The following is a 144,179-nucleotide window of genomic DNA, read 5'->3' on the forward strand; positions in this document are numbered from 1 at the left end:
TCTGACAGACGCGAGTGAGGAAAAGCCGATCACCGGCTTTTCCTATTTACACTGTGATCAGCCGTGATTGGACACGGCTGATCATGTGGTAAAGAGTCTCCATCGGAGACTCTTTACCGAGATCGTAGTTGCCGGGTGTCAGACTGACACCCCGCAACAACGATCGCCGCGATGCGCGCCCCCGGGGGCGCGCAGCGGCTCATAATCCTGATCACGTCATATGATGTCCGGTCAGGATTATGAAACCACTTTGCCGCCGTCCATTTGCTATAGGGCGGGCGGCAAGTGGTTAAACAATATATAAATTGCGGCACTCAATATGGAGTGTACCTAATATACTGCATTGCTTCTAATTTGCAATGCGTGTGGTGCACTACACTTGCCCTACGTAATAGAATAGGTTAACATTATTGCAATACTGTTATCCTAATTCCAAAACATGTTTCTAATGTTTTGCGTCATTTCAGAGAATGTCATGCTGGGGATTTGTCCCTTTTTAGGTTTACTGGCATTGAAAGATTGACTCCAATTCCCAGGAGGGGGGACAAAGATAGGCCACTTTTGACTAGGGAAGCTTGGTGGATTTTTAGGCTTAAAACCAGAGCCCCCCAGATGGGACCTGGATTTACATTTACGGCAATTATATAATTTTTCTTTTTTTCCCTTTTCCACCAATTCTCATATTCTGTTGTCTCTATTTTTGATTTTAACATTCCCCATGGTGATTCATTTTTTCTATTCCGTTATAATGATCAATTACTGTATATATATATATATATATATATATATATATATATATATATATATATATATATATATATACATACACCCTGTTTCCCCGAAAATAAGACAGTGTCTTATATTTATTTTTGCTCCCAAAGATGTGCTAGGTTGTCAGGTCACCTAGAGGCGAGGTGACAGATGCACACCGTAGGGATCAGGAGTGCACCGCAAGGTTGTGGAACCTACGGCTGACTGCTGCGGATGGGAGACAGGTCCCACCGGGGTTAGAGCGTAAGATTCCCTGGGGCGCGGAGTCTAAGAGCCAGCAGGTGTTCACCAGAGCCTCGAATGGTGAGGATGGACTTGGCTGCAACTGGCTCCAGGTTGGGACCCCCAGGGTCCCCCAGCTCACACCCACAGTAGGCAACAGGAGGATAGGGATGGTGAGGGACAAAGCCAAGGTCGGGGCCACAAGCAGACAGAAATAGTCAGGGACACGCCAAAAGGTCAGGATCACAGGCAAACAGGGATAGTCAAAAACACGCCAAAGTCGGTAACAGAACAACAGAAGTGCACACGGCAGGTAACAGGAAGCCAAACACACAAAGGAATACACAATGGTTAATCAGCCCTGATGGCCTGCAGTGCACAGGTTAATATAGGGCTCCCTGATAGGGCCTGGGGTGGAGCCATGCTTAGAGGAGAGGTTATAAAAACCACCAGGTGGAAGTGGCTGGCCTCTTAATCTGAACACATGAGGGGAGGTAAGCAAACACAGGAAGATCACTGCATAACCATGACATAGGTCTTATTTTCAGGGGATGTCTTATTTGTCCATGAAGAAAACACATTACACATTTATTGTTGAACAGAAAAAAGGTAATTTATTACCTGTATACAGTATAGTAGTACCAGTAGTTGTCATCACAATACAGCATAACCAGACCATTATTTCCATGTACAACAATCTATGGTACATTTACTGGTACATTATTTACCGGAATGAACACAAAGTAAGATTTATTCAGTGACAGTCATGTCATCATCTTCTGGAACATCATCATAACAATCCAAACCCTGAATTTCCTGGTGAATGTCTTGTGACTCCATTTGTTTCAGAATCAGTGGACCTAATCTCTCATGTTTAACAATAGCACTGTCCTTAAATGAGTATTTCTTGTCAAGGTAGCCTGCTCGTAGTGCATTTGCAATACAACTGTCAGTGATTTTCTCCCATGAATTCTTCACTTAAGTCACAACTTCTTGCAGTTTAGGTTTCACAAAGTTGCCACGCAGATTTCTCTCCATTCTATTTTCAATGTAGTCATTAATTTCCATGTGCAAATTGTCCTTGAATGGCTTGTTTATTGCAATGTCAAGAGTCTGGAGATAGGCCGTCATTCCTGCAGGAATCATTATTTGATCTATTCTTCTTTCGTGAAAAAATGTCTTCATGTCTTTAGCGCAGTGAGTGCTTGCTGCATCCCAGACTAGCAGACCTCTTTGTCTCCCTCGCATAACAAGCGGCAGCATTAAATCGACCCACTTCCTTATAACTGCTTGTGTGGCCCAGGCCTTTTCAGTTTCAAGAATAAAAATGCCCGAAATACATTTAACCACTTGCCGCCCGCCCTATTACAAATTGACGGTGGCAAAGTGGTTTCATAATCCTGATCGGACGTCATATGACGTGATCAGGATTATGAGCCGCTGCGCGCCCCCGTGGGCGCGCATCGCGGCGATCGTTGTTGCGGGGTGTCAGTCTGACACCCGGCAACTACGATCTCGGTAAAGAGTCTCCGACGGAGACTCTTTACCACGTGATCAGCCGTGTCCAATCACGGCTGATCACAGTGTAAATAGGAAGAGCCGGTGATCGGCTTTCCTCACTCGCGTCTGTCAGACGCGAGTAGAGGAGAGCCGATCGGCTGCTCCTCTGACAGGGGGGGTCTGTGCTGATCGATTATCAGCACAGCACAGCCCCCCCGAGGATGCCCACACTGGACCACCAGGGACGCCACCAGACCACCAGGGATGCTAAGCAAAAGGTAATCCTCCCTAGACCACCAGGGATGCCAATCAGTGCCCATAATGGATGCCAATCAGTGCCCACAATGGGCATCACTGATTGGCATGCATTATTGTTTGGCACTGATTGGCATCCATTAGTACAGTATAACACCAATGCTGCCTATCAGTGCCCACCTGTGCCACCTATCAGTGCCCACCTGTGCCACCTATCAGTGCCCACCCGTGCCCATCTGTGCCGCCTATCCATGCCCATCTGTGCCGCCCATCCATGGCAATCCGTGCCAGCTATCAGTGCTAATTTGTGCCACCTATCAGTGTCCATCCGTGTCGCCCATCCGTGTCGCCCATCCGTGTCGCCCGTCAGTGCCGCCTGTCAGTGCCGCCTGTCAGTGTCCATCAATGCCACTTCATTGGTGCCACATCATTGATGCCCATCAGTGCCGCCTTATCAGTGCCCATTAGTGTAGCCCCATCAGTGCCCATCAGTGAAGGAGAAAACATACTTATTTACAAAGATTTGAAACTGAAACAAAAAAAACATTTTTTTTTTTTCAAAATTTTTGCGGTATTTTTTTATTTGTAGCGTAAAAAATAAACACCGTAGAAGTGATATACCACCACAAATACCACCAAAAGAAAGCTCTATTTGTGGGAAAAAAATGATAAAAATTTAATTTGGGTACAGTGTAGCATGACCGCGCAATTGTCATTCAAAGTGCGACAGCGCTGAAAGCTCAAAATTGGTCTGGGCAGGAAGGTGTTTAAATGCCTGGTATTGAAGTGGTTAATCTTTTCCTTCTTGCCCTTAGAAATGATTAAAGGTGGTATTTTAGTGCCATCTAGACGAATTGCCAAAATACAGGTAACACGTGCACTTTCGTAAACAGTGGAGGGAATGTACACTGAGGAGGCACCCCGCTGTTCAATTGTTGTTTGAGATGATTGGCCCATAAACACTGCAGTTTCATCCATAGCATACATGTTGGAAAGATTGTATTTAGAGAAGTCAGCATCATCAATAAAGGACTTGAATGCAAGTGCTCGCTTAATAACTTGATCATCTTCCAACCTAAACAGTGCTGTGGATCTTCTTAAAGACAGTTCACTTCGCTGAAATAAATTATCCAGCCAGTGTTGTGATGCTTTGAAGCCTTCGGGGGCTATGTCAAACTGTGGTGCTATGGCAAGGGCAAATTCTTGAATCAGCCCTATTCACAACCAAAGCCTTTGCTCTCCTGTCAACAACCCATTCACAGATCAGATCTTCCAGCTCGGAAAATAATGGTTGCCGACCTGATCCACACTTGCGCTTTTTAGCATTTCCCTTGTCCACTTGTTCAATGAGGTTACCATACTCTGCTCTCCATTTTCAGACCAATCGGATATTCAACATCTTCTCTTTGCAGAAAGCATTACGATTTTGGACCAGAGAGTCTTCCACGATTCCTTTCTTGTACTCCATGGAGTAACTCTTTCTTTTTGCGCTCATGTCTATGGGTAAAAATATACCAGCACAGTATACCAGTTACCAGATTATCATTTTAGTACCCCTTCTGATCCTCCTGTGCTATTTTGATCCCCCCCTTCTGATCCTCTTGTGCCATTTTGATCCCCCCTTCTAATCCAACTGTGCCATCTTGATTCCCCCCTTATAATCCACCTGTGCCATTTTGATTCCCTCCATTTTGATCCCCCTTCTGACCCTCCTGTGCCATTTTGATTCCCCCCCTTCTGATCCACCTGTGCCATTTTGAGTCCCCCCTTCAGATCTCCCTGTGCCCTTTTGATCCCCCCTTCTAATCCACCTGTGCCATCTTGATCCCCCCTTCTAATCCACCTCTGCCATCTTGATCCCCCCTTCTAATCCACCTGTGCCATTTTGATTCCCCCCTTCTGATCCTCCTGTGCCATTTTGACCCCCCTAATCCACCTGTGCCATCTTGATCCCCCCCTTCTAATCCACCTGTGCCATTTGAAACCCCTCAAATCCACCCTGTGAGCCCCACACCCCCCACCCCTGTGTGGATTATTTACCCTCTCCCCTTCAATGTGCCCGACTCCTGCCCCACACGACTCACTGTCACTCACTGTCTTGTGAAGCAGACTCTGTCAGGTCAGAGCATCAGGTGGCAATGGCGTGGGCTCTCTGATAACGGTGACATCACTCGCCACTGCTACGGTCCAGGGGAGTCAGACTCCTTACTGTACCGTAGCTTTGGATGGCCTTATGTATTACTTACTTATTATCTTCTATCCTTCCTCTTCCCCACAACCCTGGGCAGGTGATTGTGGTGATGCAGTGCGTGACTTATAATTTGAAAGCCCACAGATCCTGAACCCCCCATGTGAATGAGTAGGGGTACCCTTACTCATTCACCAAAAAAGTGTTAAAAAGTAAATAAAAACCCACACATAGTTTTGACAAGTTCTTAATTTTAAAAAAAAACAATATCCCCCGCTGCATGTCCATTTTCAATCACGTTGAACACCGGCCACCGACCTGGAAAAAACAAAGAAGGTCCACACACAGTGAAGGCTCCCTCCATAGGACAGCTCTGCCACCTCCCGCCACTAAATAAATTAAGAGCCAGGGCCACCTGGTGACATCCCTAGGTGGTCCCTCCCTTGCGACATCATCAAACCAGCATGCACATTGTTAAAGGGGGCTTTCAGATTTTAATAGGTCACTAGCGGCACCCCCACAACCACCAGGCCTAGGAACCTTGTCCTCATTAACATGGGGACAATGTGCTTTGGTGGGACCCCCCCTACTCCAAAGTCCCCTCCATGTTGAGTACATGTGTCCTGGTGTGGTTCAGGAGAGGGGTACTCACTCTTCCCCCCATTCCTGGCCTGCCATAAAGGTCTGGTATGGCTTTTTGGGGGGAATACCACACCATTGTTTTTCAAAATTGTACCAGACCCAAAATGGCCTGGTATGGATTGGGGGGACCCTGTCCACTTTTTGGGCATGTGTTTGAGGGCATGTGGCCTGGTACGGTTCAGGAGGGGGGCGCTCTCTTATCCCCCCTCTTTTCCTGCAGCCTACCAGGTTGAATGCTCAGATAAGGGTCTGGTATGGATTTTTTGGGGATCCCACGCCATTTTTTTTTATACATTTGGGCATGAGGTTCCCCTTAATATCTGTACCAGACCTGAAGGGCCTGGTATGGAATTTGGGGGGACCCCCACGCATTTTTTCTTTACATTTTGGTTTGGGGTTCCCCTGTGGGGGAATCCCATGCCATTTTTATCAAATACTTTTATGTGTATTGCCGGGACCGGCAACTGATTATATCCGCGGCCCGCGAGTAGTTTTGAATGACTTTTTTTCCTTTAGAAATTTAATTTTGCTGTCAGACATGGGAAATATTCGCCACTTTACAGGCATACTATAGACACCCCCAGGTACGAAATTTTAAATATTACACTTTCATTGTTTTACTTTAAGCATTAATAAAATCACTGCTCCCAAAGAAAGGCAGTTTTCAAAACTTTTTTTGCATTGATACATGTCCCATGGGACAGGACCCAGGTCCCCAAACACTTCTTAAGACAATACCATGCATATAAGCCTTTAAAATTAGCACTTTTGATTTTTCATGTTTGTGTCCCATAGACTTTAATGGTGTTTGTTGCATGTTCGAACTAATTTTTTGCTTGTTTGCATGTTCTGGTGCGAACCGAACTGGGGGGGGGGGGGGGGGGTGTTCGGCCCATCCCTAATGGACACATAGGATAACATTACCTTCATGAATGGAAGAAAGACATACATATCCCATTTAGGGTCAACATTTCTTCATTCCACAAACTGGCTGACACCTCCTTTTCAGCTCTGCGATGGGAAGCCATTGAGATTTGACCACACTGTACGACAGGTAAAAGTTTCCTGAAGGTAAAGGTGGCCGAACAGGGCAGGCTGTTGTAAAAGTTGTCTACATAGTGGTGGTACCCCTAATGGATCAGGGGCGATACAAGGTTCCACACAATTTTTCCACTGCTCCCCATATAAGCTGGGCATCCAGGTGGTTGTCTTTTGCTGTATAAACCTGGAAGTAATACGTGTACCCTGTGGCACTCTCACAAAGTTTGTATAATTTAAACCCTGGCCTGTTTAGTTTGGTTATGTTGTCGTTGTTAAAAATTTTGGGTAAAATAGTTGATCAGTAGCCTAATTTTCTAAAGCATGTTTTATTCGGGGTGATTTCAGGAAGCACTCACAGAGAATTGCTGTTGAAGTATATAAATCACATAATTAGTTTATAGCGTGTCCTCAACATAATAAAGGAGTAGAGTGGATTTAAAAGTGCCTGTGGGACAGTAGTATGGGCCTTCATCCTTGATGGCTGATGTGACACCCCACTACTGTTACGTGTACTTTCATCTTGGTGTACTTCACTGCTGTTGCTCACCATTTCACAGAGATGTATTGCACTGCTGTTGGTTGCCTGCTGCTCCTCTGAGTGCCTCATTCTTTTTTTGTAGGCCATTTCCTCTTCTTAAACAGTTGCTGATCTGCTGCTGTCCATGGGTTCATATGCAGAATCTGAGTTTGACATTAAGAGTCTGTTATGCTCAGAATCTGGAATGCCTCCTCACTTGTGTACATTTTCTTGGACCTAGCACGCAAATTCTGGTGAAACAATACTGTTGATACTGGTGTGGCAGTGATTAGGGCACTGGGGCTGGTGTACAGTGGTCTGGCTCACTCAGGAACACTTACGCTGTTGACACTTGTGTAGTGGAGATAAGAACACTGGTATTGGGGTGATCAGGATGCTGGTATGGCAGTGATCAGGACCCTGGTATGGCAGTGTTTAGGACATTAGTGTGGCAGTGATAAGGATGATGGTATGGTGGTGAGCTGACCACTGGTATGGTGATGATTATGACACTGGTTAGGCAGTGATCAGGATGCTGGTATTGTGGTGATCAGGATGCTGGTATAGTGGTGTTCAGGACACTGATATGGGGGTGATTGGGATGGTGGTATGGCATTGTTCAGGGCTCAGTTATGATGGCGATCAGGATGCTGGTATGGCAGTGACCAGGAAACTGGTATGGCAGTGATCAGGATGCTGATATAGTGGTGATCAGGACACTGGTATGGCGGTGATAAGGATGCTGGTATGGCCATGATCAGGACATTGGTATAGTGGTGATCAGGATGCTGGTAACTAGGACACTGGGGATTGTGTATAGTGGCCTGGCATCATGACAATCAAGAGCACTGTTCCTAGCTGCACTGGTGACATTAGGACTGGTGACTAGCTGCAATTTATGCACAGTACATTGTTGGCCAGTGATCAGGGACAAAACGCACTGGCTGGCAGATTGTTTTTGTGGTTGCTTGATTTTCACCATTTTGCTAAAAGGTGCAATTAAAAATGTGTAACTATTTGTTATATGTTAACACAATACAGTTTTAGCTTTTAAACTTAGTGGAATTTAGCAGGCATGTTGTTATATGATTGTATGATTTTAGTGTATTTTTAGCAAAAATATAATTTTGATAAACATTTGCACAAATACCACAGGTCTAAAAAATCTGTAGCACATTCTTTCTATTCTACTGGTCCTTGGTCCTATGCTTTCAGAAAATGTATGGTTTGGGGGAAGTCATTTAAATTGAGGCTAATAACATTTACCAGCTAATGTATTCTGTTTATATATACCAAATGGATATCCTAATTTATGACCCAGTATAGATACTAATGGGGGAATCCAAACAATCATACTAGGGGCATTTTAGACAGGAGCCAATTAACCTACCAGCATGTCTTTGGAGTGTGGGAGGAAACCGACAGAGGCAGAGGGAGAACATGCAAACTCCAAGAAGGTAGTGCCATAGTTGGGATTCAAGCCAACAACTTTAGCGCTGCTAGCCAGACATGTTAACCACTTAGCCACTGTGCTGCATAAAACATTACTGAGGAGGGAACTAGAAAACAGATGAGCTGTTTTTATTTGGAATGTTAGAGGGGTTAATGTATTAATTTATTATAAACTCAAAGAAATAGCTTTTTTTTCTAACCTAAGAGAATTTGAGACCAGCTTTATTTAAAAAATAGAAAGTATATGGGCAGGGCTGGCCCAAGACATTGTGCAGCCTGGGTCCAAGAATAAAATGCTGCCCCCTACCCCTAAAAAAAAAGAAGTCACGCCCACCAAAAGGCCCCCCACATCCTATGGGACTATGAGAGCAGTCAGAGGGGTGTGAGTGTGTACAGTAAGTGAAATAAGGACACAGGGGGATCACAGAGTATAATGGGGGATCTTGGAGAAGGCAATAAAATGGGTAACATCGTGTGACAGGGAGGGTGATAATTAAAGAATATAATGCAGGGCAGTCGTTATTACATGCTGGGACTGTAAAAGTCCTATATAAGTTGTAGCATACAGTGGAGTATATTTGCCCCATTATTGTACATTCCTCTTCATTATGTGATAAAACTCATACAAACCAGTAATACATAATAGGTATATGTTTTATATATATATATATATATATATATATATATATATATATATATATATATATATATACATAACAATAAGACATATAGAAAGGCCAGTATGGTGGCCTGAAATTATGGGTGGAGCCCGGTGGTATATAAGCAGCCGTTCGCCCATCCTTCCTCGTCGGTTCCAGTGCGCGATACCTGATACGTCAGATATCAAGGGCCGACTATCCAGACCAGACGCAGTGAGCCGTTCGTCAGCTCCCGCGTTATTCGTCTCCAATTTTGACAAACCGTCTCGTCCATCAGCATCCGTAGGTTTCGCCGTCGGAGTGTCATTTGTACCCGTCGAATTCGTCGCTACGCCTCGGGCCGGCTGTCGCAGGTAGGGCTTCGGCACCCTCTTTTCATTATGTTTTGATGTACCGTCATCATGCTTATACTCACGAGCCGCTCGGTCCTTTCATATCGAATGTTTTCGGTGGCCTCATACGCATGTCACTATGTTCTACTTTCGATGTAGTCGTTATCATTGTTCGACACATTCGATTACGCCACGTCAGGCGATTCATTCGCAGGTACGGCAGTCGAAACCGTTCGACTGCCCGAGCATTTCATTTGTAGCGGTCGAATCGTTCGACTCACAGCCGACTGCTTGTTACGACAAGGCAAACAGTCCGCACGTTTCGCTTGGTCTACTCCAAGTTCGAATATGTCTCTTCATTCATGCAATTGTGTTATGTGTCTCATTTTCATCTCGTTTCATTCATTTCAGTCCCAGTCATTTCTACTGTTTCAAAATCATTTCTGTCACTAGTCGCGCTCCGGCGCGAATCCTGTCGCACCTCCGGTGCACCGATTCGCTTTGAAGTGCCCCAGGGTTCGGCCTCATTTCTGTACATGCTCCAGAGACTGAATCACTCGCAGGATCACGCACGGTCCCCGATTCTTGTCTTTGTCATGGCATACCATTTCTGTCACTTATTACGTTCCAAATCGAGTCTTGTCGCATTCCTCTATGCACCGATTCGTCCTGGTGCGCCCAGCTGCTACGCCTCATTTCGGTACATGCTCCAGAGACGGATTCTGTGGTAAACCTACAGATCAGTCCTTGAATCCTGTCTCTGTCATGGGACATCATTTCTGTCACTTATTACACTCCAATTCGAATCCTGTCGCATATTGTTATGCACCGATTCATTCTGGTGTGCCCAGCTGCTACGCCTCATTTCAGTACATGCGCCAGAGACGGATTCTTTGTTGCTACCATCAGTCCAGTCGTTGATTCCTGTCTCTGTCATGGGATATCATTTCTGTCACTTATTACGCTCCGATTCGAATCTTGTTGCATTTATTGGATGCACCGATTCGTTCCGGTGTGCCCAGCTGCTACGCCTCATTTCAGTACATGCTCCAAAGACAGGATTCATCTGTTAGGTGCATGGGCTCGTCTTCTGATTCCAGTCTTTGTCATGGGTTTCATTTCATTTCACCTATCACGTTCCGGTACGAATAAATCACATTTACGATCCTATTCGTCCCGGCGTGCCCCAGGATTGGCCTCATTTCAGTACATGCTCCAGTTTCTGTTTCGTGCTCGGTCGCAAGTCTGTGGCATGGCGATTCGGATCTCTGTCATGGCAGATTTACTCATTTCACGGTCACGTATCGCGTCCCGCTTCTAGTCCAGTTGATTCTTCAATGTTGGATTCCTATCGGGGGGCCCTTGCTCGTCAGCCTCATTTCACGGTAAAAAAAAAAAAAAGGGGGGGGGGGGAAATATATATATAATAAAGGGGGTAGGGGGGAAGAGAAGAGAAATTTCATCTGTTTCTTTCATTTGTGTCATTTTCATCTCATGTCTGAAGTCTCACCTCCACTGTTAGCTAGCCTTCATCAGGTGCGAGTCTCAAACAAAAAACTTCACCTTCGTCTCCTCAGGTCAGTCGAGTTCAGTAGGTCCAGCCTGCACCTGGTCGGACGGTGCCTCCTTCGGTAAGCATAAATCATCTAGGGGGAAAACGCCCTTCAGCAAAGCATCCTTCCTTAAAACAGGTATTTCTGTAGGAGTCTCCAACCAGTTATAATCCATGTCACCCCTTGTAGGTCCGTATTAGGAGAAAACCCGGATCAGAGGGCGTAGCCTCATCAGACCCACGTTCTGTCACCATGTCCCAGGCTGACAGCGAGGACCTCACGGCTCCATTGTCTCCATCCGTTTCAGAAAATGGCAGTCAAAGGGCCTTCAGAGCATGGACCATTCCCAGGCTGACAGCCGAGCTGAGACGCAGGGGCGTCCCCTTTCCAGCAACAGCCAGAAAGGCAGAGCTTTTCCGGCTCCTGTTTCCTCCCCCCGCGGTGGTGGAGGCTTCGGCTCAGCAGGCCTCATTGGGCTCCATCGCCTCCTCTATCTCGCAGTTCCACACCCTGGTGTCGTCCCTCACAACCTCGATGTCTGATCTACAGGGCCGAGTGGCCCTCCTCGAGACCCACCCCTCTGTTTCTCCGCCAGTGCCAGCATCCCAGCCAGTTGTTAGTCTTCCCGCAGGTATCTCCGGAGGTGCACCAATAGTGTACCCATCTCATTTGGTGTCAGCGAACATCAGAAAAGACATATTAGAGGGCAAAGACGTCAATTTGGCTTCTCTTCTGATCTCGATTCACGAGCTGGCAGAGAATAAGGCGTATACTTGGGGGGACGTATCAGTGGTCCTCAAGGCCAAGGATCCCAGACTAGACAGGAAGCTCTCTATCACCGAGTTTTCCCTGGCCTTCGGCATGATGAGGGACATCATTTGCTCAGCCTCCCCTGGCAGAAGGGAGGAGCTAGATCGGTACCTCCACGTGGTAGTTGACCTGGGGTACAAGTACGGCGGGTTTTCATTCTATGACTACCACCGCTCCTTCTCCGCTAGAGCAGCTGCCAGGCTCTCCCAGTTCCAGACCCCTACGGACTGGAGCACCATGGACACCGAACTGTTTTGCCGCCACTTCGCGGGGCTACGGTCCCCTCTGTGTGCAATATGCCAGTCAGCAACACATACTGCGGCCTGGTGCGCTACCTCAGTGGCAGCCTCTCCCTTCGACGGTCCATCTACCTCGGGTACCGCTCAGGGCCTGCAAGCACCATCTCGCCCGCCACAGACCGATAAGCTAGGGCGCCCAGTTAAGACCATGGGCGGTGCTCCGATCTGCAACAACTACAACAGCGGGTCGTGTAACTTTAGTCAGTGTAGGCTGCTCCATGTGTGCACCCAGTGCCATAGAGCTCACCCCCGGCTCATGTGTGAGGTCAAGCAGCTCAAAAGGTCCTGACTGAGCCGGCTCAATGTCGTATGGCTTAGTGTCTACCTTTCCAGTCACCCTACCCCCTCACTGTCCACCTTCCTCGTCCAGGGCTTCACAGAAGGTTTTCACACTGGACTTGTCTCTCTCCCTCACTTCACGCATGAATGCCAGAACCTACGGTCAGCAGCCACGGATGAACAAGCCATCGACCAACTGCTGCAATCTGAGCTAAATCAGGACTTTGTCATCGGCCCTTTTGAACAGCCCCCTTTCAGCACCTGGCGAGTCAGCCCTATTGGGCTTGTCAAGGGCAAGTTCTCTAATAAACTCAGATTGGTTTATGATTTGTCAGCGCCTCATTCCTCCACGGTTCCCAGCCTCAATTCTCTTATTCCCTCTGAGGAGTTCTCCCTTAAATATGCATCGGTAGACATGGCCATCCAGGCCATTCTTAAAACAGGCACAGGTACCTGGCTTTCCAAGGCCGACATCTCAAACGCTTTTAAACTTCTCCCCATCCATCCGTCCCTCTGGTGCTGGCATGGAATCAAGTGGAGGCAGCGGTACTACTTTGCCACTAAACTCACGTTCGGGTCCAAAAGTAGTCCTTGGCTCTTCGACACCTTCGCGCAGGCTCTTGCTTGGATCTTGCTACACGTAGCCCAGTGTCAGGAAGTCATTCATTATCTGGATGACTTCCTGCTGATAGAGCCACCCGGCTCTCCTCCACGAGATCTGGGTAAGTTGAGGGTAGTCTTCAATAATCTTAATGTCCCCATCGCCGAGCACAAGGTGGAGGGTCCGTCGCAGGCTATCACCTTCCTCGGGGTCAGCCTAGACACTAACACTATGCAGGCCAGCCTTCCCCCGGATAAACTGACCCGCATCAGGACGGTCCTGAGGGACTTCACTCATGCCAGAACTTGTACCAAGAGACAACTTCAGTCCCTTCTTGGTATGCTTAATTTTGCTATGCGCATCATCCCCCAGGGGCGCTCGTTCGTGTCACGCCTGTTAGCCTTGTTATCCCACTCTCAGGACCCGGAGCAAGTACTCAGCCTGGATTCCGCGGCTATGGCAGACCTAGCCATGTGGGAGGAATTCCTATCTTCTTGGAACGGAGTGTCCCTGTTCGTCCCCTCCGTGTCCGCCCTTTCACCTCGGGTGGTGACCGACGCAGCGGCCTCCACGGGCTTTGCGGCGATCTTTGGCAACCTCTGGCTCGCAGCCCCCTGGCCTCCACAGATACTGGCTATTCCTGGCTTCACTGAGACGTCCTCCCTGTTTGAGCTATATCCCATTGTAGCCGCTGCACACACCTGGGGCCGCAGCTGGTCGGGCCAGACGGTGGTCTTTTCTACAGATAACCTGGCCACTGCGGAGATTGTTAATAAAGGCAGGTCCAGGTCTCTACAGATTATGTCCTTCCTGCGGCGACTGACCCAGCTCTCATTATTGTTTCAGTTCAACCTTCATTGTTCCTTTGTTCCCGGCAAATTTAATCAGGCGGCGGATGCTCTCTCCCGCTTTAACTTTGTTTCATTTTTTGATCAGGTACCCGGAGCCGAACCAACATCAGCAGCTATCCCGGACTGGTCTCAACTGATCTTGGATTAGCCCCACACTTGTCAGCAGCAACTCAACTCATTGATCACTCCCTCTCAGACAATACCCGCAAAGCCTATCAGTCGGCCTGGAGGGCCTTTAGTCGCTTCACATCATCTCACAATACAGAGTCCTCCCGGGTCAAACAAGTCCTTGCCTTCCTGTCCTACTGCCATTCGGACTTGGCATTATCCTTCAACACGATCCGGTTGTACTTGGCCGGGGTACAACACTTCACGTCCCTCCAGGACCCTACCAAGCCCTCCTTATTTACCTTTCACGCCGTCCGGGCTCTAATGCGCGGCATTCAGAAACGTCGGCCAGTTTCCAGCGTCAAACGGCTGCCTATCACAGGCGAAGTGTTCAGGGACATGTCAGACATTTTGGCCTCTTCACCTTTCGGTCTCCATGTCAGTGTCGTCCTGCAAGCAGCCATACATTTGGCCTTCTACGGCTTCCTGCGGCCAGGCGAGTTTACCTGCAGTAGCCCCTCGGCACGTATGCTGTGCAAGCACCATCTAGTCAGGTTCGAGGACCATTTCATCTTGCACTTAGCGGTTTCCAAGACACAGCAGCTTGGCCCAGGGACGGACATACATTTCTATAAGACCTACAACCGCTGGTGTCCGGTTACTGTCCTCTCCCGCTTATTGACCCTTTTGGCCAATCAACCAGGGACTGGCCCACTTCTACCCTTTCACTCAAAACCGCTCAACGCAGCCCAGTTCATGGAGCATGTCAGGATACTCCTGGGCATCCTTCACCTCAATCCTGCGCACTACTCAGGACATTCGTTTCGCATCGGGGCAGCTTCAACGGCCTCCCGCCAAGGGGTCCCGGTCCATATTATCAAAAAGTTGGGTAGATGGAAGTCCTCCTGTTTTGCACGTTACGTACCCAATCCGCAGATTGAGATGGCCCAGGCCTTTGTCAAGCTCACCCAGTAACAGTCTGTGTTCAATAAAATGCTTCCCCTACCTGAGTGTTTTGCCCCCTTATTTTGGTATACCGTACGTTAGACCAGGGCACACTTTCAGGTCCATTTCAAGTAAGCGAGTTTATGTTATCCTTGTCTTTCATCCTTATCCGTATCGGTCAGAGGGCTCTACACCATAAATAGAAAGGCCAGTATGGTGGCCTGAAATTATGGGTGGAGCCCGGTGGTATATAAGCAGCCGTTCGCCCATCCTTCCTCGTCGGTTCCAGTGCGCGATACCCGCCCACCCGCCCCTTTTATCAGGCCTTTACTCTAGCACACTCCTCATATGAGTACTCATTTCACCCATTTCATATTTATTTCATTTTAAGGTATGCCCCCTTATTTTGGTATACCGTACGTTAGACCAGGGCACACTTTCAGGTCCATTTCAAGTAAGCGAGTTTATGTTATCCTTGTCTTTCATCCTTATCCGTATCGGTCAGAGGGCTCTACACCATAACTATAATGTAGCTGTATACATAGTGTGCATACATGTACCATGGCTCAGTGTAATACATGGATAGAACTAGGAGGATATCACTATAGGTAGTGGGGTTTAACATGGTCCCTATGAAGACTCAGCCTCTTCCTTCCCTCCCAGTGATCAGTCATCCTCCATGCAGTCCATCTAGCTGGGGCTCAGTGGCATCATCTGGTGCGGTAAAACATGGTGTCACTCCATCAAAATGCATGCTTGCAGGCTAGCGCATCAGCGTGGCATGCCCCCCCCCCCACCCCCTAGCTTGCCACAGTGCTCTGCAGAGTGGCAGCAGGAGCAGGACATAACAGTAGACACTGGGCAGGTCATCAGTCTCTCTCCTGTCTAGCCTGCCAAAGTGCCCCGTGGGGTGCTGGGAAGGTTAGTTTTGGGCCTCCAGTGCATGGTCACAGTCAGTAGTAATATGTAAAGCAGCGTACAGAGGTCAGTAATATGAAGGGTAGTGTACAGAGGTCAGTAATATGTAGGGCGGTGTGCAGAGGTCAGTAGTATGTAGGGTAGTGTACAGAGGTCAGTAACACGTAGGGCAGTGTGCAGAGGTCAGTAGCATGTAGGGCAGTGTACAGAGGTCGGTAGGATGTAGGGCAGTATACAGAGATCGGTAGGATATAGGGCAGTATACAGAGGTCAGTAGCATGTAGGGCACTGTACAGAGGTCAGTATTATGTAGGGCAGTGTACAGAGGTCAGTAGCATGTAGGGCACTGTACAGATGTCAGTAGCATGTAGGGCACTGTACAGATGTCAGTAGTATGTAGGGCAGTGTACAGAGGTCAGTAGCTTGTAGGGCACTGTACAGATGTCAGTAGTAGGTAGGACAGGGTACAGGGGGGTCAGTAGTATGTAGAGCAGTGTCCAGAGGACCGGCCATAGTATGAAGGGGAGTGTAATGAGGTCAATAGTATGTAGGCATCAGAAGGACAGAGGGCTGGGCATCAGCAGAGCAAATGACTGGGAATTAGCAGGGCAGAGGACTGGGAATCAGCAGGGCAGTGGAGAGGGGTCAGTAGGCCAGGGAACTGGGATCAACAGGGCAAAGGCCATGGGTCACCAGGGTAAAGTACATGGGGGGGCCAGGTGCATGCATGTTACAGTACAGGGAGTCAGGAAAGTACAGGGCACAGTACAGTGTGTGAGGAGGGAAAAGTACAAGGGGTGGGTACAAGGATTGAGTAGCTGCACACAGCAGGGTTTATTATGATGTACACAGCAGAGCACATTATACAGCATGGTGCATCACAGGGGGCACAGGGTGCATCAGGGCCTGGGGTACACAGCGGGGCACAGGGATTCATTGCATTCCAAAACCATCTGTTGATTGGAAAGGTTTCCCCGTGGAGTTTTTTTTAGCAGCAAAGAGTCAAAAATTGTTGGGATATATAAATACATTTTTAAACCACTTTCAGACCGGACCATTTTGCTGGTAAATGACCAGAGGTCTTTTTACACTTTGGCACTGCGCTGCTTTAACTGGTAATTGTGCGGTCATGCAATGTTGTACCCAAACAAAATTTGCGTCCTTTTCTTCCCACAAATAGAGCTTTCTTTTGATGGTATTTGATTGCCTCTGCGATTTTTATTTTTTGCGATATAAACGTAAAAAGACCGCAAATTTTGAAAAAAAATGATATTTTCTACTTTTTGTTATTAGAAAAATCCAATAAACTCAATTTTAGTCATACATTTAGGACAAAATGTATTCAGCCACATGTCTTTGGTAAAAAAAAAGTCAATAATTGTATATTTATTGGTTTGCGCAAAAGTTGTCACATCTACAAACTAAGGTACGTTTTCTGGAATTTACGCAGCTTTTAGTTTACGACTGCCTATCTCATTTCTTGAGGTGCTAAAATGACAGGGCAGTACAAACCCCCCCCAAATGACCCCATTTTGGAAAGTAGACCCCCTAAGGAAATTGATAAGAGGCATGTTGAGCCCATTGAATATTTTATTTTTTTGCCTCAAGCGATTGAATAATGACAAAAAAAAAATTTTTTTTTTTTTTTTACACAAAGTTGTCACTAAATGATATATTGCTCACACATGCTATGGGCGTATGTGAAATGACACCCCAAAATAAATTCTGCTGCTTCTCCTGAGTACGGGGATACCACATATGTGGGACTTTTTGGGAGCCTAGCCGCGTACAGGGCCCCGAAAACCAAGCACCGCCTTCAGGCTTTCTAAGGGCGTAAATTTTTGATTTCACGCCTCACTACCTATTACAGTTTTGAAGGCCATAAAATGCCAAGATGGCACAAAACCCCCACAAATGACCCCATTTTAGAAAGTAGACACCCCAAGCTATTTGCTGAGAGGCATGTTGAGTCCATGGAATATTTTATATTTTGCCACAAGTTGCGGGAAAATTACAAACTTTTTTTTTTTTTTTTTTTTTTTCACAAAGTTGTCACTAAATGATATATTGCTCATGCATGCCATGGGCATATGTGAAATGACACCCCAAAATAAATTCTGCTGCTTCTCCTGAGTACGGGGATACCACATATGTGGGACTTTTTGGGAGCCTAGCCGCGTACGGGGCCCCGAAAACCAAGCACCGCCTTCAGGCTTTCTAAGGGCGTAATTTTTTGAGTTCACTTCTCACTACCTATTACAGTTTTGAAGGCCATAAAATGCCAAGATGGCACAAAACCCCCACAAATGACCCCATTTTAGAAAGTAGACACCCCAAGCTATTTGCTGAGAGGCATGTTGAGTCCATGGAATATTTTATATTTTGCCACAAGTTGCGGGAAAATTACAAACTTTTTTTTTTTTTCACAAAGTTGTCACTAAATGATATATTGCTCACGCATGCCATGGGCATATGTGAAATGACACCCCAAAATAAATTCTGCTGCTTCTCCTGAGTACGGGGATACCACATATGTGGGACTTTTTGGGAGCCTAGCCGCGTACGGGGCCCCAAAAACCAAGCACCGCCTTCAGGCTTTCTAAGGGCGTTACAGTTTTGAAGGCCATAAAATGCCAAGATGGCACAAACCCCCCCCCCCAAATGACCCCATTTTAGAAAGTAGACACCCCTAAATTTAGGGGTACACTAGTGAGACTAGGTAATAAATGGCGGGTGCCCTGAAACTATAAAAAAATAACTAACCAACCAGCGTCACCTGTAACAGTTATATGGTGATCACTGGTGAAAGGGTTAACTAGGGGGCAATCAGGGGGCTTTATGCGGTAGTATATGGGGGTCCCTGGCGCTATAAAAAGCTGCGGCGAACCTAAATACCTACCTGCCTAACTAGCGTCACCTGTGACACTAATACAGCGATCAGAAAAACGATCGCTTATTAGGCTGGGTTCACACTGGAGCGATGCGGGAACGCCACGAATGCGCGGCGGGTTCCCGCATCGCATGCCTCCCGGCGGCAGTTCACACTGCCCTATGCGAACTGCTGGGAGTGTCAGTGAAATGTTAATGACACCCCCAGATCAGTTCGCATATCGCAGTGCGATCTGCAAACTTGGATCGCATGGTGTGAACACCCATGCGATCCGATTCTGCTGCGGACCAAAAAAAGGGTCCCGTGCGAGTTTGCGGCGGGTGCGGCGGGTGCGACACGAATTCAGCCATACTATCTGTATAGCTGAACTCGAATCGCACAGAGATCGGATGTGATTTGCACTGCAGTGCGGTGCGAATCACATCCGTTCTCATAAACCGCTGCAATGTGAACCCAGCCTTAGTGACACTGGCGACGGGGGGTGATCACGGGGTTAAACCTTTATTGGGGGGGTTAGGGGGGTACCTTAGAACTAAAGGGGGCTAACCCTAACTGCCCTAACAGTTATTAGTCACAAATGACACCTGCCGGGTGATCAGGGGGTTAAACCTTTATTAGGTAATAAATGGCGGGTGCCCTGAAACTATAAAAAAATAACTAACCAACCAGCGTCACCTGTAACAGTTATATGGTGATCACTGGTGAAAGGGTTAACTAGGGGGCAATCAGGGGGCTTTATGCGGTAGTATATGGGGGTCCCTAGCGCTATAAAAAGCTGCGGCGAACCTAAATACCTACCTGCCTAACTAGCGTCACCTGTGACACTAATACGGCGATCAGAAAAATGATCGCTTATTAGGCTGGGTTCACACTGGAGCGATGCGGAAACGCCGCGAATCCGCGGCGGGTTCCCGCATCGCATGCCTCCCGGCGGCAGTTCACACTGCCCTATGCGAACTGCTGGGAGTGTCAGTGAAATGTTACTGACACCCCCAGATCAGTTCGCATATCGCAGTGCGATCTGCAAACTCGGATCGCATGGTGTGAACACCCATGCGATCCGATTCTGCTGCGGGCCAAAAAAAGGGTCCCGTGCGAATTTGCGGCGGGTGCGGCGGGTGTGGCGGGTGCGGCGGGTGCGGCGAATGGCTGAACTCGAATCGCACAGAGATCGGATGTGATTTGCACTGCAGTGCGGTGCGAATCACATTCGTTCTCATAAACCGCTGCAATGTGAACCCAGCCTTAGTGACACTGGCGACGGGGGGTGATCATGGGGTTAAACCTTTATTGGGGGGGTTAGGGGGGTACATTAGAACTAAAGGGGGCTAACCCTAACTGCCCTAACAGTTATTACAGTCACAAATGACACCAATGCAAAAAAAAAAAAAAAAAAAAAAAATGACATTGGTGTCACTGTGACTGGGGGGCAGGGGTAATTGGGGGGGTGATCGGGGGGTAAAGGGGGGGTGTGAGTGTGCCTGGCATGTTCTACTGTGTGTGGGATGTGTTGGTGCAACTCACTGATCCGCTCTCCTCCGTGTCGGAACGAAAAATACCGACACGGAGGAGAGAATACATCACTTCCTCTCCTGTGTTTACATTACAGGAGAGGAAGTGATGTCACCGGGGATTTCCATTCGTCGGGAGCGATCGCGAGGGGGTGGCCATGAATGAATGGCCGTCCCCTCGTCCGGGATCGCTCCCGAACGAAAACCGACCGCCGCAGGCACCGGGCGGGGGCCCGATCGGGCCCCCGACCCGCGGGAGGCAAAACACGTACATCTACGTGCTTATGCCTGCCCGTGCCATTCTGATGACGTAGATCGGCGTTAGGCGGTCGGCAAGTGGTTAAGAAAAATTTAATAAAGAGGACATTTGTTTGTATTGAAAGTGAGGCCAAAACATGTACATTATAATACAGCCATATGGGTACACATAGAAAAACATAGCATGATATAAATATTGTGATCATACTAGAGACCCCTGAAACTATCCTTCCTTCCTTCCTCCTGAGGTATGGCATCTTATTGCAGATACATTTCTTCCAAGTGAAGAGGAAAATATTGGAAGCTTTCCGTCACACATATCAACTACCTGCTCAGGGCGCAAGTCTTCAAATTCTTCCTGGACTTTCCCAATATACTCTACAACTCTGACACAACCTGTACTCCATAACCAAAACCCTGCGAAACAATAAGCTAATTTAAACATGGAAATTTCCAACTAAGCTGAGTGTGACTCACCAAGGTCAATCGCACATAATCACCTCACTGGATGAAGATTTTCAAGGTTTGGGGAATCAGTTCTTAGTACATGCAGTCCTTAGTACATGCAAAAAAAGATGTAGAAAAATTAATTGAAGTGAGTAAAGATGGGGGGGGGGGGGGAATAGAGAAGAAGCTAGGAGAGAAGAGAAGGAAGAAGAGAAAAAAGGGACAGAGAAGGGAAAGGAACTGCAAGCAAAGTTAGGGTGTTTTGAGGAATCTTGTTGAATATTTTTCTTTTTGTATAAACGCAGGATTCGTTAAGGTTTGGAAAGTGTTCTATTCTATCACTTTTATGTGCCACTAGCTGTCCATTTGGATATTGTCAGAATATTGCCCATAACAACTTGGGCGTGCAAAACCATGCCTGTGCCACTTATTATAAATGGCATTCCAAAGCACCCTAATATGCATAAAAGCTAAAGCACACACAGATATAACCCCAGGCTAATGCCATGTACACACGATAGGAAAATTCCACCAGGAAAAGTCCAATGAGAGCTTTTGGTCAGAAAATGCGACCGTGTGTATTCTCCATTGGACTTTTGCTGACCGAACTCCAGTCAGCAAAAGAATGAGAGCAGGTTCTCTATTTTTCGGTTGGAAAAAGTTCCGATCGGAAATTCCGATCATCTGTAGCAATTCTGATGCACAAAATTCCTACGCATGCTCAGAAACAATTTGATACATGCTCGGAAGCATTGAACTTAATTTTCTTGGCTTGTCGTAGTGTTGTACGCCACCACATTCTTGACGGTCGAAAGTTCAGAGAACTTTTGTGTGACCGTGTGTATGCAAGCCAAGCTTGAGCGGAATTCCGTCGGAAAAACCATCCAAGATTTTTCTGATGGAAATTCCGCTTGTGTGTATGGGGCATAACTCACATAGCATACACATGTGCACTACACACATTGTGGTAATGCATATCATTTAAAAATAGATGGCGTTTAATCACTCAATACAATTTTATATTTTAGATTTAGTAGGATTTGTGTAAGTTATGTTGTGATTGTGTGCTCTAATAACGATTTTAGTATATTTTTAGCAAAATTATACTTTGGAAAAACACTTTTGTTCTAATGGTCCAGGGATTTCATAAAATGTATGGTTTGGGAGATTGTTTACAAACTCAGCAAGCTGTAAGTAAAATAAGATGAAAATTGGTCTGGACCCCTGAGGTTAAAAGTGGAGCTCAGGGTCTGTTAACAATAGGGTAAAGGGCCTAGAATGAAGGAAAGCTGCGCTAGTTGCAGTGTGTTAAGAGTAAAGCATTTATTATAAATCACAATAACTGTATTTCAGAATGGCTCTGGTGAGTCATCTATAATTATGCTCTTGCTTATTGCAAGAAATGGAACGGGTGTTGATTGAACATTTTTTGCCAGTCCTCTACAGATATTGATATTTGAAAGTCCTGTTAGCGCTGAAGACTAAACCACAGAATATAAGATTTCCTCTTGGGGGATCAGGTAGGACCTTTTTTTTCTCCACTGGAGCAAATTGGTTCATGCTTTTATCAGGGTTTCCTTTTTTTTTTGCCTTCATCTGGATGAATATATAGGATATAGGATATTGTGTATATGGAGGTTTTCTATTTGTCTGTTTTTTGTTTTCAACTGGTTGAACTGGATGTAACTGTAAAGATGTAAAGTCCTCTGAGGTGATAATGGAATTTGAAATGATAAGATGTTTGAGTTGAGGCCAGAAATCCCTGGGCCTCTTCAAAGGACATACAATCTATAAAGGAATTTAGCATTGTCTAGAAAAGGAGTACGTGAGCCTGGGATTGTGGAGAGACTGGGTCTCATTGGTGATTTAAATCAGCAGCATACTGTGGCCATTGTCATGTCTGAACTCCATTTTAATTCATGTCTACTTAGGCCTGTTTGGGAGAAACCAACTAGCTGTATTCAAACCATGTCTAGGCAGGCTGAATGTACCAAGTTGATCGATCGACAACCAGCCTGCTGGATTCACTTTTGATTATCGCTAGTGGCTGCTAGCAATAATTACTGTTTTCTCCCGGACACCCATAAGGAGCATACAATTGCACAACATGAGAGATTCCCCTGTCAGCACCTTCAATGTTGATGGGGGGGGGGGATCATGCAAATTTGCCCCTTCTATGGCCTGCGTTAGAGTATCCAACCAAAGGATGATGAGCAACAATTGTGACCCACGATTTGAGTCTCTTGATGGAACCAGTCCAAGATGAAAGAAAAGAAGACCATTTTATACTAGAGAACAGAATCTGGGAAATCAGACCCACTGTGCTTACTGAGGCATGTTAAATGATTAAATTCAATTCTAGGAATGGCTAGTGTGCCATACATACACTGCCAAACCATGACAAAGGCAAAGAAGGCTTTAGAAGTCAGATTTAAGTGTGTTAAGCACTTTAAACTTTCATATAATTTAGGGAGAATAACATAATAAACTCCACAGTGATTTGTATCCCCATGTATTTCAACAAAATACATTGACATTGAGGATTTGAAAGAGAATGAGAAAATTGCTCACAGCACTAAAGATATTCAATCTAAAAATCTCCCAAATTTGATGATAGATAATTGAGGTTAATAGAGATTAACTGAGGGAGGGGTGATGTATATTTATAGATCGGTCATCTACATTAAATGCATAGAGTACCTTAAGCATATACTTGGTTTTCTGCATTTGAGTTGGTGTATGAGTGAAAGTCGAGAATGTTGCTTGAACTAGTGAATTAAAAGTGGGAAAGTGAATCTAGTGTTGGGGATCAGGTGGCTGTGCTTATACCTATGTAGAGCGTAAGGGGCAAGTGGAACTTTGAGGGGGTATAAAACATTTTGTAATGTAAATTACATACAACCATAAAATACACCAACCTGGGAAATTAAAGCCTTACCAAATCTACCATGTGAATTTGCTAAAACCCTGGAAAGACAAAGAGAAGGCGGTTGCTCTGGCTGAGGTTAGTTCTAAGTCCTCTGTAGGGGTGGACTTAGTCCCAGTTACTACCACTCTATCCAAGCTACAAACTCAGCAGGTAAGAGTTTTTACAGAGGAATAGGGAGTTTTTTTTAGGACTTCCAGGTCTTACTAGGGTAATTGTGCAAGGGACCAAAGGGACCGAATGTAAATGTAAAACCCTATCACTTTCCAGAGGCACACAGGAAAACAGTATCAAAGGAAGGAAAATATGTTTTCCCACTCTTTGGGTTGTGCGCCCTTTTGGGGACGGGGGGGGGGGGGTGATAAAATAAATCTTTGTAGTACTTGAGGGTTCTCACCCATCCAGGGTGAAGGATTCTGGGATGATGTGGTTGCAGAGAATAAAACTGACTCACGGTTCTCTCAGGATTGGCAAGTCCTCATTCGACACCCAGAGTTCAGAGGTTTAAAGAGACTTTTAGTGGGAAAGAGTCTCCGATCCTGAGTACAGGTACCTTGTTCTAAAAAAATTTTTAACCCACTGCGGTAAAAGCCTAAATGGCAAAATAAAACTATCAATAGGTGCCTGTGAGGTGTAGTGAGGAATATAAACAGTTGTGAGACCCTGCTAGTTTTTTGCAACCTTTCAAGACCCTTGGGAAAGGAAAGGATTTTAAAAACCTAGTTAAGGAACAACTTTTATGGGGGGGCTGAGACTACTTATGTTGCACAACTATTTTGCTTGTGTTTTGTATTTTTCTCATGCTGAGCATAAGCTATTTTCTGGTTTGACTGTTTTGAAAATCAATGGACTGTTTACTTTTACCAATACGGCTGGCGATCCCATATCACAATGTGTGTATATTTGTGTGTGTATGTATGTCTGTGTGTGTGTGTGTGTGTGTATACAGTATCTCACAAAAGTTAGTACACCCCTCACAGTTTTGTAAATATTTTATTATATCTTTTCACTTTGCTACAATGTAAAATAGTGAGTGTACAGCTTGCATAACAGTATATATTTGCACATTTGCATTACAACACACAGCCATTAATGTCTAAACTGCTGGCAACAAAAGTGAGTACACCCCTAAGTGAAAATGTCCAAATCGGGTCCAAAGTGTCAATATTTTGTGTGGCCACCATTATTTTCCAACACTGCCTTAATCCTCTTGGGCATGGAGTTCACCAGAGCTTCACAGGTTGCCACTGGAGGCCTCTTCCACTCCTCCATGACGACATCACGGAGCTGGTGGATGTTAGAGACCTTGCGCTCCTCCACCTTCCATTTGAGGATGTCACACAGATGCTCAATAGGGTTTAGTTCTGGATACATGCTTGGCCAGTCCATCACGTTTACCCTCAGCTTTTTTAGCAAGGCAGTGGTCATATTGAAGGTGTATTTGGGGTCCTTGTCATGTTGGAATATTGCCCTGTGGCCCAGTCTCCAAAGGGAGGGGATCATGCTTTACTTCAGTATGTCACAGTACATGTTGGCATTCCTGGTTCATTTTGATGAACTGTAGCTCCCCAGTGTCAGCAGCACTCATGCAGCCCCAGACCATGACACTCCCACCATCATGCTTGACTGTCTCCTTATCTGGTTGCCACCACACATGCTTGACACCATCTGAACCAAAAATATTTATCTTGGTCTCATCAGATCACAGGACATGGTTTCAGTAATCAATGTCCTTAGTCTGCTTGTCTTCAGCAAACTGTTTGCATTCTTTCTTGTGCATCATCTTTAGAAGAAGCTTCCTTTTGGGATGACAGCCACGCAGACCAATTTGATGCAGTGGGCTGTGAATGGTCTGAGGACTGACAGGCTGACCCCCCACCCCTTCAACCTCTACAGCATTGCTGGCAGCACTCATATGTCTATTTCAAAAGGAGACAACCTCTGCATATGACGCTGAGCATGTGCACTCAACTTCTTTGGTCAACCATGGTGAGGCCTGTTCTGAGTGGAACCTGTCCTGTTAAATCACTGTATGGTCTTGGCCACCATGCTGCAGCTCAGTTTCAGGGTCTTGGCAATCTTCTTATAGCCTAGGCCATCTTTATGTAGAGCAACAATTATTTTTTTCAGATCCTTAGAGAGTTCTTTGCCATAAGGTGCCATATTGAACTTCCAGTGACCAGTATAAGAGAGTAGACATGTGTGATTCGTTCTGCACAAATCTCAAATTCGTACGAATTTCCCTAAATTCGTACGTTCGGGAGGATCCAAAATACGAATTGCCATGTGTCCGAATTTTGTACGCAATATGAACTTTTGTTTACGAATTTCATATCAGTTGTCGTTGCATCGACGACTCAGTCATTATGCTTATTATGAGGGGCTCCCACCATCCTTGTGCTATGCTGACTTCCTCCTGGGGCTGTACCTCTGCTGTGCTCATTATGAGGGGCTTCCACCATTCCTGTGCTGTGCTGACATACTGAGCATAGCAGGGGTACAGCCCCAGGAGGAAGCCAGCACAGGGATGGTGGGAGCCCCTCATAATGAGCACATGGCTGCCATGCACAGCTGCTCCAGTTTTGATCCCCCACACTGTACGGGGTCACCGGGGATGTGCGGGGTCACTGGAAATTGTTTGGTGTTACCAAGCATGTGCTCTCCGCACATCCCCGGTGACCCCCAACAGTGTGGGGTGATCTATTGAAACTGGAGCAGGCGAAAACTGGACTAGCGGTACATGGCAGACAATCCGCTTCTCTCTTTCATTTTCAAATCTTAACGGAAGGAACTCAAAAGAAGCTGATTGGTTGCCATGGGCAACTGCTCCAGATTCTGTTTGCTCCAATTTTGATCAATTTCCCTAAATGTCTTTTTATCTGTTCTAGCAGTCATATGTGTAAATGAGAAGAATGGTGGGGGTACATCAGGGCACATTGGAGCATATCAGGGCACATTGGGGCACATCAGGGCATATTGGAGCATATTGGGGCACATCATGGCATATTGGAGCACATTGGGGCACATCGGGGCACATCAGGGCATATTGGAGCACATTGGGACACATTGGGGAACATGGGGGCACATTGAGGCACATCAGGCCATATTGGAGCACATTGGGGCACATCATGCACATCAGGGCACATCAGGGCATATTGGGGAACATCAGGGCACATTGGGGCACATCAGGGCATATTGGAGCACATCGGAGCACATCAGGGCACATCAGGGCATATTGGAGCACATTGGGACACATTGGGGAACATCAGGGCACAGCATTTACCAGCCAGCATGCAGAGTAGCGCAGGAAGCGTGTGTAATAAGTTCTCTCTCTGCTCCTCCCTGGTGGCACCTCTCTTCTTGTCCATCCCAGATGATGTCACAAGCAAATAGGGGTAGATGAGAAGCGAGGGGAGGGATTGTGTGGAGGGACAGGGACCAACTACTAAGACCAAATGGCCATCTCTGCTGCAGACAGTCAGTTCAAGGAATGTTCAGAGTGAGGGAGGGGTACCCCAGCTTTGGCAAATTGATTTTCAAAAATGCTAACTGCTCCAATAGCTGGGGGGACAACTGGGATCTTTGGGGTGACAGGATGTTTCCCATCACAGAAAACACCCACTCACTCTGGACACTTGTCGGAGGGCAGGGCAGTAGCTCCTTGGCAATATCTGCAAGGGCAGGCCACTCCTCGCTCTTCTCCTGACAAAAAAACATTGGATCTGTGGTGAGGTGCAATGGTGGGGCTGACAAATAGGACATGACAACCTCCTTTGCTAATATGGGTTTCTTGGGGTGCACTATGCTGGAGGTTCCCATTAGGGTGTCAAGTGCCTCAGCCAAGACAGAAGATACTCCGCTGGCAGGAGCTCTGCTCACTTCACTAGATGATGCATGGGAGAGGGGGTCTTCAATATCTTCTTCTTCCTCTTCCTCTTCTCCCAGCCTTACCATCTGCCTTTACCTCTGACGCACCCTGTTGATTAGTCTGTCCCGCCATTTTGTCAGAGCACTACACTGCACAGCCATTTTGCCCTTGATGCGAGGGTCACACATGGCAGCCAGCATCAGTTCTGGGCAAGAGGCGGTCAACTCCTGCGTGCGCCTGCCCAACTCCATCAGAAAGGCCAACACATCAGGTTGAGGGCCAGGCAAAGGTTCCTCAGCCGACTTGAACCGCTCCAATTTGCTCTGAAGGTGGTTGAAGAGTGGGAGCACATGACCAATGCTGGCATGCTCGTGGCTTAGGTGTTCTGTGACAGAGAGGAAAGGTTTGAGGACTGCCACAATCTGCCCAATTATGGCCCAGTCCTCCCTGCCTAAAGGTCTCTCTATGCCAATGTTATGATCACAGGCCATGGCATGGAGAGCCTTCTGCTGCTCAAGGATGCGTTCCAGCATTGCTAGGGTTGAATTCCACCTAGTCCCCACATCCTGTTTTAGGCAGTGTTCTGGAAGGCCTGCCTTCCTCTGTTCCACCCTGAGGAGGTGGCTGTCCCTCACACTCAGATGGAAGTGGCCAGCCATCTTCCGACAAGAGTCCACCACTTTGGACAGCCTTCCATCGCGCCAGAAATGGTCTCCCCCAACCGAAAACTGTCAGTTACCACCTGGTGGAGAAGGTGGGCTGAGCAGCGCACACCCACAAAGCTGCCATCCCTTACAGCTTTGACTTTGTTGCTGCCTCCATCAGTGACAACATAGCCAATCCGGTAGTTGCTGTCTGCCTGTCCAAACCACTGCATCAACATTTTCTGCAGGGCTTGCAGGATGTTTCGCGCTGTGTGCTTTTCATCAAGCACCTCAGCGTGTTTGTCAACTGCTGACGAGGATCCAGATGTTTGAACTACATCATGGGACACCTTGGCTTGCCACCAATGTGCCGTCAGGGACAGAAAGGCATGCTGGGCACTACACGCACTCCACAGGTCAGTGGTCAGGTGCACTGCCTGTCAACCTGCCCTTCCAATCTCCTCCTTGAGTACCCGGACACAAGACCTGCATAAGGCTGGCACCACAGTTTGGCTGAAGGTCTTACATGATGGGACATGGTACTGTGGTGCAACAGCCTGCATCAATTGCTTGAAGGGCTCACCTTCCACCACATTGAAAGTTGCTCCTCCAACTGCAATGAGCTGGCCAAGCAGGCGTGTTATTTTATGCACCTGTGCCCAAGACATACCCTTAATCTGAAAGCCACCAAAATCTTTAAGGGTGGCCTGGCTGGTATGGATTGGATGCGGGATGGTAAAAGCATTCTTTTCTGCCTTATACTGGCTGGTGGTGCTGGCACTCATGGTGGCTGTGGCAGTGCCACTATTGGTTCCCTCTCTCTCTCCCAGCAGCACTCTTACTGCTTTTTTGGCCTTGTTTGCTGCTCATTTTTCCTTTAAAAGTTAGAAAAATGTAGACAAAAAAAATATGATTTTGATTGCAGCAAACTAACACCAAATTTACCAAATGTACAAAAAAAAATTATACCAACAGAAAATAACAAAATATTAACTAAATGAAACAAGAAATGAAAAAAAAAGATCTCTCAAAACCAACCAAAAAACGAATAAAACCAGAAACTAAACACTAACAGATGATACACTCGCAAACTACAACAGATGTAAACTAAAATGAACAATGAAAAACTAAGGATTGCAAAGATATTCGCTCAGATGCACAGACAAATAATCGTGTGATCTGCTCAACTACACTAACTAACCCACAAAGGAAAGTCACATGATCGGGCCTGCCCTGTAGGCCTCAGCAGCAGAAGAAAACCTCTAATTGGTCAACCAAGTCACATGTTGTTTCCGGAGTAACGAAATTTGGACATATTGTCATATTGAGGTATATATTTTTTCCTTTAAATTCATCGTAAAGAATGTTCGTACAAGTTAACAAACCTAACGACAATTCGTTAATTCTAATACGAACCGGAACGGAACGGAACAAAACAAATTTATTGACGCCCATGTCTATAAGAGAGTGAGAGTGATAACACCAAATTTCACACACCTGTTCCCCATTCACAATTTGGCCATTTTAACTTAAGGGTGTACTCACTTTTGTTGCCAGCAGTTTAGACATTAATGGCTGTGTGTTGAGTTATTTTAAGGGGACAGCAAATGTACACTGTTATACAAGCTGTACACTCAATACTTTATATTGTAGCAAAGTGTCATTTCTTCAGTTTTGTCACAAGAAAAGATATAATAAAATATTTACAAAAATGTGAGGGGTGTACTCACTTTTACTGTATATATCTAAATATATCTATATCTATCTCTATATATCTCTCTATCTCTCTATCTATATAAACAACTATGCGGATTGCTGCACAAAATTCCTTTATTTCCAGAAAAGGATTACATCAGATAATATTAAAAAAGTACCAGATATAACTGGCAGTCGACGCTTCGGGTTATAAAGCTAGCGCCCTTTCTCACAATCTCATATCTGCAACTGGTAACTTAGATATGATATGCAGATATGAGATTGTGAGAAAGGGCGCTAGCTTTATAGCCCGAAACTTCGACTGACAGTTGTTGTTTGATATTTCTATCTGATGTAATCCTTTTCTGGAAATAAAGGAATTTTGTGCAGCAATCCGCATCGTTGTTTCTACATATCAGTCCGTGGGAAGACTAGATTGCTAGCACCCTAAGGATCGTTCAGTGCATCTTACCTTTGGAACTGTGATATATATATATATATATATATATATATATATATATATATATATATATATATATATTTATTTATACGATAGAACATCTTTTCTCCGTGTAAAATAATTAAATGAAACACACAATATAGGCTCTCTTTGTTGCCCAACAACAGCAGTATTGCTCTTTCATTTTCTTTTAAAGTCTCTCTTGTGTGTCTGCATTATCTTCAATAAAAATACAGAGTAATATGTGTATTCAAATAAAACCTCTTGAATTTATCTAAGAAAGAAAGAATAATGTTTTTGTAGTTCACCAAAAGTAGTGCAGTTACTGCTTTACTTTACTAGTAGTTAAACAATATGGGTCAAAGGCTGCATATATGAATTATCCTGACAGAAAATATTTTTCACTGTCTATTGATGTATGTAATGAAATAGAAGAAAATAATCTTTTTGGAAGTTTTTTTTGGGGAAATAGGAAAACATAAAAATAAGATTTTTGTTTCCAACCATACAATTATAGTGCAGCAATAACTGTGTTTTATTATTTTAATTCTGTTTTCTTTATTAGCTACAGAAATTACTTTTTTGTATAACCTTTCTGTTTTTGTCTGAATTAGAGGGACTTTCCATCACTTCCTGTCTTAATTATTAGTGCCACCAAGGACAAGATGAATGACGAAATGTGTTTTGTGTGGACAAAGATAAAAAAGTTAGAAAGAATTAGAACCTCTGTCAGGATTCTGTCTGTGTCCCTGTTGGTGATATTTTTTCCAGTTATCAAATAAGTTAAAAAAATTACTTAATGTATTAATTTTGAAGAAATTATTGAAAAGTAGGGAGGCGTGGTGACTGAGCTTCAAGATGGATGCCTGATCTAGGAGCTTCATTTGCCCGCCGGAGAGTATCCATCAACAAACACCTCGAACAGTCTGCCTAACAACCCAGGGATGACGAGACACTGAAAGACATCACAACCGCACACGATACCCAGCTTCTTTGCGGTGGCCTTAGGCGGGCTACAACAAAATGGTGCCGGCGCCCACACACAATGGCCATGGTATACAATAATGGCAATGCAGGCTCTCAAAAAGCACCTGCACAAGCACACCTGCATAGCGGGTCCTCCTCTGGCACATCTAGCCCTTCTACCAGAAGCCCGGCAAAATCTAGACCGAGGATGGACTCCCCAGTCAGGCCGCATGATAACCCTGACATAGAGGTAAGCAGGCCACAGGAAAATCATACCACACATTTCAAACACATGACTGACCCCATTGCAGACCTCCCAACAGCAGACAGACCCATATCAGATAGCATTCTCAAAGAAATATTACTGTCCCTCAGATCCTCACTACAATCTGATATGGTGAAGGGGATTAACCAATGCCACAAGGAGGTCCAAGCTATAGGGATCAGAGTAGACTGGGCCAAACAAAAGATAGGTGACTACGCATCCTCATCTAACACACTGGTGTATGCACACACAGCCCAGGGAGAGGCTATAACATAGTTGATAGATAAGGTTACAGATCTAGAGCACAGCTCCAGAAGGAACAACATTAAGCTGAGGAATGTCCCAGAGTCTTCTCCAGGTACCCAACTCACACAGTATGCCCAAACCTTATTCTCCAGTCTGGTACCTGCACTAACAGCACAGGATCTCATAGTGAACAGAATACATAGAATCCCCAAACCATCTTTCCTTCCAGAAGAAACTCCAAGAGACATACTATTGAGAGTCCACTTCTACCACGTGAAGGAACAGGTCCTGCAGATATCACGCAGACCTGACTACATCCCTCCACAGTATACTGATGTACTACTACTTCCAGAGTTCTCCAGGAATACACTGCAAAGACACTGCAACCTGGCGACCATAACTAAGGCCTTAAGAAATCACAAAATCTCACACAAATGGAGATACCTTGCAATGCTCTCTATTATACATTATGGGACCACAAAGTCTATCACAAAAATGAAGTAAGGAATTACAGCCCTACATCAATGGAAGATACTCCCCTACCAGGCCTTACATTCCACATCTGCCTCACAACCACAACCGATCCAAAATGAATGGCAAATGGTATCACATAAGCGCTCCAACAAAAAATATACTAGTGGCAGCCCTTAACCAAAACATGTTAGCTGCAATTCTCTCCGGATATAGGAGTCTTCAGTTTAGTCTTCTTTTTCCCCCTTTACCACACACAGCAGATACATCTGCACACACAGACCCATTGTAAGGTCCCTTTTTTATGATTCTACTGTTAACTTTCTATACCTTTTGTTTTCTTTGTTACTTGTTTGATACACACAACAATACTCAACGCATAGAACATTTACCTACTGAGTAAGATAAGTCCCACCTAACCTTGCAACAGGATATGGAAGCATCCACGAACAGACCACATGGTCACAATGAGTACTTACACCAGGTTGCCACACATCAAACCATGCAACACCATACATGACTATCACATGCGTATCAATCAATGCCCAGGGCCTAAACCATCCAGCAAAACGATTTTCCATATGGAAAGAGGCCTGAAAACACAGGATACTTTGTATACAGGAAACCCACTTTCAGAAAACCAAAACCCCAAATTGTTTACACAGAGAATACCCCTGTGTATTTATGGCGCGTACACCTGGCCACAAGAAAGGAGGGGTACTACTAACCTTACGGAACTTGCTGTTTTTCCAACTTAAAGAATCAGGCCGGATTCACACCAGTGCAGTGCAAATTCCAGCTACATTTTCTCTGTGAAGAGAAAAAGCAGCTGTTCAGCGGTGCTGCTCCGTTCTATCTGTGCATCAGCTGAGCAGGGAGAGGGGGTAGAGGAGAGGGAGGCGTAGTGAGAAGAAGGAAAGATTTCTTGTTCAGAACAAAATGCATCTGTGAATCAGATTCCCACTGCAATTCCCAGAAAACACACACATTTCTTGTGCAATGCGCAGTGCAAATGCAACGCACATATCTGAACAAGATTCATTTGAATGTATTTTAAAATGTCCTGCAAATTGGATGCGGTGTAAACCGCATCTAATTCGCATAGGTGTGAATGGGGCCTCATTCATAGATGAGTGGGGCAGATACATCATCTTAACAGGGGACATCAACTCCAAACCATACATGCTTGTAACACTGTATGCACCGAACACTCACCAAACCCTTTTCTTAAAGCGAGTGCTCAAAAAAGCCAACACTATGAAGTATGGAAATCTTGTCATAGGAGGAGACTTTAACCTGATCTCAGACCCCAAACTGGACAATACTATGAGTAAATCAAATGGCACTGCATCCCTTCACACCTTACTACACATAGAGGAACTGTTCAATACATGGAGATACCTTCATGCAAATGAGAGGAACTACACTTTTTTCTCTACTAGGCACTGTTCGTACTCACATATAGATATATTTCTAATGGACACGTGGCTCCTACAACGCATTAATGCCACACAAATACATGATACCATGTGGTCTGACCATGCTGCAATCTCAATATCTATTAACGAACAGGGTGTCTCTCCCTCATCCCCCATCTGACACTGCAAATTTAGGTAACTATAAGAACCTCAAACACTCCCTATGATCTCTCAGCATCTCTGGAACTTTTTCCTAAACAGCAACACATCTGTGACAGACCCATTCGCTCTATGGAATGCTCACAAAGCATACATGAGAGGCATACTAATACAGGTAGGGGCCATTGAGAAAAAAAACACCACACCACAAAATTTAACAATCTACTATCCAATTTACATACACTAGAAACCCAAAATAAAGCATCTCCAACAACTACGTACCCTAGCGGATACATTTTCTAAACTTAGAGAAAACCTGAGAGAACTTCTAACACAACAATATGACAAATATGTTAGACGCATACAATTTGAATCTTATGCCAATGCCAACAGAGCAGGTAAATATCTAGCCAGTAAAATCAAGGCAGCATGCACAAAAACTAGAATAGCACATCTAATAAATCCCACCTTACACCACAAAATCACTAACCCGCAATATATAGCAAACCAGTTTGCCAAATACTATGGAACACTGTACAACCTACACATAGACCCCTCAACCCCACTACCAACTACAGATAAAATACAACAATTCCTACAGAGAATCAAACTCCCATCACTAACTGAAGATCATCTCACCATTCACCATCCAAGAAGTTGAAACAATCACAATAACACTACCAAAAGGTAAATCACCAGAACCGGACAGTTTTGCAAATGAATACTACAAAACATTCAAAAACATCCTCACTCCATACATGCAATTGATCTTCACAAGAGCAACTGAATCTTCTACCTTTCCCCAAGAGAAGCTGAGAGCTCACATAGTCAGTTTCCTCAAACCTGGGAAAGACCCAACCACCCCAGCCAACTTTAAGCCAATATCCCTTCTAAACTCAGATATCAAAATATATGCAAAATCACTGGCCAAATGATTAACAGATATCATTCCCTCTATCATCCAATGTGACCAGATAGGATTCATGAAGGGGAAACAAACCTCAAATGCTACCAGAATAATAATGATTATTAATATTATTATTATTATACAGGATTTATATAGCACCAACAGTTTGCGTATCACTTTACAACATGAGGGCAGACAGTACACTTACACTACAAATCAATACAGCAGGGATCAGAGGGCCCTGCTCATTAGAGCTTACAATCTAAAAGGGAGGGTCAAGTGGAACAAAAGGTAATAACTGTGGGGGGTGAGCTGATGGAAAAAATGAAAATACAGTTGTTAGGTGTGGGTAGGGTAGGCTTCTCTGAAGAGAAGGGTTTTCAGGGATGGCCTAAAAGATAATAGAGTAGGAGATAAGCAGACAGATTGGGGTAAGGCATTCCATAGGATTGGAGAGGCTTTGGAAAAGTTCTGGAGGTGAGAATGGGAGGAGGTGATGAGGGAGCTAGAGAGCAGGAGGTCTTGAAAGGAATGAAGAGAGTGAGTAGGTTGGTATTTAGAGACTAGGCTAGTGATGTAGCTGGGGGTTACATTGTGGATGGCTTTGTAAGTAGTTAGTATTTTGAATTGAATTAGTTGGGTGAGTGGAAGCCAGTGGATGGATTGACAGAGAGGGGTAGCAGACACAGAGCGATTGGTAAGGTGGATGAGTCTGGCAGCAGCATTCATGATGGATTAAAGAGGTGGTAGTCTATGTAGAGGTAAGCCAATGAGAAGGGAGTTGCAGTAGTTGAGGCAAGAGATGACCAGTGAGTGAATTAAGAGCATTGTTGTGTCATTGGTTAGAAAGAGGCATATTTTGGCGATACAAAAAAGGGGGGATAACACTGCGCTAAGCCTAAAAAATTAGGGTGGTGTACACAAAAAAGAAAAAAAAAATTCTATGGCAGCTAACACTCAAACAAACAAAGTCATACAAATACAAGTAGAAACATGTGTAGTGCTAAGGCTTATAATAGCCATATGAAAAAATAAGTGAAAATCACAAAATGAACAGTAATGTGCAATGTGCAGGTGGAAGTCCAATGACCAGTAAAAAAAACTGGTAAGCGTGAGTCAATCTGAAGAATTTAAGTCAAAATGAGGATCAACCGTGGTGTCTCGGAGATGATGACTACACAAGGATGTAATACTTGTGACATGGAGAACGTCAATGCTTAAAATACTCAATGAGGTACCAGCAGAGGTGGACACACATACCATATGGCAGTGGGTCAAATGTGCATGAGTAGTTGTCTTTGGATATGATGACGAAGTCCCGGGTGGTTGTCTTTAAGCATGATGACGAGGTCCCAATCACAGGGATAGGTTCACGGCCAGAGGTAATCTCTGAAAACGTCCACATCTTCTTGATGTCAGGTGGCCATTGTACCCTTAGACAAACTGAATATTTTGGAGATGTTGTGGAGGTTGAGGCAGCAAGATTTGGACAGTGATTAAACGTGGTACTTAAAGGAGAGTTCAGAGTCCAGGACTACACCTAAAAGCTTGGCATGTGGGGCTGGCTTTATAGTTAATTTTGACAGAGAGATCAGGGGAAGGGGCATAGGGGGGAGGAAAAATGATAAGTTCGGTTTTGGATAGATTGAGTTTGAGGAAGTGGTGTGACAGACTGATATATCTGATAGTAAATTAGTGATACATGAGGAGACAGAGGGAGTGAGCTGAGGGGTAGAGAAATAGATTTGAGTGTCGTCCGCATAGAGGTGGTATTGGAAGCCATGGGAGGCTATCAGCTGATCCAGAGAGGAGGTGTAGATTGAAAATAGGAGAGGTCCAAGAACAGAACCTTGGGGGACCCCAACAGAGAATGGAAGAGGAGAGGAGGAAGTAGAGTTGTAATAAGGGCTAAAGGTGCGGTTGCATAAGTAGGAAGAGAACCAGCAAAGAGTGCAGTCATGGAGACCAAAGGCGTAGATTTTTTTTTTGAGGTGGTCAACCATATCAAAGGCAGCAGAGGGGTCCAGGATTAGGAGAACAGAATAGTGTTGATTGGTTTTGGCTGTTAGCAGATCGTTTGTTAGTTTTAGGAGAGAATTTTCTGTGGAGTGTTGAGGACGAAATCCAGACTGAAGGGGATCAAGAAGGCTATTATCAGCAAGGTGGATGCTCAGTCGATTGTAGACCAGACATTCAAGGAGTTTGGATAAAAAGGGGAGCAAGGAGATGGGGCATAGGTTGTTAAGATTGAATAGGTCCAGTGAATCAACAAATAATACTTAAAAGATAAACAGAAAAGATTCAAGAAAACACAGTCAGTAAAAAATGTACAGTCATAATGAAAGAAAAAAAGATTAACACTCACCTAACATGCAGATTGCACAAAGAATCTTCTATTTATGAGAAAAAAAAATCAAAAATCATATACCCTGCACTACAGACCATAAAGTTCCCCAACAATGTGAAAATAATAAACAGCTCCTATAATCTTCACAGAAAACACATAATTGAAACCATAAATATGTGATATGTGTGAAATGTGTGATATATAAATGAAGCATACTTGCCAAGCTTCTGAAAGTGACAGATGATTCACAACTGCCCAAACACCTAACTTACTAGATTAATGTTATAAAAAAAAAACAAGAAATGCCTTTACAGGTGTGTTGCCTATTATATAATACTACACTGCAAATGTAATACCCTCCAGGGGAATAAACATACCTAGAACACAAAGGAGAGCAAATGTGCATCATCTTCAGTGCAGGGTCAACTTATTCACCAAGGGCCACATCACCCCATAAAATATGCTAATATTTTTTCCAAATGTCATGAATAGTCTCCAACTGGTGGCCAAAGGTGTTAATAAATTGAGTTTTCTGAATTGCCTTATTATCTGCTTAAAATAAGATGAGATCATGTGGGCTATGGTAAGCATGTTTAGGAGAGCTATTTTATACCCCTACTCATGAAACGCTCACATAATGATAATCCCTCATTGGTAAATATAGCTACGTCCTTGCTATTTCTTCAAACTCTTAAGTACCGGTATTCCACTGGTATTCCATTTACAAAATGTTGAGGGTGTGCACAGAATGCAAAAACAAATTGCTCACTGTTGGTTTCCAATATAGTCTTGTTGCGATCTTATTATCTGCATTCCTGTAGATGCCTGAATACAAAAAGAATAACAAATCCTTATCAAAAGTTACAAAACACAAATTAAAGGGATTCCTATTGAGGGCTTCACCAAACTGTTGTTTTTCTGTTTATATTAGGATCTTCATTTCCATTTTCAAATTTTAAGGCAAACATGTTCAAGTCATTGATGAATTCAAATGTATCCACATTTTTTGCAAAACCAAAATTCAGTCCCAACTGTAATACTTCTATTTCTTGTTTAGATAACTGACATTTAGGCAAATAAATTATTTTGGAATCCTCATTTAACCACTTGCAGACCGGACCAATTTGCTGGTCAAAGACCAGACCCCTTTTTGCGATTCGGCACTGCGTCGCTTTAACTGACAATTGCGCGGTCGTGCGACGTGGCTCCCAAACAAAATTGACGTCCTTTTTTTCCCACAAATAGAGCTTTCTTTTGGTGGCATTTGATCACCCCTGTGAGCCAGCTTCCTCACCTCACCACAATGTGATTGGAGTCCATAGTGCAGACAAAGAACGTGCCTCATACCTCTCAGCCATGACAAGAAGCCCCCATCTTCCATCAGGTACACAGAGGAGAACTTTCCCCTGATTGTGGGCACTTGTGAGCAGAAGGAAGAGAAGCCAAGAGTTGGGAGAGATTTCCCCCTTCATGCCCAGTCACCGTGCTGGAAAGAGTCAGAAGCCACTTGGTCAGAGAAGACTCATCAGAAAAGACAAGAGGGACCATCCGAGAGGACCCAAACCATAAAAGACTCATCAGAGGAGCTTCACATCAACCTCCGGAACAGGACACCATCAGCCAGTTCCACACCATGGAAATACAAGTCCATAGCTGCAGTATTACATTCAAGAGCTGGAAATGGCCCTCTAGTGGCAGAAGTGTATACTACATGCTTTATCTGCAATTCCTTGGTTATTGTATACAAAGAAGCAAAGGAGAAGTTTTTGGGGTTATTTTCATTTGTCTGAATATTTCATCTTGAGGTGAGAGTTCTGAGAGCCTGGATTTATATATTTTGGAACATTTGGTCCCGTTCTTTCTCTTGTTTTCCATTTTATACCTTCACTCATCGGTGTGTTTATTTTTTGATTTTTTATTGACTGTTTTTATTTTTTATATTTTTATATTCATCATCAATTTTTTCAGTGGCACGATTTGCGCAGGACTCTTTATTTTATTCATTTTGATGCAATAGTTTGTGTTTACTATTTTGTCCCGCTGCATTTTGTATTATTTAGTAGCACTTGCACTTTTGTATCACTTCACTGGTTATTTCACTTATATTGTGTATTGGTATATTTTCAATTTTTTACACGTACTTAGATACATTTTCACGTTTAGCACTTAGTGGCGCGAGGGTCCATTTTTTATATTTCCTCCATTCGGCAGCTCCGTGAGACGATCACGGGGATGCCCGCGGTGATCGAGTCCGCGGGTCCCGCGACCGGACTCACGGGGGTCCCGACCTGCGCGGGAGCACGCCGGCGGCGGCGCGCTCCCGATGGCAGGGTGGCATTGAATATTGGACGTACCTGTAAGCCAATATGCCTGCCCGTGCCATTCTGTCGACGTACATCGGCGTGCGCTGGTCGGGAAGTGGTTAAGTTAGTGCCTTAGTAAGGTGACAGTTTGACTACAATTCCGGATCTCCTATTGCCTTCCTCTCCTGTGACCCCTGTGACATTGTGCACTGAGTCTACTAATATAACCTATGTAGGTTTTGGAACAGCTCTTAAATCAGTATTAAGTGTAGAAATACCTGCATGTGTTTATCCCAGTCAAGACCCACCACATGCCACCTGTGAAATTGTTGATTTGCCCATTATACTATCCCCAGGTGCAAGAGCTACTTTCTTGGCCTGGGAGGAATTTGCATAAAAATCAGAATTACCACCACCATGAGAGGACTGCTTTGGGTCAATTACAGCAGTCTCATCTACCCAGCACTTAACCTAATTCCTCTCATATTTTTTTAAGCAATCCTCCTGACAGGTAAAAGTGGAAGACTATGTGGCATAAACCATCTGCAACTTCAAATTCACTATGATGATATATTATAATATTTATATATTTTTTTTATTTTTATAGGTATGCTGTGTGAATAGGAACACATAAACAACACATGGCAGGGTTTTCTCAGACTTGACTGCAAACATGGGCATACCCTTTAAGGTGATTCTATATCATTTAAACAAATGTTCATAAGAATTAAAATGTGTAAAAATGTAGATTGTTACTTAAAAAAAACTCCTAAGATGTATAAATTGTTAAAACTTAGAATATTCTGACTGTGCATAACCTTGTCACTTCCTGGTAGTACCAGATCAAGATATGTGTCCTATTAGCTGACATTTTAGGGTAGGTGTTTGTCACAGAAAGAACACAGTGTGAAGCTATCTTGAAAAGTTATAGCTTTTTCTAGTTCCTCAGCTATTAATCCTATATTTAATGTTTTTCTTATAGTACAGTGCCCAAGGCTGGACATCATATGCTGAATATGCTTAACATACAGTGTTTTTTTTTTTTTTTTAATTAGGGTACCACTATGTTTATTCTAACTGGAGGCTGGGGAGTTGTTTGCATTTTTTGTACCTGCAATGTTTAAACAAAGTTTAGACTGCTGTGCTTGCCTCCACATGAACATATTTGCTGTTATTTAAAAAAAAACCTTGTAGAAATGATGTTGTAAAATGATTTGAAAGAAAACCAAAGGGTGGGTGCATATTATGTATTATTATTTATTGTTATAATGATCTGGGGACCATCCCTCAATTTAATCAAACGCCTCAGCCTCTCACCCCAAGCTATACAGGTTGAGGGTGTATAAAAAAATTGGAATTTAAATACCATGTACAGAGAGACTAACACTTTTTATTGTAGTATTACAAAATAAAAGAGCATATTGCATACTCATCAAATATGACCAACTTTAAATATTTGACGAATCCCATTATAAAACACATCATATATGTATGACTGTCTATGTATGTTGTCTAAGATCAATGTGTTTCGTCATTACTTCGCTTCTTTAGGATCCAAAAAACCAAAACTATTATCAGATGGTCCATTCTACAAAATAGATTAAGCTCGTAATTACATACCAACATAAACAAGACAATTACAATTATACATAGTTACTAAAATATTTTTCACAGTTTGACAAAAACCCTACCCTCCCCTAGCTACATGGGATTAGACCCAGTCGACAGGGTTTGGAGGAAGAGTACAAGCTAAATCAAACACCACAAGATAAATCAGTAAAAAAATAGCCTAGTTATCCAACTTGAATATCACATCTACATTATAAACCTGTTATCGCCCCACATGGAGACCACAGTTTACCAGCAGCACCAGCAGACAAATTGGTAAACAGGGAAGGGCAGTGATAGTGATCATCACGGATCCGCCCCGTGTGAAAGAATTGTTGCTCTACATAAAGATGGCCTAGGCCAGGGATATGCAATGTCTAAACCACTGGCAACAAAAGTAAGTACACCCCTGTGAAAATGTTCAAATTGGGCCCAAAGTGTCAATATTTTGTGTGGGCCACCATTATTTTCCAGCACTGCCTTAACCATCTCGGGCATGGAGTTCACCGGGGCTTCATAGGTTGCCACTGAAGTCCTCTTCCATTCTTCCAGCTCCACATAGCTGGTGGATGTTAGAGACCTTGCACTCCTCCACCTTCCTCTTGACAATGCTCCACAGATGCTCAATAGGGTTTAAGTCTGGAGACATGCTTGGCCAGTCCATTACCTTTGCCCTCAGCTTCTTTAGCAATGCAGTGGTCATGTTGGAGGTGTGTTTGGGGTCGTTATGTTGGAATACAGTCTCTGAAGGGAGGGGATCAGGCTCTGCTTCAGTATGTCACAGTACATGTTGGCATTCATGGTTCCCTCAATGAACTGTAGCTCCCCAGTGTCGGCAGCACTCATTCAGCCCCAGACCATGACACTCCCACCACCATGCTTGACTGTAGGCAAGATACACTTGTCTTTGTACTCCTCACCTAGTTGTTGCCACACACGCTTGACACCATCTGAACCAAATAAGTTTATCTTGGTCTCATCAGACCACAGGACATGATTCCAGTAATCCATGTCCTTAGTCTACTTGTCTTCAGCAAACCGTTTGCGAGCTTTCTTGAGCATCATCTTTAGAAGAGGCTTCCTTCTGGGATGACAGCCATGCAGACTAATTTGATGCAGGTGTGGTGTATGGTCTGAGCACTAACAGGCTAACCCCCACCCCTTCAACCTCTGCAGCAATGCTAGAAGCACTCAAATGTCTATTTCCAAACAACAACCTCTGGATATGACGCTGAGCACGTGCACTCAACTTCTTTGGTTGACCATAGCAAGTCCTGTTCTGAAGGGAACCTGTCCTGTTAAACCGCTGTATGGTCTTGGCCACCGTGCTGCAGATCAGCTTCAGGGTCTTGGCAATATTCTTATAGCCTAGGTGAGTGATGGCGAACCTTGGCACCCCAGATGTTTCAGAACTACCTTTCCCATGATGCTTAACTACACTGCAGCGTGCATGAGCATCATGAGAAATGTAGTTCCGAAACATCTGGGATGCCAACGTTCGCCATTATTGGCCTAGGTCACCTTTATGTAGAGCAACTATTCTTTTTACAGATCATCAGAGAGTTATTTTTGTTGAACTTTCAGTGACCAGCATTAGAGAGTGAGAGTGCTAACACCAAATTTAACACCTGCTCCCCATTCGCACCTGAGACCTTGTAACTAGGGATGAGCCGAACACCCCTCAGTTCAGTTTGCAGCAGAACATGCGAACAGGAAAAAAAAATATTCGAACACACAAACACCGTTAAAGTCTGTGGGACATGAACATGAAAAATCAAAAGTATTCATTTTAATGGTTTATATGCATGGTATTGTCATACAAATTATTTGGGGACCTGGGTCCTGCTCCAGGTGACATGTATCAATGCAAAAAAAAGTTTTAAAAACGTCAATTTTTTCAGGAGCAATGATTATAATAACGGACACATCCCTATGGCTTCCCCGTTGCATCAGAAGGGGGCGGGGTGAATGTGTATTGCCGGGACCGATTATTAATTATAGCCGCGAGTTCTTTTAAATGACTTTTTTTCCTTTATAAATGTCATTTTGCTCTCGGACTGTTCTAAACACGGGAAACATGCGCCACTTTACAGGTATACTATAGACACCCCCCAGGTATGAAATTTAAAGGAACATTTCACTTTTATTGTTTCATTTTAAGCATTATTATAGGCATATATATATGTTCACCAGAACAAATACAGAGGATGAATCTCTAGATAAGAAGAAATAAAATATATATAATTTTTTTTTTTTTAATTGCCATAGATTTAAAATCAGCCAAAAGTAAAATAATATTTGTGCAAGATATCTTAAATATTTAAATATTTAAGATATGAAGTATTTAAAAATAAGATGTTATAGACCAGTGATGGCGCACCTTGGCACCCCAGATATTTTGCCACTACATTTCCTATGAGCTCATGTACTCTGCAGTGCAGTTGAGCATCATGAGAAATGTAGTTCCAAATCATCTGGGGTGCCAAGGTTCACCATCACTGTTCTTGACAGTTCACCCAATTTAAATAGCAAACAGGTGCGTGTAAATCATTGCTGTACGTGACATTCAAAGTTTGCACATTTTGTGGAGTCCATCTGCTTTATCAGTACTGCAATGCCATTTTTGGAGTATGCTGCTTCAACAAAAGTACTTAATAAAAACATTCTAGATGTGCTATCCAAACTGGAGTGCACATGGTGGACTGGTGGGAAGTGGAGCTTCAAAAAGACGGCTGATGGATGAGTGGTCGGGGGATCAAAAATAAGTGCTAATACACAGTGGGGTTTAAGATTTTGGCAGCATACAGTGGGATTTGGTGGAGAGTATACCATTGGGCAGGAATATCTTGCAGGTAATTCCAGATAACCAACGCTTGTCTTCCTTTTTTTTTTCTTCATGATATTTCTACCAGTTTATTTGACTCTGTCTCCCGTGGGGGTGTACCCATTGTGTCGGTATACTGATGCTCCTCTCCACTCTCTCTTCAATCCTCACCACTGGGGTTTTAGGTTGTGGCCCGAACACCTTCCCCTGTTTTGGGGACGAGTACATTATCTCTTTATGTGATAGCCTGTCTCTTATGCCGCGTACACACGATCAAACAAGCGCGTGGAAAAGTCCGGCAAACTCAAGTCCGCCGGACAATCCCCCCGTGTGTAGCCTCCGGCATACTTTTTTGACCCGAAAGTACAGCAGACTTAAAATTTAGTTTTACACTCCAATCTTCCCGCCAGACTCGCATTTCGGCGGACAATCCGGCCGTGTGTATGCCAGTCCGCCCTACTTTTGAAATGAGCGGACTTTTCCCGCCCGGAGAAAAGTCCGCTCATTTCGAGCGGGTCTCCAGGTAGGCGGGGCCTGCGAAGGAGACGTCGCTGGCCCCGCCGCCTGGTATGGACTTAAAGAGGAACCCCAACGCCGAAAAAAATCGGCGTGGGGGTCCCCCCAAAGTCCACAACAGACCCTTGTCCGAGCACGCTACCCGGCCGGCCAGGAAAGGAGGGGCGAGCGAGTGCCCCCCCCTCCTGAGCCATACCAGGCTGCATGCCCTCAACATGGCCCCCCACCCCAAAGCACCTTGTCCCCATGTTGATGAGGACAAGGGCCTCTTCCCGACAACCCTGGCCATTGGTTGTCGGGGTCTGCGGGCGGAGGGCTTATCGGAATCCGGGAGCCTCCTTTAATAAGGGGGCCCCCGGATACTGGCCCCCCACCCTATGTGAATGAGTATGGGGTACAATGTACCCCTACCCATTCACCTGTAAAATAAAGTACAAAAAAAAACACAACACACAAGATTAGGGATGAGCTTCGTGTTCGAGTCGAACGTACGTTCGACTCGAACATTGGCTGTTCGGCCGTTCGGCGAATTCCGAACGTTTGGGCCGTTCGCGTCAAAATTCGAGTGACGCGCGCGCGGACCACAATGCAGTGCGGTGGCGCAGTGCATTGCTGCCCCATGATTGGCCAAGCATGCACTGTGACCCCGCATGCTTGGCCAATCGCAGCGCCGGCAGCGAGGAGAGCCATGATTGGCCACAGGCATCCTGCCTGTGGCCAATCATAGCTCAGGCTGTGTAGTGCACGCCCCACACTATATAAGGCCGCCTTTGAGGCGGCCTCGTGTAGTGTGTTACTTAGCATCTGAAGCAGTGGGTGTTCTGTGTACCTTCAACACAGTACACACCAATCGTTTTTGGCTGATTTCCTATCTTGCTGCTGTGTAGTGGTTGTTGTCTGTGCCCTGACTGCAGTATACACCACTATATTCAGCTCACCTATATAGCAAGTGATCTAGCTTTAACCACTTAACAACTGCCCATTGCCGATTAACGGCTTCAGGGGGGTTGTTTAACTCTGAGAGGCCGTTAATTAGGCCAGAATTCTGCTCTCGCGTGCCCCGAGGTGTGCGCACTCGAGAGCATCCGTGACCGCCGGGTCGCATCACGGATCACGGTAAGCGGCCGCTCATAGCGGCCGTTTACCACGTGATTGCTCCGTCAAATGACGGAGTGATCACTTGGAAACAAACCGGCGTCATGTTATGACGCCTGTTCCTCCCTCCCCTCTCTGTACCGATCGGTACAGCGGAGGGGAAAGAGATCGGTGTCAGCAGCGATGTGGGCTGCATCTGCAGTGCCCACATCGCTGCTCACCGAATTTAACCCCTCAATTCCCTGCCAATACTCTGCAATACAAGTGCATACTCTGCAGTACCCTGCCATTACTCTGCAGTACCCCGCCATTACTCTGCAGTGCAGTACCCTGCCATTACTCTGCAGTGCAGTACCCTGCCATTACTCTGCAGTACCCCCCATTACTCTGCAGTAACCCCCATTACTCTGCAGTACCCCCCAATACTCTGCAGTACCCGCCATTACTCTGCAGTACCCCAATACTCTGCAGTACCCTGCTATTACTCTGTAGTACCCCCCAATACTCTGCAGTACCCTGCTATTACTCTGTAGTACCCCGCCAATACCCCGCCAATACTCTGTAATACCCTGCCATAAATTGCCATACCCAGCCATACTCAGAGATACCCAGCCATACTCGGTGATACCCTGAAATACCCAGCCATAGACGCCCCCCACCCCTCACCGCCCTCCGGTGCTTCTACCAACTCGCCAGTACGATCAAAGCCAGAATCTTTTTTTTATTTTTTATTTCAGGCTTCCCAGCCTAGAGGTGAGATGTGGGGTCATATTGACCCCCCAGATTTCACTGTAAAGAGGACCTGTCACCCCATATTCCTATTACAAGGGATGTTTACATTTCTTGTAATAGGAATAAAAGTGATCAAAAATATATTTTTGGGGAAAAAAATGTCAAACTAACATAAATAAAGTAAAATGAACAATAAAAAAATAAAATAAAAATTAAAGCGCCCATGTCCCCATGTGCTCGCATGTGCCACACATGTGAGGTATCGCCGAGAATGTTAGAGCGAGAGCAATAATTCTAGTCCTAGACCTCCTCTGCAACTCAAAACATGTAACCAGTAAAAAAAAAATTAAAGCGTCGCCTATGGGGATTTTTTAAGTAGCGACGTTTGGCGCCATTCCACGGGCATGTGCAATTTTGAAGAGTGACATGTTTGATATCTATTTACTCAGCATAACTTCATCTTTCACTTTATGCAAACATTGGGCTAACAAGTGGTTAATAATAGAGCTTGCAGTCAGTAGTGTTAGGAGTGCGTGCTGTCTGCGTGCTCTGTACCCAGTACATACCGCTATAATATAGGGCAGGCCCCTACTTTCAAACATCCAACTTACAAACATCTCCTACTTGCAAACGCAAGGAGACAGCAGCAAGTGAGATGAAAAAAGATGGACGACAAAACAAATTATACAGGGGTGATAACCCTTCCCTATGTTTTCCAAAAAGCTTAAAGATAGTTTTTTTGACTGGAGCTACACTTTAAAAATGTACCGGTTGAAAATGACAAACAGATTCAACTTAACACAACAAACCTACACAGTCCCTGTCTTGTTTGCACGGCCTGTATACTGCTGTTCTGAGTATATAGGGCCTGGGGGCCACACGCATTTCCTTTTTTTAATATGGGTACGGGGTTCCCCTTAATATGCGTACAAGACCCAAATAGGCTGGTAATGGGCAGGGAGGGCTACCCATGCCATGTTTCTCAATGATTTTCAACCATATTGCAGGAACCAGATATAACATTAAAACCGCAAGCAGTTTTAAATGGTGTTATTTCCATTTAATGTCATTTTGTGCAGGGACTGTTCTAAACACGGGAAACACGTGGCACTTCACAGGCATACTACAGACACCCCCCAGGCACCATATTTAAAGGAATATTTCACTTTTTTTTTTTCACTTTAATCGTCATTAAAATCAGTGCTCCCGCCAAAACGGCAGTTTTTAAAACTTTTTTTTGCAGAGACCCATGTCCCCTGAGGCAGGAGGCAGGTCCCCAAACCCTTTTTAGGACAGTATCTTGCATATTAGCCGTTAAAATTAGCACTTTCCAATTCGAACGTTCGAGTCCCATAGACTTCAATGGGGTTCTAACGTTCGTACCGAACACGGGGGTCGTTCGCAAGTTCTGGTGCGAACTGAACCGGGGGGTGTTCGGCTCATCCCTAGTATGCATGTTATGGCTAAATCTAAATTGGATGAACATTCTATAACATTTTGTTATTAATTATTTATGATACCACACAAAAACGTGATTTTATTTTTGAAATACATATCTTTTGAATCTATTTGAATAAAATTATACCTAGATTTTTGTAATCTTTAGTTTGATATGACTTCTTGGTAATGGTTGCTGATGTTGAAAACCCTATGCTGTGTTCTTTTGGGTGTTACTATTATGTACAGCTTATTGTTTTGGATTTTCACTCACATTCACCCCCAATGATAATGGTCACCAGAACAAATACAGAGGATGAATCTCTAGATAAGAAGAAATAAAATCCTGGCAGAGGTTCTAAACTAAGGATTACATTCATCACAATCTCCCAGGGACAATTCCCACTTTGAAGAGCCTCTGCCCAGAAACACACATTCCCATCAGTGTGGTTATTACACCATCCAGTCCTTTTTTACTCAACCGAGGTATAGTGCTGATGGGTCCAGGAGTCTAGTTAAAACTGCAGAGTCCCAGAAGTGGTTCACAGGCGTGTATTGACTAAGCTTAAGTGCAAAGTCACATGCTCACAGGTGAGCATTTAATACCTGAGGGGAGCACCTGAGTGTGATCACTGTGGCTTTCTTTGGATTATCTACACAGCAGTTTCCAAATCGCATGGACTTTAGAAGCACTTTTGAAATTAAATAATTGGATGACGCATATGCACATAGAATACATTTTTATTCATCTATATGTTTTAGTGGATTGAGTCCACTATATGATTTTATGAACAGTAATTTTGATACAACCAATCACCATATGGATGCACGTTATAGCACTTCATACTAGTCTGATTATTTATTTTCATTTATATGTTCAGTTTTAAGTATTCATAACTGTTTACATTCACTGGTTACTGAATGTATCATGGTGTGTGATACACACACATATTTGCACTTTGGTTATCACATATATATAATGTGAAGAGTATATTTGAAAGTGCAGCGTATATATTTATTTATTTTTACATGTCAATACAAACAGTAATTCTAGAGATAAAAGGAGCTGAATTTGTATTGAATTTCAAAGTCAAGAATCACCCTTCCCCTTTAAGCTCCAACTTTCCTTTATTGTGATTAGCCATTGACCAACAGGTAAGTTTGGAAAGCATTAGGGGATGGGAACAAATGTGAGTTTTACAGTAAATGTCAAGATGTTTAAGATTTGTATGCTTAGTCTGGATTGTCCAGGTTTGTGGCAGGTGTACTTTAAGATATTAGATCTTAGACAATCATTGTTACCTTTTCCATTAATCATCTTTGATTTTGTAGACAGTTGACAATCCAGACGATTCTTTGAACAACATCAGTTGCCATATAAAACATACGCTATTTTGTGCATGTGGAACAGCTGAAAAGCACACTGAATGTGTTTATTACATTTCAGTTCAAAGTGCTCAAAATCTTCACCTATAATGCAGCAGTATTTTGTATGTCAAGTTTTACATTTCTTTTCTGTCTACCCACACAATCCAGTAATTCTGAGCAGTTGGGTCTAACTCAGCAAACATTACTTACTAACACTCTTAATGTAGACTGATTTAAATTGTCTAAAATATCCAATCTGTCATATTATCATGCTGGTCTAGTGGATTCATGGCAAACATTACAGAAGAAACTGCCAAAGGATAGTAGATGGACACCTGGGTATACTGAGTAGTGGACTGGCTTTGCAAAGAAATTATCATGGAAACAGATTATGGTGCCAACGTGATTTTTAGTAGGTAGTATAAAAAGATGTAAACAATGCTATTCCAAAGAGCCGTGTACATTTTCTACCCAACTGTTGGCATCTGCCGGAGTTATAATTCTGGAATAACGGCATGAAACTATATCCAAATGAGCCTTAATCTCAATGCTTAATGACATGACTGTCAATAAGCAAGTTGTGAAACATAAAACACAACAATACAGACTGCTAGTTTATGATACACATCAATAAAATATTGGCAAGAAAAATCAAACCCTTGCTGAATTGTTAAGCTATACCATTTACATTAGCTTATTTTACAAATAACAGCTATTCATTTTATTCCTTCTTTGTATTATTACTATGGTCAAATGGCAAACTATTTTTAATCAGAGTGTTCTAACTATATACAGCTACTGTATGTCAGATGTTGTAAAGGAAAGAAAGAAAATGTATCTACTGTGTAACAAAGTATTTTAACAATGAATAAATTGGAACTATTTCTTCTTTGGAGACCAAAGTATTGTAAATAATTTCCATGCATAAGAACGGTGCAACGTAAAGTTGTTTAAACATATTTACAACAATCTCAGCAGAAGTTTGTTTTGGAATGTTTCTCTGTAAGCTGAATTTTAAGCAGATTTTTTTTTTCTTTCAGACATATTTGACAATATTGGTGAGCAGCAGTAATATTTAGGATTTCTGAACTACTATATTACATATATACATCTATGCTTCAGGAATATTAAAAAAAATAAAAAATTCCCACGTTGAATAGAATAGGGAAGGGTTATATTCTCTCTCAATATTTTTTTTCTTTGCCACCTATGTCCCCTCTAGGAAGATTTATCCCCACTAGTAGCCCTGTTGGCTACTGGGAGCTGAAAGTGAAGGTGCCTAACAGTCACAGTGAAAATGTTTCCAAACTAATTGGGTGACAAATTCCCTTAAAGCTTCCTTTTCATTCTTTTTCAGACTACATAACAAATTTACTATGCCTACCCAAAATATTAGTGGTCTGGCTATTGGCTAAGGTGTCACACCTATGTGTTTTGAATTGTTCACCTCTTTATATGATAAAGGAGCACCGATGGACCACTCAGGATGGAAGGGAAATAAAATGGGTATAACAAATGCTAGAGTATACAATTGTTTTGTCCAACAGTTTTTCAATAGACGTTATTTTCTGTTTCTGTGTTTTTTAAGTACGCAGGCCACTGTTAAGGTAGGAGAATTGGAAAATCAGGGAAGGGGAAAGGGCATCTTTAGATTTAAACACAGGGTCAAGAAAAATTGGACCATAATAATACTATATGTTGATGTATAAAAACACTGTGCACAGGATACGTTATCACCACTAAAGAATGAACTGTCCTCACACGTTTCCCTCTAGGAATCAAGGTAGGGAAGAAAGGGGTGTTACCACTCCAGGTGGGTAACGAGAGTAAACCTCTTCCCCAGTTTAGAAGACACAGGTGCTGGCAATGCATAGAGCAATGGATAGAAAGTAATTCTGGACCGCCACACTCCCAAAAAAATATTTGCCTTTTATTCAAAACGCAAGATCAAAAAAACATGCCACAGCAGAACGGACAGAAGCTGACACGTTTCATACAACAAATAGTGCTTAATCACAGCTATGATTAAGCACTATTTGTAGTGTGAAATGCGTCAGTATCTGTCCATTCTGCTGTGGCATTTATTTTTGATCTTGCATTTTGAATAAAAGGCAATTTTATTTTTGGAATGCGACGGTCCAGAATTACTTTCTATCCACACTTTTCCCTCTAATATCAACTTTTTGTATATGATTCTGATTGTTTTATCCTATCACAAAGCGAAAAAAAAATCACCCTGAAAAACTATTAACAGACACATACTTTGACCGTACAAGTCTCATTTAAATTAATGGACCTCTCTATCATGTATACCATGTGACAGCACCACTATCTCTTATGTTTTTTCAAGGCTCATTTAACCACGAGTCTGAAAAGCTCTACCCCTTACCTATTATTAGTGGATCTATTTATATGCTACTGTATGTTACTATTTTTGTAATTCTTTCTAAACACACAAAACATGAATTTCAAATCCCTTCAATATCCATCTGCCTCTTTGCTAGTTAATAGTTTTTTTAAGATGTTATGTCTTGATAATTTACTGGGAAGTAACTTTTTTTTCAAAGACAGGAAAATTAAAAGATAGCCACGTGACAATTCCTTTATCAGCACATGAACTTTAATGATGCTTTACATTTGCAAACTTTAATATTTAACATAAGAGCTGAAGAATAAGTTGAGAAAAAGAGATTGCACATTGAAAACAGATCACTTCCCACCTCACAGAGGGGTGACTCACTGACAGCATAATGAGCAGGAAGCTGTGCATGATTTTGAAATTGCAGTTTCATTTATGAGTAGCAGCATCAGTTCCCTTAGACTTGAAAGGAATATTCAAAGCTATAATCCTTTGTGAAAATTTTGATACAGATTGACTTCTTGCCAATCATACATGACATTGACTATTTACCCAAGTTATTCAAAGATAGTTTGTCATAGGGATAAAAACTTCTGATTATCATTATCTGGGGTGCCCTACAGATCCATTTTAAAAGAGACTAGGGATGTTTTCTTTAGGCCTCATATACATGAATAGTTTGTGGCATAACATTTTTTTTTTTCAGATTTTTTTTTTAATTTCATTCTGGTTCCCATTGGGGAAATTTCTCTCACTTCCTGCCCCAGAATCACCACAGGAGGTGAGGGGAGATTTCTTCAGCATAAGGGAATAAAACTCCCTAGGCAGTTGCCACCAGGACAGATGTCTTGATTAGATGATTTTCTCTTTTTCTTGGTAAATTGAAAACTATAACATTTTGGATCGCCTATCACTGTCTGTTCTGATGATAATAGTCATGACCACTAGCGCAATCCCTTTTTGAAGATTGCTCGCACATCAATGATATCTCTGCTGGTTTGCAGCTGATTTAAAACAAAGGGGCAGGGTCTCTCTGGTGACATTCTTTGCAAAATACAGACATGATCATACTTAGTCAATGACATCATAGGGATTATGGGTCAGAGTTGTGGGGAAGAGACCCTTATCCTCAACAACATGAGGACAAAGATTTTTGCAGGAGGATAACCTCTGAAAAGGTACCCCACATGTTGAGGAAATGTGGCCTGGTATAGTTGGGGGGGGGCACATGCTCATCCTACCACATTCATGGCCAGCCAGGCTTATGCTTGAATAAGGGTTAGTATGGCTTTTGGTGGGAACTTTTTTTTCTTGATTTTTGCAATGGCCTCCCATTAAAATCTATTGCTATCCATAAGGGTCTGCTATAGAATTTAGGGGTGACCCCATGGCATGGGATTCTACTTCAATTGTATGCCAGAACTGACAAGCCTGGCAATAATTATGAGGAGAACCATTTCTTTTTTTGTGCATGGTCCCCGAATAAATTCTATACCAAACCATAGGAAACAAGGATCTGGTATAGATTAAGGGAACCCAGCTGCTTGTTTATAAAACAAACGTTAGCAAGTTAAACAGCCTTTTTTTTACTTTGTAAATGCCAGTATTACTGCCGTGGTTATATGCATTGTACAGATTGCCACTTTGCAGGTGGGTTAATGGCTTCCCTCAGGCATGTTGTTTAACCACTTCAGTATAGGGCAGTTTTACCCCCTTCCTGTCCAGACCAATTTTCAGCTTTCAGTGCTCTTACACTCTGAATGACAATTACACTGTACCCAAACAAAAGTGTTATACTTTTTTTCCACCCAAATAAAGCTTTCTTTTTTTGTGGTATTTAATCACCACTTGGTTTTTAATTTTTGTGATATAAACCAAAAAATGTTTTGCAGAAGAAAACACTTTTTTTTGTTTCTATAATAACATTTTGCAAATAAGTAATTTTTCTTCATAAAAAAAGTAATTTCTCACACATGTGGCCATACCACATGTGTGAGACTTTTTCACAGCCTGGTCACATACAGAGGCCTAACAACCAAGTAGCACCTCCAGGCTTTCTAGGAGCATAAATTACACATATAATTTCCTGACTACCTGTCACACCTAGAGCACCAGGACAATAGAAATGCTTGTATATTCTATGAGGCATTATGAGTCTTTTGAACATGTCATTTTTTTTCCCACAAGTTTTTGGAAAATGTGGGGAAAAATGAAAACATATTATTTTTACCCAAGATTGTCAATTTATAAGATATTTCTAACACATAGCATGTACACAGCAAAAAGGACAGCTCAAAATACATTCTGCTACTCCTCCCCATACCACGTACGTACCAATTACACACCAAAGTTTATTCTTCTGAGTAAAGGGTAAACAAAAGATTATTTGTGGTTTTATTAATGCAGTGGTCCACAGAGGAGAGCGACAGCAAAAGGATCATCCAGGCAGCAGGCACGAATACTGTCTGTATTCGGTACAGGCAGCAGGCAAAGATATGGTCAGTACAGCTAAGTATTGGTCCAGGCAAAAGGCACATGGTCCATAAAAAGTCGGGGGTCGGTGCAGGCAAAGATATGATCAGCACAGCCAAAGTATTGGTTCAAGCAGTAGGCAGGACAATCAAGCTTAGGGCCCCCCGTCAGGAAGAATGGGGACAGGGGTAGAGGCTTGTCCAAACGAAATTGCTTTGAAGGCTCTGGTCTCCAGACCCTGTTCTGGAAATTACAAAACCAAATGTGAACACTATTCTGAAGCTCCTCACATAGGAGAAACCCCTGTGATATCTTGAATTTCCCTGATACAATATCAGGACGAAATATTAGTCCAAGTGGCAGGTGAAAAACATGGTCTATTAACAGGCCAAGGTCAGTGCAGGTAAAAGGTAGAAATGTGACACAGATGGCAGGCATCATAGATAAACAGTTCAGGGTCAGTTCAGGTGAAAGGCAGAAATGTGGATACACAATGCAGACGGCTGGCAGAGGCATAGTCGATAAACGGGCCAGGGTCAGTTCACATGGAAGGCATTTGTATGGTTGGTTGAGGCAGCAGGGACATAATCAGCACAGATATTAAAAACGGAGAAAGGGCAGTGTGTTAGAAATATGGGTTAATATTTTAGGGAAGTGTGATAACAGCTGAAGCATTCTATGATGTATAGGCTTGGTTGGGAGGGACATTGGGGCAATGAAAACTGGTGTCTTTCCTTTTTTTTAACTGTCTTCTTCTGGTTTCTGATGGTGGAATAGTCTCCTAAAAATGGCAGTCAAGCAGTCTACTGACACAACTGGAGTGAATTCTTGGGGGGGGGAAACTTGCTGGTAGATCAGGACAGTGACATTTTATTCAATACTTTTGAGGAAGGTGTGGTGTTTTTCTGTTGACTTTTGGTGGGTGACATATGCTTTAAAAATAGCCAAATGGAAAAAGTAAATTGTGACTTTTTTATACCAGAAGAGGGACTTTCATGTTGATAAGTAGTGCTGCAGCATTTCATTGTTTAAATCCACCCCCCATGAAATTATTGATACACCCAGGCTTTTGAAAGGGACAGTGTCTTCAGTGAATTTTCACTCAGGTGGTGAACATGACGTACACATCTCTCCTATAGCTCCACTTCATGGCCAATACTCCCTCATTCTTCGGATTTGCAGATTCTCCTTTTGTATCCTTCTTGTGACTAGATGCTGTGGGAAGCCCTTCCTGTTTGTTCTTGTTGTACTGCAGGCCAAAGTTTTCTCACAATACAGCTGACGGAAAAGGGGCAAACTGGTATAATAATTGTCCATGCAAATGTGATACCCCTTTTGGAACAGTGGGAATGCCAGCTCCCAGACAATTTTTCCACTTGTTCCAATGTACATTGGGTACTCAAGGGGCTGGATCTGGGAGTCTCTGCCTTTGTACATGTGAAAGGCGTGCGCATATCCAGTGGTGCTTTCACAGAGTTTGTTAAGCTTCAGCTGCTTAAATCCCAGCTGGCCTGTGAAATGGACCAGGGATTAATCCACACAGATGTTCTGGTTAGGAACATAAAGGTCAACAAACCTCTTACAAAAAGTTCAATTAGGGGCAAATTTTATATAGTTTATCAAAGCTAGGATGATCTCGGGGAGGACATTGTGAGTTATCGCTTAAATGCAGGAAATTCATGATCATGTCATAGCAGGACCTGGAGATGACAGCTGAAAACATTGGCATGTGGTGGATGGGGTTGATAGATCAATAAGCATGCAATTCATTTTTTTGTAACCCCCATGTTGATCGTAAGGCCCAAAAACATCTAAACTCCTCCACTGTTGGACATCTACTCCATTCGGAAGGACGGACATACAGTAGCATCAGTTGGGGTTCTTACCGATGTATTGTCGGGAAAAAAGGTTAGTTTGGTCCACGATGCATTGAAGTAACTCGTCAGGGAAAAATAAATCAAAAATTCTATCTCAGAAAAATTGTCAGTGTTGGCCTACACACCTGGCTGTGCTTTGAAAGGGGGGATTGTAGCAGACCTTGAGCTAGTAGGCAGCCATGATGGGTTTCTAAGGCATTTGCAAGATGGGTTTGGGCCATAATTCTTTGGGTCTAGCATGAAATTCTGGTACTGAATATATAAAATGAATTGCTGGTAGTGGGCCTTTCTTCCTGGGGTCTAGCTTTGTTTGCCAATTGCCCATTATGGTGTATGGCACTGCTTGTGGCTGGCTGTTCTTCAGAGCATCTTCTTTTAGTATGGACTGCTTCCTCCTCTGATTCCATCCCTGATCCACTGCTTTCAGTGGACTTGTATTCCAAATTCCCCGCTGCTCTCATTTATTAGGCTTAGGATTTGAAATGCTTCTTCAGTAATAAAACATTTTTTGTACATGGTGGCTATGTGACAGGTGACACTGATAGGCTTCAAGACAGGCACACTGGGCTACATCACAGGTAGTGATGGGCTGCACAACAGGTACTAATGATCTGCATGACAGGTACTGCTGAGCTGTATGACAATGACAGGTACTAATGGGCTGCATGTCAGGCTGAATGCATTTACTAATGGGCTGCACATCAGGTACTAATGGCTGCACGTCGAGTACTAGTGGGCTGCACATCAGATACTATTGGGCTGCATGTAAGGTACTAATGGGCTGCACATCAGGAAATAATGGGATGCATGTCAGGTACTGCTGGGCTACATTACAGGTACTGCCGAGCTGCATGACAGGTACTCTGATCAGCTGCACGACAGGTATTTTGATGAGCTGCACAACAGGTACTCTGATGGGCTGGAGACAGATACTTTAATGGGCTGCAGATAGTTCCTCGGGTACTCTGATGGGCTGCAGACAGGTACTTGGGCACTCCGATATTCTGAAAATAGGTACTCAGATACTCTGATTTGCTGGAAACAGGTACTCGGGTACTCTGGGTTGCAAATAGGCACTCGCGTACTCTGATGGGCTGCAGATAGGTAGTTGGTAATATCTAACATGTTCCAGCAGATGAATCCTCTCCCCCCTCCTTGTGACAGCAAGTGGGGAAACTTCTCCCCATGCCCACTATCACTGTTTGAAAATTAAATGGCCATGCAAGGCTTCACCAACAATGCTGTGTCATTCATTCACAGTTTCCTGTGAATGCATGAACTACAACTACCATCAGCCATTGTGGCTGATGGCTTGTAGTTCTGAATAGACTGCAAGGTCACCGATGGGCAACCTCATACATTCACAAAGCCTGAAACTGAAAGAGCTGAAAGCTGCAGGGATTGTCTGCAGAAGTCTGGCATTGCACCCCTGATCCACTGATCATAGCTGCAATGCTTTGAAAGCTCCTTAGGGAAATAATAATAAATACACATTTTTTCCTGCAAACATATGTGCATTTATTTATTTTTCCCAAAAGGTGAACTTGTGCATTCTAATATTTTACTTTTTTTTCTTTTTTTTTTTTTTTCTTTTCAATTATTTTATTGAGAATAATACAATACAAGGTATCATAAGATGAGTTTGTAGGGGTAAACAAAATGTACAAATACAGAAAATAAGGCTTCTCAATAGCTTAACAGATAGTATATAACTCGAAGTATAATTTGAAAATATTTCTCTAGTAAAAACAAACATGTATAATATTGTGAGATAAATGAAATCCAAAGTATGAATTATAATATCAAGACTCATTGTTGAAGGAGACACGGCATCTTATAGAGTGGAAGAATGGTTATCCTCTGGATAGTAGGGGAAGGTAAGTAATCAATCCAGGACCAAGATCCATCCATGTGGCTTGGTTTTTCCCAGGAAGAAGGGTAATTAATTGGACCATTCCAAGTGTCTCCTTTGTAGAGGTATTGTTAAAAAATATTTAACTGGTTAATTAGCTTGGGTTCTTATATGCAGGAAGGGGGAAAGGTGTGAATAGGGAAGTATGTATAAAGAACGTGGGAGGGAAGATTACTCCAGAAAAGAACGGTGTGTTAGTGAGTTTTGAATGATACACAGGTGGTAATATGAAAGATTGGTAAGTATCCTTAGGAAAGTATAAGTGAGTGATCAAGACCAAGTGGTAGGTGGTGTTCAATATAATGTTTTACTTTACACATTATTTAAACCACTGTGTAATGTCAAATATAATTTTTTAACTTTTTTTTTTGCATTGGTACATGTTCCCAAGGGCAGGGCCTAGCTTCCCATGTCATTTGTTTAACAATCCATTGCCTATTAGTTTAGAAAATGTCTGGAACTTATTTTTAACTGATTTTTTACTTTAAACAAGTGGCACGTGGAGGGGATACACATAGAAGACTTCTAGGACAGGAAGTGAGATGGATCCTTTCCCTGGGGACATGGAACCCCACTGGAATGAATTACAGATGGGATGTGGATTTATTCCTTAAATAATGCAATCCAATTCCCTCATTCCTTTAAGATGCTTCTCTGTCTCTGTTCCCACATGTCTAGTCTTCACTAACTACAGGCATACCCCACTTTTAAGTACACAATGGGATTTATTTACTAAAGCTGGAAAGTGCAAAATCAGGCTCACTTCTGCATAGAAACCAATGAGCTTCCAGGTTTTATTACCAAAGCATAATTGAACAAGCTGGGTTTAGAAGCTCATTGGTTTCTATTGAGCAGTGAGCCTGATTTTGCACGTTCCAGCTTTAGTAAATAAACCCCATTGTGTACTTAAAAGTGGGGTATGCCTGTACCTATTATTACTTTTGGCCTTTGTTGAAACATGTTGCATGATGTCCTTTGTTTTTTCTGCCCTATATACAGTAATTTACCATAATGGCAAATGGATCCTAACACATGGGCTACATACACCAGCATAATATTTAACTTTTGTTTCCCCCATGTGTGTAGGGTGATCATGTATAGTATTGCACTTTTTTGTTATATCTTTTTAAACATGTCAGGTGAGGTATATCTTTCATCTCAGTCCTTTTCTTGCATTTGGCATCTTGATATTAACCTCTTAATTGATCAGCTAATGGCTTCAATTTACCATGCACATTGATTTTGGTGTGGAGCTAATATCAGTATAAATGTATTGCCATTTTTATGTTTAACATGCTATGACTAAGGCTTAACATGCTATGACTAAGGCTATATATATATATATGTATATATATATATATATATATATATATATATATATATACACAGTATATATTTATTAAAACTTGTATTGTTTCTTTTTCCTACACATTGCAGAAAAAAACTAGGATATTGTCATGCAAATCTGCTCTATACTGGGCAGGGATTTACTATTGATTCCCACAGAACTGCAGATGCTCGATATTTGGAATTTGGATATTTATTTTATGTACAGAGTTGTTAAAGTGGTTGTAAACCCTTACAAACCACTTTGACCTACAGGTAAGCCTAGATTAAGACTTACCTGTAGGTCCAAGAAATATCTCCCAAACCTATACGGTTTAGGAGATATTTGCCCGAAGACGGGCACCGCTGTCTACGTAGACAGCGGCGCGCAGGCGTACTGAGCGTGGCATCATCGATGACGAAGATGCCGCACAATGCCGCGCAATGCCGCGCAATGCCGCACGTCTCGGCTCCCGTGCGCATGCCGAATGACAGCGGCGGAGCTGCGAGACCCCACCAAGAAGATGGATGCGTCAGACTACAGGGGACAGCGGTGACTTCGCTGGCTCCTGTGTCAGGTAAATGACACATAATGGGCCACTATGCGATGCATAGTAGTCCATTATGCTTTGCCTTTGCAGGGAATGAAAGAGGAAGTAAACTCATCAGGGTTTACTTTCTCTTTAAGGGATATTATCATATGGTGGCAGACATCAGACCTTTATTAATGATAAAATAAATAAAAGGAATTGATTGCACTCACAAAATGTGTGAAGATGAATCACACTCTATCATTTGCCAGGTAGGTATAAAAATACAATCCATACTCCCTTAATAGTAGTCAGTATATTCAACAGACTGCCAGTAATTGGAATAACTTAAACCGGAATGTATATGCTCTCTAGCCATAACTTTTAAGAATAAAGTGGCCAGTGTAGCTGACAAAATTGCTCTCAATAACATGTCTAGTGCTGCTGTGCCTCACACTCTGTGTACAGAATTGTTCTGCCTCCCACTCTCTTCTCTGTTGTAATAGTGACAACAGCAGAGGCAGGGATAAAGAACTGGCAGGACTTCTGCAGTTTGGTCTGGACCGGGACCCTGGTCCACTGTTTAATGATGCCTGGTGTAGGACGATAATTCCCCTATTTTCTATTGCTGATGTTTTTCCTATGTACTATTTTGCTTTGTCATTTCTCACACATTGAAAACAATACAACTATTGAAACAGAAATGTCACACATGAAGAGTTGCTGTCTTTTGTTGTTTAGTGCAGTGGACCCATGATCAAGGTGCTAATATTATAAGAACTAAATTTAAGCCAACATCCAGCAATTCCAATTTGCATGTTCTAAGTTTCCACCATCCATGTTGTATCGGGAATATTCATCTTGGCCAGTTGCGTTTGCTTAAGTAGAATTATTTTAATATTATTATTTATTACAAGGGGAACTTTTCCTGAAAAAGTCGTTATAAGGAGATTCTAATTGACTCAGCATTTCAGGAATATTTTGATTTTGATACTACAATTGTTAGAAGGAATTGGTTGTCTGATTTTTATTTCCTCTTTACCCAACATAAGATGAAGACAAATAGTATTCACCATATCCTAGACTCTGTCTGGAAGATTTTAATGAAAGATCTCCTTTTAAAATCATGTTTACCTGACAAACCTCAGAAAGTATTCAGGAGACCTAAGAATCTTAAAAACATGATTGCGCTTAACAATGCACTTACCAAACAATTATTCCAAACATTGTTTTTTTGGGTTCTTTTATGGTACAAATACAAGAAAAAAACTAGAGCAAACTAGAGCAAATTTACTAGAGCATGAACCAGTTTTCTTTACTTGCACATGTTTTATACTTCCTCGTGCACCCGTTGGTTCATGTATATAATTAACCATGAAGATATTGTAAATTTGATTCAGTGAGAATAAGTGCAATGTAATAAATGGTTTAATGAAGTATAGTGTTTTTCTGCATTTTTATGGAAAATAACACAACTCTGATATCACACAGTTTCTGTTATTGATATTGAAGCTATTTCACATAGGGAAGAGATTCAGAAGGCTTTGATAGTTGGAAACCTTCTGGATTCATATTGTTTAAATTGAGACGTTGAGATGCATGCCCTACCCTGACTGTTTTTTGTGTATTTTCTGCTTTTATCATGTTATGTGTATGAAGTGAATGTGTTTATATAATATTGTATGCATTTTTGGTAGCCCCTTCTAGTCAAGCTTAGTAAAGTAGTTTTAAATATTTTTTATATTTACTATTTTATATACTGGATTTTTTTATTGTGTTGTTTTTCACTCATTGAAAAAAGTTAGTTTTTACTATTTATTAGCATTTATCATCTTCATTTTCTCTGTTAATTTCATAGAATTGTTTTTGTATTGATGTTCTAATTATGTATTTTGGATTTTCCATTCCAGTCTAGCTTAGTAAAGTAGTTTTTAGAGCTGTAATATTTATATATTTATATACAAGGTTTTTATTGTATTGTTTTTATTCATTATGGCACCTAGTTTTTTACTATTTAATATTGTTGTTATCATTATCCTTTTGCAGAGTTTATTGAATTATTGTATTGATGTTCCAATAATGTATGTTTTGCAGAATCTTTTGTAAACAGTCTGTCAGATTTGTCTTCCCACTGAGTCTGGATTTTTACTGCGCTTTTATTACACTGCTGGCCTCTTTCTACTTGATTCTCATGGGAGTGATTTTTGAGGTCAGAGGTGAGGATACACTGGTCAGTCTGATTTTTCATGTGCCATTAGGTGTTCATAGTTTTGCAGTGTTCATGATGTTTCATAGAGAGTTCAGACCTGTCCTTTAATGTGTAGAACTTTCTCTGTAGTTGGAGAATAAACACTAAAGGATTAGACACTGATACCCCTTTGAGAATGTGACAAGCCTCAATACAGAATACTGTTAGTGATGGCATCTCAAATGTACAGTAAGGCTTTTACACTGAGCAATTTTTTAACTGTACTGGCTACTTTATCCTCTGATGTGCAAAGCACTCATACACCTTGGTTGGAGTTTGTTCCACTTATCCACAGTCTGTTCCATGTGCTGGCTACTACTGAGGGAGTGTAGATTGTCCCTTTATACTTACCTGGCAAAAAATTGCTTATTGTGAATGACTTTCACACCTTACACACTGATCCACTGCCAGTAAGGTCATCACCCTGGAATCAACACACATTTAGTCCACAGTAAAGTCAGACACTTTTGTAAAAGAGTACTCTTGGTAGTGTGCACTTAATGTTAAAAAAATAAAAAATGAATGTACTTTTCCAAATAAGTGTACATATATTAAAAATGTGAATAGTATTCAGGGTGAGTATGTTTTCTGAATTACCTCATCTGTAATTTACCTACAATTTTTCTTAAGGGTTCAATGAGCTATACACAACCCTGTATGAACTAACCACATATTTCCAGGGAAAGGTCACTCCCTGGGTTCTATCCTGTTACAATCAAAACCCAGATTCTACAACCTGGATTGGTACCACCTCTTTGTTAAGGGTAAAGTATTTTCCCATGATATGTACCTTTTTGTATCCCCATTATCACTATTCCAGCATAGGACAAATATTGCAAGGTACTTGAAAACGCCACATGAAACCTTCATTTCAGTATTGTGGCAATTTGGATATTTTTCATGACCTGCTAGTTTTTTTCTATACTTTTAAAAACAAATGATGTGCAATATAGGGATGCATCATGTTCATATTTTTTTAAGCTCAAAATGTTTCCATCATCCATAATAATGTTATATTATGAAGTGACAGAAATTATGCACGATCAAGGTATAATGAAAAAGTACTGTACAACAGACCAAGTTTCTTGACCGGGGGATTTGCATAATATATACATAATTTTGCTGAATGGATTCATCTATTGTTCTCAACCAAATAGCATTTTTTGAAAACAAAAATAGTTTATTTTAAAAAGTAATAATTAAGTTTAAATTTTGTGTTTCTTCTCTTACCTAGCTGTATTTATGATTTCACATTATAGCATTATATGGCCCATGTATAAAACAAAAGAAAACGACTTGTATGCAACTGAATAGATTCTTCAGAGTAGAATACAATTATAGTATTTTCTTACATAGGTATGGAAATAATTGGACTCATCAATAGTGTCCATGCACTTTATTTATGGTGGAAAAAGTATTAAGATACATGGCAGCTCTTCAGGTGTGAATAAATTCTACCACATATTGATTTTTCTACAAATTATGGAGCAAGAGTATCAATTCCCAATATGTTATTTTACACATAAAAATATATGTATCAATGGTAATTATTGAGACATAGTGGAAATGACATGGCAAAGGATCCCTCACCATGTATGTGTATAGGAAAATTAAGATTATATATGTTAATAAATAGTAATAGCAAACTGTTTTGATAAGTGAAAAACAGTACAATTAAAAAAAAATCCAGTATATAAAATTGTAAATATAAAAACTATTTAAAACGACTCTACTGAACTTGACTAGGAGTGTCCACCAAAAATGCATAAACTATTATATAAAAACCTTAAGTTCATGCACAGAACATGACAAAAGCAAAAAATACACAATAAAAACTGTCAGGGTGGGGCATGCATCTCAATGTCTTCATTTAAACAACATGAATCCAGAAGGTTTCCTGCTGTGTTTATGTGGTGGGTTTACAACACTCTTGGTTGTACAGACTCGGAGCTTTAATCAACACAGGGTTAAATGAATGGTCATAAATTAACTTCAAATTATCAGGACATACACAGAGTGCTATGTTCTGGCTTATATAGCTATATGTTAACATCGTATAACAGGAGGTTGTTTTGTTTGAGTAGTACTGTTATGTTATTTATTGTTGTATATATTAGTGGATGAGAACAATCGTTTTTTTTTAATTAAAGACATCACTATCTGACCACTTCCCAGCCCCCAACTCCCTCCAGCTTGCATCACTTCCAGGCCACCGCATACATCCAGTTGATGGACATCGCTTAGAGCTGCTTCTTACCCCCCAGTTGAGGGACATCATTCTATGATCACTTTCATTCTCTTATCTTCCCAACATCGCTCCCCGGTCACCACAAAGACACTGCCACTAAAAGAAATTCATAATCATTCTGCCACTGTCATACCTTCCACAATCCTCTCCTGTACATACTTCTAGTTGCCATATCCTCCCCACTCCTCTCTGGTACATACTGCCCACTGTCAAACCCTCACACTCCTCTCCTGCACATATTGCCCACTGCCATACCCACCACACTCCTTCCCTGTACATACTGAATGTGCGCTGAGTCTATTTTTGTATCTCAAAAGTGAGACTTCAGGGTTCTGTTTAGACCCCTGCTGTGTCACTAAAGCCTCCCCCCCCCCCCCAACAGTATTGAGAAAAAATGTAAAAAGTTATACAATAAATACAATAAAAAAAAAAAAAAGTGTAAACAAATCTGACAAAAATTTGTAATCAGACTAAAAATCAATGCCTAATATGTGGCATAATGGAGCCAACATCCACTGTGTGCCTTGGTGCTCTATGCACACGGCAGGTCACCATCCCACCAATCCCTGGTAGGGTCTCTAGTGTATTACTTTGTCCAGGGCCCTATAAGGCTGTTAGGGTGGCACTGCCCATGAGAGGCTCCTGGTACCTTTATTGGGATGCTAGATGTAAGTCTCCTGCCACTCTGCATGTCACTAAGCTCTTTCCCCTTCCACTTGGCCTGCCACATTAACATTGTATCTTAAAGATAACTGCCGCAAGCAGCCAACTTGAAACCTGGGGGCCTCATGATCTCCAATTGTCCAGGGCCCCTTAAGTTGTCAGTCCACCCCTGTACACACATGTAAATAAAGTAAACTACATTGTTGCATCACTTACTCATTATGCACATACACACACACACATACATAATGGGGTAGACTGGTTACTATGCACACCTGCATTGTGTGAGCACCAGTTTTTGTAACACCCCCCAAAATGAGTGATGTTTTTCTGCAGCAAATTGTAATTGTCATGCTCAGAAGGAGATACAATTTTTACTCTGCCTTGAGTTATTACATTATACAGCCACTTTAAAAATGTGCATATAAATTTTAGAAAAGTTCTCCACCTTCAAGTTTAAAGGAAAATGGCCCATGTTTGTTACTTACGTGAAGTATTTTTTTTAAGAACACATTGGGAAAGCCACCAGGGTAAATAAATGTTGTAAGCACAAACCATCATTCAGTGCACGTAAAAAAATCAATAGTAGATATGAAAACAGAACTCAGAAGTATTATGCCAAGAAACAAAGAGTTAAAATGAAAATCATTATTATTATCATCCTAGCTTCAGGAATAAAGTGAAGTGGGTAAAGAAAACAACACTCTATCATTGTATGAGCAACATTCCTTATTTCATCTACTTTCAAGGGATGGTATAAAAATGCTGCAAGCATGTGGCATTTCAAGAACAATTTTATTGAAGCTGGTTTATCCTCCTGCAATTATAAGCTCTGTGCAGATATTCTCAATGAAGAAGCAAGGCACATCATAAATGTAGAGAGAAAGAAAATAGAAGGTCATCACGATGTATATCATTTTATAGTTGCTTTAGTTTTATTTTTTACTTTATGGTTATAAACAAAGCTTTTGGGAATCCTTGACAATTTACTGTAAAACACATATAGGTTAGTTCTAGTGCCACACAACAACTTGTAATTGTAAGTATTCTTATATATATATATATATATATAAGTAAATGTGGCAAGATTAAATGAAAAATGCTGTATTCAACATCTAAGTACATATAGGTGTACTTGAAATACAAACATAATAATCCATGGACCTACTTCACAAGATGAACCCTATGTGTTCTCCCGACTGTTTGCAGTGTGGTGTGGCTTTTGGAGATTTCACACACATTTTCCAGACTTGTCCATGCATTGTAGAGTTTTGGATAGAGATGGTGGCTTTGTTAAATCCTATTTTACATGCTCATATGTCAGTTACTATGTCAGTGTGTTTGTTGGGTCTGGTTAAGGGTATTCTTCCAACAGAGGCAGAGCGGACATTTGTTAATATTACTCTGTTTTATTCCAGAAAAGCTATTGCCCTGTATTGGATGAAGCCTTTCCCGCCCACATTCGCATACTGGAAACAACTGCTTAATAATAGCTTACCATTACTTAAAGACACCAGGGGTTCTCCTTGTAAATACGAAAACATTTGGGCTAAGTGGTTGGAGGAGCCCTACACGACATCCCCCAACAATATTAACTTCTAATCTTTAATATTAATTTTTATATATGATATTGATACATATATTGCTATATTAAGTGGATTATTTATGATATGATTTACTAAAGATATACATGATAAGGCGGATATTGCGGTGACAGAAAGGGTATATGTGATGTTCTAGATAGTATTTTTTTTTTTTAGTATGTCACTAATTTACTTATTAAATAGGAAATGGTATTGTGATCCGACAAGGATCTCAATGATGAATATATACTCTGATCAACGTGAATTGTGTTTTGTACTGTGTATTGTATTTGTGTTTGTTTTGTTGATTTAAAGGAAAAAAACAATAAAGAGATTTAAAAAAAAAGAAATACAAACAATAATAATCCAGCTCCAGTTTTCAGGAGTTTAAAGTGTATTAAACCAAAATACAAAACTGTAATATATTGCAGCTTACAAGCCCTTGGCTCTGTTGGCTGTGTTGCCTTATGAGTTTATGTGAAATCTCCATTAATAGCTGTAAAATATTGTAATTAGGAATATACATCATTTAGCTTATATCTATGCAGGCCAGAAGATTATCTTCACACATATCTGTGGGAAGACCAGACAAGATGGGGCCCAGGCTTTTGTGTACAAACAATGGGATTCAAACCTCATTGAGGACCACAAAATCACTTCAATGGATCCCATGCTAGGATATGCAATAAAGGGAGGAGCACCCCGGAAACAATACTTAAACTTCCCAGGACCATTCAAATCAATCTCTGGCTCACAGGGATTGGCATGAAAGGGGGCTGACTGAGGCAAAGTATAGGGAAGCTAACCAATCAGAAGTCACGCTATGCAGACCAATGAGGCATCAGCCTCTTTTGATATACACAGACTAGCTGGGAGGGAACACTCTCTTGGGGAGACCAGCCATCAGAATGGAACCTTGGTAAGAAAGGGTAATTGGGGGAAAGGTATGCCCTTTACTTGTAACTAAATATGTTTGTAGATTATGATTAAAGTGGGAGTCCGCCGTTTTTTTAAATTAAAAACCAGCAGCTACAAATACTGCAGCTGCTGACTTTTAAAATAATGACACTTACCCGCCCAGCGCGCCCGCGATGTCAGCACCCGAAGCCGATCTCTTGATCGTCTCTCGGGTGCTGCCGCCACCATCTTGGGTATGGGAATCAGGAAGTGGAGCCTTGCGGCTTCATTTCCCGGTTCCCTACTGCGCATGTGCGAGTCGCGCTGTGCAATAAGGATGGTCCCCGCTGTCTCTGGGATCCATGTGTTTCCCAGCAGACAGCGGGGGACCTTCGGAAAGGGGCGTAGATTCTGCAGAAAGGGGCGTAGCTTCTGCAGAATCTACGCCAGAAGTGGGTGCAGATACCTGTACTGTACAGGTACCTGCACCCCCTCCCCCCTGAAAGGTGCCAATTGTGGCGCCAGGGGAGGAGGGTTCCAATGAGTGGAAGCTCCACTTTAGGGTGGACCTCCGCTTTAATGTTTTAAGAAATATACTCTGTATTCCTTCATGTAATTCTTTTATTTTAAACTAATCTTTTCTACCTTGGTGTAAGATTATAGATATAAATCAACAATATAGACCTTCAGCGCTAAAAATGGCAGTCATAAAAAAAAACAAAAAAACTATAGATAGATGATTGTGTATTAGCTAGACTTTCAACTACTTCATAATAAACATTATTATATTTAAAGCTTTCACTCTTGGTCAAAGAACTCTCATTTAACCCACATCATATCTGTGAGATATGAAATCTTAAATATAATAAACAGGTAACAGTTGCATTACATTACTTTTTCCTGTTTCGTAATGTTTTATAAATATTTTAGATAAAAGAGTTAACATGTTAGTTTGCATGTTCAGATCATGGTTATATCAGAAATATATAATATTGTGTCTATAAAATGGATAGCATACAGTGGTGTGAAAAAGTGTTTGCCCCCTTCCTCATTTCCTGTTCCTTTGCATGTTTGTCACACTTAAGTGTTTCGGAACATCAAACCAATTTAAACAATAGTCAAGGACAACACAAGTAAACACAAAATTCAATTTGTAAATTAAGGTGTTTATTATTAAAGGTGAAAAAAAATCCAAACCATCATGGCCCTGTGTGAAAAAGTGATTGCCCCCCTTGTTAAAACATACTATAACTGTGGTTGTCCACACCTGAGTTCAATTTCTATAGCCACACCCAGGCCTGATTATTGCCACACCTGTTCACAATCAAGGCATCACTTAAAAGGAGCTGCTTGACACAGTAAGGTCCACCAGAAGATCCTTAAAAGCTACACATCATGCCGAGACCCAAAGAAATTCAGGAACAATTGAGAAAGAATGTAATTGAGATCTATCAGTCTGGAAAGGGTTATAAAGCCATTTCCAAAGCTTTGGGAATCCAGCGAACCACAGTGAGAGCCATTATCCACAAATGGCGAAGACGTGGAACAGTGGTGAACCTTCCCAGGAGTGGCCGGCCGCCCAAAATTACTCCAAAAGCGCAGCGACGACTCATCCAAGAGGTCACAAAAGACCCCACAACAACGTCCAAGGAACTGCAGGCCTCACTTGCCTCAGTTAAGGTCAGCGTTCATGCCTCCACCATCAGGAAAAGACTGGGCAAAAATGGCCTGCATGGCAGAGTTCCAAGGAGAAAACCACTGCTGAGCAAAAAGAACATCAAAGCTCGTCTCAATTTCTCCACAACACATCTTGATGATCCCCAAGACTTTTGGGACAACATTCTGTGGACCGATGAGACAAAAGTGGAACTCTTTGGAAGGTGTGTGTCCAAGTATATCTGGTGTAGAAGGAACACTGCATTTCATAAAAAGAACATTATACCAACAGTAAAATATGGTGGTGGTAGTGTGATGGTCTGGGGCTGTTTTGCTGCTTCAGGACCTGGAAGACTTGCCGTGATAAAAGGAACTATGAATTCTGCTGTCTACCAAGAGATCCTGAAGGAGAATGTCCGACCATCTGTTCGTGTACTCAAGCTGAAACGAACTTGGGTTCTGCAGCAGGACAATGATCCTAAACACACCAGCAAGTCCACCACCGAATGGCTGAAGAAAAACAAAATGAAGACTTTGGAGTGGCCTAGCCAAAGTCCTGACCTGAATCCTATTGAGATGTTGTGGTATGACCTTAAAAAGGCCGTTCATGCTCGAAAACCCTCTAATGTAACTGAATTAGGACAATTCTGCAAAGATGAGTGGGCCAAAATTCCTCCAGGACGCTGTAAAAGCCTCATTGCACGTTATCGCAAACGCTTGGTTGCAGTTGTTGCTGCTAAGGGTGGCCCAACCAGTTATTAGGTTTAGGGGGCAATCACTTTTTCACACAGGGCCATGATGGTTTGGATTTTTTTTCACCTTTAATAATAAACACCTTCATTTACAAATCGCATTTTGTGTTTACTTGTGTTGTCCTTGACTATTGTTTAAATTGGTTTGATGTTCCGAAACACTTAAGTGTGACAAACATGCAAAGGAACAGGAAATGAGGAAGGGGGCAAACACTTTTTCACACCACTGTATCTGTCTATACTTTATTTTGACTGAGTGAACACACTTCCTGTCCTAGAAAGTCAATGATCACTTGCAGTACAGTGTTTATGTCAGAATTTTGTCACTCTAGGATAGGACTACTGAACACCTCCTGCTCTCATCACTTCCATTATTGTTTTTTATTAATATAATACAGGATTTATATAATGCCAACAGTTCACACAACGATTTGCAAAATGAAGGCAGACATTATAGTTACAATACAATTTGATACACGAGGAACTATAGGGTCCTTCTCATTACAGCTTACAATCTAAGAGGGGGGTCAAGTAATACAAAAGTAATAACTGTGGGAGATGAACTGATGGAGAAAGTAAAAACACAGTGTACTACTTAGAAGCAGGACAGGCTTCTTTAAAGAGAAGGGTTTTCAGGGATCATCTAAAGATGGATATATTAGGACATAGTCAGACAGATTGGGGTAGGGAGTTCCAAAGAATGGGAGAGGCTCAGGAGAAGTCCTGGAGGTGAGCATGGGAGGAGACGATGAGAGCGCTAGAGAGCAGGAGATCTTGAGAGGACTGAAGAGATCGGTTTAGTTGATATGTTGGGACCAGTTTAGTAATGTAGCTGGAGACAGAGTTATGGGTGACTTTGTAAGTTGTTAAACAATAAAAAATGTTGCCGCGCTAAACATAGATATTAAATAAACCAATGTCCATAAAGTGTGAAGAACTAGTGCTGTTCTAAATAGTGCAGATGAATTCTTTGATGAACATCCAGTAACAATGAGTATAATTGATGTGCATTTTGATCACCCAAGTGCACCTCCACCGATATTGATATAAAATGCCTCCTACCAGAGGTCTAGACTCCAAATGATAAAAGTCTAGATAGGCGACATATGCAAGTATAGAAGATCCAATCAGCTTCCTCTATTATATTGCAGATGGTGGTACTGTCATGGCTGATAATAAAGTTTACTCCATAGTAGGGCCCATGAAGGAAAGATAAAACAGTCACATAGTTTAAAACTGCTTAACAGTTAATTAAAAAAATCACTGCTAAACACTTACAGAAATTCTTTCCCACTGTTCAGTAGGGATGAGCCGAACACCCCTCGATTCGGTTCGCAACAGAACCTTCAAACGGACCGAAAATTAGTACGAATTTTAGAACCCCATTAAAGTCTATGGGACCCGAACGTTCAAAATCAAAAGTGCTCATTTTAATGGCTAATATGCAAGATATTGTCCTAAAAAGGGTTCAGGGACCCGGCTCCTGCCCCAGGGGACATCGATCAATGGCAATTTTTTTTTTTTTAACTGACGTTTTTTCGGGAGCACTGATTTTAATAACGATTACAATTTAAAAAAGTGAAATATTCCTTTAAATATTGTGCCTGGGGGGTGTCTATAGTATGCCTGTGAAGTGGCACGTGTTTCCCGTGTTTAAAACAGTCCCTGCACAAAATGACATTTAACGGTCAAAAAGTCATTTAAAACTGCTTGCGGTTTTAATGTCATGTCTGGTTCTGGCAATACAGATGAAAATCATTGAGAAAAATGGCATGGGTAGCCCCCCTGCCCATTACCAGCCCCTTTGGGTCTTGTATGGATATAAAGGGGAACCCCGTTCCCAAATTAAAAAAAGTAAAGGCGTGAGGCCCCCAGGCCCTATATACTCAGAACAGCAGTATACAGGTGGTACAAACAAGACAGGGACTTTGTAGGTTTGTTGTGTTAAGTAGAATCTGTTTGTAATTTTGAAAAGGTAAATTTTTAAAATGTAGCTCCAGTCAAAAAATCTATTTTTAAGCTTTTTGGAAAACATAGGGAAGGGTTATCACCCCTGTATAATTTTTTGGGCCGTCCATCTTTTTTCATCTCACTTTCTGTTGTCTCCTTTCATTTGCAAACAGGAGACATTTGTAAGTTGGATGTTTGAAAGTAGGGGCCTGCCCTATATGCTCTGCAGAAATGGGGGCCTAAGTTGTTTGGTATTACCACAACACTGTAAGCCCTCAAAGTGACTCTTGGTGGGCGCTGGAGCGCCCTGCTGTGGACAATTATATCAAGAATTGTAATTACATGCCATTGTTGAACAGTGGTAGAAAAATTGGGCCTGGTTGTGGTGGGGGTGGTGCTAGTGCCACAATACTATAAGTCCTCACAGTTACTCTCGGTGGGCACAGAAACGAGCCCTGCTATGAAATATCATATCATGAATTGTAATTACATGCCCCTGTTAAACAGGGGCTGAAAAATTGGCCTTAGGCACTTCTTGCTGGTGCCATGACACTGCAACTTCTCCCAGATAGCCTAGTTGGAGTGCAGGAATGAGCCCTGCTGCAAGACATTGCATCAAAAGTTGTAATTAAATGCCCCTGTTAAACAGGGGCTGCAAAAATGGGGCCTTAGGCACTGGTGCTGGTGCCATGACACTGCAACCTCTTCCAGATACTCTAGTTGGAGTGCAGGAATGAGCCCTGCTGCAAAGCATTGCAACAAAAATTGTAATTACATGCCTCTGTTAAACAAGGGCTGAAAAATTGGGCGTTAGCCACTGGTGGTGTCACCCAGAACCAAAAATGTTCTTCCAAGTTAAAAGCAGGATTATTGAGGAGGAAGAGGATAGTCAGTCAACATAACAGAACAGTCACTCAGCATCAGCATAGGCAGTCATGAAGGGATGTGACATTTCAAAAAAAATTATTTGTTTACATCAGCTTCAGGTGCTTGGTAGCTGATGGTGATCCAAGACTGATTCATCTTTATGAAGGTCAGTCGATCAACCGAGTTGGTGGACAGGTGCACTTTGTGATCGGTTACAAAGCCTCCGGCAGCACTGAAGGTGCATTCCAAAAGAACGCTGGATGCAAGACAGGCCAGTAGCTCTATTGCATACTGTGCAAGCCCTGGCCACTGATCCATCCTCAAGACCCAGTAAGCCAGAGGATTTTCGGTGGGAAAGGTGTCCAAGTCTGACCTTGCCCCTAGCTATTCCTGCACCATGTAAATCAGACACTGGCAATGGTTTGCTGAAACCGATCATACCTTGGGGCTGCGGACTAAAAAAATTGTCTGAACGCATCGGTCAGACGGCCACCTTCTCCACCGCTCCTTCTGTGACTGACGAAGCCTCAGCAACACGTTGTCCAGGGCCAGGAGTTTGTAACCTCCCAGTCTCTGGGAACGCATTGCACAGACCTTTCTGCAAGGCCTCCCGGAGATGTCTCATCCTCTGCTCCCTCTGCGACGGCAAGATAAGGTCCGTAACCTTACCCTTGTACCGTGGATCAAGGAAAGTGGCCAGCCAGTAATGGTCCTTCTCCTTGATTCGAAGAATACGAGGAGGATACTTCTGCAGGCTTTGCAGGATCAGGGAGGCCATGCAGCGTAGGTTAGCTGAGGCATTTGGTCTTGTGAGTCCTGTGAGTCACTAAGGACAACATGATCCGCAGCCACCTCCTCCCAGCCACGTACAAGTCCATGGGATTCTTCAGTCTATAAATCATCCCTAAAATACTGCTGCTGCTGATGCTAAGTTCCAGGCTCCACCACCATGCTGACACAATCCTCCTCCTCCTCCTCGTCCTCTTCCTGTGTGATGGGTGGGACAGCAGGAACACTGTCTGGATAAAGGGGGCCTTGAGAGGCAAGGAAATCTTCTTCTTCCTGCCTCTCACCATATGCTCCAACAGGTGGACAAGAGGTACAGTGTCACTGATGCATGTACTGTCACTGCTCACCACCCTTGTGGCCTCCTCAAATTGTGACAGGACAGTGCATGCATCCCTGATCATGCCCCACTGGCATGGTGAAAAAAAAATGAGCTCCTCTGACCCTGTCCTGGTGCCGTAGTCGCATAGGTACTAATTGATGGCCCTCTGCTGCATGTGCAGCTGCTGCAGCATGGCCAACGTTGAGTTCCACCTGGTGGGCATGTCACATATAAGGCGGTTCTTGGGCAGGTTCAACTCATTTTGGCATTATATGATTGGCAGAAATGCAAACAGACTTTACTGGCCTGCCTCAGGACATCCTGTAAGCCCGGGTACCTGCCCAAGAACCGCTGCACCACCAGGTTAAGGACATGGGCCAAACAGGGCACATGGGTCAGTTGTCCCTGTCAGAGGGTGCAGAGGAGGTTGGTGCCATTGTCCCAAACCACCATTCCTGGCTTAAGCTGGCGTGGCATAAACCACCTCTCGGCCTGCTCCTGCAGAGCTGACAAAATATCTGCCCCAGTGTGGCTCCTGTCCCCCAAACAAACCAGCGCAAGCACGGCATGGCATTGTTTTGCCTGCGTACTTGCATAGCCCCTTGAATACCTACGGAGCACCGCTGGTTCTGTGGACAGAGCACTGGAAGAGGCCATGGAGGAAGAAGCCGAGGAGGGGGTGGAGGAGAGAGGTGTGTCACAACCAGTAGTAGCATTTTGTAGGCATGGTGGTGGAACAACCTCCAACACTACTGCACCTTGTCCTGCTTCCTTCCTAGCTGCCAGAAGAGTGACCCAATGGGCTGTGCAAGACAGGTAACGTCCCTGTTAATGCCTGCTGGACCATGAGTCAGCGGTAATATGCACCTTACTGCTGACTGCCCTGTCCAGCGAGCCATGGACATTGCCTTCCACATGCCGGTAGAGAGACGGAATCGCCTTCCCTGAGAAAAAGTGGTGTTTGGGAACCTGCTACTGAGGAACTGCACATTGCACAAACTCACGGAAGGGGGCCAAATCTACCAACTGAAAAGGCAGTAGTTGAAGTGCTAGCAATATAGCCAAGCTAGCATTAAACAGCTGGGCATGTGGATGGCTGGGAGTGAACTTCTTTCGACGGTCCAGTAGCTGGGGCAGGGAAATTTGCCTGCTACAATCGGATGTCGGTGTACTGCTAGCAGAGTGCCGCAAGTACTTGGCTGTGACACACCTAAATCTACACCTTCATTCCTCTCAGTGCAGGTTTCAGAGAGGACTGAAGGTCTAGTGGGGTTGGAGATCCCAGCTGATGAGGAGCAAGGAGAGGTCCGCTTTGTTCTTTGGTGTGGGTCTTTAAGGTACGCTTGCCAACAAGCTGCATGGCAGGTCAACATATGTCTGGTCAAGCATGTGGTGCCCAAGTGGCTGATGTTTTGGCCAGGTGAGATACGCTTGAGACATATGTTGCAAATAGCAGCGGTGCAATCTGATGCACTGGTCTCAAAAAAGGTTCACACCAAAGAACTTGGAATAATAATGCGCAGAGGCAGAGCCCTGCACAGGCGGAGCTCTGCGGTGTGATTCAGTCGGTGTGCTGCCCCTAAGCTGGTCCTTGGAGGGCATCCTGCCTCATTGGAGGTGTGCCTCCTCCTCCTTCTCCTCCACCTCCTCTCTCCTATCAGGCACCCACGTGGAGTCAGTGACCTCATCATCCCCTCCCTCTTCATCACTGGAGCAAACCTGGCAGTATGCTGCAGCTGATGGAACATGACTGCCAGATTGCTCTCCTTCTTGAGCATCCCCTCTCTCTGTGCTCACGCTAGTGCCTTCCTCTAGCTGGGTATCATCATCAGAGCCTTCAAAATGCTGGGCATCCTACTGGAGCATGTACCCAACACTGTGCTCAAACAGTTCGGGGGACTCCTCAGGAGGACATGGTGAGTCTAGGGAAGGAGTGACTGATGACACTAAGATGAGGGAAGAGGATATGTTGGCAGCTGCTTTGCTAATACCCTGAGCCTGGGTGAGAGAGGATGAGGAGGGACTGGTCATCCACTCTACCAAGTCTTCAGCATGATGCGGCTCAACATGTACAGCTGCCAAAAATAAGGATAAGCGTGTCCCATGGCCACGTGCTGATGATGATACACTGCGTCCACAACCAGCACTGTTGTCTCTAGACACAGAGCCTGTTTGCCCTCATTTATTGCCTCGTGACTGTCTGCCTCTCCTTGTTGGCCTTCCAGACATAGTAATGGCCTGCAGGGAGATGGGAAAACCAGCAATTGGGTAGCTTTAGGTGCACACTGAGCAGATGACACAGTACACCGACTGTAATTACTGCAGCTGCCTGCCCGTGTTACAGAAACAGAACAACACCAGCAATAAGGGGTAGCTTCAGGTGTATACTGTTCAGGAGGCACACAACACCCACTGTAAATGCTGCAGAAGCCTGTATTACAGAAACAGAATACCAGCAATAAGGGGTATCTTCAGGTGTATACTGTGCAGGAGGAACACAACACCCACTCTAATTTCTGCAGATGCCTATATTACAGAAACAGAACACCAGCAATAAAGGGTATATTCAGGTGTATACTGTGCAGGAGGCACACAACACCCACTGTAACTGATGCAGATGTCTGTATTACAGAAACAGAACACCAACAATAAGGAGTATCTTCAGGTGTATACTGTGCAGGAGGAACACAACACCCACTCTAACTTCTGCAGATGTCTGTATTACAGAAACAGAACACCAGCAATAAAGGGTAGCTTCAAGTGTATACGGTGCAGGAGGCACACAACACCCACTGTAACAGCGCTAGGTTCCCAAGCAGTAAAGACACTGTCCCTGCCTATCGTCCTCTTTCCCTGACCGCCGCAACACACTATACAAGGCCGCGGGGCGTGTACTAAACCCCCTGAGCTATAATTGGCTACAGGCATCCTACCTGTGGCCAATTATGACTCTCCTCGCTGCCGGCGTGAGGCGCAGTGCATTGTGGGCCGTGAGCGCCACACGAATATGATGGCCCACAGAATTCTGTCTTCGCCAAATGGGCGAACAGCCGGTGTTCGAGTCGAATATGCGTTCGACTCGAACACCAGGCTCATCCCTACTCTTCAGGTGTCAGGGATGACCCTCCCTCTCTTCACCAGTCATTTCCCCCTGTGAGCATTATATGCTGGGGCACATCTGAGCGATAGCCATTAAAGTATTTGACATAGCCATGTATCGTGAATATTTTATACATGCTATGACATTGTGTGAGTTACCTGTATTTAACTATATGAATTGTTTACCCACTTTACTGTTGTATACATGTACAAAATGTGTACCATTATATCTTTAGATTGTTGCACCTTGCTCTTATCCCTCCCTGAAGAAGAAATTTTCTATATTCGGAAACATGTTGGGAATAGTGATGGACAAACTTCCGAAGGGACATTTCGCGAATGCGAACCGCGAACGTGGCCAAAAGTTCACGAACTTCAAAGTTTACGGTGGACCCCATTGACTTTAATAGCAGGCGAACCTTAAAAACCTCCAGGTCATATTTTCAGCCACAAAATACTTACTAGCTGTGCACATGTCCCCAACATGCCCACACTGACATAACAAAAGTATTAAGTGAATCTGGGATTGACAACAACAAGCATTCTTTTTTTATCTGTGAAATTTTGACAGTTCAGGAGCGCATGAAGGCCATGGAGGAGAAGCAAGGTCAGGGCAGGCTATGAAGGGGGTGCAGAAGATGATCAGTGCCACAGTCAGGGCAGCGCAGTCCTGTGTCAGTGTCCCAGTGTGCCAACCTGTGCTTGAGCCCCTCCCTCTGCCCGGCCCTTACCCCACCTATGCAGGGCTCCACTGCGGTGGTCTGGAGGTGCCAGTCCAGTGCTGATCCTCAGCCATGGTGCTGGCACTGCCTGCTGATTAGCTTCTCCGCTGCTATCTCCCTCACTGAAACCAGCACCGCGATAGAGAGCACTGACACCAGCACCGTGATAGAGAGCACTGACACCAGCACCGTGATAGAGAGCACTGACACCAGCACCCAGATAGAGAGCACTGACACCAGCACCGTGATAAAGAGCACTGACACCACACCAGCACCGAGATAGAGAGCACTGACACCACACCAGCACCGAGATAGAGAGAGAGTACTGACACCAGCACCGAGATAGAGAGCACTGACACCAGCACCGAGATAGAGAGAGAGCACTGACACCAGCACCAAGATAGAGAGCACTGACACCACACTAGCACCATGATAGAGAGCACTGACACCAGCACCATGATAGAGAGCACTGAGACCACACCAACACCAAGATACAGAGAGAGCATTGACACCAGCAACGAGATAGAGAGAGAGCCCTGACACCAGCACCGAGATAGAGAGCATTGACAGCAGCACTGATACCAGCAACTCACTGCGGGACCCAAAAATATGACAACGGTCAACCTCTTCAAACAGGAGGGTACGGGCATATAGTACTGTGTGCTTTTTTGTACAAGGAAGTGAGCCAAAGGTAGAAAAAAGGTCTGTGTTCTTGATTAAATAAATCGTTTATAGAGTTAAGCATATACATGGTCTACTGGGCACATGTGTTGAATTCCTCCGAGATCCATGCCTCATTCCTTTTTATAAATGTGAAGTAGTCAACACTGTCGTGAGCTAGGCGAGTACGCTTACTGGTTACGATCCCCCCTGCTGCGCTGAACGTCCTTTCAGACAGGACACTGGACGAGGGACAAGCCAACAGTTCCATTGCAAATTGGGCAAGCTCTGGCCAGAGTTCAAGCCTGCCCACCCAGTAGTCTAGGGGTTCATCACTTCTCAAAGCGTCCATATCGGGCGTTAACCCAATGTAGTCAGACGCCTGTAGGTCTGGGCGTTCCCTGATTCTGGATCCGGATGAGACCTGTCGATGGGTAGGCTGAAAGAATGACCTCATATCAGAGGTCACCAACACATCTTCAAACCGCCCTCTTCTTGCAGGCGCTGTTGGATTGGTACCAGCAACTTTTTCTCTGGGAGTGGGAATTCCTTCTCTGCCAGTGCATGCAAAAGAAGAATGCAGCAATTCTCGAAGCAAGGCCTGGGAGTGCTCCATTCTGACAGCCCTCTGTGATGGTGGTAACATTTCCACCATTTTGTGTTTGTACTGGGGGTCTAAGTATGTTGCCATAAAAGACAGCTGCAGAATCGGTCAGCACTCAGCAGCAAAGCAGTGAAGTATAATAGGCTTTCTTTATTTGAAAGAAAGTATATTATACGTGTACAACCCTATATACTGTACACCTATACCCGTCCTTAAAAGGACCTTTGTGGACCTAGTAGCTAGTGATTTGCAGACTGTCCCTGCTCCAAACACCAAACTGTCCCTCAGTCCCTACACTGATAAAAGACAGCTGCAGAATCGGTCAGCACTCAGCTCAGCAGCACAGCGGTGAAGTATAATATGCTTTCTATATTTGAAAGAAAGTATATAGTACGTGTACAACCCTATTTACTGTACACCTATACCAGTCCTTAAAAGGACCTTTGTGGGCCTAGTAGCTAGTGATTTGCAGACTGTCCCTGCTCCAAACACAAAACTGCCCCTCAGTCCCTACACTGATAAAAGACAGCTGCAGAATCGGTCAGCACTCAGCAGTACAACAGTGAAGTATAATGTGGTTTCTATATTTGAAAGAAAGTATATTATACGTGTACAACCCTATATACTGTACACCTATACCAGTCCTTAAAAGGACCTTTGTGGACCTAGTAGCTAGTGATTTGCAGACTGTCCCTGCTCTAAACACCAAACTGTCCCTCAGTCCCTACACTGATAAAAGACAGCTGCAGAATCGGTCAGCACTCAGCAGCACAGCAGTGAAGTATAATAGGCTTTCTATATTTGAAAGAAAGTATATTATACGTGTACAACCCTATATATTGTACACCTATACCAATCCTTAAAAGGACCTTTGTGGACCTAGTAGCTAGTGATTTGAAGACTGTCCCTGCTCCAAACACCAAACTGTCCTTCCCTACACTGATAAAAAGACAGCTGCAGAATCAGTCAGCACTCAGCAGCACAGCAGTGAACCATAATATACTTTCTATATTTGAAAGAAAGTATATTATAAGTGTATTACAACCCTATATACTGTATACCTATACCAGTCCTTAAAAAGACTTTTGTGGACCTAATAGTAATAGCTAATTAGCTAGCTAGTGATTAGACTGACTGTCCCTGCTCCACACAGTATCCTTTCCCTACAGTGACAAAAGACAGAATGTAAAATGGCCACCATATCATGTCTATTTATAAGGTAGGGGGTATGTCCATGTGCTGAAATGTCTCAATTGGCTTTCCTGTACCCCCTATTGGATGTGTCATGGGTCAAAGTTCTTCACAATGTAAACAAATATGGCTGCCGCAAACAAAGCCGAGTCTCCAAAGTTCAGCCAGACAGCTAGTGTGCTTCTCCAAGGAATTCAGCCCTTTGATAGAGTATCTTAAAGTGGTAGTAAACCCATCCTGTTAAATTTACAGCATATTACTCATGCTGAACTAGTCAACTAGTTGCTGTGTGTGGATGGCTTCCTACCTTCTTTCTTTCAATTAAATCATTAATTTTCAAGCTCTTCTTGCCAGAAGAAATGGTGTTTACATGCCAGGGCTATGTCATTTCCTGTGCCTGGTGTCAGCCTTGAGATCTCGCAAGACTAGCTTCCCATTCACAAGCAGAGTGTTAACCCCATGTGACTCGGTACGTCACAGGGGTTGTAGAGGTGGCGAGCGCAACACAGGAGAGAGAACAGGAGAGCAGTATTACACAGGAGAGCTGCAATGCTGTACTGGGCACATGCAAGATTATGGACATGGAAAGGGAGTAAGGGCAGAAGTCAGAATGTTGTTGAACATGAAAGACAGCAGTCACTATGGCGACTGCAACTGAAAAGCTTTCAGAAAAATAATATTTTTTCAAGTAAGAAGCATTTGATATGCTTTGCCATGGCGGTGCTTTGACTCACAATAACTTTATATGAAAATTAGAGTTGACGCGCCTGAGTTTACTTCCGCTTTAACAGTCATACTGTTGAAGATAATGTGTCTACTTATGTCTGTTCTTGGGGTGTGGGGGGGGGGGGAGTGGTGGAGGAAAAAAAAAAACACAGGGGGAGAGAAGGGATGTTAAAGATAAAGGTAGGAGGAAAAAGAAAGAAAAAAACTAGAAAAGAAAGTGAAAGAGAAGGAAAAAGAGGAAAATAAGAAAGGGCCTAGTGAGAGATAGAAACTCCACAGAGGAGAGCTACAGCCACCAGGGCATAGTGTTACTAGTGTGGGAAGTAGTAAGGCAGAGTTAAGTGCAGAGCCCCAACAGTTTTGAAGCACCAATGTTAGATGAGAAAGTAAAATGGTAGGGTAAAACTATCTCAATCAAGAACCACAGATTAAATGCTTTGGTCAATTAATTGAAAATCTGCAGGGGAAAGGCTGAAATCAGCACTGGTCTTGTGCTCTGAGCTTGGGACAGGTCAACCGCACAACCCCAAAATCACGAGAGCATACGTCCACTGAGCCTGTCCCCCTGAGTGTGGCTGCAAAGGTGGCGGGCCAACTCCTACACTTGTACATGTGAAAAGGCATCAGTCTAATAAAAGTAATATTAACAGACATAATAATCAGTAGCAAACAGCGTAAATGATAAACTGGCAACCACATTAAGTGTTTATAGCATAAAGGAGGCCTTTCAGCGAACCAGGGTAACCTAGAGACCAGGACAGGGGGACCTTGGGCTCACAGGTCACTCACACAATACTCCAAGTATGAGACCCATAAATGGTGAAAAGGGTAGGTGGGCCCTCTAAGTTAAACATGTGAAACAAGAATGTTGAGCCGCTTGTATGCAGGCAGTCTGCATGTGTAAATTCAACTGGCTACCTCTTCGTTCAGAAGTTGGTGTCGAGGGTTCACCACTGCATGAGCCTGAGAAAGACTCCAATGACAAGCCCTTTGTGGTCTGCCTGGGGGCGCCGCACTGAGGATCCCTTGGAACGATCACTGTGAGCCAATTAGGTACTGGAATTGGGTCCATCTCGGCAATCATAAACAGGTCTGGAAGCTCCGAAGGATGACGTAGGGAGAAGATGTCTGAACCTTTGCGGACTATGAGATGAAATGGATGACTCCACTTGCAGGTAAGACCTTTCTAGCAAAGATCATCCAGGAGTGGCTTAAGTGACCACCACATTAAAGAGTCTTTCTGAAAAAGTCTGGTAGGAGGTTGAAAGCAGCTCCATCAAATTCCAGGACTTCCACATGCCAGGTTTGCTGTAGCATTTCTTCTTTGAGGGTAAAATAATGTAAAAAGCAGAGAACATCTCTGGGTCTGTCAGATGCACCGGATCGTGGGCCCAGGGCTCTGCATACTCTATCAATGATGACCTTTGAGCCTGGTGGGCAGTCCAGGTAGCGGTTAAAATTGTTGATCACTGCTGAATGGAGCTCTGATTGTGGGATGGACTCTGGAATCCCTCTCAACTGGATGTTCTCCAGATCATTAAGAAGTAATTGTATTTGGATGGTTTGGTCAGTGATTTCACAGTGAGAGGACTGTAAAGTTTGCACAGATTGTGACTGCTCAAGCATATTGACACAATTGAGTCCAGCACAGACACCTCTTGCTTAAGATTTTTCACTTCACCATTCATATCTGTCTCCATTCTCTGGACAAGTGTCTCCAGGTCAGCTTGTGTGGGTAAATAAATGGAAAACCTTGTAAGCTGCCATACTAAACCTAAAATAACTTAAATCACCATAAATACAATAAAATTATAATCAGCTGCCACACATCCCACACTTCCCCAAAATGTGGTAATACAATATATGACACAATGTGCAAAAAATACTAATGCAAACATATAAAACCAATATAAAGCATCAATATATAAAACGTGGCATTCTATATAAAAATAAAAAAATAAAAAAATTATATATATATATATATATATATATATATATATATAATGCAAGAAAACTTGGTGTATACACTGTGCCCCAAAGTATCACCATTCTGCGTCTTGTGAACGTAAATTTCCTAAGGCTTAAAAATAATAATGATAATCTAATAGCAGCTACTATTTTAAAAAGTAATTTGTAAAAAGGCAATAAATGAGAAATCTTATAATAAATAAATTACTCTAAAATATTGCAGCAGCACTTAGTTCTGTCCACCAACCACTGTGAACACTCAAATACAATTAATTCAATAAAATCAAATCAAATCAATATAGTCCCATAAAGTCCCGGAAAAAAACAGGAGAGATAAACAAGTGGCTTAAGTGAGAAAGTTCTTGCTGCCCTTTGTCTGAGGCTTCCACCAAATTCCACCACGTGAAGCAACAAAGCTCCCCCAATGGGGATACACTCACCAGACACAGATAAAATACAGGCCTTTGAAAAAAGGATCCCACAATAGATGACACAATAGAATCTCATTCCAGATTGGTCATTTGAAGAAGGTTTGCTGGATGTTCTTCTGGAACCCATCCCATGCTTTGCTGACATCTGGTGGAGATAATCTGGAATAGCAGGGAGAAAGTGGATAGAGAAAAGATCCTTTTTTCAAAGGCCTGTGCTTTATCTGTGTCTGGTCAGTGTATCCCCATTGGGGGAGCTTCGTTGCTTCACGTGGTGGAATTTGGTGGAAGCCTCAGACAAAGGGCAGCAAGGACTTTCTCACTTAAGCCACTTGTTTATCTCTCCTGTTTTTTTTACAGGACTTTATGGGACTATATTGATTATATATATATATATATATATATATATATATATATATATATATATATATATATATATATATATATATATATATATATATATATATATATATATATAAAGTGTTCATGCTCCATGAGTCACACTCAGTCCTTAATAAGGTATTGATTAATCAGCAAAAGTCTAAATAACATTTGACTTGTGATAATTGTGTCTTTATGCAGTGTGCACATGACCCCCACCAGGTGTACCCTCACCTTAAGGACTTGAAAAATAAGCCTGTAATATGATAGCAGTAGCCTGCAGCGATCCTCCTTTGTTTCCTTTATCCTATGCAGGTTTATGGCATACTGATATGGACCACAAGGCACCTGCTCCTCCCGGCCTTGAAACCAGGGCTGCAGAACCAGACCACAAGTGACTCTATCATCCATTTTAAAGACAATTTTTATTTATTGGAAATGTGAGTTGTATGTATGTGGAGTTCAGTTTGAAATTAAATCTTTTTTAAAAGTTATCATGCTATTGCATGCCTCTGTCATTTTTCACATGTAATATGAGAGTCTATGAACATACCAGGAGAAAATAGTGGCTTTTGAGCTGGACTATCATCAGCAGGAACAGGTATCATGTGGTCCATATCAGTATTCCATAAACCTGCATGGGATAAAGGAAACAAAGGAGGATCGTCGCAGGCTATTACTATCATATTATAGGCTTATTTGTCAAGCCCTTAAGGTGAGGGTACACCTGGTGGGGGTCATGTGCACACCGCATAAAGACACAGTTATCACAAGCTCTTGTGGATAGCTGCTGTCAGAATGCCCACATTATTTGTTCATAATTAGCATTAAGAGGGATTCCTTGTGGCTGGGGTGAACTAGAGAGGGTACTCTACTGTGTTCTGGTGTGATAGCATCGGTCTCTGCTCCTCTAGGGACTCTGGGCTGAAAAAATAGTGTGGATGTGAGTGCTGGGTGGAATAGGAGCCAGTGGAGGAGCAGTGTGCTTTAGGCTGAGAAGGTCATCCTCTGTGTCTGTGGAGACTGCCAGCTATCTGGGAGGGCAGGGAGAGAGGACGGTGGATGAACAGGGCAGCATAGAACGTTCATCCACCAGCTGTTGAGAAAGACCAGGCTCAGTGGTGTCCCCTGTTGTGGCTGAGGCTGCATGGAAGGCCGGTGCCATCTTGAGAGCCGCTGGCCTGGAGGCTGCCAGCTGGTACGGCCACAAGAAGAGATTCAGGCTGTATGTGGTGGTAGCAGGATGTCGGCCAGGCTTCCTAGACATTGGGGGGGGGTCCGTTGGACCCCAGTAATGTGCTGTAGTATGGCATGGTAAAGCTGCAGGAGAGCCACTGGCAGGAAGCTCTGATAAGGAATGTCCTCATGCCAACATGCCTTTTCCACGCCCCCATGCCTCTTACTAAATACCTTGGGTGGTCTACTTTCCAAAAATGGGTCATTTGGGAGTATGTTTACTGTCCTGGAATTTTCAGGCCTCAAGAAATTAGGTGTCGGTTTATCAGGATTGATACCTTTTTGAATATATATACTATAGTTTGTGGGCTTTCCTAAATATAATTTACACATACTTGCAGGCCATAAAAAATCATTTATAAATAAATCTGCAGCAGCGGACTAGGAGAAAATTGGCCAGGCTGCTGGAAGCGGGGCTGGATGGTGCACCTGTATCCTCCTCTTGCAGCTAAATGCTGCAGCCTCAAGCAGCTGGTTAAAATTCCAGTGTGCATTAGGGCCTTACATCTATGCCCCCTTCAGAGTCTCCCCACAAATTTATGTCCCCATCAATCATCAGTGTTTCCCTGAAAATTGGTGTCCCCATTGTAGCCCCCCCCCCCACATATTTGTGTCCCCATTACCTATCAGAGTATCTCCGCAAATTGGTTTCTCCTGTAGTGCCCCTTTGCACATTTGTTCCCATCAGAGCCCCCCCTTACATTTGTGTTATCATTAGAGTCTTCCTGCACATTTGTGTCATCCTCAGTGCTATCACATTCCCCCTCACAACTGTGTCCCCATCACAGCCATCAAACCCCCACAATTGTATCCCCTTCAGTGCCACAATCCCCCACCCCCCAAACTATGTCCCTTTCAGTGCCATCAAACCACCCCACTACCACAGCTGTGTCCCCTTCAGTGCCATCAAACCTCCCACCACCACCACTGTGTCCTCTTCAGTGCCATCAAACCCCCCACCCACCACCACTGTGTCCCCTTCAGTGCCATAAAACCCCCACCATCACCACTGTGTCCCTTTCAGTGCCACCAAACCCCCACCACCACCACTGTGTCCCTTTCAGCACCATCAAACCAGCCACCATCTCCACTGTGTCCCCTGCAGTGCAATCAAACCCCCACCACCACCACCACTGTGTCTCCTTCAGTGACATCAAACCCCCACCACCACCACTGTGTCCCCTTCAGTGCCATCAAACCTTCCACCACCACCATGTCCCCTTCAGTGCCATTAAACATAGCCAATTAATCCTCATGCCACACATTTGTTTCCTCCATATTAGTCTCCCCGTGCTTTACCACTATACAGTGTGTCTCAGTGCAAATCTTCTTCACCTCCTGGTCTTGGGTCTCGCCCCACTATTATACAGGCACGTTGTATGTAAAATGATAATGCTAAAGGACACCAATATAAACAGCGGGGTGGGAGCTGGGAGCTGCCTCCGGCCTGCACTGAAATGCCTCATTGGTTGAGGCCAGATGCCCAGAGTGGTTGTGGTACCTGTGCTGCATACTGCCGGGGTGGGGGTGAGTATGCATTACAGATTTCCCAACCTGATAAAGCTTTGTCAGAGAGACTGTCCCTGCAGTGAGTCTGATGACTCTAGCTGTGGGCCGGTAAAAATGTCCTAGCGGGCCAGGTGTGGGCCACGGGCCATACTTTGGAGACCCCTGCTACAGACTAAATGATAAACACTCATTAGGGTTATTTTAACAAAGGAAATCTAGAATAATACATTTTGACAAAAATGTATGAATAAAGATTATTTATTTGCAAAATTGTATAACAGGAACAAAGAAAACCTTTTTTTTTTTTTTTAAATGTTAGGTCTTTTTTTGTTTATTTAGCAAAAAAAAAAAAAAAAAACAGTAGTGATTAAATATCACCAAAAAAAGCTCTGTTTGTGTGAAAAAAAATGATAAAAAATTACTTATAGATAGAGCGTTGCCTGACCATGCAATTGTTATTTAAATTTGACAGCTCCGAAAGCTGAAAATTGGCCTAAGCAGCAAGGGGGTAAAAGTGCCAGATACTGAAATGGTTAAACACAGATCAACAGAGATAAAGATTTTTTCAGTTTTTCAGTACACTGACCAAGCTGATAACTGATGGAACAAGGTGCCTTGTCATCCACACCACAACTATCTGATTGCCATTTTAGTTCCCACTAATTAAAGCTCGGTTCACACCTAATACTGATGCTGCTCCCAGCAGGGGTCCTGTGCATCCTGGTTCATTGTTTCAGGTCTGATTTCAGCCCCAAAATTTGGCTGAATTCGGACCTGAAACAGACCAAAAGGCGCACAGGGCTCCTGTGCTGATAAGCACTGGAGCCGCATTGCAAATATGTGAACCGGCTACATAGAGAGCTGGTCACAATCTCTTACTATTGCTGATACAAATTGGATGCAGAATCCAATTCGCAATAGTGTGAACCTAGCCTTAGTCCCGGTCATTAGACTAAAGAAGAGAAAAGTCTAGAAACAGACTGAAACTGTTTGATTTAGAAATGTGTGCTGACTTCTTACAAGGGGCTGTAAAAGCCTTTCTCAATGAACAGTGAAGCATTCTCATTAGTCTCTAATTCTGAAGGAGCTTACAGAATACTTAAACAATAGGCAACAATAGGTATTACATTACGCTGCAAAAAAATTGATCTTCTCTAGGTATAGGTTAGCATATTTTGATTATATTATTTACTTTAGCTCCGAGGTGTGGATGAAAGAAATACTTTCAGATCAGACAAGTTCCCTGTTCTGACTGTTATCCAATTTTGATTTTTATTTTTTTTGTAAACATATCAATGCAAAATATTTACCAGTCATTGGTTTTTGGCACCCAACACATGTATACCAGTTACAGTAATTTTAATGTCTGATACAGATGTATATACAACATGTGGCCATTGACCATTTTATTCCTGTAAAATAATTTTTTTCAAACCTGAAAAGTTTGTATTTCCCAGATAAACAGCACAGCCACCCACACAAATTCACACTCCAATGTTAAACACGGAAAAAAAATCGCTCTGGAAGCACTTTTTTACTACATATTATAGCATAAAATAGCTTTTAACAGGGCTATCTGCAAAGAGGTCTAGTTCAAGAACTCAAAATACTAAAGACAGTGATTGCTTTCTTTGATATGAATCAAAATGCACAATGCAGCATACCAAACCGAGTAGAGAGCTCTGCAATAATGTAAAAGCTACAGATAAGTTTCATAATCTTGACAGAAGAAAATTACCTTTATTTCAAAGATTAGATAATTAAATTTTTCTCAAGAGACCAGATGGTACTTTCTGAGCTTTGTCTGTCGAGAACTTTAATATATGTTAGGAAGTCCAGAACTAGCCTGATGAATATTAATTAATGCAAATTATTTCAGATTGTATTACTTAATGTAAAATGTAAATATTTGTTATCATAATGGCAAGGGAACTGGCTGTGAGCAACGTTACATTTAAAGGGATATTAAAGTCTTGTTTTTTTTTGTTTAAAAATAACAAACATTTTACACTAACCTGCTCTGTGAGGCAGTTTTGCACAGAGCAGCCTCGATCCTCATCATCTTGGGTCTCCTGCTGGCACTCCTGGCCCCTTCCTTCTGCTGAGTGCCCCCGCAGCAAGCAGCTTTCTATGGGGACACCAGGGCAGGCTCGTTCTCACTGCACTGTGTGTCCATTCTCAGGTTTTCTGGTCACCAGAGCCCCCCTTACCTTAGAGTCTGCAAAGTTCCTCTTTACATCAGGGTCTGCAGAGTTCCCCTTGCTCTGTAAGGCAAACCCTGTGGACTCTGATGTAAAGGGCGCTCTGGGAACGCCTGCAAAGTATCTACAGAGTGAATACACTAAGTGAAAGAGGTTCAATTATGTAGGAGGAGAGTGAGGACACTGATATAAGGGGAAACCTTATCAGTGTGCCCTATTACCTTAGGATCTCCACTCGCCCCTTACATCATTGACCGCCGCATAGAGTGACTGACTGACTGCCCCACAGACTCTTTGCCAAGGGGATCCCCACGGAAAGATACCCTTCACATGTTGAGGACATATAACCTAGCATGGTCCAGGAAGGGACCCATGCTTATTCTTCCTTTTCCTGGATTATCAGGCTGCATGCTTGGAAAAAAAAAAAAGAAAGCCGCAAGCCACCATTTTTTTGGTCCATCGGAGCAAGAGAAGAAGATGAATGGACTTTGTGGGGCATTTTTATTTTTTTATTTTTTAAGAAAGGACTTTTCACAAGCCGTGTCATGTAATTTTTACCATTTTGACACTTTTTTTGTGAAATGGTAGGGGTACATTTGTACCCCGTTACCATTTCACACAGGGGGGAGGCCTGGATCTGGGGGTCCCCTTGTTAAAGGGGGCTTCCAGATTCCGATAAGCCCCCCCACCTGCAGACCCCCACAACCACCGGGCAAGGGTTGTGGGAGTGAGGCCCATGTCCCCTTCAACATGGGGACAATGTGCTTTTGGGGGCTACTCCAAAGCACCCTCCCCATGTTGAGGGCATGTGGCCTGGTACCTGGTACGGTTCAGGAGGGGGGGTGCTCTCTCGCTCCTCCTCTTTTCCTGTGGCCTGCTAGGTTGTGTGCTCAGATAAGGGTCTGGTATGGATTTTTGGGGGACCCCCACGCCATTTTGTTTACATTTTGGGCAAAAGGGGCAGCTGTCCTGGGCCTTGTCATTGTCATGGGGCCCAAAGCAGCTGTCTCATACTTGTCAACTATCCTGGTTTAAATTCCCTTGCCCAGCTCTGCCCTATTGTTGTGTACAGATGACTCACTTGCAGACCCTGTGTTTACATGTGGCATTGATATATAAATAGTGGCAGCATTGACAAGTAAATTACGATGAACCAGTGGCATTCATATGTAAATAGAGCAGTATGTGCATATATATCATGCACCCCTGAGGTCATATACACCATCACCTATACTGAATGCTGCCCACTTTGGAGAAAAAGGGGCATGCTTGAAAGTCCTGCCTACAACTGTGGTCATTAAGCCTACAATGAGCCTGTTCTGAAAAGGTAAGCAAATTAGTGTGGGGGGAGGGTAGTGTGGGGTGTGCAGAGGTAGGCAGAGAAGGGATTACAGTTTGGGGTGCACAGGTGAGCAAGGAGGGGATGTATGGAGGTAATGAAGGTGGGTGCAAAGGTGAACAGAGCAGACAGGTAGAGTTAAAGGGGAGGGGCATTGAAGTGGAGATGATGGGGAGGTTTGGAGTGCAGAGATTAGCATGAGTTTTAGGATGCAAAGGTGTAATGACAGGGTGGATAAAGATGTAGGTCACATGTAGGGCAGCCCATTCCTTTCAATAGGCTGCTTTATGTGCTACAAATGCGTAAGAAAGTCCCAAACCCTTTTTCAAAATTACACAGTGTCAAGGCATATGTCAGCAGATGGGTGAGGCTGTCATTAACATTTAATGGCACTGCTGTGTATCTTCCAAATGGCAGCATGTTTCTGTGGTGTCAGGGAAGCGATTTTGAATGTGTTCCTGACACACACAAATGTGAACACAGGCTAACTGTGTCAGTTACATTGGTGGTCAGTGTAAATCTTCTAATTACATTGGTGCTTGATGTAGAATCCTTTCATTCACACTAGTAGCCAGTGTGAATGAGCCCCTTAAATTGGTGGTCAGTGTAAATCTATGCTTATATTAGTGGTTACTGTGAATGCTTCTATTACATTAGTGATCAGTGTAAACCTCTATTACATTAGTGGTCAGTGTAAACCCCTATTACTTTGGTGGCCAGTGTTGAAACTCCTCTTTATATTGGTAGTCGATAAAAAAACAGCATTGCCATTGATCACACCCTCCCCTCCCCCCAGCACTGCCATTGATCCCAGGAATCATAGGATCCCTAGGAGTTTTCTGTCTATGAATGGGTCCCTCACCACCACAATCCATGGTGTGCAGACAGTGAGGAGATGATGTGCTGTAACCTCTAGCAACCAACCAGTGAGCAGTATTGATGTACAGTATTCTCTAGCAACCAATCAACAAGCAGAAATCATGTGCTGTAACCTCTAGCAACTAATCAGCAAACCATGTGTGCTGTAACCTCAAGAAACCAGTCAGTGAGCAGTAATGATACACTGTAACCTCTGGCAACCAATATCAATTGCTGCCTGATCTGATTCAGTAAATGGATTTTGAGTCTAGCTTCTATTTATCGTATGTCTCAGAGCAGGTGGTGCTGCATGAGTGCCGAAGAGCTGCATTTCATTGATGGTATCATGAACTCACAGATGTACTGCTCTATATTGAAAGAGAAGATGCTACCCTCACTCCGTGCTCTTGGTCGTCGTGCACTTTTCCAACATGACAATGCCCAAAACACACTACTAAGGCCACTGTTGCATTTCTTAAGAAGAACAGAGTGAAAGTGATTCAGAGGTTAAGTACGTCTCCTAATCTGAACCCACACGGGAACACCTATGGGGAATTCTGAAGAGACAAGTTGAGCATCACTCTCCATTCAGCATCCGGACTCTAAAATAGGTCGTTCTTGAAGAATGGAAAAGGACAGATATTGTAATATGTCACTAACTTGTTCAGTCCATGCCTAGAAGATTTTGAGCTGTCCTTACAAATTATGGAGGTCATACAAAATACTATGTAGCAGATGACATTTGGGATAAAATGTCACACTCCTGTAAATTTAGTTTTTGGCCTCAGAACAGTAAAGGTTCTGAGGGTTAATTGTGTAGGTAGGCCTTAATACCAGTCTGGCCAGGCTGTGTTTGGAAGTTCTGCCTGGTGATGTGGACGGTGAGGTGCACATGACAGGTTGGAATCAAGTCTGGTTGGATGTTTGGGTATCAGCCTTCTCTGAGCCAATCAGTGAGAGTGTCGGGCCCCCTGAGGAGTCTGGGAAGGGGTACTTAAAGGGGTGTGGGTCACATGTTTGGGGTTCCGGAGTTGTTTGAGAGACCCGTGTGGTCTGGTCTGGTTCCAGAACTTGTTCAACACCCCGCAACATGTTCCTGTCAGTGGCCCCTGATAGACCTGCCTGGTCTGGGGTAGGGATCCGTCCGTTCCCGAGTCTCGGAACCTGCTGGTCCGAGGCGCAATAACTGAGGGAGGATTCAAAGTGTCCGGGTGTGCTCTCGGCTTGGAGGGACACCGCAGCTCGTGGAAGTGACCGGGGGAGGACTCTTCGGAGGAGGGCCGGTAAGTGGCATCCTGAGAAGTGCCTGGTTACTGAGTTGAGAAGGACATTGACGAATTCACACTTTTCCAGTACCAGAAAGGAGGCGGGAAACGTTTCAGGTACAGAGGAAAACGGTTCCTGTTTGCCCTGAGCTATTTGTTCAATTTGAGTCAACATGCTGACTGCCATGATCTCTGGCTAGAAATCTGTTCAGCCTTGAAGTATCCAGCTGCGAGTGGCTACTCTCTGGGTGTAAATAGAGACTTTGCTAGACCTGCAGTTCAAGGTGCTTAAGTTCTTTACCTGTGCCCTCTGTTCCCTAAGAGACTGTGTTAATTGAAAGTTCTACTGCAGAATAAAACCTTTTTGAAAGGACTTCATCTGTGTTAGTGTACAAGTCGTTGGGTATCAACCCTGGGAACCCCTAGAAGTGGAAGAGCAGGCCAAGAGAAGGTAACCGGTAAGCCCATTAAGTCAAGGCTGCCCTGCAACGGGTTATGGCCGTTACAACTAGACGGAGTCGTTTTTTTCTATGGGATGTATTAATTTTTCAACAAATTGAGTAAAACTGAAGGTTTTGTAATCTAAGTTATATTATTAACCTTACTTTTATGTAATGAGCTAAACAAATTTTGTATAAAACCCAGTTTTAGGTGTTAGGTTATAAAAAATATCCCAAGCTTTGAATATCTCACAAAGCACTGTACAATCCATCATCCGAAAAAGAATATGGCACAACTGCAAACCTACCAAGACATACCCGTCCACCTAAACTGAAAGGCTGGGCAAGGAGAGCCTTAATTAGAGAAATAGCCAAGAGGCCCATGGTAACTCCAGAGGAGCTGCACAGATTCACAGCTCAGGTGGGAGAATCTGTCCGCAGGACAATTATTAGCCGTACATGCCAAAAATCTGGCCTTTATGGAAGAGTGGCAAGAAGAAAACCATTGTTGAAAGAAAGCCATAAGAAGCCCAGTTTGCAGTTTGCAAGAAGCCATGTGGGGGACACAGAAAATTTGTGGAAGAAGGTGCTCTGGACAGATCAAGACCAAGATTGAACTTTTTGGCCTAAAAGCAAAATGCTATGTGTTGCAGAAAACTACCATATTTATTGGGGTATAACACGCACCGGCGTATAACACGCACCCCAAGTTTAGGAGGGCATTTTAAGGAAAAAATTTTTAGGAGGGAAGTTTAAGGGAAAAAAAACTTACATTTAAATGCCCGTCAATGCAGCCTTATCAGTGTGCATCTGCAGCCTTGTCCATCATTGCAGAATGATGAGTGTCATTTGCAGCTTGCCCAGCATCATTTGCAGCTTGCCCAGCGCTGTTTGCAGCCTTGCAGAGTGTCATTTTCAGCTTGCCAGTGTCATCTCCAGTTTGCCCAGCGCCGTTTGCAGCCTTGCAGATGTTTAAATATCCCGACGCCGAGACAGACCGAGCGAGCGCCGAAAAAGACCGAGCGCTGCCGAAAAAGACCGAGCCGTCTGCTCGGCTCCGCTCGTAGTCCCGCCTCCCTGCTGTTTATGGAGCGAGCGCTGCCGAAAAAGACCGAGCCGACTCTACTGTGTATTCGGCTTGGCTTGGCTCGCAGTCCCGCCCGGCACTCGGTCTTTTTCGGCGGCGCTCGGTCTTTAAGACTCACGGACAGTGGGGATCGGCGTATAACACGCACCCACGACTTTCCCCCGATTTTAAGTGGGAAAAAGTGTGTGTTATACGCCGATAAATACGGTAATACTGCACATCACCCTGAACACACCATCCCCACCGTGAAACATGGTGGTGGCATCATCATGCTGTAGGGATGATTTTCTTCAGCAGAGACAGGGAAGCTGGTCAGAGTTGATGGGAAGATGGATGGAGCCAAATACAGGGCAATCTTAGAAGAAAACCTGTTAGAGCCTGCAAAAGACTTGAGACTGGGGTGGAGGTTCACCTTCCAGTCGGACAATGACCCTAAACATACAGCCAGAGCTACAATGGAATAGTTTAGAGCAAAGCATAGTCATGTGTTCGAATGGCCCAGTCAAAGTCCAGGACCTAAATCCAGTTAAGAATCTGTGGCAAGATTTGAAAATTGCTGTGCACACTCTCCATCCAATCTGACAGAGCTTGAGCTATTTTGCATAGAGGAATGGGCAAAAATGTCACTATCTAGATGTGAAAAGCTGGTAAAGACATACCCAAAAAGACTTGCAGCTGTATTTGCAGCAAAAGTGGGTCTACAATGTATTCACTCAGGTGGGCTGAATACAAATGCATGCCACGCTTTTCAGATATTTATTTGTAAAAAATTTGAAAAACATTTATCATGTTCTTTCCACTTCATAATTATGTGTCACTTTGTGTTGTAGACGGCACACTCCCTCTGACTTCTTCTGCTCAGCGCACAGGTGACACACCACCAGAAGAAGGCGGGCCCAGAATGATCTCCAAGGCTGGTGCATCCCCATCCCACCCACTGAAACTTAATTGCAGTACTAGAAGAAAGCAAGGAGGAGGCAGACTCTACCTTGGGATGTTCCTGCAGTCAACCTGAGAGTTGGGAGCACCTGAAACCGATGGGGGAGGAGTTAGGGGGAGGAGATTTGTGCCAGTAATGTGCATGTCATCCAAGACAGTTGGCAACCATGGGGGATTAGGGCATGCCCAGGCACACCTGACACACCCTGTGTGCACGCCTATGGTCTGGAATATATTTTCTTTTGCATGCAGTCCCCCATTATTACCTACTGTATACCAGACCCTCATCTAGGATAAGGATATAGATAAAAGGAACCTGGATGCTTTGTTTACACACAAAATTAAAATGCCATGAGCTGTCATTTATTGGCAATTTCAACAGCACTGTTTCCTTTGTAAATGTCAATTTTGCTGTAATAACATGATCGGATTGTTGGCAGACAAAGCTTTTGAATGAAGGGCATATGCTGTGAACTTGTCTTGCATACCAATGGTACACAATTGTCAGCCAACAAACATGAACGTAGTGCCAAACTAGACATGCTACGAGCTGAGAGGAAGAGGAAGTTCAATTGTCAGATGCCACCCTTTGAGCTCCTTCTGCTAATTTTGTGGCAGTAGTAGACATTTGGTGAGTGTTGATTAATGCTTTTCAGTTTGTGCTCTTCAGTTCATTTTTGAACGATCGTTTGTCAACCAGCCATGTTGCGGAGGAGAGACCATGCTATTATTGGCCTTGGAGTTATTGCTTTGACCCAAGTCCAGTCCAGGGACAGGGGGAGGAGTTCTTGGACCAAAAATTGGTTGCTTAATCCTGACCAATTATGTCATATGCCTTTGCATATGATTTTCGGAATTATCTCCAGTTGATGGACCCCTGCTTTCACCAACTCTTGGCATTGGTGACCCCCTATATTAAGAAGCGGGACACATGCAGGACACATGCATGCGGCTTGCCATCACTCCTGAGCAAACGCTCATAGTCACCTTGCATTACTTGGTGATGGGGAGAAGTCTCCAGGACCTCAAGTTTACCACTGGGATCTCCAGTGCCCATGAAATGCTGCCTGACCAGTGCCAAAGAAATGCAGCCTGCCCATTGCCATAAACGCAGACTGTCCATTGCCATAAACGCAGACTGACCATTGGCAATAATGCAGAGTGACCAATAATGCAGACTGACCATTGCCAATAATAAAGAGTGACCATTGTCAATAATGCAGAGTAGAGATGGACGAACTTCCGACGGGACGTTTCGCGAACACGGCCAAAAGTTTGCGGCGGGCCCCATTAACTGCAATGGCAGGCGAACTTTAAAAACCTACAGGTCATATTTTCAGCCACAAAATACTTACCGTATTTATCTAGGTGTATAACATGTGCCGTCGTATAACACACACCCCAAGTTTAGGAGGGAAGTTTAAGGAAAATAACTTTTAGGAGGCAAGTTTAAGGAAAAAACCTTACATTTTAAATGCCCATCAATGTAGCCCTACACTGTCCCCCTGCAGCCCTACACTGTCCCCCTGCAGCCCTACACTGTCCCCCTGCAGCCTTCCACTGTCCCCCTGAAGCCCTACACTGTTCTGCTGCAGCCCTACACTGTCCCCCTGCAGCCCTCCACTGTCCCCCTGCAGCCCTACACTGTCCCCCTGCAGCCTTCCACTGTCCCCCTGCAGCCCTACACTGTTCTCCTGCAGCCCTACACTGTCCCCCTGCAGCCCTCCACTGTCCCCCTGCAGCCCTACACTGTCCCCCTGCAGCCTTACACTGTCCCCCTGCAGCCTTCTACAAAATTGCAGTATGGTTAGTTTTAAATTTACCGCCGCCGCCGCCATCTTCGGCTCCTCCCGCCGAGATCTTCGGCTCCTCCCGCCGCCGTCGTTGAGATCTTCGGCTTCTACAGTCGCCGTCATAGACCGAGCCGAGCCGAGGTTACTCGGCTACTCAGCTCTGCTTGCAGTAACGCCCCCGTCCCGCCCCTTGTCCTGGCTCCTGTGATGGACACAACACCGGGCCAATGGTGGGACGTAAAGGCTAGGAGGCGGGACTGGGCATGACTGAGAGCGGAGCCGAGTACACAGTACACTCGGCTCAGCTCGGTAAATGACGGCAACGCTCCACAGAGCGCAGATCGGCAGATCGGTGGGGGGGATCGGCGTATAACACGCACCCATGATTTTCCCCCGAGGGGAAAAAGGTGCGTGTTATACGCCGATAAATACGGTACTAGCTGTGCGCATATAGTCCCGTCACATGGCCACTGACATAACACATGTATGAAGTGAATCTGGAATCGACAACTACAAGCATTATTTTTTTATCTGTGAAATTTTGACAATTCAGGATTCAGGAGCGCATGAAGGCAATGGAGGAGAGGAAAGGTCAGGGTAGGCTATGAAGAGGGTGCAGGAGATGATCACCAGCACCGTGATATAAAGCACTGACACCAGCACCACGATAGAGTGCACTGACACCAGCACCGTGATAGAGTGCACTGACACCAGCACCGTGATAGAGTGCACTGACACCATCACCGTGATATAGAGCACTGACACCAGCACCCTGATAGCGTGCACTGACACCAGCACTGTGATATAGAGCACTGACACCAGCACCGTGATAAAGTGCACTGACACCAGCACCATGATATAGAGCACTGACACCAGCACCGTGATAGAGAGCACTGACACCAGCACCATGATATAGAGCACTGACACCAGCACCGTGATAGAGTGCACTGACATCAGCACCATGCTATAGAGCACTGACACCAGCACCGTGATAGAGTGCACTGACACCAGCACCGTGATATAGAGCACTGACACCAGCACCATGATAAAGAGCACTGACACCAACACCGTGATAGAGTGCACTGACACCAGCACCGTGATAGAGAGCACTGACACCAGCACCGTGATAGAGTGCACTGACACCAGCACCGTGATATAGAGCACTGGCTCCAGCACTGAGATATAGAGCACTGACACCAGCACCATGATATAAAGCACTGACACCAGCACCGTGATATAGAGCACTGACACCAGCACCGAGATAGAGAGCACTGACAGCAGCACTGATACCAGCAACTCGCTGCTGGACCCCAAAAATATGACACTGGTCAACCTCTTCAAACAGGAGGGTATGGGCATATAGTACGGTGTGCTTTTTTTGTACAAAGAAGTGAGCCAAATGTAGAAAAAAGGTCTGTGTGCTCGATTAAATAAATCGTTTATAGAGATATACATGGTCTGTTGGTCACATGTGTTGAATTCCTCCGAGATCCATGCCTCATTCATTTTTAGAAATGTGAGGTAGACAACACTGTCATGAGCTAGGCAATTGCGCTTATCGGTCACGATCCCCCTGCTGCGCTGAACGTCCTTTCGAACAGGACACTGGATGAGGGGAAAGCCAACAGTTCCATTGCAAATTGGGCAAGCTCTGGCCAGAGGTCAAGCCTGCTCACCCAGTAGTCCAGGGGTTCATCACTCCTCAGAGCGTCCACATCGACCGTTAACCCGATGTAGTCAGACAGCTGTCGGTCTAAGCGTTCCCTGATGCTGGATCTGGATGAGACCTGTCGATGGGTCGGCTGAGAGAATGACCTCATATCAGAAGTCACCAACACATCTTCAAACCGCCCTCTTCTTGCAGGCGCTGTTGGATCGGTACCCGCAACTCTTTCTCTGGGAGTGGGAATTCCTCCTCTGCCAGTGCACCCAAAAGCAGAATGCAGCATTTCTCGAAGCAAGGCCTGGAAGTGCTCCATTCTGACAGCCCTCTGTAACGGTGGTAACATTTCCGCCATTTTGTGTTTATACCGGGGGGTCTAAGTACGTTGTCACCCAGTACTGGTCCTTGACCCTTATGCTTTTTATATGGGGGTCTCTGTTTAAACACTGAAGAATGAAGGCCCCCATTTGCACTAAACTGGAAGCGTTGTGGTGGCCTGGCTCCTGCTCATCATCCAGGATGATTTCGTCCTCCTCGTTTTCCTCTCCCCATCCACGCACAACAACAGGGATCCCAGAAAGGTTTAAAGCATGCTCTTCTTGCTCCTCCTCATCCGCACCATCCTCCTCTGACTCCTCTTCAGACTCCTTTTAGTTGACTTGTCTCAGATACAGTAGCCCCCCCTGGGAATTCATCCAGCATTGCGACTTCCTCATCTTCCTGCTCCTCCACGGCTTGATCAATGACACGACGCAATGCACGCTCCATAAAGAAGGCATAAGGTACCATGTCACTGATGGCACTATGGCTGCGACTGACCAGTTTGGTGATCTCATTAAATGGCAGCAGAAGTCTGCATGCGTCGCGCATGAGCAGCCACTGGCGCGGTGAAAAAACCCAGCTCCCCAGAACCTGTTCTGCTGCAGAGTTCGTACAGGTAGATGTTAACTGCATGTTTCTGCTGGAGCAGCCTATCAAGCATATAGAAGGTTGAGTTCCATCGCATCGGGCAATCGCAAATAAGACGTCTGACCGGCAGATTGTGTCGCTGTTGAATGCCAGCAAGGCGAGCCATGGTCGTGTAAGATCTTCTGAAATGGGCCGAGATTTTCCTTGCCTGCCACAAGATGTCCTGGACCCCAGGGTATTTGACAACGAATCTCTGCACGACCAAGTTTAAAACATGTGCCATGCATGGCACTTGTGTAATTTTGCCCTGTTTCAATGCACTAAGCAGATTGGCACCGTTGTCACACACCACTTTACCAACTGTCAAATTGAGCGGTGTTAGCCACTGATCTGCCTGTGAACACAAAGTTGAAAGGCGTGCAGGGCCAGTGTGGCTCTTGGCTTTCAGGCACAACAGACGCAGCACAGCATGGCAACGTCTCACCTGGCATGTCGAATAGGTTCTGCTGAGCTTGGGGGGTGCAGCAGAAGAGACGCTAGCAGCGGAAAAGGAGGAGTCAGCCAAGGAGGAGAGGGAGGAGGATGGAGTAGGAGGAGGAGAAGAAGAGGCAGGCCTGCATTCAATCTGTGGCGGTAAAACCAAATCTACACGGGTGCCACGGGTTACATGCTTGATGGCCGTCAGAAGGTTCACCCAGTGGGCAGTAAAAGTGATATACCTTCCCTGCCCGTGTTTGCTAGACCACATGTCTGTGGTCAGATGTATCTTGGCACCGACACTGTGTGCCAGAGATACATTCACTTGCCGCTGAACATGGCCATATAGCTCTGGGATGCCCTTCTGTGAGAAATACTTCCTTCCTGGGACCTTCCATTGTGGTGTTCCAGTGGCCACAAATTTTCGAAAGGCCACTGAGTCCACCAGTTTATATGGCAGTAGTTGGCGGGCTATCAGTTCTGACAAGACAGCCGTCAACCGTTGGGCAAGAGGGTTATCTGGCGTCATCATTTTTTTACGCTCGAATATTTGGTCCACGGAAGCCTGCCTTTTTGCAGAAAAACGTGAGGATGGCGTGATGGAAGGTGGAGTGGAGGACAATTGTGAGGAGAGAGGAGAAGGAAAAGTAGAAGACGAGGCTGGATGGTGAGAGCCTGGAGTGTGGCTTTGTGGATTCCATTGCTCCGACTGGGCTCGGTGATGGCAGCTCATGTGCCTTCTTAAGGCAGTCATCCCTAGGTGAGTGTTGGGCTTACTGCGACTTATGCGTTGACTGCAAAGATTGCAGATGGCAACACTATTGTCAGCAGTGGACACGTTAAAAAAAAGCCCACACTACGGAGCCATGTGCCGGCGTCCTGGGAGCGCCAGATGTGACCGTACATGGTTGATGCCTTGCTCTTGGTAAATTCGCAGTCTGCTTTGTCCCTCCTGTGCAATCTAAGTTCTGCCTGCTTCTCCTCCCTATCTGCTGGTCCATATCTCCCTCTGAACTCCACTCCTCTTCCTCTCTTGTGGGCACCCACGTGACATCACTAGACACGTCATCATCGACCTCTCCTTCCCCGTCGATATAATTAGAGATCTTGGAGTACACCGGGGACCAACCTCCTCCTTGGGCTGATCTGGGTACTGTCGTCAGACTGCTGGGTGGCGGTTGTTGCTACCTCCTCTTCCTGATCCAATGCCAAGAGTGGCTGTGCATCGAAAATGTCTTGATATGGATCGGAAAATAATTCCTGTGACTCAAGCGGAAGGTATATGGTGGTGGTGTTGGTGGTAGTGTCTTTGGGGGTGCGCACAGCAGAGAGTGAAGAAGAGGGTGCAGATCGAGAGGATGAGGAGGGTGCAGAAGAGTAAGGCTGAGTGAGCCACTCAACCAAGTCTGGTGCATCCTTTGACTTAATCGCACGCACCTTCTGCAATTTGCCACTTTGGCTCATGCCTGTTGCTCCTGCCCTACCCCTACCACCCCTGTGGAAGGGCCTGCCTCTTCCTCTGCCTGTCATTTTTTAAATGACCCTGTGACAAAAGTCTCTAGAGAAGTGCAGTATGTATGTGGAAGAAGGTATATAACACCCCGCTTCAATCTGTCGTTTTTGGGGGCCACTGGTCTATCACACCAGTTATAATACTTTTTTTTATTGCATTTGTCACTCTTTGTAGTATCGCTGCAGAAACGCTCAGCAGTCACAATGCTGCACAGTGGAAATGCACTATACTATGCTTTCTACATGTGCAAGTACACCTATACCAGTGCTTAAAAGGACCCTTGTGGACCTAGTAGCTAGTGATTTGCAGACTGTCCCTCAGTCCCTACACTAATAAAAGACAGCTGCAGAAACGAGCAGTAATCTGCAGCACAGCAATGCACCAGCACCCTATATATTGTACACCTATACCAGTCCTTAAAAGGACCTTTGTGGACCTAGTAGTAATAGTTAGCTAGTGATTAAACTGACTGTCCCTGCTCCACACAGCGTCCTGTCCCTACACTGACAAAAGACAGCTGCAATCACCAGCACAGCAGTGCACTGAACCCTATATACTGTACTACACCTATACCAGTCCTTAAAAGGACCTTTGTGGACCTAGTAGTAATAGCTAGCTAGTGATTAAACTGATTGTCCCTGCTTCACACAGTGTCCTGTCCCTACACTGACAAAAGACAGCTGCAATCACCAGCATAGCAATGCACCAGCACCCTATATATTGTACACCTATACCAGTCCTTAAAAGGACCTTTGTGGACCTAGTAGTAATAGCTAGCTAGTGATTAAACTGACTGTCCCTGCTCCACACAGCATCCTGTCCCTACACTGACAAAAGACAGCTACAATCACCAGCACAGCAGTGCACTGAACCCTATATATTGTACTACACCTATACCAGTCCTTAAAAGGACATTTGTGGACCTAGTAGCTAGTGATTTGCAGACTGTCCCCCAGTCCCTACACTGATAAAAGACAGCTGCAGAAACAAGCAGTAATCTGCAGCACAGCAATGCACCAGCTCCCTATATATTGTACACCTATACCAGGCCTTAAAAAGACCTTTGTGGACCTAGTAGTAATGGCTAGCTAATGATTAAACTGACTGTTCCTGCTCCACACAGCGTCCGGTCCCTACACTGACAAAAGACAGCTGCAATCACCAGCACAGCAGTGCACTGAACCCTATATACTGTACTACACCTATACCAGTCCTTAAAAGGACCTTTGTGGACCTAGTAGTAATAGCTAGCTAGTGATTAAACTGACTGTCCCTGCTCCACACAGTATCCTGTCCCTACACTGACAAAAGACAGCTGCAATCACCAGCACAGCAATGCACCAGCACCCTATATATTGTACATCTATACCAGTCCTTAAAAGGACCTTTGTGAACCTAGTAGTAATAGCTAGCAATTAAACTGACTGTCCCTGCTCCACACAGCGTCCTGTCCCTACACTGACAAAAGACAGCTGCAATCACCAGCACAGAAATGCACCAGCACCCTATATATTGTTCACCTATACCAGTCCTTAAAAGGACCTTTGTGGACCTAGTAGTAATAGCTAGCTAGTGATTAAACTGACTGTCCCTGCTCCACACAGCATCCTGTCCCTACACTGACAAAATACAGCTGCAATCACCAGCACAGCAGTGCACTGAACCCTATATACTGTACTACACCTATACCAGTCCTTAAAAGGACCTTTGTGGACCTAGTAGCTAGTGATTTGCAGACTGTCCCTCAGTCCCTACACTGATAAAAGACAGCTGCAGAAACGAGCAGTAATCTGCAGCACATCAATGAACCAGCACCCTATATATTGTACACCTATACCAGTCCTTAAATGGACCTTTGTGGACCTAGTAGTAATAGCTAGCTAGTGATTAAACTGACTGTCCCTGCTCTACACAGCGTCCGGTCCCTACACTGACAAAAGACAGCTGCAATCACCAGCACAGCAGTGCAATGAACCCTATATACTGTACTACACCTATACCAGTCCTTCAAAGGACCTTTGTGGACCTAGTAGTAATAGCTAGCTAGTGATTAAACTGACTGTCCCCGCTCCACACAGCGTCCTGTCCTTACACTGACAAAAGACAGCTGCAATCACCAGCACAGCAATGCACCAGCACCCTATCTATTGTACACCTATACCAGTCCTTAAAAGGACCTTTATGGACCTAATAGTAATAGCTATCTAGTGATTAAACTGACTGTCCCTGCTGCACACAGTGTCCTGTCCCTACACTGACAAAAGACAGCTGCAAGAACCAGCACAGCAGTGCACTGAACCCTATATGCTGTACTACACCTATACCAGCCCTTAAAAGGACTTTTTTGGACCTAATAGCTAGTGATTTGTGTCACTACAGTCTCTCCCTGCTGCACACAGCGTCCTGTCCCTACACTGACAAAAGACAGGCTGCTGCAATCACCAGCACAGCAGTGCACTGAACCCTATATACTGTACTACACCTATACCAGTCCTTAAAAGGACTTTTGTGGACCTAATAGCTAGCTATTTGTGTCACTACAGTCTCTCCCTGCTCCACACAGCATCCTGTCCCTACACTGACATAAGACAGAATGTAAAATGGCCACCAGATCAAGTCTATTTATAAGGTAGGGGGAGTGTCCAATTGTCCATGTGCTGAAAAGTCTCAATTGGCTGTCCTCTACCCCATGATGGATGTGTCATCATGGGTCAAAGTTCTTTCACACTGTAAACACATATGTCCGCCGGGCGAACAGCGGCAATAGTCTGCCGATCGGGCGAATCGCAAACGCGCAAAATTTGCGGCGAACTAACTGCCGGGTGAACAGTTCGGCCATCCCTAGTAGTTGGTTCCTCAGTCCTGGGGCAAAGTCTGGGTTGTCCAAGAGGGGAGTGAGGGGACTAAGTGGGGATATCAGTTTTGTGTGTTTGGATATTTCCAAGCAAATGGCCAAAGTATGGTCTATCAGTGGGTGGTGTTTGAGTACCTTATTTTTTGTAGCCCCGGGTTCCATGGGGCAAAGAGGAGTGGATAAGGGCTCAGACTTCCTTCTTGTGCCACCCAGTCCTTGCTCCCCCCATGGCAGTGCCAGTCTATTACTCGAGTGAGGTGCGCTGCACGGTAATAATTTTTAAAATCTTTAAAATCCGGCAGTCCCATCCCTCCGAGTTCTTTAGGTCTAGTCAGGAGTGAGAATTTAATCCGGACCTTTTTGTGTGCCCAGAGAAAAAGTAGCAGGCTGGTCTGCAGTTTGTTAAAAAATATCTGGGGCAGCTTGACCAGCAATGCCCTGAGGAGATACAGAAACCTGGGAAGCATCACCATCTTCAAGATGGCTGCCCTCCCGAACCATGAAAAGTAGCCAGCCTGCCACAAGTTTAGGTCTTTCTCCAGTCTGTGCAGTAGAGGTGGAAAATTTGCTTCATAAATCCCTGAAAGTTTAGGGGTCAGCCAGACTCCCAGATACTTTAAGGCTTTACCCACCCACTTAAAGGGACAATTGGCCCGTGTCTTGCTTAGGCTAGTTGGGGACAAGTTGACATCCATGGCTTCAGATTTTGTTACGTTAATTTTAAGGTTAGAGAGAAATCCATAATGTGTGAAAGCTTTCATGAGATTAGAGATAGTGATGTGGGGATTCGTCACAAAGAATAGGAGATGGTCGGCATAGGTTGCTATTTTATACGTCCTCTCTCTGATGTGGAGGCCACGTATGGCATCGTCCCTGTTAACCATTCGGATAAAGGGTTCCAGCGAGAGAATAAACAACAACGGTGACAGGGGACAACCCTGTCTCATGCTGTTCTGAATCTCCACCCCCTTCGACAATGTCCCGTTGACTCTTATCCTAGCTGAAGGTCGTTGGTAAAGGGCTGTAATCCACGCCATCATGAGTGTGGTTAGACCTATGTGTGTGCAAGTAGCGAACATAAAATCCCAGGCCACTCTATCGAAAGCCTTCTCCGCGTCTATGAACAGGAGAAGGCTCTCGATATTCAGGGAATGTGATGCCTGGGTAAGTAGCAGTGCTTTAATTATATTATCCTTGGCCTCTCTGCGGGCTGAGCCTGTTTGCTAGTATCTTCGCCAGTAGTTTTACGTCTATATACAGCAAGGAAATGGGTCTGTAGCTGGGGCATTCCCCTGGGTCTTTGTCTGGCTTGGGGATGATTGTTATGTGTGTGGAGAGCATGTCCAGGGGTATTGTCTTGGCTTCAGTCAAGGAGCAAGGAGTTGAGTGCTTTTTGCAAGGGTTCCGTTTGTATGGTCATGAAGGTTTTGTAAAAGATGGCGGTAAATCCATCCGAGCCTGGGCTCTTTCCTGGTTTTAGGGCTTTTATAGCTTGTTGTAATTCTGTCTGGGTGATTGGTTCTTCTAGCTGGGTCACGTCTTCTTCAGCAAGCTGGGGTAACCCACTCTGCATCAGGTAGTCCCGTATGGCCTTTGTCTTGTCACCTGCAAGTCCTGGTGGTCTGTGCTGTGTTTGTAAGGCTGGGTTCACATTGCAGCGATGCGGGAACGCTGCGAATCCGCTGCGGGTTCCCGCATCGCATGCCTCCCAGTGGCAGTTCACACTGCCCTATGCGAACTGCTGGGAGTGTCAGTGAAACGTTAATGACACCCCCAGATCAGTTCGCATATCGCAGTGCGATCTGCAAACTCGGACAGGAATTGGATCGCAGGGTGTGAACATGGTGTGATCCGATTCTGCTGCGGACCAAAAAAAGGGTCCTGTGGGAGTTTGGGCCAGATACGATGCAAATTCAGCCATACTATCTGTATGGCTGAACTCGCATCGCACAGAGATCGGATGTGATTTGCATAGCAGTGCGGTGCGAATCACATCCGATCTCATAAACCGCTGCAGTGTGAACCCAGCCTAAGTGATATAGCTTTGAGTAATATGTATGGAAGTGTTTCGCTATATCTTCTGTTCTAACATCCAGGGTGCCGGTCTTATCTCTGATACCCATTATATGTGTAGAGGTGTTGGGGTCTCGTAAGGCCCTGGCCAGTAGTTTGCCTGATTTGTCTCCCACCTCATAATATATTTTTTTTCCTGAAAAACAGTAGGTGTTTTGTTTTAGTGTCTAGGATTTGTTGTAAGTTTTTACGTGCCTCCAGAAGAGCTGTGGCTGAGGATTCCGACAGGGACTGTTTGTGTATTGTCTCTAACTGATTGATCAATTTTGACAGTCTGTCCACTTCAGCCTCCTGTAGCCTCTTGCGTTGTGCCACCATGTGCATCAAGTCACCTCTTATTGTGCATTTATGGGCTCCCCACACCATAAGGGGGTCTGCTTCCGGGGTCTCATTGAGACTGAAAAATTCCTTGAGTTTAGTTGTGATTTTGGGAAGCAGCTCGGTATCTGTTAAAAGGGACGCATATGGACAGGAGCACTGCCTATCATTGTCAGAGATATGGGTGCATCGTCTGATAGGGATTGGATCCCAATATGTGCCTCCGTTATTCTGAGTAGATCTCTTTGGGAAACAAATATGTGGTCTATGCGGGAGTATCGGTTGTGCGGGATAGAATAATGGGTGTAGTCTTTGACAGTTGGATTGAGAAGTCTCCATGCATCTATCAAATGCAAGGATTGTAGTAACAGTTTGATTTTTCTGAGTATTTTATAGGTAATGCATGTTTTCCCTGATGAGGTGTCCATTAGAGGGTTGAGGAGTATGTTAAAATCCACTCCCAATATTGTGCAACCCGACGCAAAGCCAGTTAGCGCTCGTATCATCTTCTGACAGAAGCTAATATGTGCTGAGTTAGGGAAGTATACGTTGGCGAGTGTAATAGGTTAGCCTGCATAAGTACCCTTCAGAAAGATGTACCTTCCTTCTGGATCTACTAATTTGTCCGTTAGGTTGAAAGGTGCATCCCTACTGATCAGGATGGAGACCACTTTAGATTTGACTTCATCGTTAGTAGAGTGTATGGCTCCTGTGAAATATGGATTAGTCAGTCTCGGTACATGGTTGGTCTAAAAGTGTGTCTCCTGTAGGAAAGAAAAATGTGGCCTACATTTCTTAAGTTCCCTCAAGAGTGCAGATCTTTTTTCTGGTATGTTCAGACCAGTGACATTATGCAAAATGATAGTGGGACAGCGTCTGGTAGGTCTGCAGGAGTACGCAGCACGTGTTGTCTGCCTGCATGTGTCACAGTAAGGGCAAAGGGAAAGCGGCACGTGTATTTTAAATCATGTGTCCGTAGTTTATCAAGTAGGGGTCGCAAGGCTCTGCGGTTCCTCTGCATTATCTGGGAGAGGTCATGGAACAGCATAATCATCGCACCATTGAATACTATGCTGTCATTCCTTTTTGCTTTATTCATAATGGCTTCCTTAAGCTGGAAGTTTTGCAGGCAGGGCCGCTGATAGGGGGGGACCACCATCCCTCCTGTACTGGGCCCTGCCCTGTAGGGGGGCCCAGAGGCAGAGGGGGGGACTCCCACATTATAGGGACTATACTAATCCTGAGCTAGGGTCCCATGTAGTGTGCGTGGGAGGAAGCAGAAAGCAAATTATTTAAACACTTTTGGGAGTAATCTGCAGCCGTATGTCCAGACTATTACATACAGTACATTACACAAGTCCCAGTCTCTTCTATATCAATACGCTGGCCGGGACTTGTGTAATGTAATTGTCTGGACATACGGCTGCAGATTACTCCCGAAAGTGTTTAAATACTTTGCTTTCTGCTTCCGGCTGTCCAACTTCGTGCCCAAGTGGAAGGAGCAGAGGTTTTAGAGGAGCTCAGCTTCTGGCCGGTCCCCACGCTCCCAGATCCAGAGGATCCAATCCCCCCACCCCAAGAGAAGCACTGCATGAGGACCCCAGATAAAAGAAGCCAGCAGGACCAGGTACTTGTGAAGTCGGGGGATGTTAGGAGGAGGTAGAGACTGGGCCCGGGCTCTGAGCATAAAGTTGGCCATACTGCATACTGCTCTCCCACATATCTAAAATATTGTGGGTATTCACCCTGCCCAGAGTGAAAGTCTTTTCCCTGCTGTGTGGGGGGCCCCGCCAGGTAGACTGTATGGGGCCCCATGATTTTTAACAGCGGCCCTGTTTGCAGGCAGCAGACTATGTCTCTGGGCGGTGCTGTGTCTGGGCCTTTGGGTCTGAGAGCTCTGTGAGCTCGCACAAAGTAAATTGCTGTGTCTTCTTGCCTTTCCAGGAGGCTATTAAAAACTCTTTGCAATGCTGGTTTTATTTGTGCTGTATCAACAGATTCAGAGATACCTCTCACCCTTATATTACACCTTCTGCCCATGTTGTCCAGGTCCTTGAGATGTCTATTTATCTCTATTAGGTGTGTGGAGTGAGTTAATGCTACCGTTTCAAGCCTGTTCAGCCTCTTGTCCCTCTGTCTCCCAATCGTTTCTGCAGCTGCTAGCTTTTCAGTCAATACCAGTATATTGGACTGAAGGTCTGTGATTGCGGCTGAGAAAGTAGATTTTATGTCTGCTGTGAAGCCTGCCATGTCCGCAAAGGTTAGGGGTTGATTCGTTTGTGTAAAGCCCCTACCTGAGTCCCCCCACTGTGGATAGTGAGTCCTCACTGGAGTCTTCATCCTCCTGTTGCGTCCGCGCCATTTTGTTCCCCGCAATGCTGCTGCTGGATGTCGCCTGACTTTTAAAAAGATCAGAGATGTTCCTGGCACATATGGTCGTGGAGCTGCGCTTGGGTCTGGTCTGCGGGGTCTGGAGATGCTTTTTGCCCATCGCTGGATCGCTGTGAGACGGGTTTCAAGCTGCAGGCCGGGTTCTCTCACGGAGCTCTGCTAGTGTGCGTCCGTCACCATCAATGCCAAGCCACGCCTCCATAAAACATTTTTTAACACAATCTGTGCCTAAAATATATATATGCTGAAGCATGGGGGCATCCTCCCGCAAAAGTTAGGACCAAATCACTCCTCCACCCCTGCTGCCCCCATGCTTCAGCATATATGCTCTTTTTTTAACTGTGGTGGTGAAATCACCTCCTACAGCACTGGAGTCACGGCTTTGCTGGGAGCAAACACTGTTGCTGTCAAGATGAATAAATCTGCGCTGCAGCTGAATGGCATACCTGAAAACAAAGAAATGGTTAACAATAAAACACAGTAAACAGTAAAGAACATTGCAGAATAGAAACAGTAAAAAAAAAGCAGAAAATAGCGGGGACAATAATAGCGAGTGTCATGTCTATATCCGCACTTTCTACAGACACATTTCCTTTGGGGGGCTTGTTGGGTAGGGGTACTCAGGACATAAGGAAAATGCATCTCATGCATTCGGCTTACTGCACTTGAATTGGGAAGGTGAGGTGGAGCAACGTCTGGAAACAGAAGGGCTCTGACAATCTCTTCCTGGAATTTAAGGAAGGATCCAGTCCATCCTGAAGCTCTGTATAGCACATGAGAGTTCAGCAAAGCCAATTGAAATAAATAAACAGACACTTTTTTGTCCCAGTGTCTGGCCTTTACGGGAAACCAGGTATGGCGCCAACAACTGGTCATTGATGTCCACCCTTCCCATATTAAGGTTATATTTTTGGACACAGATGGGTTTCTCCACAACACCAGTCGCCATAGTAATTTGGACCGTCGTGTCTGCATGAAGGGAGGTAAGCACAAAATTATTATTATTATTATCCCTCCACTTCATAGTGAGCAATTATTACACTTCAAGCAGGCTCTCTCCCCCAGCCTAAGAACGGAATCTACAAGCCACTGGGGAAAGCCCCAGTGATTAGATCACACGGTGCCCCATGCTCCAATCTGTTGATCAAACAAGTGACTAAAAAGTGGCACGCTCGTGTAATAATTGTCCATGTACAAATGGTACCCCTTTCCAAATAAGGGTAACACCAAGTCCCACACAATCTTGCCAGCACTTCCTATGTAGTAAGGGCAGTTTGTCGGCTCTACGTGACTATCTCTTCCCTCGTAAACCCTACAATTACATCAATAGCCTGTGGCCCTGTCACAGAGCTTATACATTTTGACTCCGTATCTGCCACGCTTGCTGGGCAGGTACTGTTTGAATGAAAAGTGGCCAGAAAACGTAACCAGGGACTCATCAATGCAGACATTTTGATGGGGAGTAAACAAGTCTGCAAAACTTTGGTTGAAGTGGTTTACGAGGGGCCAAATTTTGTAAATCCATTCATATCCAGGGTCTCCATGAGGACAACAGAGTTCATTGCTGTTGAGGTGCATGAATTGCAAGATCTACTCGTATTGTACCCTGGCCATGGAAGCAGAGAACATGGGCATATGGTGAATTGGGTCAATGGACCAATATGACCGCAGCTCACTCTTTTTGGTTATGCCCATGAGAAGGGAAAGGCCCAGAAAGGTCTTAAATTCGGAAACTGTGCTGGGCGTGACCGGAAGTGCTCGGCGGTGGACACTTTCTGAGGGAGCTCCGTGTATTCCGAGCTCCATCCATCGCCATCCTCACTTAATCAGCACCGACTGGTGCCCGAATCTCAGGCCAACTACTCCCTGGAGTGCCCTGCAGCGACTGGTGGCTATATTTGGAGCTCATACCCCTCCACTCGGCCGCGGGACGGTCGACACCGGGAGCTCGCGGCGGCCATCTTGCCGCTCCGGAGGCCTGACGAATTTTCGGGATTTCAGCTGCATCGAGCGGTAGGGGACTATCATCCACCCTCCAACCCTTCTGATCTTCCCCCCTTGTGCTCTCCGGTGGCTCGTTCGGGCCTCGGGGGTGAGCGGGGAGGCCGTGGCTGGGCCCGGCCTAGTGCGGCCTAGTAAGGCCTGTGGATCCCCGGCCTTTCCTACGGCGGACACCCGCGGAAGAGCATCGCGCCCGGACCACTACCCAACGAAAATAGGGAAAGAGTCCCTCTGACTGCAGGATCCCCCCCTGGACAGCAAACACCTCCCAAACCCCCACACTGCATCTTTCATCAGGCCTGGCCCTGATCCAGGCCTGTGCTGACTGAGGTCAGCCATCTTGCTACACCCAAAGGCCTACTACTCCTCCTTTCACACTCTGCTGGTGTGATGGGGGAGAGGAGTCTCCTACAATCTTTTAGCCCTGTCTCCAGAGGGCACATGCATGGCAGCTCCGAAGATGGCCGCATAGACCTGGAGCCCCGTCCCGCCCTGGTGGTTCAGGACTGATAACGGCGCCCAGAGAACCAACGCTCACTTCACAACACGTCCGCTGAGTAGTAGATACCTCAGGGATCTCCCCAATGTACTCCGGGGCTGTCAGGAGAAACCTCGAGCCGACTTTCGAGACGACCCGTTCTTCCCGGACAGAGGCGAAAATGGCGGCCGGGCCTCACCGCTCGGACGTGGCTTACACGACCGGGGCACAGCTGGCAGTCTCTCCCTCTTCTGCCCTGCAACGACAGTCAAGTACCGATCATCCTGAAATGGCTTCACCAGCCTCCACAGTGTCCCTTCTGGAGCAATCATTCCCAGACATGGATTTCCCACCCTTGGGAGCCAACCTCCCTCAGCCCCAACATCTAACACAGCCTGGGGATCTGGGCCTCCTGCAGCCGATCAATGTGACTGAACTCTTTGCTAAATTTGCGGAACTTCTGGACAGGGGCTTACAAAATACGGCTACCAAAATCACAAATGACATCAAAGCAGACCTCCAGAACATCGGATCTCGCATTGAAACTATTGAATCCAACCTGGATGCGACGATTTCCAGAACAAATCAAAACTCTGCTTGCTTACAAGTTTTACAAGAACAACTGGATACTGCCAATGCCAAAATAGATGACCTTGAAAATAGAAATAGGAGGTGCAACTTTAGAGTCAGGGGACTCCCTGAATCCTACAAGGACGTTCCTAAACAAAACAGGCCTTCATTAAAGATCTGCTCCCTGACACCCCACAACACCATCTAGAGCTTGATAGGGCTCACAGGGCCCTCAGGCCCCCCAGGGACGATGGCCCTGCCTCGAGATATTGTAGTAAAGCCTCACCACTATACAGTGAAAGAAGCAGTCATGAAGAAATCCAGATCCCTGTCCAAGATCGTCTTTCAGGGACACCAATTACAAGTCTTTGCTGATATATCTCCCTCCACCATTCAAAAGAGACGCACCTTGAAACCGCTACTTCAAATTCTAATGAATAAGGACATTAAATATTGGTGGCTCTTTCCATTTCAACTGAAGATGTTATTCAATGGCAAACCCTACACCTTTAGTTCACTTCCAGAAGGGGAACAGCTTTTCCTACGACTCGGCCTCATCTCTCACGACCCAATCGCTATGCAACAGGAGCCCTCTCCTCACTCGGCTAAAAGGCAACTTCCCTCCAGTCCATCCAGTCCACTGAACTCGATGTGGAAACCTGCAAGATACAAGAAATCGAAGGACAACGTCCCGCCTTGACTCACTATGAACTGCCTGCAGTACAAGTTTTGGGACTTTGGGGGGATACTAGTCCCCTCTCGGGGACCTTGAACGGGGAAATCGCCTAGAATATACCTCACCATATAGGTGGGAATGGCACTCAAGGTCTCCCTCTGTGTTGGGGGGAACTGGCTAACCCTTTTTTTACCAATCTTATGTTGCCACACTCAAGTATTTTTCTTCTCCTGATTTGTTTTTCTTTATCATCTCCTGGTCTTTGGGGAGATTCAAACGATTTCTAATGTTAACGTTGGTTCTGGGGCCTTTTTGACAGTTACATTTTGTTTAAATTCTTAGATGGTCCTTCCTGCTAGGGCGGTGCTCATGCACCCCATCCTGCCTAGTGAACTCGGTATTGACCCTTCACTGGTCAGGATTACTCTCTATCTTTATCCCCTTTGGGATTGAGATTGGGGAGGTATTTGATTTTTTTTTTTTGCAGGTGGTATTTTATTCCGCCCGCATCGGGGGTCATGTTTGTCCCCCTTCTTCTCTTCTCTGCTCCTCTCTATCCCCTTTTCTTGCTCATTCTCTACTCTTTCTTTCCCCTAGAAGTCGTCTGGAGAATGAGGGCACGGTCTTCATCCATGCTAGCTGAAGTCACACACCGGTCTAATATTGTCCTGGTCTATGAATCTACTAAGGGTAAGTGCCTTTGTGTATCGGGGTATTCCCACTCCTCTGCTCGATGGCGGTAACTGACCCAGACAAAATTCCCCTTAAGCTTATTACTCACAATGCCCAAGGCCTAAACTCCCCGGCTAAACGTCGGAAAATGTTTCAACATTTTCACTCCCAAAAAGTCGATGTAGCACTCCTACAAGAAACCCATTTCCCTAAACGCTACCATCCTTCTTTTATCCATTCCAAATTCTCTAATTTCTCACTGGCTAATGCAGATGATAAAACAAATGGGGGTGGGTATTTTTATTTCCAACAGATGTACATTCTCTCTCAAGTCAGAACTTAAAGATCCAGAAGGCAGATTTCTCCTATTGATTGGAGAGCTAGATGGTCATCTCTACTCATTCATTTCATACTATGCCCCCAACAGAGGTCAATATGCCTTCTTTAAGAATCTACTAGACACTGTGTCACCATTATTGGAGGGGACTGTAGTTTTTGGGGGTGACTCGAATACGGCCTTTGACGCGGGCATGGATAAGGCACGTCCTCCGGGTAAACGCCTTGTTCGACCCACTAAACAAAGTCTGCGCATAGCCAAACTAATCTCCCAACATGGGCTGATTGATATCTGGAGGGAAATGAATCCATCCCTGAGGGATTATACCCATTTCTCCAGTCCCCACCAATCTTTCTCGAGAATAGACCACATATGGGTTACCTCCCGTACCATTCCATTAACAAACAGAGCTTTCATTAAAGACGTAGTCTGGTCGGACCACTCTATGGTGGTGATAGCCTTCCGACGCCCTGGAATGGCTCGACCCGGTAGGAGATGGCGCCTCAATGAATCTATTTTGAGCGACCCGGGCAGGAAGGCGGAGATTGATACCAAAATTAAAACTTATTTTCAAATCAACGACACCCCGGAGGTTGGACCCTCGTGCCTTTGGGCTGCTCATAAGGCGGTTCTCAGAGGACACCTTATCCAAATTGCTTCTCAAATTAACAAAGCACAAAAATCTACTATTGTCAGATTGGAGCAGGAATTCGCGGCCCTATCTAAAAGGCACAAGGCTCGCCCCTCCGAGGTTCCCATCTCGGACCTGGATGCAGCTCGTGCTTCTTTAAACTTGGCACTCACTACTAGAGCTGAAAAATGGATCCGCTGGAATCAATCCCGTTTTTACTGCCAGGGAGATCGGATAGGCACACTTTTAGCACGTAGACTTTCTCCAAAAATCAAACACACTGCTCTCCCTAAAATCAAAATAAATGGTAGTACCCTCTCCCAAAATCCGCAACGCATAATGGAACAATTTGATTCCTTCTTCCAATCCCTCTATAGTAATAAAGACTGCCCGACGCAAGCGCAGGTTGATCAGTTCCTCGACACGGTACAAAACCCAATTTTGAAATCTTCACATCGCCAAATCTTAGACGCCCCTATCTCGCAGGAAGAAGTCTGTGCTGTGATCAAAAAATTAAAACCCCACTCTGCTCCTGGCCCGGACGGTTTCTCTATACCTTACTACAAATCCTTTTCCACCACTCTAGCCCCATACCTTGCTCGTTTTTTCAATGAGCTTCGGAGAGGGGGTCCCTTAGAAGCTTCTTCTAATATGGCATATGTAACGGTTATTCCTAAACCAGACAAGGACCCTAGCGCTGTCTCCAACTATAGACCAATTTCCCTCATCAACAATGATCTAAAGATTCTGACTAAGATCCTTGCAGACCGCCTGGCCTCTTTCATTAGTCTGTATATCCATAAGGACCAGGTAGGCTTTATACCAGGCCGAGAAGGCTCTGACCAGACGCGTAGAGCCATTGACCTGATTTCTATCCTAAACTCCAACTGGGACAAAGGAGCTCCTCGACAAGGCTGTTTGCTTTCCTTGGACCTACAAAAAGCATTTGATTCTATTCACTGGTCGTTCATCTTTTCAACTTTACAGCGTTGGGGTTTTGGTGAGCATTTTCTCAATGTTCTGAGGGCTCTCTACTCAACCCCTTCGGCCCAGGTACGTCTGCAGGGATTTTACTCTGAATCTTTCCCTATCTTACGGGGGACAAGACAAGGATGTCCTCTACAACCTCTTATCTTCGCTATAGCGATTGAATCTTTAGCGATTTCTATTAGGAACAACCCTAATATCAAAGGCATATCTTGTGGCTCCCAAACTCACAAATGCGCACTGTTTGCGGATGACATCCTACTTTTTGTATCTTCTCCCCTCACAACGCTCCCTAACTTATGCCGCCTCCTAGATGACTTTGGCTTGGTATCTGGCCTCAAGGTCAACTACAACAAATCTCAAGCACTTAACATTAATCTTGCAGACTCACTCATCTCTAGGCTTCGAGAAAGCTTTAAACTCTCATGGGCCAACTCATCTATTACATATCTGGGAATAAAACTGACACCAAGGATAGATCTCCTCTATCAAGCTAATTACCCGCCGCTGTCCAAAAAATTAGAGAGAGATCTCCTAAAGTGGTCGGGACTTCCCATGACATGGTTAGGTAGGATCAACGCCATCAAAATGACATTACTCCCGCGTATCCTTTACTATTTTAGAACCCTTCCGATACCAATAAACAAAAACCACCTTAGGCTCTTCCAAGCCAAAGTCATCAAATTTATTTGGGGGAAGGGTGGACGCAGACTGGCGAAGTCGGTCCTATATAGATCAAGGACAGAGGGGGGACTGGGCCTGCCAAACTTGCTTTGGTATTTCCAAGCAGCACAACTTTCACAGCTCTCCAGAATCTACTCCCGATGGGAACACCCTGACTGGATACACATTGAAAGATTGGCAGTCCCGCTTCATACCCTTGATTTCCTTCTATGGAGCCCCAAAAAATCTAGACCCCCGATCATGTCGCCGACGCTGTCCCACTCATTCACTTTATGGGACTCCCTCAGAGGTAATACACACCTAATTTCTTCTTTAGAACCCCTGAAACACTTATTTCACAACCCAGACTTCTTCCCGGGCCTAGACATCAAAGCGTTCCAGTGGTGGCTAGACAAAGGGCTCTACAGAATCGGTCACTTTCTCAGACCTTTAGACCCCCTAACAAAAGCCTATTGTGTGAGTAAACTGGACATGCCCAGATCTGAATTCTTCAGATTTACACAGATATCCGCATTTCTTCACAAAAAATGCAGATCCTTCCCAGACGGTCCACAAATTACCCCTTATGAACAATGGTGTGGGCAAGGCATCGAGCAGAGGGGTGGGATCTCACTGGTTTACAGGGCACTCTCGGGTAAACAGTCCAAAACCTCTTACATGTTGGCTTGGGAAGATGACTTAGCCCAATCTTGGAACCTGGAGACTTGGCAAAGGAATTTCTCCTACTCATACAAGGGCATCATGAATACCGGTCTCATAGAAGCGAGCATTAAAGTACTTACCAGGTGGTACTTAGTACCCACGAGACTTGCCCACATCTTCCCGTCCACATCTCCTCTATGTTTCAGGGGCTGTAACCTTAGAGGTGACATGCTTCATGTTTGGTGGTCCTGTCCCAGGGTACAACATTTCTGGCGTAAAATTTTCTCCTGGATAAGCATAATTACCTCACAGCCTATCTTACCATCCCCCCTCATTGCACTTCTCAACTTCCCAGTCACGGGAGCGCCCAAGATTACACAACGCCTCATCCACTTTATTTTACTGGGTGCCAAACTTACCCTGGCAAAAGCCTGGAAGACGCCTACTGTATCACCCAGAGTAGCAAAGAAAAAAATGTCTTGGATCATGAATCAAGAAAAAATGGCCGGTGTAATCTTGGATCGTTCTGAGAAATTCTATCACACTTGGGAACCTTGGGCATCTTTTGTTGGGATCACCCTCCCACATTGAAATAGCTGTACTACTGGCTGTCGCTCACTTCTCCAGACGACCTTCTACACCCCCCTTTATCTCCTTTTACACTCTTCTGCGCTAATTGCCTTTTTCCTCTACTTTTCCTCTACCTTTCCTGCTCTTATTTTCTTTGTCTATCCCCTTTTCCTCCTATACTCCCTTTTCCCCTCCCTGTAGGGGATGCTCCCTTTGGTTGCAAATATTCTTTGTGATTAGTTAACATTTCACTTATTGGATTTCCTAATCTATACGCTGCAAGGAAATCTTCATTTGTTCTACTATGTTATTTTGCTCTCCCTCCCAGATATTGAGTATACATCATGTGTGCCTTATTCAGTTGCATAACTCATAGTTCTCACTTGCTATATTTCGAATGCATAATCAATGTAGTTGGTTGACCAGTCCCTTTCGCTGGGGGGTGGGGGGGGGGGGCCCTGGGAAGTTGCCCGGTCGCAGTGTGTTCCCATTTGGGGCGGCAGGGCGATCTCCCCTGGGCCCGTCTTGGCCTCGGGTGGAAGGTATTAAGGGGGGATCTCCGGGTCCCCACGACTTAGAAGGGGGCCTCGTTGACCCCTTATTCTCGAATGTACCATTGCTATCACGCGCTCTCATTCTCGGACTGGTCAAGGTTTATTCTCTTACCTTCTATATTGCAACCTTGGTCTGGGGAGGGATATGTTTTTCTTACCTGTTTTCCCATTATATGCTTTACCAGTATGATGCATTTGTCTTTTAGGGGGCATCTCGCCCTACTGGCACTTATTATTGACATGTTTTGTAAACTGTTGTTATAATTAACAATAAAAATCTATTGAAACTAAATTCGGAAACTGTAATTGGTTTCCAATCTCTGGCAAGAGAAGACTGGGGAATAGTGGCGATGTGTTGACCAGCGTACAAATTGCTTTGGTCCACAATAGATCTATAGAGATCTTCAGTGAAAAACAGCGAATAAAATCAAGTGATATAAAATCAATCACCTAAATTCCGGGTTGACCAGTGAATTGGGCAAGTACGGGTGCTGCAGAAGTGGTGAGTTCCCAATTAGGATTGGCAAATGCAGCTGGAAGGGCACTATGGGCTCCACGGGCCTGTCTTTGTCTTCTTGGTGGCAGCAGGACACTACTTGTGCTTGCCACCTCACCAGCTTGAATTGTACTTATGGGACTTGCCAGGTCACCAAGTGTTACTCCAATGCTGGATGTACGACCAGGGTATACTAGACCGCTGGTGCTTGCCAGTTCACCAGAAGCAATAGCGGCGCTAGTACTTCTCTGCTCCATACAAGAGCTTGGCAGAGACCACAACTCCATCATAAGAGCGATCTGTCATGGACCCGCTGTCGTCTACAGGATCGTATTCTGAGCCTGAATCTGACAGACGAGTGACTTCCTCTTTATTTCATCTGTCATGCTCAGAAACGTGTAAGCCTCTTCACTAGTGTACCTTCTATTTGCTATTTTGGGCTCTAAATTTTGTGGTACACTAGTGAGACTCACAGGTAAAAAAGCTCCTGACTGTCAGCAACTGTATCAAAACGCTACCAAAAAAACTGTTAGTGATTGCAGGGATCAGGCCTGACTCTGCGAATGCTGCAGTTATGTGTTTAGTGTTTTGTAAGTGACAGTGGTTGATCGATACTGCACTTGGGTGGGCTGAGCGGAGGGGCAAAAGGCAGGTGCTAGCAGGTATCTGGGCTGATCCCGCTAACAATGCGTTTTTGGGAACCCTAAACTGCTGGGGATGCTAATACGGTGATCAGAAAACCGATTGCTTAGTGACACTGGTGATGTGGCATGAGCAAGAGGTTAAACCTTTATTAGGGGGGTGAGGGGGGTACCCTAGACCTAAAGGGGCCTAACACTAGCTGCCCTACAACTTATAACAGTCACAAATTACATCAATGCAGTAATCAGTAAAAAAAACTAAAAACTGCTATTGGTGTCACTGTATGTGTAGTGTTGGTGCAGTCTTACTTGATGTCTTCACTCCTCGGCGCCGGAATGAAAAGACTGACATGAGGTGAGATGACATCACTTCCTCTGCTTCTGTTTACATTACAGAAGCAGAAATAGCATTTAATTTGTCAGGAGTGATCGCGAAAGGGGGGGCATGAATCAATGGCCTCCCCCTCAGCACGGAACGCTCCTGAAGGAATTCCGACCGCTACAGGCCTCGGGGCGTGGGCCCAATAGGGCCCCCCACTCGCTGGAAGGCAGGGATGTACAGGTATGCCAATATGCCTGCCCGTGCCATTCTGCCGACGCACATTTCCACCTTGACTCTTGCTGGGCCCTGTGCTGATAAAACCTGTTTGCATATTAGATGTATGTACTATTAATCATTTTATCTTCTATAAATCTTGTGTCATTTTCATACTGCCTCCATCTATATACTTATGGGTAATGGTATATACTGGTACTTTGATTAGATTACAGGTTAATTTCCCAGGAAGAGAATCATCAATATTGTTTGTTAGATCCTGTAGGCAAGGTCAACAGCATTACATGGGCTTGATTCATTGTACAAGTGTATAACTTCTTTCTCTCTCTCTACTGTATATATATATATATATATATATATATATATATATATATTATATATGTATTTATATATTATATTATTATTATATTATATTATATTTTTATATATATATATATATATATATATATATATATATATATATATATATATATATATATATATATATATATATATAATTTTACGGTTGTAAAAATAGCCCCATTTTTTAATCTCTTTTTTTATTAGTTATAGTGTTTTATATTTTCTCTTAGAAATGTGCCTAATGTGCCAAGTAAAAAAAAAACAAAAAAAAACAAATTACATGGCCACTATAAAATTTTTGCTGTTATAGAATCTTGTTCTGTTTATATAACAGTTTAATTATTTTTATGTAACCTTTGCTGCATTTCGCATTGTAGTGAAGCACTGAGTGTAGTGAATTATGCATATACAGTGATATTTGTTGCTATTAACGTAATATAACTATAAAATTGTAGTTCCGTATTTTTTACAACAGTATAGTTAGTGACAACAGACTAATGCTAGGACCTTGCTAATTGTTTATATTTAATACTGATAAGTGTAATGCTACAGTAATATTTGTGGTATTGTTAAGAGCAGGAGTTCTTGATGCTTGCCCTTGGTGACTACAAACTACAATTCAGCTGCTCTATCCAATATAACAAATAGCTGTAAATGTTTCACTATGGAGATCAGTTAAAAAAAAAGGTATTTACACTCCGTGCAAGCATATTTCAGAAGATTTTGTTTACATCCTCTCCTGTAAATACCTGTCTTATCTATTTCAGCATTATCCAGTTAACCTTTCGGCTGCCAAAGACATAACAGTATCCTCTTGACAATCATCGTAACCATTAGCTTGTTTTATTTTCGAAACCCAGCCACTAGGGATGAGTGAACGCATATTGTTCGGTGTTTGCAGAACATCCGAACAACCAAAGTTTGGCCCAAACTTATGTTCGGGCCAAACTTTGGTTGTTCGGATGTTCTGCAAACACCGAACAATATGCGGTGTTCGGGGCAAATTTGAAGTCTGTTAATTTTGTTAATTGTTCATTTTAAAGGCTTCTATGCAAGTTATTGTCATAAAAAGTGTTTGGGGACCTGGGTCCTTCCCCAGGGGACATGTATCAATGCAGAAAAAAGTTTTAAAAACTAAAGATTTTTCGGGAGCAGTGAGTTTAATAATGCTTAACGGATTGACGTCCGTGCTATAGCTGAATGACTGCCACAGCACTGACCTGAATTTCTGGGAGGCCGTCATATGACGGCCACCCCTGTGCCCTGCGGAGCACACTGTGATCACTGATTCACTGAGATTCGAGGGATCACCGATCCAAGTAAGGGGCTGGCCCCGGCCCCTTACCATGTGATCAGCTGTCAGACAATGATAGCTGATCACATGATGTAAACAAAAGCTCCGTAATGTTTTTTTTTTCTCCTCACGCTGACAGCGTGAGGAGAAAAAATAGCCGATCACCGGCTCATCTGCAAGGGACCGAAGATGAAGAGGCAATTATGCCTCATCTTTGCACACCAGTACCCGCTGCCAGTGCCACCTGCCATTGCCACCTGCCAGTGCCCACAGTGCCACCTATCAATGCCCATGAGTGCCACCTATCAATGCCAAATGCCACCTATCAATGCCCACCAGTGGTGCAAAACAGTGCCATCTAGCAGTGCTGCCTATCAGTGTAACTGACCAGTGCCCATTATTGCCACCCATCAGTTTCCATCACTGCCACCTATCAGTGCCCATCAGTGCCGCCTCATCAGTGTACATCAAGGAAGGAGAAAATTGACCTGTTTTAAAATTTTATAACAAAATATAAAAAAAATAAAAAAAATATTCTGTCTTTTTACATTTTTTTTAACAAAAAATTAAAACCGCAGAGGTGATAAAATACCAGCAAAAGCAATCTCTATTTGTGGGAAAAAATAATAAAAATTTAATTTGGGTGCAGTGTTATATGACAATTGTCATTCAAAGTGCGACAGTGCTGAAAGCTGAAAATTGGTCTGGACAGGAGGGGGGTTTAAGTGCCCAGCAAGCAAGTGGTTAAAGTGAAACAATAAAAGTAAAATATTCCTTTAAATTTCATACCTGGGGGGTGTCTATAGTATGCCTGTAAAGTGGCACATTTTTCCTGTGTTTAGAACAGTTCCTGCACAATGGCTTCCCCGTGGCGTCAGAGGGGACGGGGTCACCCATTTATATAACTGAGTGGCCCCACCCCCCTGATGCCCCAGGGAAATTCCTGGTGCATCAGAGGGGGTCAGGGCCACCCGGGTAGGCCCCTCCCTCAGTTACATAAGAACTGTCAAAGCAAAAACGTGTCATATGGCGGGAGCTGCCCATGGAGGCAGGTCGGTCATGGCTTTGTTTTGTTTTTTGGTCCGTCGGCAGAGCGAGAAAGGATGAACAAGGTGCCTTGGGGGGGCTACCCCAAAGCACCCTCCCCATGTTGAGGACATGTGGCCTGGTACAATTCCAGAGGGGGTGTGCTCTCTTGCCCCCCCTTTTTCTGTGGCCTGCCAGGTTGTGTGCTCAGATAAGGATCTGGTATGGATTTTTGGGGGGACCCCCATGGCATTTTTTTAAAATTTTAGCACAGGGTTCCCCTTAATATTTTTCTGTCCTAATAAAGGCCCAAATTGGGAGAGGGAATTGGGGAAATGAGGAAGGAACCAAAAAGTAGGAAAAATTCTGAAACTAGTACATGGATCATCAGTAAATAATGGGATGGTGGAAATGAATTATAAATGAATAACTCGGTGGTATAGAACTCCAGAAACACTATCGAAATATCAAATAGGACAAACAACAGAGGTTGTAAACAAATGGGAACCATGGCCCATATATGGTGGGAGTGCCCCAAAATTAGAATGTACTGGAAGGAAATACTGAGTTATACCAAGGAAATTACTAATATAGATATACCTGAGGAATCATGGACATGTCTATTTCATGGGGTAGATACTCCGACAAAAGAATATAGAAACTCAATGATTTTACAGATGGTGAACACTGCAAAAAGCTTCATACCGAGGAAATGGAAGGAAGTAGAGAGCCCAACAATTAGAGATTAGAGATATATAACATGGAATACCTAAGACATAGCCACAAGGATACTAGAAAGAGATTCATTAAGAGATGGGAAAAGTGGAAAAAGTTTAAATTAACAAAGAAATATAGCGAGATTAAGATTATTTAGAGAAGAGGAGAAAGAAGGGTCTAAGAATAAGGTGGGGGGGGGGGGGTAAGGGTAAATAAGGGTTTGGAAATAAAATTTGTTAATGTATATCACTATTGAGTAGGGGAAATGTTTTTACTTCTTTGTGTATGAAACATTTTGATAAAATAAAGAATTATATATATAAAGAAAGCTGTTTGTCCAAAAGGCTAAGATTTACAAGAAAATTGAATATCTTTGAATCAAAGAACAGAGAGTATAGTGTAGCAAAAGGTAATTAAAAAAGTAAAATGCGTAAGACTGATTGAGAATAGTGTTGTTAGAATAGTGGGCCTCAGCTTTTTCATTAATTAATAATTGAAAACTTCAATGAGGGAAAATTGAGTGTAATTATTAGAATGGAAGAGGCTGATTATGCAAGTTGCATATACGAAGGAGATTAGATATGGACAGAATGAATCCCAAATGTCAGGAGAAAGAGGAAAGTAACAAAAACAATTGAATGAAGCAGTGTTCAACAAGGAGAATACCATGATTGTTGCAACACAAATTATAGACTCCTATAAGAAAGTCCAGCAGGTAAGACAGATTTCAAATTATCTTGTTAAGAAGTACTCCAAGGAAAATACCATTTTGGCAGACCTCAGGGAAATTACTGGAATTAGCCATGACATTAGACAACTTTATATAAGTAACATGGCTAGAATAATCATTTGCTGTTTTTCTAACTCTTTTTAACTTAGGTAAAGCAATTTACTCAACAAACATCATACTTTCAGTCCTGGCAATTAATCTTAAATGATGACTAGGGATGAGTGAATCTGCCAAACTTCACTTCTATGTTTGGCAAATTTATACAATAAATTTGTGAACTGCAAATTCCACTGTGTTCCCCATTATAGTCAAAGGGGACACATTTTAGTAAGTGATTATGGTCTCTTTGGTCTCTTTGGCACTGCTTGCTGGACAAGGTATTGTCAAACAAAAAACATGGGGAATCAGGTACTACTGTGGGGGACCTGGGCCAAAGAAAACAAGCAAAAAATAAATGTATAGTGCAAAGGGGGGTAAAGGACTTTTTATTCATCACAGCTGTAATGTCTTTGTATTGATGGATACATTTTTTTTATGTGAACTATCCTGTGGCTTGTATACTTGTAAAGAATGAGAGCCTAGAATGAGAATAAGAGGTGAGCCAACCTGGAGCAATATCTTTGCTTTGTTGGATTGCATTAGGCTTTCAACTGCCCAGGACATGTTTTTACACCAAATAATGCCCATTCTTTAGTTACATTAGTTAACAGTTAAAAACAACAGCAAAAATGTTACACTGCGCAAAAAAAATACATAAATGCTGGCCACAGAGGAGCAACTGACATGTATTGGGTCCCAAAGGATCACATAAAGAACACTGCTAGCCAAGGTCCCAGAGTGAGAGAAAATAGCTGTATTGCACAAGCATTCTGACAGCTTAAACAGCTTGTCATGAATGAAAATCCATATTGGCTAGGAACAAGCAAGCCAGGAGTTGGTATTAGTAACTGGGGGTGCATTAGTGGGCATGAGAGTGGACATGCACTGTTTTTTTTTATGTATTTTGATATATATATTGCACTTATTTATCTACAGTTAAAGTTTTGCTTGACTGATTCGTGCTTTGTGTCACTATTAAAGGCATTGCACACCAATTTTGCATACGTTTGGTTTGTACAGGTATTCAGATGATTTGGATGGTTTTGAGTGCTGCTGTTCCCATTTGATTTATGTTTTTAATCCTTGCACTTGGGCACAAACACATTTGTCTTTAATAGGTGCTCAGGTGGTCATTGAATGCTTGTTCAAAAGCTTATTTACTGATTGTCCGGAATGAGTAAAGATGTGAATGCCTTAATGGCCAATCCTCTTGCGCCTGATATGGGTTTCAACACACTACATGTGATCCTAGAGGCACAGAACACTATACCTCGAGTGTCCAAGATGGTAAACAGAGCTTGATAACTACCTCATTCAAACACCCACACATTACTAAGCCTCTTGCATCAATCTGCAAGTAAAGCCAGATCCTCCTGCACAAAAATAATTTTCAGGGTGAAACATGTCATGGGTGGCCCCTGCATTTGTTTAATACAAAGGAAAAGTTGCTGCATTCCTGCATTAGCAGTTAATGGATGTAGATAAAAAAATGCATTGGCTACATGCCATGTAACTAAAACCAGCTATTTACACTTTGTACACTGGACACATAGGGGTCTATTTACTAAAGGCAACTCCACTTTGCACTACAAGTGCGCTTGAAAGTGCAGTCACTGTAGATCTGAGGGGGACATGCAAGGAAAATTTTAAAAAAATGCATTTTTGCTTGTAAATGAGTGGATGAAATCAGCAGAGCTTCCCCTCATTTCAGATCTTCCCCTCAGATTTACAGCGAGCTTCCCCTCATTTCAGATCTTCCCCTCAGATTTACAGCGACTGTACTTTCAAGTGCCCTTGTAGTGCAGAGTGGATTTGCCTTTAGTAAATCAACCCCCACTGGCCAATTCATCAGTACATGTAAATTCAGCATGGCCTGTAGTTTCGCCCACAAGGTGATCCAAGCATGGCTTACCTTAAAGCATGTCTAAACCCCATAACAAACAATATATTTTGCAGCATACTAGTCTTTAGATGGGGTGACAGCATTTTTGTTTTTCAGGCTAAGAACATGTTTATTAAGTACAAAAATATATATTTATCAAACCAGAAATGCAAGTGTTCTTGTAACTTCCTGTGAGCTGAAAAGAAACACAAACATTCGTATCTTTCTAGTGTAAACTACTAATTCCATCAATATGTAATGGTAATAAACAAAGGCAAACCTTTTCAAAGTTCAGTCTGTATGGCAACCATGACTGCTTCTTATGATATAATGGAAGAGTCAGTGTAGTAACAAAGAGACAAGCTTGCAAAGATAAAACAAATGTAGCCACATTTAAGATCTGGTAAGCTGCAATGTATTATTATTATTTGAGGGGGGGGGGGGGGTAGGTATGATTTAAAATATAAAGGGGATATTAGGACATTCCTCAAAGCTTTGAAGTCTGCTTTGTGCTGCACTATGTAAAAATGAATGAAAACACATCATCAAACACTTGTGTGTGTTAGGCTATTCTTCTGAGCTCAGCATAAGAAGTTCTTGCTGTGAGCCCCATGTTGACATCTATGTATTGGAAACCTAAATGAAAGCTTTTCATTCATATTAACACTTAAATGTATTATTATTTTTTTTCTACTGCTAGTACTCTTGTTTGACATTAGGAAGTATGATTTCAGGGTGTTTTATATATATATATATATATATATATATATATATATATATATATATATATATATATATATATTTATATATATATATATTTATATATATATATATATATATACCGTATTTATCGGCGTATAACACGCACTTTTTCCCCCTTAAAATCGGGGGAAAGTCTTGGGTGCGTGTTATACCCCGATCCCCACTGTCTGCAAATCAAAAATACAGAGCGCGGCCGAAAAATACAGAGTGCGGCCAAAAAATTCAGAGTTCCGCCGAAAAAGACCGAGCCGACTTGCTCAGCTCCGCTCGTAGTCCCGCCTCCCTGCTGTTTCTCTAGCGAGCGCTGCCGAAAAAGACCGAGCCGTCTGTACTGTGTATTCGGCGGGGCTCCGCTCGCAGTCCTGCCTAGTATGGGCGGGACTGCAAGCGGAGCCGAGCCGAGTACACGGTACAGTCGGCTCGGTCTTTTTCGGCGGCGCTCGCTCGGTCTGTCTCGGCGGCGGGAAATTTAAACATGGGCAAGGCTGCAAACGGCGCTGGCCAAGCTGCAAATGACACTACAAAGCTACAAATGACACTGCAAAGCTGCAAACAGCGCTGGGCAAGCTGCAAATGCAAATGACACTGATCATTCTGCAATGATGGACAAGGCTGCAGATGCACACTGATAAGGCTGCATTGACTGGCATTTAAATGTAAGTTTTTGTTTCCTTAAACTTCCCTCCTAAAACGTTTTTCCTTAAAATGCCCTCCTAAACTTGGGGTGCGTGTTATACTCCGGTGCGTGTTATACCCCGATAAATACGGTATATATATATATATATATATATAGATATCTATCTATCTATATATATATATATATATATATATATATATATATATATATATATATATATAGATATATATATATATATATATATATATATGCATATATAGATATATATATATATATATATATATATATATATATATATATATATATATATATATATATATATATATATATATATATATATATATATGACTTATTCTAAATTGAAGCACACAAGGAAATGATAATGTGCAAATTACATCAATCCATATTATTATTAGAAATCAGATGTAATAATAGTAAACTAAATGTCTGATGTCTATGATTTAGGCTTAGTCTTAACACTTGTGCTTTGTGGTAATGTGCAATAAAAACACACACTTTACTGCAATGTGTACTTCACTTTGTGTGTTGCATTGAAGTGGCAATCATTTAGAAAGTCATCCCAACTTACGTGTACTATAGGGACAAAAAACCCACATTGACGGGCATGCACACAAAACACATACTGCACATTGTGGTGCGCTACAGAAATGAATTAGGGTCTGTTGTTCTTCCATCGCCATGCATTAGCAATATGGACTGTTTAACACAGTGCACACAATGTGCAACATGCTAAGTTAAGTTGTGTACATACACCCCAAGGTCTGAAGGTAATCATGTGAATTAAAACTACTATTTTGTCCAACTGTATAGAGTTAACTTGGTAGACATTGATATTAGTTGTGAAAGCCAATACAGCAGATAGCCATTTTGCATCAGCTGTAATTAATAAAGCACATTATTACAGTAATTGTGAGCCTATTATCTTATCTCATATTTTACTACCTGGTGCTAATAGAAGTTGCAGATGCACTCTAACTATGCCAGTCCATGTGTTATGAAACTCATGTTTTTTGTTTTGAAGGATTCCAAAGGGATCCTAGGGCATCTGGGTGACATATGTCCTGCAGTATGTTCTTGAATTTCTCAAGGCCCTAGCCAAGTTCAGTATGCCTGAAGCAGCCTCAAGGGAACCAAACTCTCAAGAGCCACCTGCATAGGTTGCGTAAAAGCACCTGAAATGGCCATTCAATCATACACAGTAAGCCTAGAATCTGTAAACGTCTGCACTGTCTTTTTTGTTTGTGCACCTATTTTAGGTGTGCTAGTCAGCTCTTACCATTGTTAGCTTTAACTCTCTCAATTCTGAATTCATCTTTACAGTTGGATTATTATAATGCTTTGACATACTGTAGAGTATATTCCTAAATTATAGCATGCTGTGTATTTCATGAGTTATCAGTGAAGAAGGATTGAACATTCTAAAGATAAACAGGGTTTTATTTAACCTCTTTAATCTCTTCCTCCTGGCAATGTGCGACTGCGCTGTAGCCATCAATTGGCTATAGTGCGGTCACATATTGCCAAGAGGGTATCTATTTATGCCCTCCCGTGATCGCGCTTCCCTTGGACCCCCTGAGGCGTGCATCGGCAGTGATATGTGATTGCTTTGTCCTTTAGACACAGCTGATCACAGTTTGGGATAAAGAGTCAATCACAGAATGTCTATTCACAGCTGATCATAATGTAAACAGGATTTGACAGTTATTGGCAATCCTTTCCTCATGCTGACAGTGTGAGGCAAGGAGAGCCAATACGTGGCAATCCATACAGGGGACATCTATATTGATAACCAGGGCACTGATCATCAGTGTCTTCATTATCAGTGCAGCCCCAACAGTGTCCACCAATTCTGCCAATCAGTGCCCACTAGTGCTGCTTGTCAGTGCCCATCAGTGCCCACTAGTGTGGCCTGTCAGCGCCCATCATCAGTGCCCATCATTTGCTGCCTATCAGTGCTACCTATCTTTGCCACCTATCAGTGCCGATCTATGTTGCCTATCAGTGCCCATCGGTGCCACATATCAGTGTGTGAGCATAGCCACCAAAAGACAAGGAGTGAGTTATTTTCAGAATTACAATCTGAAAATAATGTAAAAATAAACAAATAAAAAAAAATATCTGTGGACCACATTTGAGGACTGGCAAGTTTTATTTTGGGGTTTACATACACTTCAAACTATTTCGGTAACCCTAACCCTAAGCCCACAATAATTCTGTGGCGATAGCAAGAGTTCTAAATAACCAAACTAAGCACATTTATTGCCACATTTGACAGTTCCTAATGGCATGGAGTAGCCCCCTCCCCAGCCCCCACCTTCCTATGAAGGGTTTATGGATTATGGAGACAAGATTATTCTTTGCAATCAAGAGGGGTCAGTGGGCTTAAAGTGAAATTAACCTCCCTTTCATTTTCAGCCAAGGAAGCTGCCATCTTTGCCTCTGTTTATTTTAGAACTGCCAAGATGATGCACGTGTGATCAGTTATGACACCAACCATAGGATGGTTTGACAGTTTGGTTGAGGGCACCACCAATGGGAGTGTTACATTTCAGGCACATGCTAGAAATTAAACTGTTTTATGGATGAGTTTACTTCCGCCTTAAGTGTTAGATCACTATGGGGGTAAGTGTTAAAGGCTGATTTCTAAAACTATTAAGCTTTAAAGTTTTATAAAAATTGTTGTGGTGCTATAGTGTGAGGAGATATCTCTGGTGATGGTTCCTATTTATCTTTCCCTAAATAAAAAAGAAAAAGAAAGAAACAACGGGGGGCCTAATTATACCAACTCCTTGATAGCATTCATCTTCTTAGAAAACCCAATAAACTCTGAATCTACACAAAGCCAAAGCTGCATACTTTATTATGAGCATGGAAATATATGTGTCCATCTCTTTGCCAAAGCCCTTCAAGACAAACCCCTTTGTATGTCCCATCCATTGTCAACACTCGAGGCAAGAATGTCCATCACCCAGAAGTCATAACGGATGATGCCTTCAGAGCCTTTTAGCCATCACTTTGAGAACCTGCTAGCTAACATTTGTTGGTGAAAAGTCCGCCAACAAATGTTCGATGGAGCATACACACAGTCAGACTTTTCAGCCAACAAGCTCACATCCAACATTTGTTGTCAGAAAATCTGATCGTGTGTACGGGGCATTAGACTCATCATTAACAGCAGATAAACTCCAGATACCTTTTTTAAACAGGGTAAATCATTGGGCCTGGATACATTTACAATCTTACAAAATCTTCTTACACTCCTTTTTCCCCACTTCATAATGGCCTTCAACTCAATTAGCAATGATACAAACCTCCCAGAAAACTTCTAAAGGCTCAAATATCAGTCATAATAAAGGATGATAAAGACCCTTTCTCCCATGTCAGCTATCCACCTATTTTGTGTCTGAAAGTGGTTGTAAACTCATACATATACCCAATGAAGTGACCAGCCTCAGGTGATGCAGATGAAACAAATCCTCCAACATAAGTTGTACCTGTTTATCTGCAGAAGTTTCTTCAGTAGATCATTCTAAAAACACATGGATCAAATGATTTTTTTCAGCTCTAGCAACAGGGGGAAGGGTGTGGATCTGATGTCCCACAGACTGCAGCACTTAGAGAATAAAGTTCCCTGATAACTGACAGCTGATTAGAGGAAAAGGAAATACTCACCTCTACACAGGGTTACAGGCTCACAGAAAAAGATAGAGAACTAAGGCTGTCAATCACCTGCTGTGTGCTGCAGGGACTGGGCCATCTCCTAGGAGGCTGCTCTGTTGGGAAAAGTTGTTAGAAGGGACGCATTGATGTTCTTGACCAAATCTCTAAGTGCATTTTCAGAAATCCAGTCCCAGGCTTGCAAGGGGCCTCTACCCTGCCTGCAGACACTCATTATTGTATTGCTCTCTAGCCTTCATGAACAAACTGCATTTTGATACAGCCAAATAATTCAAATTTTGGCTCATCAGTCCAGAGCACCTGCTACCTTTTTTTCTTTCATGAATAGAACATGGAAACAAGGCTAAGCGACTCAACGTTACTTAGTGCTACTTTTGCTGGTTATTCAAATAACCATAGAGCTAATCCATATTCCCTTACCCTACCCTCTACTTCCTGCCTGACCCCCTTTACCCCCTGGCAACCCCCCTCCACCCGAGGCCATACTATTAAGCATTCCCATTTCCACCCCTTGCCACCCACACCTTTCTATCTCTACACCTCTTTCTAAATCTCTCCCATGTCTGCTCCTCCTGTCCACACCCCCTTCCTATTTTCTTATGAAAAGAAACAGCAAAAAAAATTGTTATGTACTGGACAGCAGCTAAAAGTGACTGCTAACTTCTATTCAACCACAAAATAAATTAAAAAACAAAAATCCCCCCAATAATTAAGAAAAAAATGTCAGCAAAGGGGTTGATTGCTGAAACAACTAGCAATCAGAATCAATGTACAATCTATGTGAATCAGTGTAACTGACCTTAATCTCTCCCTTTGTAATTTGATTATTTGACTGTGTATTTGATGCCTGCCCCCCCCCCCCCCCCCCAATCAGCTTCCAATTTACTGACATAATGGGGTTGATTTTGTAAAACTGGAGCGTTCAAAATCTGCAGCAGTGCATGGTAGTCAATCAGCTTCTAACTTCAGCTTGTTCAATTAAGCTTTGACAAACAAACAAAAAACTGGAAGCTGATTGTTTTCTATGCAGAGCTGCACCAGACTTCGCACTTTCCCCTTTTATCAAATCAACCCCTATGGCTGCTCTGTGTACTGACATTAACCTCCCTGGCGGTATTCCTGAGTCTGGTTTGGGGTGGAATTTCAGAACCAAAAGCATTGCAGGATCCAGGAAGAGTGTGCTTACCTTATCCCCTGGATCCAGCGATGTCCCCCTGTTGTGTGAGCAGCTCGTCCTCCGATCGATCTATCACAGAGCCGAGCTCCGTTCCCTTCGAGTGCTGCAACGCAGGGGGGCGGAGAACGGTGCCAAATTCAAAAAGTGAAACACACAATTACATACAGTATAATGTAATCTTACATTGCTGTATGAAATTATTTCACATCTCTTTTGTCCCTAGTGGTCTGTCCAGTGCCCTGCATGCAGTTTTATATTATAAAAACTGTTCTTTCTGCCTGGAAACTGGAGATTGTCTATAACAACCAAAACTGTCACTTTGCATCAAAAGTGGTTTTAGACCAGCTAGAAAACAGCGATAATAAATTAGATTCACTCGCAGAATTGAGTGATAGTGATTTGTGGGGAGATCCGTCATCAAATACTGAAAAGTAATGACAGCGACAATTCTGCAACTGAGCAAATGTTAGTGTTTTTTATTTGATTACATTATTGAATAATTTGTATTATTACTATAATTATTTATAGTTATTTATTATATTTAAATGTATGATTTTGTTTTTCTAATTTTATCATACCGGGGATGTCTACTAGACTCTGGTTTGGACAGATTTAAGTGAGTTATTCCTAAGAATTACAGGACTACAATATAACACCAAATTTCCATGCAAAATAATTGTACCGCTTTAAGCATAAAAAATCTGAAATAATCATACTGCCAGGGAGGTTAATAGCAAGGGTGTTTACTTAAAAAACGGACCCCTAATTGGCTCTCCTAAATCTACCGGCCATAGTTCAAAGGCCATTCAGTGCATTATGATTTTTTTTTAAATTCTCCTAGGCGCACCTGCACATAAATTTGCTTGAACCATGAATCTCAAGCCTACAGCATTTGCACTAAATCCATGGTAGCAGCTAATCCAATCCAAACCTCATCCCTACTAAAGTTGTTGGAAACCAATCACTAGAATTACTAATAAATCACTAGGCATGTGAAAAAATATTTTCTTTTGCAATTCTTCAGTTATGTGAAAATGATTGCTGCTACATTCAACCACATGCATATACACTATTGAGCTGTTTGTTTCTTATGATTATGATTAGATACATTTGACAGTTTAGTAGCATGAATGAACTCTCTACCCTTAGGCCCCTTTCACACATGTGGACATTATGTCCGTATTTCATCCATCCGTTTGTGGATGAAATACAGACATACATGCATTCCTATGGGATAGCGGGTATCTGCGGATGAACATCCACAGACACCCAATATCGTCCGCCTCCGCTATTGTCCGATTCTGCAGACGGAGGAAAATCCTATTTTTCTATCTGTCTGCAGAGCGGATCGGATGAACACGGACAGACGGTCCATGTTCATCCGATCCCCCATAGAGGAGAGCGGAGAGCTGACAGGGCGGTCCCTGCACAGTGTGCCGGGACCGCCCTGTTATCCGCCGTCTCAGCGGGGACAACAAAGCGATCTCCGCTGAGCAAGCGGATCATCACGGGGTGGATCATTACTGATCCGTCCCGTGTGAAAGGGGCCTTAAGGCCTGTACACATGATCAGAAAATAGTACAAAAATACAGATTTGAAACAATCGTACAATGATCTGATCATTAGCACACAGCTTTTATTCAAAATTTGCCAGAGGGACAAACGCACAATTTTTCTTACGATACCAGATCGTTCCATTTTTCACTTAATCATTTACGTGTTCCTATGAAAATACAAAATAGACACAATACAATATATTACATCACTTCAGAATTTTTATTCTGCCATTCTAGAATTTTTTGTATTTTATGTATCTATAGAGAGCAAGCACAAATAATACTATTGATTTACTAATGTAGAAGAGAAAGCACACTTTGCAATCTGAATGTTAACATGGATTTATAAAGAAGGTAAAGTCTTGCTCACATTGATCACAATAATTAGCAAAAAAAAACTTTTTTTTTTTCATTTTCCCTGCAAGTGATTGGATTTTCACCATAAATGTTCACATTATTCATTAAGGTAAGTGAACAGCTTCCTCTACTCCTGTAGTAAATAAACATTAATGAATACCATATATAAAATATATTCAATGCCCGGCTGCACAATTCCACATTTGTGGTATTACAAATGTAGTATTTACAAATTAACCTGTCTTTTCTTTTGGTCTTTTTCCAGTTTATGTAAATATTTGCCTTACTTTGGTATTAAAATTAATGAATGCAATCTGAATAACAGCTGGATCTATCGGTAGCTACTTTGAGTCTCTTGAGACCAAGAATCACTAATTAATTGCTTTAGGAGTTTGTACTTTCTAAACCCTTGTGTAAAAATGCTAATGACCTTTGTTTTACCCTAGTGGTTTTATCGAAAACCATTTTTATAGTTTTGTAGTTCAGTAATACAACAGAAAGTCATTAAACAAATTAGAGTTGTTGCTGCAATTGGAATTACTCATATCTCAAGTCAAAGAGCAGGTCACTCATACATTAACAAAATTATAATCCTTTATCTAATTATATGGAATTCAAAGCATGCTATAAATATTTTGCTGGTATTTTAGCTCCTATTCAGTTTTACAACCAAAGTATAGCTTGATGTTTAACAAATCAACATTTCTTTGCTTTTGCAAATAATTGACAGATAAAGGTAGGAATTAGGATATTGTTCAAAATTGCTGAATGCTGTGGCTCTGCTCCTAAATCAATGCTCGTGTTGACATGTATTTTTCTAGAATAAAGATGCACACATTCAGCCATCTGGCTTGGAACTTTCATTATAGAATGTAGAATCATTACATGAGACAAAACAAACAATTTACTAGACCTTTTTCATGAACTACTAATCTGATATATACACAGATGATTTGTTGAAGCTTTAATTCTTTTTAAGGCTGGATTCACACCTATGCATTTTTTGTGTTTTTTGCATTTTGCAGATTTGCACAACAGAATGAGTTCCATAGGAAACCATGTTAAATGGACTGTAGTGCAAATCTGCAAAATTCAGAAAGTGCTAAAAATGCATAGGTGTGAATCCAGCCTTAGGCCTTAGGCTGAATTCACACCTATGCATTTTGAGTGCTTTTTGCATTTTGTAGATTTGTACTACAGAACGTGTTCCATAGGAAAACATGGTAAATGGACTGTAGTGCAAATTAATAATTGAAAAAAAAAAATTTCCTCTTCAGGAATGTGGTCCTATTCACAATTGTGATGTCAATCCATTTTTTCTTTTATGAGTAAGGCTGGATTCACACCTATGCATTTTTAGTGCTTTTTTTATTTTGCAGATTTGTACTACAGTCCATTTAACATGGTTCCCTATGGAACACGTTCTGTTGTGCAAATCTGCAAAAAGCACTAAAAATGCATAGGTGTGAATCCAGCCTTACTCATAAAAGAAAGAATGGGTTAATATCACAATTGTGAATAGAATCACATTCTTGAAATAAATAGGAAGGCTGTAATTGCTCCCTTGCTTCCAAAAATGCAAGTTCATTGGCTGTTATGTTGACCCAGGAGCCTTAAAGTGCTTCTAAAGGCAGACATTTTTTTCTTACCTTTAACCACTTGAGACCCACGCTATAGCCGAATGACGGCTACAGCGCGGACCTCCTTTGCCAGGACTACGTCTATTGATGTCGTCCCGTGCACGAGCGGCCTGTGCACCCCCTGAGGGGCGCGCGCGGCGCGCTCTGTGATCGGCGAGTCTATGAGACTCGCCTGATCACCGATCCGAGAAAGGGGTCGTTCCCGACCCCTTATCACGTGATCAGCTGTCAGCCAATGACAGCTGATCATGTGATACAACGGAGCCGGTAATATTATTATTATTAATATTATTATTCCTCCTCGCGCTGACAGCGCGAGGAGAAAAAAAAAGAGCCGATCACCGGTGGCCGTGATCGGGACATCAGTCACCAGCCCTGCCAGTGCCCACCTGCCCCCTGCCAGTGCCACCTCAATAAAATATAAGTGCCCCCGTCAGTGCCACCCAGCAGTGCCCATAGTGCCACCCAGCAGTGCCCACAGTGCCACCCAGCAGTGCCCACAGTGCCATCCAGCAGTGCCACCCAGCAGTGCCCACTGTGCCACCCAGCAGTGCCCACAATCTGCCTCAACAAAGGTGCTGCACCCCAGTGCCACATATCCATGCCCATCAGTGTCATCTACCAGTGCCCATCAGTGCCGCCCATCAGTGCCCAGCAGTGCCACCTATCAGAGCCACCTATCAGTGCCCATCAGTCCCATCTATCAGTGGTACCTATCAGTGCCCCTTAGTGCCACCTATCCGTGCCACCCATCCGTGCCATCTTATCTGTGCCCATCTTTGCCCATCAGTGCCGCCTTATCTGTGCCCATCGGTGCCGCCTTATCTGTGCCTATTAGTGCTGCCTTAACTATGCCTATCAGTGCCCACCAGTGCAGCCTATCAGTGCCCACCAGTGCAGCCTATCAGTGCCCACCAATGCAGCCTATCAGTGCCCACCAGTGCAGCCTATCAGTGCCGCCTCATCAGCGCACTTCAATGAAGGAGAAAAATGACCCGTTTGCAAAATTTTATAACAAACTATTAAACATGATTTTTTTTTGCATCTTTTTTTGTTTGTTTAGCAAACAATAAAACTCCCAGCTGTAATTAAATACCACCAAAAGAAAGCTCCATTTGTGGGAAAAAAATGATAAAAATTTCATTTGGGTACAGTGTTGTATGGCCGCGCAATTGTCATTCAAAGTGCGACAACGCTGAAAGCTGAAAATTGGTCTGGGCATTTAGGTGGGGTTTAAGTGCCCTGTAAGCAAGTGGTTAATACATTCCATGCATTAAGGTAAAGAAAAACTTCTGTGTACAGCTCCTCCCCTCTGTATACTTACCTGAGCCCAATATCAATCCAGCCCTGTGCACAAGAACAACATCATTGCTCTCTCTCTCCTCACTGGCTCAGATGCAGCAGTGAGTACTCTGGTGTCCTGCTGCTGTCAATCACAGCTAGTGAGGAGGCAGCAGGGGGCGATGCTGAGCCACACTGTGAGTGTGACATTGGACAGACAGAGCGCAACTCAGGAGTGAGCCTGTATGAATGTCTCCATAGCAAGCTACTTGCTATCGGGACACTCAGCAGGTCGGAGAAGCCGGTAGCACTGGTGTGGGACCTGAGAAAAAGAAGATTGAGGCTGCTCTGTGCAAAACCAGCACACAGAGCAGGTAAGTATAGTATGTTTATTATTTTAAAAAAAATCACCTTTACAATCATGTTAATGCTTTAAAGTCACTGACCTAGAACCAGTATGCGGATTAGGTGTTCCAGAAATCCTAATCTGCATCGAAACCAAAGGGTCAGCATCACCGTCAGGAAACATACATTTTCATAAGAGCTTTGCTATTCCTCCTATTGCAGTTTCACTTCAAAATATATCCCCTTAACAAATTGAAGGCACTAGCTATAAAATAAAACAAGCAATTTTGTTGCCTAATATGTACTGTAGTTTCAATGTAAGCGGTAGTGGGTTACCTGTGTGGGCAGAATGTTATTGTTGCACAGCAGCAAAAGTACGTAAAAGAATATAAAAAAAAGTATATAAAAAAAAAAAACTGTATAATTTTGAATACAATTTTATTGTTGCATCAGGAACCGCACATTCTTTATTAAGCAATGACTGCACATATTGGTGTGTAGAAGCTTGTATCAACCAATCATAATCTTGGGGTCTCTGAATAGTTTTGGAGTTTTGGATAGAGTAAAGTAGAGCATGCACCCCTGTATGTTTATTTTTCATGGTTTGTGTCCAAACTTTTTCATTATTTTTTATTTTATTTTAACTGCTGCAGCAGGTTGGCTCCCCTGGGTTGTCTCCCCTGGTGGCTTGCGCATGTGCAGTTGTAGGCAGGTGTGTGTCACTGGCGGCACGCTCTCGTGCCCGCTGATTGAGCATGCCCATGGGTCAGGCGGACTTGATCTATGCCGGCGGCCTGTGATCTCCTAATACAGAGGCAGAATGGGGTTCAGCCTTTGTAAACATTCTGAAAGGGGACATGTAAGAGATCTACTGTTCTCTGTGATTGAGAACAGTGATCTCTTTGTTGTCTCAGGCAGCCCATCCCCCCCACAGTTAGAATACACCTAGGGAACACAGTTAACCCCTTAAACGCCCCTAGTGTTAACCCCTTCCCTGCCAGTGTCATTTGTAAATTGATCACTGCATTTTTATTGCACTAATCAATGTAATAATGTCACTGGTCCCCAAAAGGTATCATTTGGGGTCAGATTTGTCTTCTTCAATCTCCCAGTCCCACTAAAAATCACAGATCACTGCCATTACCAGTAAAAACTATTTAAAAAAGTCCCTAAATCTATCCCATATCTGTAGACACGATAACTTTTGCACAAACCAATCAATATACGCCTATTGTGATTTTTTTTTTTTTACCAAAAATATGTAGACGCATATAGATAGGTCTAAACTGATGAATACATTTGTTTTTTTTTATATTTTTTTTGGATATGTATAATAGCAAAATAGAAAAAAAGTTTTTTATTTTAAAAATCTCTCTCTTTGTTTATAGCGCAAAAAATAAAAACTGCAGAAGTGATCAAATAGCACCAAAAGAAAGCTCTATTTGTGAGAAAAAAAGAACGTCAATTTTGTTTGGATACAGTGGCACATGACTGCGCAATTGTCAGTTAAAGCGACGCAGTGCCGTATAGCAAAAAATGCCGGGTCATTAAGGGGACAAATCCTTCCAGTCCTTCAGTGGTTAATGCAGCGTTTAGACAGGGGGAATGGGGGCTCATGAAATTAGCAGACCTCACTTTATAGTGTTTAATAGGGGATGTTCATGACATTATAATGCAGATAAAAATTGTGCAGGCAATATCTACTTACACTTGACAATGCTAGTTACAGTAATTCCTATTCCATAGTAACTTCTTGAGTATAGATTAATTTAATTAAAATATATATATATATATATATATATATATATATATATATATATATATATATATATATATATATATATAGATACAGTAATGATAAAAACCATGCTTTTTAACCCTTTAACTTTCTGCTCCACCACTTGGTAGCGCAAATTTTGAGCCACGCTAACTCATTGAAAAATGTGGACTTTAAAGGGTTAAGGCATGGGTTACTTGCTCTAAATTTAGACTCTAAAAAAATCAACCTGTAGGTTTTACTTTTGAAGGAGTCAACGAAATGTCAGATTTCCAGGAAGCGATTAACTAATCTCTCGTGATAATGAGTGCTTGCTGGAAAATAAATTGATATGTCACTTGCCTGTGTGAACAGATGTGGGGCTTCCATCCAAGCTGCTGCACAAATATTCTGCTATGAAAGCATGTATCATGCAAGGGGAAGAGCTTATTTTTACATACAGAAGCCACATGCAATAAAATATAAAAAGTGCTAAACAGTATCCCATCATTCTTCATCTCATTCAAGTGTTGCTTTTTGTGTTTAAGCATTTTCAGACTACTACCAATTTTGCAAATAATATATTTTTAAATAATGGATATCTGTGGTCATCATTCCATCATAAGAATATTTATTGAGTGCTAGGACTGTTATATAATTTTTAAGAAGATACTATGTACTTGCATATTACTTGAAAATCAATTAATGTGTATTTTTCTTTTTTTTTTTCAATCTTTACTTTTCATATTTAATTTTTTTTTAAATATAGATGTTTTGCAGAAACTAGCTCTTTACTTTACCATGGAATTTTCATTTTGATGGGGAATTTTAATTGTGGTGTGATGAAATTTTACTTTGCAAAAAATACACAATCACATGCAAGGACACTTTAAAACAAATTGTAGTTTCCTTCTATGTGATTATATGATCAAAGTCAACAGTGTTTCAACTAATTCATTACATTTCCTGAACAAATATGAACAGCCTACTGGCTTTTAATAAATTAACCTCAATATGTCATGCCTAGTGTCCTCAAACACATTTTTTTTTAAAAATGTTATTGTTCTTTTACATTGTCTGTCATGTCTTAACTTACTAATATTCTCTTTTTCCAATGGCAAATTTACAAATGTTATTCAGGTTAACCAAATGTCATACATTTATCCATATGCCTATGTGCCTATTTTTTATCCTCCATTGTCTAATTTGCTTAAGTTAGGCTTTTTCCTGCATTCAGCAGGTGTGGCAAAGTTGATCGATCAGCCCTATGGCGCTTGGGGTATCCTGGAATGAGACAACTGATAGTTCATCTAGTACTTCCTGTTGTGCTATTGTGTATTTTTTAGTAAGGATTGTGTTTGAATGAACATTTTGATTTTGATTTTTGATTTTATTCTTTACACAACTAAATGTTATTTTAACGTGAAAATTTATTTCGAATTATGCTATGCCATATTTTAAAATTGCATTAACCTAAATTCCACCCCATTAATTTCAACTAAAAACTTCCGCAGAGATTATGTGTACACTTAACCTATTTTATTTATGTTATTTTCCTGTTAAAGCCCCCTTTGTGTGGGGGCGGAGCTGGCGGCCAACATGTGAGCAGCACTGTGAAGGAGCTCCGGCCAGGACGACAAATCCTGCCTAAATCCTGAGTGTCAGAGACACAGATCCTTCACAGCACAGATACCCTGAGACTCCCTGGATCTAACAGAACTTGCGGGCATGGTGAAATATGGGCCAGCATCCTTGGAATCTGCCACCGACCGCCTATCCCGCTATGCATGGGGATCCCAAGATGGCGACGGCCATGCTGCAGAGGAACAGGGCCCAAGCAGCGCTCAGCAGACCGGAGCCGTTTGCTCACCCACACAGCCAGGGAAGGTAAGCCCTCTACCCCGCAGGTCTCAGGGCAGGAGAAGGGGCTCATCTCTGGATAGCTGTCCCCTCAGGGGTGTGCGGGAGATGGAGCTGGCAGAGGGCGAAGGGGAACCCTCACTAAAACAAATCATGGAAGCCATATACACATGCCAAACCACCGATGGATACTCTTTACCACGTTATCAGCCGTGTCCAATCACGGCCAATCACAGTGTAAATAGGAAAAGCCATGATCGGCTTTTCCTCACTCACGTCTGTCAGACGCGAGTAGAGGAGAGCCAATCGGCTGCTCCTCTGACAGGGGGGGTCTGTGCTGATCGATTATCAGCGCAGCCCCCCCAAGGATGCCCACACTGGACCACCAGGGACGCCACCAGACCACCAGGAATGCCCAGCACAAGGTAATCATCCCTAGACCACCAGGGATGCCAGTCAGTGCCCAAAATGGATGCCAATCAGTGCCCATAATGGATGCCAATCAATACCCACAATGGGCATCACTGATTGGCATGCATTATTGTTTGGCACTGATTGGCATCCATTAGTACAGTATAACATAATACAATAATCAGGTTGAATGAGCATATTGCTAATATTAAACGGGGTTTTGACAAGCACCCCTTATCAAGGCATTATGATGAGAAACATGGTAGGGATCCGTCCAATACTTTATACATGGGGATAGACAAGTACAAACCGCACTGGAGGGGTGGGGCTCTGGTTAGAGAGATCTCACGGTTGGAAATGTCCTGGATTCACAAGCTAAAAACTTACACCCCCTTTGGTATGAACACAGACACTGATGTGAATGCGTTTATTAATAACGCCTAATTGGGCATTTTAGCGATAAGCCCATTTTGGATTTCAATCTTTTAATTATTTTATGCAATTTTTCTTTTATGTTTATGTGATTTTTTATATGAAGAAATCTGTGTACATGTACGGATTAGATAGCCCCAATTAAATTCTGGGAGCGTAATATCTATGGAGTATGATGTATATTAACGAAATATGTGCCAAATTCACTAGTATTCCACCTACTATGTGGTTGTGGGTGGTACTCCAGATTTATGTTCAGTACCCAATTTGCAATATGCATAGTAAAATGAGATAGGTATATTAACTTATCATATAACGTTGGATCCACATTTACTTGCTTTTGGGGATTACTTATAACCTGTTTTTTATTGGTATTAGTACCGGGACAAGCCCCCTCCTCCCCTTTTTTGTGTACTTTTTTTCGGGTTATTTGAGCACAAGTTGCGGAGTTTGGCACCCGAGGCTCTGTCTCTTTAAAATTTGGGAACAGATCCATATAGGCCGGGTAGCCGATCGTTTTTTCTGCCATTTAGGGGAGGAGCTCTGTACGTTCACCACTGCTCCTCGTATATAATGGAAATGAGGCCTGGCCCAAGTGGAGCGCTTGTATATTTCGCCGCTCCACTTATGTAATGAAAATGAGGCTTGGCCCAGGTGGAGCGCGTACACCTCCGTGGTGGGCGGTGACGTATTGCGCTTGCCTAACACACACAATACATCATCACGCTAGAGGATGGGGCGTGACTATTACTTTGTTTACTATAGAGGGACGGGTGACTGAGCTGATGCGCGTCACTTCCGTCGCTCTGATCCTTGACCCCACGCCCCATTGGCGCTGATATGGAGGCTTGGTTCCGTTCTGTGGATGTGGAGCCAAGTGGTCTCAATTTTTGATATGGCTACACTTTTGGGTCCTCGCGCTGGTGGTCTGGTTATCGGTGTGGGTGTCCCCTTTTTTCCTTCTTTTTTTCGCTCTCCGTTTTGGTGGTTGGGGATGGTTCTCAATTTTTGCGATCTATGACCTACATGCGTCACTTCCGGTATATACCCGGAAGTGCAGCGGAGTGGTCCAATGGAGGAGGTGACTTGGGCCACAATTCATTATAAAACTGAGGCATTATGGCGTGTCACCCACACCCCAGGACGACGTAATCTTTTCACGAAACGCGTTGGGTGGTGTGACACGCTTTTTGCCTCAACAGAATTGCTATAGAACGGGATATTGTTTGGAGTTCGCGATCGGCCGACGCTTTTTCATTGATGATATGCCCTGTGTCCATTTACTTCTGTAAGTGCACTTCTTTTTATGTTTACTTTTAATAAATGATTTTACACTATTTGGAGTGTTCTTCCTTCCTACGGTGGACTTTTTGCTTTTCCGTTGGAATATATTCGAGTCCTGCTCCAAAGGGTTTTCTGTCTCGGATGACTCAAGATTGACGCATTCCCTGACCTGATTTTAAGATAAAGCGCTCCTTACTGGGGCATCTGGTAAGGAGCCATTGTTATCCGTATGGTGGTGGTGCACCTCAATTTGCTTCACGTCAACATAGGTTTTGAGATTGGACAATCACCTTGGACACGTGGTGCTTTTTCAGTTTATTCACAAGGACTTTATAACATTGTTGCACCAATCATTCATGTAATTTGTTCCCTTTGAAAGTTTCCTTCTGTATGTCCCTTTTTGGGCACCAGTATCACTGACATCTAGTGTTTATGTTAATATGGCTATGTTTACACTAATGGGTGACATTGCATATATGTTTATTTTTTGCATGTAGTCAATGTATTCAATTTTGACTTTTTATGTAACATCGAGCACTTTTGAGCTTCACTGTTGAGATATGTATATCCTAATATGAAATATTAGGGATTGCGCAGTTCTCCTTTTTTTCTTTTATTCTAACATAATACAATGCTGCCTATCAGTGCCCACCTGTGCCACCTATCAGTGCCCACATGTGCCGCCTATCAGTGCCCATCCGTGCCACCTATCAATGCCCATCCATGCCCATCTGTGCCGCCTATCCATGCCCATCTGTGCCGCCTATCCATGCCCATCTGTACCGCCCATCCATGCCAATCCGTGCCAGCTATCAGTGCCAATTTGTGCCACCTATCAGTGCCCATCCATGTCGCCCATCAGTGCCACCCATCAGTGCCACATATCAGTGCCCATCAATGCCGCCTATCAGTGCCACATATCAGTGTCCATCAATGCCACCTCATCAGTGCCACTTCATTGGTGCCACATCATTGGTGCCCATCAGTGCCGCCTTATCAGTGCCCATCAGTGTAGCCCCATCAGTGCCCATCAGTGAAGGAGAAAATGTACTTATTTACAAAGTGTTGAAACTGAAACAAAAAAAAAACATATTTTTTTTCAAAATTTTCGGTATTTTTTTATTTGTTTGGCAAAAAATAAAAACCGTAGAGGTGATAAAATACCACCAAAAAATGCTCTATTTGTGGGAAAAAAATGATAAAAATTTCATTTGGGTACAGTGTAGCATGACCGCGCAATTGTCATTCAAAGTGCAACAGCGCTGAAAGCTCAAAATTGGTCTGGGCAGGAAGGTGTTTAAGTGCCCCGGTATTGAAGTGGTTAAACAAGATGTACAGACTATCAGAGAGAGGGCCTCAGAAGCCGAACAATAGATTAGTGATCTGGAGGATATAGTGCGCCCCATGGAAAATAAAGTGCAAACCCTGCATAGAGATGTCTGTGCCCACACTGAAAAGCTGGGAGACATGGAAGACAGACAGAGGAGGAACAACCTCGGTTTTGTTGGTTTCCCTGAAAAAGCAGAGGGTAAACAGACTGATGATTTTCTAGAGCTATGGCTTAAAGATAATATGGCTGATACCACATTCTCATATTTATTTGTCATAGAGAGGGCCCACATAATCCCTTCTAAACCACCTCCTCCTGGAGCACACCCGCGTCCACTTATTGCCCGCATATTACATTTCAGAGACCGGGAAAGTATCCTTCGTGCAGCCTGTACAGGGGGTGAATTACAGTATAATGGGAACCGCATTTCCATATACCCGAATTTCTCTGCAGTCATGCAGAAGCAGAGAGACAGTTTTGTCCATGTTAAGAAAAGGCTACAGGAATTACAAATGCCATTCAGTATGCTCTACCCAGCAAAACTATGGGTGGTGGATAGAGGTAAAGCCTATTTCTTTAATACACCTATTGAAGCTTCACGCTGGCTGGACACTAGGGGACGTCACAGCCCAGAGGCCCGCTGAGGGTATTACAGTTATATTTGGATCACA

Source organism: Lithobates pipiens, unplaced genomic scaffold (assembly GCF_037356315.1).
Source record: "Lithobates pipiens isolate NorthernLeopardFrog02 unplaced genomic scaffold, aLitPip1_a1.2 Scaffold_16, whole genome shotgun sequence".
Taxonomy (NCBI): Eukaryota; Metazoa; Chordata; class Amphibia; order Anura; family Ranidae; genus Lithobates; species Lithobates pipiens.